The 143720-nt window shown below is 40.3% G+C and overlaps 9 protein-coding genes across 16 annotated transcripts in view; 5 read left to right on the top strand and 4 right to left on the bottom strand.

The window, feature by feature from the left end:
* taok3b (TAO kinase 3b) overlaps nt 1-6320 on the top strand; it is a 9264-nt gene extending 2944 nt beyond the window's left edge. The window contains exons 5-8 of the mRNA XM_026173861.1: nt 493-732; nt 1238-1450; nt 1571-1753; nt 3889-6320. Of these exons, the coding sequence (XP_026029646.1) occupies nt 493-732; nt 1238-1450; nt 1571-1753; nt 3889-4050 (798 nt within the window). The 3' untranslated portion in view covers nt 4051-6320. The remainder of the gene's footprint in view (nt 1-492; nt 733-1237; nt 1451-1570; nt 1754-3888) is intronic.
* A 1990-nt stretch (nt 6321-8310) lies between these two features.
* m17 (IL-6 subfamily cytokine M17) lies at nt 8311-9860 on the top strand. The gene is made up of 3 exons (XM_026173873.1): nt 8311-8530; nt 8887-9035; nt 9149-9860. The coding sequence occupies exons 1-3, from the start codon at nt 8476-8478 to the stop codon at nt 9608-9610; spliced, it is 666 nt and encodes a 221-aa protein (XP_026029658.1). The 5' UTR covers nt 8311-8475; the 3' UTR covers nt 9611-9860.
* Nucleotides 9861-11955: 2095 nt separating this feature from the next.
* tescb (tescalcin b) lies at nt 11956-16918 on the bottom strand. Of its 2 annotated transcripts, XM_026173875.1 has the most exons (9): nt 16809-16918; nt 16629-16724; nt 15924-15993; nt 15718-15798; nt 15418-15557; nt 15263-15324; nt 14900-15007; nt 14776-14823; nt 11956-12512 (listed from the first exon to the last, which is right to left on the bottom strand). In XM_026173875.1, exons 2-9 carry the CDS (start codon nt 16690-16692, stop codon nt 12435-12437), a joined length of 651 nt encoding a protein of 216 aa, XP_026029660.1. In that variant the 5' UTR covers nt 16693-16724; nt 16809-16918; the 3' UTR covers nt 11956-12434. The 2 variants fall into 2 exon arrangements, with proteins under 2 accessions (XP_026029660.1, XP_026029659.1); XM_026173874.1 differs by having other exon boundaries at nt 16629-16918.
* Nucleotides 16919-70238: 53320 nt separating this feature from the next.
* cabp7b (calcium binding protein 7b) lies at nt 70239-97758 on the top strand. 2 transcript variants are annotated; one of them, XM_026173877.1, is made up of 6 exons: nt 70239-70517; nt 71044-71154; nt 92634-92777; nt 92864-92976; nt 93273-93420; nt 93517-97758. In XM_026173877.1, exons 2-6 carry the CDS (start codon nt 71046-71048, stop codon nt 93642-93644), a joined length of 642 nt encoding a protein of 213 aa, XP_026029662.1. In that variant the 5' UTR covers nt 70239-70517; nt 71044-71045; the 3' UTR covers nt 93645-97758. The 2 variants fall into 2 exon arrangements, with proteins under 2 accessions (XP_026029662.1, XP_026029661.1); XM_026173876.1 differs by lacking the exon at nt 70239-70517 and having other exon boundaries at nt 70531-71154.
* Nucleotides 97759-100086: 2328 nt separating this feature from the next.
* On the bottom strand, nt 100087-111329 carry zmat5 (zinc finger, matrin-type 5). The gene is made up of 6 exons (XM_026173881.1): nt 111240-111329; nt 110075-110245; nt 109883-109945; nt 109254-109334; nt 100528-100636; nt 100087-100422 (listed from the first exon to the last, which is right to left on the bottom strand). The coding sequence occupies exons 2-6, from the start codon at nt 110199-110201 to the stop codon at nt 100275-100277; spliced, it is 528 nt and encodes a 175-aa protein (XP_026029666.1). The 5' UTR covers nt 110202-110245; nt 111240-111329; the 3' UTR covers nt 100087-100274.
* A 20-nt stretch (nt 111330-111349) lies between these two features.
* Nucleotides 111350-112083, top strand: uqcr10 (ubiquinol-cytochrome c reductase, complex III subunit X). Its single transcript, XM_026173882.1, has 2 exons — nt 111350-111554; nt 111741-112083. Exons 1-2 carry the CDS (start codon nt 111414-111416, stop codon nt 111786-111788), a joined length of 189 nt encoding a protein of 62 aa, XP_026029667.1. The 5' UTR covers nt 111350-111413; the 3' UTR covers nt 111789-112083.
* A 2503-nt stretch (nt 112084-114586) lies between these two features.
* On the bottom strand, nt 114587-115971 carry gal3st1b (galactose-3-O-sulfotransferase 1b). The gene is made up of 2 exons (XM_026173871.1): nt 115820-115971; nt 114587-115724 (listed from the first exon to the last, which is right to left on the bottom strand). The coding sequence occupies exons 1-2, from the start codon at nt 115939-115941 to the stop codon at nt 114587-114589; spliced, it is 1260 nt and encodes a 419-aa protein (XP_026029656.1). The 5' UTR covers nt 115942-115971.
* A 3207-nt stretch (nt 115972-119178) lies between these two features.
* Nucleotides 119179-130918, bottom strand: prodha (proline dehydrogenase (oxidase) 1a). The gene is made up of 14 exons (XM_026173860.1): nt 130480-130918; nt 130035-130243; nt 128346-128380; nt 126661-126810; nt 126441-126505; nt 125984-126100; nt 125787-125866; nt 125569-125650; nt 124343-124435; nt 124081-124227; nt 122868-123043; nt 122684-122782; nt 122319-122407; nt 119179-120788 (listed from the first exon to the last, which is right to left on the bottom strand). Exons 1-14 carry the CDS (start codon nt 130828-130830, stop codon nt 120598-120600), a joined length of 1884 nt encoding a protein of 627 aa, XP_026029645.1. The 5' UTR covers nt 130831-130918; the 3' UTR covers nt 119179-120597.
* A 1007-nt stretch (nt 130919-131925) lies between these two features.
* Nucleotides 131926-138722, top strand: srsf9 (serine and arginine rich splicing factor 9). Of its 6 annotated transcripts, XM_026173870.1 has the most exons (7): nt 131926-132056; nt 132543-132837; nt 134671-134748; nt 136062-136238; nt 136415-136584; nt 137547-137719; nt 137808-138722. In XM_026173870.1, the coding sequence occupies exons 4-7, from the start codon at nt 136081-136083 to the stop codon at nt 138030-138032; spliced, it is 726 nt and encodes a 241-aa protein (XP_026029655.1). In that variant the 5' UTR covers nt 131926-132056; nt 132543-132837; nt 134671-134748; nt 136062-136080; the 3' UTR covers nt 138033-138722. The 6 variants fall into 6 exon arrangements, with proteins under 6 accessions (XP_026029655.1, XP_026029654.1, XP_026029653.1 ...); XM_026173869.1 differs by lacking the exon at nt 134671-134748 and having other exon boundaries at nt 136059-136238; XM_026173868.1 differs by lacking the exon at nt 134671-134748 and having other exon boundaries at nt 136036-136238.
* The last annotated feature ends 4998 nt before the right edge of the window (nt 138723-143720 follow it).

Genomic DNA, 143720 nt, shown 5'->3' with positions numbered 1-143720 from the left:
GAAGCTTTGTGGACACAACAACTTTTTGTAGCTTGAAGGAAGCAACTAAGAGTTATTTTTACTGTTAGTAATTTCTTGGATAATGTATACTTATTTACATTAATGACAATTATAGATCATAGGATATCATTCATAAAGGGATATCTGCTGGTGCACTCACCAACGGTATAAAAACTCTGAGGCATTAATTTAACAATTAATGATAACAACCAAGAAAAGGTTAAAAAACTCAAAACTCCAGGTGTTGTACAGAGTGCAAGGGTTTTTCTTCCACAGTGGAAAAGGGTTTCCCAGGGAAGTACTGGCATTGTAACTGCATGTCACTTACATAGTTTTCATGTATTTCAGCAAAGAGAAACACATGGAGATAAATAGAAGTTTTAACATTAAATCAAAAATAATAAAAATTTAAAAAGAAAAAGAAGAAAACCTGTATTAAGAAATATGACAAATTAATACTGTCTTTCAAAATGGTCCATTTTCGTGTCCCAGGAGCTGAACAAGAAGAGGACCCAGAAAGAGATGGAACATGCCCTGATGATCCGGCAGGATGAGTCCACCCAGGACCTGGAGCGCAGGCAGCTGCAGATGCTCCAGAAGCTGCGCATCGAACTCATGCGGCTGCAGCACCAGACAGAGCTTGAAAACCAGGAGGAGTACAATAACCGTCGGCAAAGGGAACTGCACAGAAAACACACTCTGGAGCAACGACAGCAGCCCAGAAACCTCAAGGTGCCCGAGATTTACTCTTTGCTGCTATTCTGTGTGGTGGAGAGTTTACATCCCATGAACATCTACATAATAACCTGATGAAGTCATGCGTTTACGCTGAAGCTCTGCAAGTGCTGTGCAATGCATTCATAGCATTCAACTTGACTGAAATATTTAGCCTGGTAGTCACCTGTAGAAAACCATTAAACACGTTGCCATGAGAACTGCTTCCTCCAAAACATGCGTGTTCACAAGTTTAAATCTCGTCTCTCTTTATCTAATAGCACAGTGGTCAGAAGCCCACTTATGACAATAAATGTTCAAGGGCGCTGCAAACAAATTATTTATTTATTCATACAACTTTATTTTGTATACTTTGAAAGGGTAGACTGAGCAGTCTTCAGGCTTTGAATCCACAAGCCTAATCATTCAGTTGAGTTATGAACAACCAACTGAACCAGCTTTAAATTTAAATATACCAAGAAAAGAGCACGAGACTAACATTCAATCATTATCTCTGTTGCAGACACTGGAGATGCAGATCAAAAAACAGTTTCAGGACACATGTAAGGTGCAGAATAAGCAGTACAAGGCTCTTAGGAACCATCAGCTAGAGGTGTCTCCCAAAGGTGACCATAAAACCATCCTGAAGGCCCTAAAAGAGGAGCAGACACGCAAGTTGGCCATACTGGCTGAGCAGTACGAGAAGAGCATCAACGAGATGATGGCTTCACAAGCGGTACGCAGCAGTTTGTTATAAACAGTTGAAACGGGGCTCGTTCGTCAACACAAGAGCCTGGAATTTCAACAGCCACACTCGCTGATGTTTGTCGCTAACTCTGTCTCGCCGTGTTTCTAGATGCGATTAGAAGCGGAGCAGGAAACGGAGTGCCAAGCTCTGAAGCAGCAGCTGAAGCAAGAGATGGAACTCCTGGACGCTTACCAGAAAAAAACCAAGTCACAGATGGAGACCCAACATGAGCGCGAGCAGCAGAAACTTGAGCAGAAGGTCTCCATACGGAGAGCGCACCTTGAACAGAAGGTACATTTAGCATCAAAGCTATTCTAAAATAAATCCAGCATGATACCATATTCTATGAAAATGATGCCAGATAGGTAGGTAGATAGATCTGCGTCCAGAGAGACGATTTATCAGCTGACAACAGCATAACAGTGGCGCTCTAGTTTGTAGTCAAGTGCACCGTGGACATGGTAAATATGCTTATTGTTTTATTCATAATATAGGAAAGCCATGACATGGCAGGGCTCTAATGATGACAGCGTTGTTCTGTTCACCACTTTTGGTTCAAACTGAAAGATCATAAAAAGTAATTTCATAACATCTTGTGGAGATAATTTGGTGGTTGTTTTGAGTCTTCTTCTAATGACACTGTGAAACTGCCTTTATAGTTTTGAATGAAGTACTGTTTTAGATAGTTAAACCTGGGTCACACATTCCTGCCTCCTCAGGCCAAGGAGGAAATTCTCTGGTTTTTATTTGTCTGATACTTGAAATGACAAAATGCCACACACTGTACATAAATGACGGCATCTGGATTCTCTTTTTTGCTAACTGAAGTTTCTCATTTTGTCTGTTGGTGTTTTACTTTTTTGAAAACAGACAACACAAGTGAGCAGTGAAAAGATAAGAAGACACTACACAGACACATGTATCCCCTCCATTATCATCTATTTTACAATAACTTGGACCATAATTTGTAAAATAAACATCATGCTGAGGTGCAGTCCAGGGTTAGGCTGATAAAACAAAATAAATCCATCAAGTGGGCAGTGATAGAATTATTTTCATGTTTAAGAAAAGAAGTCTTCAGATTACACTTTGCTAAAAAACATCACAAAGAACCTGCACAGTGCTGAAAATCATATAAAACGGATGAAACCAAGATTAACCTTTACCAGAATGATGGGAAGAGAAAAGTGTGGGTGAGTGAGAGAAACAGCTCATGATTCAAAGCAGTCCACATCTTCTGTCACTCATGGTGAAGCCAGTGTTATAATACGTGCATGTAAGGCTGCGTAGCACTGGGTCACTAATGTTTATTGATGATGTGACTGCTGATAGAAGTAGCAGAAGGAATTCTGAAATGTCCAGATCTATACCCAGCATGGGACCCAGAGTTTCCAGTTTTTGGACCTTTAAGGACCTTCTTTCGTTTTTCTGTTTGCTTCTTAGATTGCTTAATATCTACATTTTGATTTACAAATACTTCCTTACTTTTATGAATCTTCAATTCTGGGTTCCAATATGTTTTTTGTTCCCCCATTATGCCCTATCTCCTCCTATGCCTTCTTCCCATGTCTAGTTTAATCTAGTTTCGTTTACTTTTTCATTTCCTATGTGTTTTTTTTTGTGTGATTTGTTTTGTTTTTCTTTCCTCCTTTGGTCGTGTTGTCTTGATTGTCTACACTGCCTTCAATGGGCAAGTGTTTCACTACCCAACAGTTTTCTGATATTAAATATGAACCTGAAGCCAAAAAGACCCATAAAGACCCAGTTTTTCATCAAAGGAACAAAAATATGAATTTTAATGGAAATGTAGTAATAGGTTTCTGCAACATCTTTATATACAGTAAACATGTTGAAATTACTGACAACAATTATGATGCAACAGCTGAATTTTTTTGCGGTTGATTCTGATTTCCAGTTTTCCTCCTACTCCTACTTTTTTTCCAATTCAATTTCTTACTAAGAACTATGATTGACGGCATATATGAGGAAAAATAAAATTTTCTTCAGTACAGGATATTGTAATTATAATAAAAGAAATGATTCAATTTTCAATTTTGAGGCGAATTCAATTCCCCTCAAAGTGCAGTAAGTTACGGGATCTTCACCTTTACATATTTGACCTTACCAAAAAAAAAAAAGCAGATACAGTGGATTTATGTAACAAAACTTACATTATTTTTCACTATGTTTATAACTTAACCATTTACGAGGACGTCAACGTTTTTCTTTTTTTCACTCATGGCAGCTTTGATCCTTTGCTCATACCGAGGCAGCTGGATTCCAAGTTTTGGATAGCTTTAGCTCCTTTGCATATAGGCAACATTTAACCAGTGCTTGTTGCATCTCCAACCATAATGCCATTACAGATTAAAAAAAATAGGTAAAATGAATCTAATTCCATTTACCATGCTGTGTTTTCATTGCAGATTGAGGAGGAACTGGCTGCACTTCAGAAGGAACGTACCGAACGGATTAAGCACTTGTTGGAACGTCAGGACAGAGAAATTAATGCTTTTGACACAGAAAGTAGAAGCCTCGGCTTTGGAAGCCTGGGATCTATAGACTTCCCCAAAGAAGACAACAGATGAAAGTGGATTTATCTCTAAAGGACAACATATCCGTGCCCTTTTCACGTCCACTTGACCGTTTGTCCCACCCAGGGTGACAAAACTGGATTACTTTTCATTGCTCTTAGATATTGCATCTTTGAATTGGGGTGTTGCGTGCAATGAGAGCCTCTTTTGTGAAACTTTAAAGGGGGGGGGGGGGGGGTAAAACAAAAGAATCTACACAACAACGTGTCAATAAAAGTCAAACCTAGTCAGTGTAACTCAAAAGCCTATGTGTCTGAAATAAAAGACTCTTTCCTCCATGCCATTTTCTCCTTTTGGTATGAATTGAATAAATCAGGAAATTTTAGTAAAATGGGCACTTTGGTATGTTTAAGTAGAAACCCATCTTGTTCATATGAGGCTTAATGTGTGTTACATGGAGGGACATTGTGGAATGTGAGCTACGGATTCCCCCGTGGTGTTAAGCTGCTTTGTTTCGGTTTTGTTTTGTTTTTTACTAGTTTCATTTTGTTCTCTTTATTTTATTCTCTGAATGTGAATATTACTGTATGGGGTCACTGGATAGTCAGAGTTTTTTTTTATTTTTATTTTCCCGTCATACTTCCATTTTGTGCTTATGCATACAGTATACTGTGGACCCTCACTTTTCTAGGCAGTTCTGATCTTTTCTTTCATTTGATATGTAGACTCGATTGGCATAAGCTTGATCAGCCCATTTATCTTATCACAACTCAAGATCCCACTTGGTAAAACTGCTTATTATTGCATGCACTTTAAGGACAAATTCAGGTTGTGAAGTGAAGCATGAATCTGTCAGAGATTTTAGCTGTTTGTAAATAAAAGTGGTCATAGCATTTTTTTAGGCCTATGGATACTGGACATAAGCGCCATATTTGATATGATAATTTTCACAAATGCCTTTATTTAAGTTGTGCCTGAAGCAGATTTTAGTTACGTGTTTGTTATATCTATATTTTACCTACTGAGGCCGGCACCATTTTTGTTTTTGAGTTCATCTAAACTTGTGAATCATTTAATGTTCACTAATCAAAGTTCTTGTAAAGGAAAATGGTGAGAATTGTGCTGTATAATTTTTGATATCAATATTTGTACATGAGAACATAGCTAGAATATACAGAGACACTCGTCTGTTACTGATACCAGAGTCTAATGATAAAGATTTTGCTTCGTTTTCTTTCGTTTTATAATATAGAGAAATGGTCATACAATAGCTCAATATATTGCTAAGTCAAATCACTAGACTTTGAGATTGTAAAGATGGAGGTGAATGGAACCACAGACTTTATATATCAGTATCAGCGACGCCACAACAGCAGACAACAGCATGTGGGTCTGGATTGCATTCTCCTTATTACTGTCTAATGATAAGATTTACATCTTTTTTTGCCATCTTTGTTATGGTCATTGAACAGGTTGCACAATTATTCCATTTCTACTGAATGGAAGGGTAATTGTTTGGTGCTTAATTTCTAATGCCACTTTTAGCCTTGTGGGTTTTGTCTCGGAGAGACGATTGATTTTTACAAAATGTAAAGCATTTTGAACCCCACCCCCGCCCCCACTCTGAGTCAAAACACTACTATGTTTTTCAAACACTCATGACATATTTAGAGTACCCCATGCAGTGAAACCCTCTTAAAAGAAAATTAAGTATATGTATGGAAAAATAAATGCTATTTTATCATGGGACAGTTTTTGGAACATTGTTTAATGTGGTGGTCTTGAATGCAACCCTGTTACATTTTTTCTTTTCTTTTCACGTCAGAGCCACAACTTGTATTAATGTTTGGTTATGTTCCTCACAGGGCTGAACGCTAGAAGACGCGCCCCGGGGTACAGCAGACGAACGCGATGGCATTCAGCGTCGGAACGCAATAGCACTTAAATGCTCTTGTTTTACACCTAAAATTCTGAATTTGTTTTCTAAGGTCGAACGGCTCCACTAAGATTTACAGTCTTTGACGTTTTCATGAACTTTCTGAAATTTGATGACAGCATTTCTCATATGCAGTAAGGCCTTTTGTCTTGGTCATGTGTAACTGAAAGCTTTGTGGACACAATTTTTTTAAAAAGTGCTGTTGGGGTGCTTGAATAAGTTTGTTTGTGAGCTGCAAAACAATTACAATTTGTGTGACTTTTATGTTACTAGAAAGATGTATTTAGTTAGAATAAAGGGGACTTTCCTAAAGAACTTTATTCACCATTTCCTGTGCAGTTCAAAGACAAAAATAAAAGAGATTCTGTTGAAAACAAGGACTCTCAATTATCATCCTGCATCTCATGTCAGAGTGCATTTCTTATCATTTGTGGTTAAATTTTCTTGTAAAGCTTTGTCATGTGGTGCAAATCGTCTCACTTTTGCTTTTCTTAGTGCATTATAACCACAGTGACCTACATCAAATCAAATAAAACGCTGTTTATCATAATTTACTGTAGGTTGCAAGCATGCAAACACACATTTGTTAACTTGTGAAAACAGAAACCTGAAGTTGGAGCAAGAAGTGAGAGAGAAGTTGCACTGCAGAGCGTCCAGGTTCCTCACGTTTCAGGGAAAGCCTGCTTGATTTAGGTAGTGAGTGTGGTTTATTTTTTAGCATGCCTCTACTTTATATGTGAGCAGGAATCTCACTGTAGTTTCCTTGAACTGCCGACATCTGTTGCAGCAGTTGCCAGTCTCGCCGCAACCCCTCTTTAATCCCCTGGGGTAACTGGAAACCCCCTGAAGGTGGCAAAAGAGTGGTTAGATTTTACCTGAAGTAGTGCTGACAGGGATGTGGCGCATTGAGTTCCCCCTCATTTTTCTCAAGTAGTCAGTAGTTCAGCAATAATACATCTAGGGTATTGAAACCAAAATGTGATAATCAACAGAAAACAAAGGGATGGTGCCAGCTCATAATGAGGTTTTTTCACTTTCAGTGAAAAGTTTACCTGTTGCTTTTACCTCAGAGGAGATTGCCACTTTTCTGTCCTGCAGACCTGCAGTCTGACCTGCAGTCTGACCTCTGACCTGCAGTCTGACCTGCAGTCTGACCTGCAGTCTGACCTGCAGTCTGACCTGCAGTCTGACCTGCAGTCTGACCTAAAATGAAACCTAGTGATGCAGATAGTGAGCCAAAAAGACGTCATTGGGTGTCTCCAAGCAGAAGTGTTGGGGGATGACTGTACGATTAGCAACAACAACAAAAACAAAAAAAGCCCAGTTTATGTTATTTTCATATTTTCCCATCCTGCGAGATGTCTAATGTTTACTCATAAATCTCTGGAAGACACGCCACACTAGCATGTCACAGTGAGATCATCCAGTGTTAAAGTCAGCCCATGCAACAGATTGCATGCTTTACCTAAGCAGGCCCAGTCCTTTTACGCACTCAGAAAATTTGTGATTGAGAAATGTGACCTGTTTCCTGTGACCCTGCCGGCTTCCTGTGCAAACACCCGCTTGAAAACATTGTTGCAAAAAGACACGTGGTCTTAGGAGGGGATTTAGGAGTAAGAGATGAAATTCAGGAGAACTATTTACCAAATTTAACAGAAGGTAGAAAAAAACCCACAATATGAAACAGCTTTCAAAATCCCCCCTCACATTTGTGGTCCAAACAAAAATAACATTTCCTCAGCACTTACCTTAGAATTTGTTGGTTATGTCAGAGTGAACTTTGCCAGGTAGCAGCAGGACACTTTAGTCATGTGGTTTTGTTTTTGAATCATTGGGGTCATGCCTGCGCCAGCGAAGCCACTGAAAGCTAAACACAAACTGAAAGATCCTGAGTAATATCAGACTCCTCCTGCGTGAATGCCTATACATAGAAAATAAGAAACGTTAAGTTTCTTTTCAGATCTATAAAACAAACAAACAAACAAAAAAATTATCAACACCCAGCTTTGCACAGACAGTGATGAGCTCACTTTTACCTCCACACACCGACAAGTTTCTCACCCTTGCCATTTAAAGAGTGGTAGGAAGCAATTTGGTGAGCATGTGTGAAAAGTGTAGGTTGACCTCAGTCCTGATATGATTTTCATTCATGTATGACACTGTTTTTTAAATTCTGCAGGTTACTCTTTCAGTTTTCTTGAAATGTATAAATATAAGTGTTTATTTTCCATGCACAAAAAAGGAAGTCCTATTTTAAATGCCACAACCCTATGTCCATACATGTCCTAACGAGCAGACAATGCCCCAACATGCCTATTAAGGGAGCAGGCATTTAGATACATTGCCCACTTTGCTTGTTATAGGCGTAAAAAAAAAAAAAAATGCACATGTGAACGAAAGGAGGAAATTCTGGGAAATTTGGTTGCCTCACAAGTGCACGTCATTTCCTCCTCTGACAAATGTGCGGTTTCTGTCTTTAAAAAGTTTTAAAGCAGTGTGATTATGACAAGTCCGCACAATTTGCTTGTGATACCGAGAGGAGAATGAATGGTCATGTAAAGAATATGCATTTTCAGCAGTTCATGGAAACAGCAGCAAGTAAGTTTTATAGTTTTTTGTCTCCTTTTTGTGCTTTAAATATAAAGCACTGAACACTTTTGCATCTTTTTTTGCCAATAGGGATGTGGTTATTTTTAGCGATTTACAGCTGTTGTGAAACTAAGAGCAGTTTGCCGTTTTCTGCGTCAGTAAAGGAAATTACAATGCTTATTAGTTTCTTAACATAATGCTACATAAAGTATTGGAAATGGCACCGTAAGCTTTTACTTGCCACATATTTGGTGTACAAAAAAAATAAAAAAATAAATCTCTTTTTTGGTTTTTATGCAAAGATCCCCTTAAACCCACCAATGTGATGAAGGATAACCATAACTGACTAGCTCATTTCTCCTCAGCATTACTGTCTCTCTTGCTGCTTATGACTGTTGATTCAACAAAAACTGTGGCATTAAGCACGAATCAGCAGTGTGGGAATCTCCTGCAGCAGACTTTGAAGATCACCAGAATTGTACACAAGGAATCTGGTGACCTAATCAAGACATATGTGAGTAGACTACAGGCACAAAACTGCTCTACTTTACCAGTATACTGGCAGATATGCTTGTGCACTTATAAGCTATGTAGGCTGATTCCTTTCCTTTTCCCCCTTGTTTGCAGAAAGCCGCTCAAGGGGAAATGTCAGAGCTCTTCTGCAAGGTGTCGGTGAACGACATCCCTGATCCCAACATCTCTGGGCTGGATCCCCCAGCAAGGATAGCAAGCATCTACACGCATCTCCAAGCTTTCCTCCCACATTTTAAACGTGTATACAAGCAGCAGACAGACTTACAATCGCCTGGCAGCCCTCTCCTGAAAGAGCTCACCAGAGTCTGGGGTCGCACTGAGAGTCTGGCCAGTTTCATGAACACATTTTATCAGAGCCTCTTCCCAAACCTGCCCATACCTGAGCCGGCAGGGGGGCCGACAACACTACCACCAGCTCAGAACGTCTTCCAGCAGAAGGTGTACGGCTGCGTGGTCCTGAAGACCTACAAGGATTTCATGTCAAACGTTTCCAAAGAACTGAGGAATCTAAAAAGCAAAGTGTGCACGAAGAGGACACCAATCAATGCATTCTGAAGATGACCAGAAGGTGGCCTTACACAGTCAGTTTCCTGAGAAAAACAAATGTAAGTGTAAAAGTGGCTGGAGTGTCAATGCAAGCTTATTTATGGTATTTAATATTTATTTTCTTTTGTGTTAATTGTCATGCTGTTAAGGAAATGTTATGTCCATGCAATATGTATTTAATTTGCAAAATGCCATTGGGAAAATCCTGTGTTGATGATGTAAACTTATTTGCGCTACACACAACAATTAAAAGAATACTTTGCATCTGTACTATGTGGTCAGCATCCATTTAATCATTTTTGTCAGAGACCATCTGAAAAAAAAGCATGGAGTTTAATACAATACTGGTGCCTACTTCATGGCAACAATCTAAGATAAAGTGATGTTTCTACAATAATAATTCTTCTTCCTTTGCTTCTGACAAGTTAAGATGGAAACAAAAAACATTGCAGCTTGTGATCTGCACAGAATCAGTCCATCCAGAGGGGTTAAAAGAAAATCAGGAAGCTGCTGAGACGCTGACTGCGTGATATCAACTCTGAATGACGCATGTGTTCAAAAGAAGGCTGCATCAGATAGGAAAGATTTCATGAAACTGGCGGGCTGTCTGGCTAGTCACAAGGTGTGGGTGTGTGTGGTTCAGATAATAGTTGTGCACTACATTAATAGTGTGTGCTGTGTATCCTTGTGTGCCTTAAAAATAAGAAACTGCAGCTACAAAAAGGAAATGTGTAAGTATACACCCTTTGTAAACCCCCCCCCCAAAAAAAAAACCAAAAAAAAAAAACCCCACCACACAGATAATGAACAGGTTCTCCAGAGATGTCACCTCTGTACACAGTGACAATAAGGATATATGCTGGAGTGAAGTAATTCTTAGCTAAACTTTCCTCAGGTCACAAGCTGTCGGGAAACTGGAAGTAGAAGGGGGATTCACTCTGGGTCATGAATCAAGTTCCCTCTTATAACTCTGGCTTATTTAAGGCACAAACACAGAGGGTACCTCAGGGCAACAGTCATTCTCCAGTCTACATTGTAGTCAAGTTGTTCCGAAAATATCTCTTGAATCCCCCGATTAACCCACGACTACTGCCTACTGGGTGGAAATCAGTAGTGTCTGTTATTTCACTGACACACAGGTCATGCTCAGCAGACATGGTGACGACAATGTGGGACCACTAAAACACTGACGCCTTCTTAAATTAGACGTCACCAAACAGAAGCGACAAGTATCATCACAAGTGCAGCTTTGTGAAGTTAAAGGCCAAAGTTGCACAGTGACATATGCTTCTGTGGCAGATCGGTGAATCTACACGAGTAATGATAAAGTTTTATTATCTGAAGCATCTTCTATAGATGAAGACACAAGTTACCACAAGAGAAGCAGGTGCACGGCCATGATCATTTTATATGCTTTGACATGGTTTGACCTGTGGGGGGCAGTATGGACCAGGGGTTCAAGTCATTTAAAGTCATGATGCACCACTGCAAAAAACATTTCTAAGACTAACATCCATTCATGTTAACAAACTAGGGTTGTTGTTTTTTAAAGGTATTTCAGTTATTTTTCACATTTTAAGCCCTTTTGGTGTTGTGACAGTAGAGCTACAGACACATGGGGAGAAAACAGGATGAGAAAAATCAAAAGAGGTCATTTTTCAGCCACACTTAAAATAGGGATACCTTGGTTATTGTATGTGGTTTATACTGTAAACACTCAGCCACCAGGAAAAATCTGACTTCCTATTTTATGCGTTCCACTTTCCTAAGTTGCCAGCTATTTTTTTTAAAGTCTTGCTTTCTAGGATTGCAAACGTAAGATTTTATTCCCCGATTTTAAGTTCCTCGTTAATGAGTAAAGCTGTAAAATGATGCTTTTGTACATCAGAACGTCACAGTCTCACACGAAGCCCGTTAGCTTACAGACACCAAACAAGGTTTCTCTTTGATCTCTGACTAACCTTGTGTTGTGACGTCTTTTCATCATTAAAGAGAAGTTGCCAAGTATAAGTATCGGAAGGAAATTCTATACCACAGACAAAGCAATTAATGAAAACCATTTCTATGAGTCATCCATTCTCAGGGTACGTTGACTTTTCTGAGAAATCCTGTGATCACTTTAGTTCCAACATTTAATGTAACCAGACTGTTTCCCTCTACAGCCAGTTACCATAAAAGGGAGTAATTACCTCTGCATGACGAAGCAGAATTGACATGAAAAGGGGTTTGACTTAAATGAAATTCACATCATGAATTTCTTCTTAAATGTTAAACCGATTCTGCCGTGAAGCATTTATTCATGCAGAACAGCACTCCCATTTCCTGTTATCAAGTATCCACATCATGAGCTGAAGTCAGGACAGTTTCATCGGGTCATTTATTGTGCAAGTACAACATGAAGAGCATGCACCAAGAAGGTTCATGTTTGTGACATTAATAAAAGGCTGTTGTCTTAATAGAGACATATCCAGATACATTTAAAGACAGATCTTTATATCCCTGACTACTGAGACTTATTGATTTATGGCAATAACATTTTTAGATGTTTATCAAGCATCCATACTTGCATGCATAGAGTCATATTGTTGGTTAGCTAGCACTGGATATTTGATTAATATTGCTTTGTCCAACTGCTAGAAGTGCGTAGTAATTATCTCAAGTATTGCTAACAGTCAGATTACTTCAAATACATCCAGCATGTGTATATATATAGTCTTAGGATTTGCATAGTTATTCAAACATGAATAAGGCTTATATTCAGTGCGAGCAATAAACTTAAACAGACAATACAGTGAAAACGTCATTTTGCACCTCATGGTTCAGCATACCGACCTCACTTACACAAAGTTGTCGTGTCCATATTCAAAAAGCGAATGATCATTCTCGATTCAATTTCAAATCTTTCCAGCAACTGCAAAACACAGATTTACATTCAAACCTCAGTTATTTAGTACCAGTTTCCAATTTAAATGCAAACTGATCAGTTAAAAGAAAGTTAAAGCGTACACATATACTCATCAGCCACTTTTTTAAGGCACACCTGATCAAATGCTCGTAATAACTATGGCAGCACCTCGGTGCTTTTAGGCATGTAGATATGGTCTACAGATTGCATGGGTTCACCAAAAACCAGACAAAGGACTGGAAAAGCGTCGCCCGGTCTGATAAGCCTAGATTTTGTCCATGACATTTAGATGGTGAGGTCAAAATTTGGTATCAATAACATGAAGTGCCTCGTACCGACAGCTCAAGCCTCTGATGGTGGAATAATGTTGTTGTGGGTATTTTCTTGGCACATTTTGGTTCCCTTCATCGCAGCTGAGTAACATTTAAGCACCACAGAGCCCCTGAGTATTGTTGCTGACCATATCTACCACGGTGTACCCATCTTTCAGTTCTTTTCAGACTGGTTTCCTGAACGTGACAATAAGTTCACTGTACTCAGATGGCCTGTACAAAGAGTTAAGGCCATCCTTAAGGCAAACCAAACAGAAAACTAGCAAAGTGTACCTAACAAAGTGACCAACGAGTGCATATTGTTTAATAATGTGCATTACAGTGGGGCAAAAAAGTATTTAGTCAGCCACCGATTGTGCAAGTTCCCCCACCTAAAATGATGACAGAGGTCAGTAATTTGCACCAGAGGTACACTTCAACTGTGAGAGACAGAATGTGAAAAAAATAATCCATGAATCCTCATGGTAGGATTTGTAAAGAATTTATTCGTAAATCAGGGTGGAAAATAAGTATTTGGTCAATAACAAAAATACAACTGAATACTTTGTAACATAACCTTTGTTGGCAATAACAGAGGTCAAACGTTTACTATAGGTCTTTACCAGGTTTGCACACACAGTAGCTGGTATTTTGGCCCATTCCTCCATGCAGATCTTCTCGAGAGCAGTGATGTTTTGGGGCTGTCGCCGAGCAACACGGACTTTCAACTCCCGCCACAGATTTTCTATGGGGTTGAGGTCTGGAGACTGGCTAGGCCACTCCAGGACTTTCAAATGCTTCTTACGGAGCCACTCCTTTGTTGCCCGGGCGGTGTGTTTTGGATCATTGTCATGTTGGAAGACCCAGCCTCGTTTCATCTTCAAAGTTCTCACTGATGGAAGGAGGTTTTGGCTCAAAATCTCACGATACATGGCCCCATTCATTCTGTCCTTAACACGGATCAGTCGTCCTGTCCCCTTGGCAGAAAAACAGCCCCATAGCATGATGTTTCCACCCCCATGCTTCACAGTAGGTATGGTGTTCTTGGGATGCAACTCAGTATTCTTCTTCCTCCAAACACGACGAGTTGAGTTTATACCAAAAAGTTCTACTTTGGTTTCATCTGACCACATGACATTCTCCCAATCCTCTGCTGTATCATCCATGTGCTCTCTGGCAAACTTCAGACGGGCCTGGACATGCACTGGCTTCAGCAGCGGAACACGTCTGGCACTGCGGGATTTGATTCCCTGCCGTTGTAGTGTGTTACTGATGGTGACCTTTGTTACTTTGGTCCCAGCTCTCTGCAGGTCATTCACCAGGTCCCCCCGTGTGGTTCTGGGATCTTTGCTCACCGTTCTCATGATCATTTTGACCCCACGGGATGAAATCTTGCGTGGAGCCCCAGATCGAGGGAGATTATCAGTGGTCTTGTATGTCTTCCATTTTCTGATGATTGCTCCCACAGTTGATTTTTTCACACCAAGCTGCTTGCCTATTGTAGATTCACTCTTCCCAGTCTGGTGCAGGTCTACAATACTTTTCCTGGTGTCCTTCGAAAGCTCTTTGGTCTTGGCCATGGCGGAGTTTGGAGTCTGACTGTTTGAGGCTGTGGACAGGTGTCTTTTATACAGATGATGAGTTCAAACAGGTGCCATTCATACAGGTAACGAGTGGGGGACAGAAAAGCTTCTTACAGAAGACGTTACAGGTCTGTGAGAGCCAGAGATTTTCCTTGTTTGAGGTGACCAAATACTTATTTTCCACCCTGATTTACGAATTAATTCTTTACAAATCCTATTATGTGAATTCATGGATTTTTTTTTCACATTCTGTCTCTCACAGTTGAAGTGTACCTCTGGTGCAAATTACTGACCTCTGTCATCATTTTAAGTGGGGGAACTTGCACAATCAGTGGCTGACTAAATACTTTTTTGCCCCACTGTATGTGTACAAACCTTGAGGAAGTGCTCAAATGTGATGCCCTCATAGAATTCATCAGGCTCCTGTGTGCCAGAAAGTGAAGTTGTTGACTTTATCCAGACACCTTAATGTTATCTTGAGATGCTTTAGCTTACATACCATGTGACCCACTGAAATACTGGCCACCTCCAACATGGCTGCATCAGCAATGCATTTGGCTGTTTCCTTCTCCAGTGTCCCACTCCGAGATAACAGCTCCTCCACCACCTGAACAGACGTGAACAACAGCTGAAGTAAGATATCACTTCTGTAATGCTGTAATCGCATCATCCTGTCTGTTACTGGCAGCCAATCAGTTGCGTTGGAGGAAATTGAGCTAATAACCCCAGCACTAGAGTTACATGTAAAACACAAAGATAATTTACTTTTACAGTCAGTATTTTTAAACAGCTTAAAAACTCAGTTGAGAATGATCATAAACTTAAGGTGACTGTGCACGATCATTTCTTCCCCCGAGCTTACATGTCTGTATTCCTCTAGAGTTATTATCCCATCGTTGTCTGTATCGTGCATGTTGAATAAAACTGCAGAAAAACAAACAAACGCAGGTTTGACTTTGTGTCATCTTCAGGTAAAAGTCAAGCAGTCGAGTTCATGCGATCTATACTGAGACGTACATCTCAGTTTCTCTCTCCTGGTCTTTCCACGCTGCTCTTCTGTCATGTGCGCCGATGGCGGCCTAAAATGGGACATGACCACCACGAACTCTTCAAAGCCAATCTCCTGAACTTTTCCCTCGCCATTCTGATGGAAGTTTCTGAAGAAAACAGCAAATCAGATGCTCTCAAATGCACTGACAACAACTGATACATTAAATCTACAATTTCTTCCATCATTTTTCATCCTAAATGTAAGAATTGTTTATGATTTTGAAAAATACAAGTAAAATGATTAAAAGCAATGGTTAATTACTGTACCTTCTGTCAAAAAACGCCTCTATGATCTGTGCGCGGATGGGATTGAACGCTAGGTCGTCGATTTCATTGAAATGATCTCTCCTGAGGGTTTAAAATAGACTTTCAGGAGTAGCTCATTCATAAGAGACACAACCGTAGAATCCTGTAGAGCAGGTTTCCCGCTCCAAAGAATATTTGTTTCAAGAACAAATGAAATATCAGCTTACCGTAGAGTCTCTTCATTGTGACTCAGCTGCTTAAATCTTTTATGCAGAACTCCAATCTGTTCAAATGAAACTGAGAAATAAGACGGAAACTTTAGGACAAACTACCTGTAAAGATTGCACACCAAGATTAAGTTCCACTAAAATGCCAGTTCAGCTGTCCACTTTCAGCTTTCAAAGCAGCTAATTTGGATATTCACGTTTCATGTAAAACAGTTTGGTTTGCCTCTCATCTCTCACACTCACCTGTTTAGAACATACAGGTGAAACCATAAGGTCATTTAGGAAAGTAGAAAACTGGAGTTTCAGCTTTTGGGTGTTTACTGTAAATGGCTGCTGTCAAAGCTTTCAATAGAGTCCGATCTATTATTAACAACACCTCTCTTTGCAAACCGGGTAAAGTTCCACTTCCATTCACTTGCACTTTAAATTATTCATCTGTAATGCACCACAACTACTGGTTTATCTTATACACAGTGATGACTAACAGGTAACTGAATGGAAACACCAAATGTTGAGCATTACGTTGACATGGACGTATTTCCGCTTTAAGACTGCCTTAAAGTAAGAATGAATTAAAATGTTATTTCCGCCGCAGTGAGTTCCTGTTTTTGTTTTGCATTTTTTACGCAGGCTGATTCTACACGTCTGATTGAAAATGAAGCATTTTCAAGTAATGCAAACAACAGCCCGGTGATGACTACTCACAGCCCGTCTTTTCCGCCAGATCACTATATTCTGGCCGTCCAGGTGAGGACTGTAGTGCACCCATTGCTCCAAAAAAGATCTTCCCTGGTCAGCCCGCTTTTAAAGGGAGCACAGAGGAGTCTCACATGAACTCAGAGTGATTCAAAGCGGATTTCGTGCTTCCAGATGATCCATATCCACCTGTGTGTTTCTGTGACAGAGCCTGCTCATCTGACGGTTCTTTTCCCCCTGCGTGCTCGCCAAGCAGGTTTCATCCTCTGCAAACAGCGCATGCCACTTCCGCAACGATCGTCTCGATGACGACACACTCTTAGGAACAACAGGGTGCACTTTAAATGACCAGTTTTACATATTCAGAGGCCGCGTGTGAGGGTTTGCCATGAAGTGCAGAATAAGAAAAAATAGACAAGTAGCCTTCACATACTGTAGCGATTTTTTAAATATATTTCCAGACAGGCTTTCTTTACTTTTGAATACTACTGTACATCTGCCCTTTGCACAGGTGGATGGATCCACATGTATAAACCCACCTGTTGCAACCAGAGCAGCCCTCAGAACATAGTTGCACACCCAGCCTTATTTTAAATATTTCCATAATCATGAGCATAACATTTATTGTGTTAAACTACCAGCAACATCCCACTTTAGGAACCTGAGTTAATCAGCTCTAGAGAGTGTCATGGTCCGGGTGTGTGCCAGTGTGTCTCCCTCCGAGCCGGCGTCTCCACCCCTGGGAGGGGCCTCAGTGTTTTTGCTGATCGTTGACATCTGTGGGTAATTAGCCGGGGGACTCATAAGGCCAGCGTTCTCAATCTCTCTTCGCCAGATTCTCTGCTAAACATCAGTCAGTGCAGGCCACCATCATAATTTCCTTACGTGTTTTTTTGTGAATCACCTTTGCTTCACTGTATGTTTGTTTTTTGTGCGCCTCCCTTTTTCAGCTACACCTAACTGTTAAACCCCTGGCGAAGAGCTTCTACTTGGATGCTGGACTTTCTGGCAGTCCCTCAGGCTACCACCAAAACTACCTACCTGCCTCTCTGCCTCCACGCCAGGAGTTTTTGGATTTACACACCCGGATTACTCCCCCTCCATGTCATCTCCGACCTCCGTTGGCAAGTACACAGTACGAAGGAGGATTTTGAGCCAAACAACATATTCATATGCCTCCTTATCTATGTTTTGAACATTTGCATTCTGTTACAGTGACCCCGACCTTTTCCTGGACCTTTTGTGACTTGCTTTCCAGTCCAATCCCCGGACCCGGACCAGATCATTATTTAGTTAACGTCTACGCTCACCTTTTGTTTATGAATATTTTGTGTGCACATTAAACATTATTCTTAAAATATATTTACGAGCTGTTCGGCGTCTTGCGTTTGAGTCCTGTCACTCGTCTGAAACGGTCCCGGCCGTAACAGTAGAATCTGGCCAGCAGTTATGGACTCAGCAGACGCGGAACGGTCAGCCATTCAGAGGCAGGGGGCGATATTAGGAAGTCATGAACAATCTATTCAGTTCCTGTTAGCCCAGCAGCAGACTCTTAGAGATGGTCAAAGTAAAATACTGGAGACCCTCCAGGCTCTACAAACTGATATTTCTACTGCTGCTGGTTCCGCCTCGGGCCCCGCGGGCCAAGACTCCGGTACACCAGCTCCTCTGCCTCAACCTGTTGCCGTTGCATCTCCACCTACATCAGCTTTCCGTGATGCTACGTCCCCGGAGCCCGAACCATTCTCAGGGGATCCAGGGAGTTGTAGCGGGTTTTTGCTTCAGGTTGACCTTGTTTTCGGTCGTTCTCCGCGCACATTTGTTGCGGATTCTAATAAGATATCTTATTTGGTGGGTAAACTGCGTAATCGTGCACTTAAATGGGCGGAGGCGTATCTATCGAAGAATCCTTTGTTAACCTGTTCTTATGAGGTGTTTTTGGGGGAATTCCAGAAAACGTTTGCGCACCCCATTTCTGAGGGTAGTTCTGCGCAGAGGCTGCTGGATCTTCGCCAGGGCCGTCAGAGGGTTGCTGATTTTTTGATTGATTTTCGTACTGCTGCCGCCGAAACCGGTTGGCCTGACGACGCTCTGCGTGGGGTGTTTTTCCGGGCATTGAACGAGGGTATGAAAGACCAGCTTGCCTCCCGTGATGAGCCAAAATCTTTTGAGGAACTGGCGTCCCTCTCCCTTCGCATTGACAACAGGTTGCGTGACAGGGAGAGGGACAGGAACTACAAATCCCAGCGCCGTTTACCGCGCTCGTTTCCGGGTACGTCACCGTCGCCGCCTCCGACTGTGGACTCGCATGAGTTTGTCGCCTCGGCTTACGTCACTGATCCCGAGCCGGAGCCTATGCAGATTGGCCGGTCACGGTTGACACCGGAGGAGAGGGAGCGGCGGCGTCGGGCTCATGCCTGTTTTTACTGTGGCTCGCTGGAACACTTGATTGCTGCATGCCCGAAGGAGGGAAAAGGTGTCGCCCGCCGGTAGAATCGGGGATACGGGTGGGCGGTTCGAATTCTGGTCAGAAACCCCGTTTACAACTCCCTGTCACCTTGGAGATGCTACAGAGTACTCATTCGTGCACAGCCTTATTAGATTCTGGTTCTGAACAGAATTTAATCAGTCTCGATCTCGCTGAACGATTAGGCGTTCCGCTCGTGCGCCTTGAGCCGCCCATTCCAGTTAGAGCGATTAATAACCAGGTTTTCACTAGAATTTCTTTTCGCACTGGTCCAGTGTCACTGTGCACTTCGGGGAATCATAGGGAAAAACTCACCTTTTTTGTCCTCGATTCACCTGATACTCCGCTCACTTTGGGTTATCCCTGGCTGTGCTTACACAATCCGCACTTGGATTGGGAGGGGCAAAGGGTTGTCAGCTGGAGCCCTTTTTGCCACTCCAATTGTCTGACTTCCGCCCGTTTTCCCGGCCCGGGGGAGGCTACGGGGACTGACGAATATGTCCCCGATCTCTCAGGGGTGCCGCCTGAGTATCATGATTTGCGGGAGGTATTCAGTAAGATCAAAGCGCAGTCCCTACCGCCCCATCGCCCTTATGACTGTGCGATTGATTTGCTCCCCGGAGCGTCCCTGCCCAAGAGCCGGTTATATAGTATCTCTAGGCCTGAACGTGCTGCGATGGAGGAGTATATTAGGGATTCATTAGCGGCTGGGTTAATCCGTCCGTCTTCGTCCCCCGTGGCGGCGGGGTTTTTTTTTGTAGACAAGAAGGATGGGTCTCTTCGGCCGTGTATTGATTTCAGGGGCTTGAATGACGTCACTGTTAAAAATAAGTATCCCTTGCCACTCATTAGCTCCGCTGTTGAATCGCTACAGGGTGCCACGGTGTTCACTAAGTTAGATCTTCGCAATGCTTATCATTTGGTGCGAGTCCGTCAGGGAGACGAGTGGAAGACCGCGTTTAACACCCCCCTGGGTCATTTCGAGTATCTCGTTATGCCTTTCGGTTTAACGAACGCTCCAGCGGTGTTTCAGGCCCTAATAAATGACGTCCTGCGGGATTTCCTCGACCGTTTTGTGTTCGTCTATTTAGATGACATTCTTATTTTTTCTAAGTCTTTGGCTGAGCATCATTCACATGTCCGTGCTGTCCTTCAACGCCTCTTGGAAAACAGACTGTATGCCAAGGCTGAGAAATGTGAGTTTCATTTGACATCGGTCTCTTTCCTGGGATACATCTTGGCAGGGGGGCAGGTGAAGACGGATCCGGCTAAGGTGAAGGCGGTCACTGACTGGCCTGTGCCTTCTACTCGCAAGCAACTCCAGGGGTTTTTGGGATTTGCGAATTTCTATCGTCGGTTTATAAGGAACTACAGTCTAGTGGCGGCTCCGCTTACACGCCTTACCTCTACGAAGCTTCCGTTCGGCTGGTCCGCCGAAGCTGACAGCGCATTCACGGAGCTGAAACATCTGTTTTCTACTGCGCCCATCCTCACTCAACCCGATCCGTCTAAGGCTTTTATTGTGGAGGTGGATGCTTCTGATGTGGGGGTGGGGGCTGTGCTTTCACAACGTGCCGGCCCCTCCTCTAAGCTGCGGCCGTGCGCCTTTTTCTCTCGGCGGCTTTCACCAGCGGAACGGAACTATGATGTGGGGGACCGGGAGCTGCTTGCCGTTAAGTTGGCGTTGGAGGAGTGGCGTCATCATCTGGAAGGCGCGGCGCTACCGTTCCTGGTGTGGACGGATCATAAGAACTTGACGTACCTACGCGGTGCGAAGAGGTTGAATGCACGTCAAGCTCGTTGGTCGCTGTTTTTCGCACGTTTTAACTTTTCCATTTCCTATCGCCCGGGTTCCAGAAACACCAAACCGGATGCCCTCTCTCGGCAGTTTGACTCTGACACGGGTCCGGCGGAGTTTTCCACCATTCTTCCGGCCGGCTGTACGGTGGGAGCTATTACCTGGGAGGTGGAGGACGCCATCGACCGGGGCCTCCGGACGGAACCGGATCCGGGCACGGGACCGCCTAACCGGCGTTTTGTTCCCGCGGCTGCTCGCTCCAAGGTACTGGAATGGGTGCACGCTTCGAGGTTTGCGTGTCACCCGGGCAGGGGCAGGACGACTTCTATGGTTAAGAGACATTTTTGGTGGGCCACTCTGGATAAAGATGTTCGGGAGTATGTGGCTGCGTGCCCTGTGTGTGCCAGGTGTAAGTCGCGTACTCACCGTCCTGCTGGGCTGTTGCAGCCGTTGTCTACGCCTCGTCGCCCTTGGTCCCACATCGCCCTGGATTTTGTTACGGGACTCCCGGTTTCGGCTGGGAAGACCACTATTCTCTCGGTCGTGGATCGGTTTTCTAAGGCTGCTCATTTCGTCGCTTTGGAGAAGTTGCCCACTGCGGCTGAGACGTCTACGTTGTTGTTGGACCATGTTTTTCGGCTTCATGGCATTCCTGTGGAAATAGTTTCGGACAGGGGTCCGCAGTTCTCGTCCCAGGTTTGGGGTTCTTTTTGCGCTGCTTTGGGGGCCAGGCCTTGTCTGAGCTCTGGTTACCATCCTCAGACGAACGGCCAGACGGAACGTTTAAATCAGGAGCTGGAGGCCGCGCTCCGCTGTGTGACCTGTCATAACCCTGCGACTTGGGCCTCGTATCTGCCGTGGGTGGAATATGCCCACAACTCCTTGGTTTCGTCTGCTACTGGGTTGTCACCGTTTGAGGCCTCTTTGGGTTATCAGCCGCCCCTGTTTCCGGTGGAGGAGGCTGATCTTGCTGTCCCCTCGGTCCAGCATCATCTACAGCGCTGCCGTCGGGTCTGGTCTCGTACGCGGGAGGCGCTGTTGCGAGCTGTGGCTCGCCAACGTAGCTGTGCCGACCGTCGCCGGTCTCCTGCGCCTGTTTACTCACCTGGACAGAAGGTGTGGCTCGCTGCGAAAGACATCCCTCTCAGGGCATCCTCCCGCAAGTTGTCTCCTCGTTACATCGGCCCCTATTCTGTGGACAGGGTCCTCAGCCCTTCGGCTGTCAAGCTCCGTTTGCCTGCTGCCTTGCGGGTTCACCCGGTCTTTCACGTTTCTCAGGTGAAGCCGGTGGTGTCTAGTCATCTGTGCCCGCCTCCGGTGCCCCCGCCTCCCGCCCGGCTCATTGACGGGCATCCTGCGTTTTCTGTCCGGCGCATTCTGGATGTGCGGCGGCGGGGTAGGGGGCTGAAGTTTTTGGTGGACTGGGAGGGTTATGGGCCGGAGGAGCGTTCTTGGGTTCCTCGTTCTTTGATGCTTGACTCTGTGATGGTTTCTGATTTTCTTAGGTCACGTCGTGGGGCAGGTGCTGGTCGGCCGCCGGGTGGCGTCCCTTGAGGGGGGGGTACTGTCATGGTCCGGGTGTGTGCCAGTGTGTCTCCCTCCGAGCCGGCGTCTCCACCCCTGGGAGGGGCCTCAGTGTTTTTGCTGATCGCTGACATCTGTGGGTAATTAGCCGGGGGACTCATAAGGCCAGCGTTCTCAATCTCTCTTCGCCAGATTCTCTGCTAAACATCAGTCAGTGCAGGCCACCACCATAATTTCCTTACGTGTTTTTTTGTGAATCACCTTTGCTTCACTGTATGTTTGTTTTTTGTGCGCCTCCCTTTTTCAGCTACACCTAACTGTTAAACCCCTGGCGAAGAGCTTCTACTTGGATGCTGGACTTTCTGGCAGTCCCTCAGGCTACCACCAAAACTACCTACCTGCCTCTCTGCCTCCACGCCAGGAGTTTTTGGATTTACACACCCGGATTACTCCCCCTCCATGTCATCTCCGACCTCCGTTGGCAAGTACACAGTACGAAGGAGGATTTTGAGCCAAACAACATATTCATATGCCTCCTTATCTATGTTTTGAACATTTGCATTCTGTTACAGTGACCCCGACCTTTTCCTGGACCTTTTGTGACTTGCTTTCCAGTCCAATCCCCGGACCCGGACCAGATCATTATTTAGTTAACGTCTACGCTCACCTTTTGTTTATGAATATTTTGTGTGCACATTAAACATTATTCTTAAAATATATTTACGAGCTGTTCGGCGTCTTGCGTTTGAGTCCTGTCACTCGTCTGAAACGGTCCCGGCCGTAACAGAGAGAAATCTGCTTTAAGTTACTTTCAGGAAAAAGTTTAAAATAACCTACTTCAAACTGGGAGTAAATGGCTGTGTGCACAATTATTAGGCAAGCTGTATTTCTGAGGATTAACTTTACTCTGAACATCTGCATTTCATTTGGTCATTTCAAAATGTTAATTAAAATCCAAAATGGATACCCCATCTCAGTTGTTTATTTTCATTAGTTAAAGTGAGAATAATAAAAACAAACAACTCTAAATTTACAAATAAACATTTCTGATATTAAAAAAGAATTCAGTGGGGGCTGTTTTAGCTCAGTGGGTGGGCAGGCGACCACATGCCACATGGCCAGAAAGCAGTGGCCCTTTGCTACATGTCTTCTTCGCTATAATAAACCCAAAAATGCAAAAAAAAAAAAAGAAGAAGCAAAAAATAAATAAAATAATAATAATAATAATAATAATAATAATAATAAGAATGATATGATAGATCAACAAACTGATAAGTCCATCTATTGAAAATCAACCTTTTTGTGCCACAGCAGCAACAGCCTCACAGACACTGTTTAGAGCCGTGTGCTGTGTTCCTTGTGTCTTGTTCAGTGGTGATTGTGTTTTAGCCTTCCTTGTCTTGGCCATATCTGTGAGCACTGAATCTACCACTCCAGGTAGGGTCTAATTCTGGAATATGATAGCTTCACGTTTGATTGTTCTCAAAACTTGGGTGTTTCTTGCAATTCTGTTGACTGTTTGCACCAAAATGTTTGATGGTTCTGTCATTGCACCCCAATATCTTTGCACTTTCAGGAGTGCTGCATCCTTCTAAAAGACTTCTGACATTTGTTGCCATTTTACTGTCAGTTAAATCTTCCTCTTTTCTTTTTTTTAAGTCCATTTTGTCTGAGAAAAAGAAGCCACCTAATAATTATGCACCCCTTGATATGAGGTGTTGGTCTCCTTAGGCAGTACTCTCCGTCATTGCACAAACACACATCACCTGATGTGCTTAAATCAAATAAGTGTTCATGTTTAGAGTATGAAAGCTTAGAGTATGAAAATATGCATAAAAATTGTCAAAAGATATGTGCAAAATACTCACTTGTCTAATAATTGTGCACAGTGTGTAGACCTGTGACAGCTGGGATAGGCTCCAGCTCCCCACAACCGTGACCAGGAGAAGCGGTCACGAAAATCCAACATCAGGTGATTTTTCTACTGGAATTCCCCTCATGTTCATACAAAACGCTATTCAAAGGATTGGTGGGAGGAATATCAAGGTCTATGCAGGGACATTACACCAACTGGGGTTGCTCAGCTTCTTAAATAACATGGTCCAACTTCTCTGAACAGTTAGTGTCTGTCACAGTTCATGAAAAGGAGTCAGAGGCAGGACACACCTAATACAGTTTCAGAAGGTTTTAATGAGCAACTCGTGATCTCATAACAAAAATAGACAAAAGATCTTGTTTTTAACTGAATGTTCACTGAACACTGGGTCAGAGTTTAGTTGCTATAGCAGTTACGAAGACAGGATTTCTTCAGAAGCAGAATATTCAACTCTAGCTTGTTATTTAATAAAGATAAGTCTTCCGAAATTGTCTCAAAGGCAGAATTTTTATTCAGGTAAGCAGCTAGTTAGTTAACACTGAAACGCCAAGTGTATCATATTTTATTCATGAGTTTTGGAGACCTCTACATCATTGGTGCAATTTTGTTTTTAACCCCGACCCAAATATGTGTTATCGCTTGTTTGAGATTAACAAATCTTGAGCATAAATTAGACAGAAATACCATATTTGCAGAAATGACTCAAAAACTCATATATACAAATTGATCCTTTGACACAGGATCTACTTTAAGTTTGTTTGTTTCCAGAGTGTGCGTGAGAGAGATGGTCAGAACAGTACAAGAGGAAGAGACAGATTCTTGGAAGACTCCTGAGATCTGAACTGGTCTCAAAGAAAAAAAATCATCTGTGCTTTTCACAATGTCATAATGCATTTACGGGGTCATATCATTTTGGTTCAGTCAGTTTCTGTAGCTCTGTAAAGTAACTCAATTACTTGAAACACTTCACAGACATAAACATAGTTTACCTGACAGTAAGTTACTGCCAAACTGATTTAAGCACATGTAGTTAATTACTCGTCAACAATGAATACATGTCAGGCTGACCTGTAGAAATATGTGTTACATGTTTACAGCGGTCACGTCTTTTTCCAGTTTCTTGTAACTGTCTAGTCATGTTGACTTAAAAGGACCAGAACAACCTCTCAATTTAACGCTAGTACCGTAGCCTTCATTTATATTTCACATTACACTTTTTAAATAGAAGCAGAATGATTCCCAAACAGTTTTGGGTTTTTTTCTTTTGCTCTTTAAGGACTTTCTTGTCGATGTTGTTACAAAAACCTGATACCCAGAGTTGACTCTTGATCCTGAGAAGACCGAAAACCACAGAAAAGTTGCTAAATGAACTTTGAGGTGTGGCTTCTGTTTAAAACTGTTGCGTCCTGCGTCAGTTCTAGCCTGGTTGAAATATGTTTACAGTTTGAATTCAGAGCCGAGTGGTGATCGCCACATGTGATGAACCAACTTTGATAACAACGAAAGAGCTGATAATCTGCATCCACTGTCAGATCCAAAAGACTCCCTCCAACACTTCTAATGGTTTCTTTGAACAACACCTGAAACAGAAACAAACATGACTGTATACTTACTGCATTGCATGTCTATAGTACTGTTAGTAGCATGCTACGCAAGAATGTCGTGGATCGAGCCACTCCTATCTGGCAAAACAGCTGCTGTGTGATCTTCCTGTCTGCGGTCATGTTTGAATGTTGCTAACCACAGATCATTCAACAATCAGCAATGATTTCCTGCCCTGTGTGAGTCATTAGAAGAGTGTGAACTCATGCTCAGACATGTAGGGAGTCTTATTTATGCATCCTTCATAAGAAGCTGGGAGGAGTTCCAGGTTATTACAAGGGCATATCGTTCCATAACCCACATGATCTTGAAGGGCTCAGTCAGTAACTGTGAAGAAACAGAAGTCTTTTGTTTTGTTTCATGGAAGTGTGTTGTGAAAACAATGCAGTACAGTGGAAAAATGCACTCATACATCTGGTTTCTGGCACGCTAGATTTATAATGTATCTGCTTTGATAGAAAAAAAACGTTCATTTTCACATCATCATGACAAGCTGTTGATTAAAAACATGCAGTACTAACATGCACCATGTGGTGGCAGCCTTTTGCTAGCAATGGACTAAACTCTTGATTCCTGTGATTGTGTCCCCCCCCCCCCCCACAATCACTGTAAAGGTTGATTTTATTTATGTATTTTAGCATTAAGTGCATTTATGTCACAGAGTGTTTACTCTTTATGTAAATTTGAGGCTTTTTCACTCACTCATATCTTCATATCTTGTCGTTCGCTCTGCATTAAATACACTGACTGCTTTGTTAATCACAGGCTACCCGTTTATTTTCTCTAATGTGTCAGCAAGTTGTTTTGCAGCTGTCAAGCCGTGAACTGTTGCGTCCTCGAGTCATGAACAAAAGCTGTCACTGCTGATGGTGAATCAATGGGCATCAAATGGACAAGAGCAACACAACTGAACTACCTGACAAAAAAATATTCTGATATTTCTTGCTGCTAGCCTCTGTGCCACATTGGTCTTTGCTTGTTTTCTGACAGTGATGCAAACTGGAGGTCTCATAAATTCACTACATCTGTATTTCTCACAGCATCAAATGTCATCAAGTGTCTTCACAGTAGGGAAACTTTTAAAATTTTTAAGCCCCTATAAGTTATTAAATTACTGAAGGTATTGAAAGATTGAATGATACCATAGCATGAACACTGGGTATTTATCAGATCCTAGAAAATGTCATCAGCTCCTTGTCAGAGGACTCAAGGCCAAGTGTGTGATTCATAAAATGCAAACAACAACAAATGTGCTCAGATTGATCAGTCTGGGGTTGCTAGGAGATCATTTGCTGACTGTATGTATGTGAAGCCACTTGCTACTCTGGTTTATGGCTCAATCTCACTAAAGTAAAAATAAATAAATAAATCTGTGGTTTCTAGGTGATTACACTGGATTTTCTTGCTGTCAAGGACTGATTGCAAGTAGGGTGTTGTGTGCTCAGTAGTTTGATCGCAAGGTGATTGCACAGGTTGGAGGCAACCTGTCTCCAAACAGTCTCTGGTGTAACAGAGCAATTATTTGTGTCTAACTTATAAACGCAAACAGATTGTGATGCATCTCTTTACAATAAGGGACTCGACTCACCTTGTTGCCACATGTTTGTGTTCTGGTTATATTGCTGCATAAAAACAAGGTTGCCAAATCAGAATCAGAATCAGAATCAGAATACTTTATTGATCCCTGGGGGAAATTATTTTTTGTTACAGTGCTCCATTATAAACCAACATTAAGACAAGACAGACAATACACTAACTAAGAATAGTACAATATATACATATATATATATACATACATACATACATAAGTCACTCATAAATAAATAGCTGAAAAAGAAACATGTGTAGCTGTAGCAGCAAACAGTGTGTTAAGTGGATGCGTTGTACAGGGAGATGGCCACAGGCAGGAATGATTTCCTGTGTCGTTCAGTGGTGCTTTTCGGTAATCTCAGTCTCTCACTGAACGTGCTCCTGTGACTGACCAGCATGTCATGGAGTGGGTGGGAGGTGTTATCCAACATTGTCTTTATCTTGGACAGCATCCGCCTCTCCGACACCACCTTGAGGGAGTCCAGCTCCATCCCCACAACATTGCTGGCCTTACGGATTAGTTTATTGAGTCTGTTGGCATCTGCGACCCTCAGCCTGCTCCCCCAGCATGCAACAGCATAGAGGATCGCACTGGCCACAACAGACTCATAGAAAATCCTCAGCATTTTCCGGCATATGTTGAAGGACCTCAGTCGCCTCAAAAAATAGAGACGACTCTGGCCCTTCCTGTAAAGTGCTGTGGTGTTTTTAGCCCAGTCCAGTTTATTGTCAATGTGTACTCCAAGGTATTTATAGTCCTCCAAATACTGCCGATTTTCCACCAAACTGCCTTCCGACAGCAGCTGTGTCACTACTTATGGAGGAATTTCTGTTTCAGACATTTTTTTTTTTGCTGATTTATCACAGTTCTTCCCTGTATTATCACAAACAAATTGAACACAATTGCCAACTTGACCAAACTCAATCACAAACTGATAGCAGACTGACTCTGTCTTACTCCCTTTTGAAGATCGGAGCTAACTGAGTTTCTTTTTCTACAAAAGTGACAATAATTTTGGTTTAGCCATGGTCTCAAACCACCGTTTCCCCTAGTGTGACTGTAGTGTTAAAAAGTTGCTCTATACATGAAGGTTATCATTATTTGTTCTTATAAAATTCAGCTTGTATTAACAGGGTAGGCAGAAAACAGTTTCTCTGTATAACCAGAAGAAGTTAGAAGTTATTTGCCCACAAGTAACCATTCCCATAGTTTTTAAGTCTGTTGATTTAGCTATGGCCTGTTTCAATGAATAGTAATAAAGCCCTTAAAAAACTGAGGTTTAATTCTCTAGTCATCGGTGATGTTTGACAGCTGAGAGTAAAATTGGATGTTAGGAGTTTACCAAGAGAATAAATGAATGTGTTCATTTTGAATGAATGTGTTCATAAATGAATGTGTTCATTTATTCTCCCTGTGCAGGGGAGTTGATGCATCTCATAGTGAACAATCAATCAGGTTTGGAGAACAAACAAAACAATACATTGCTTTTCTTTATCAGTCTCTGCCCTTGAAATGTTCTTTCCTATAAAATTGTCTCACTTGCTGTCTGCTGTGTTTGTGTGTCTTGTAAGTATTACCGAGCACACTACGTTTGATGGCTTGAAATTGATTTGAATAAAGTCGGGGGGGAAGGGGCGGGAAAGCGTGGCCAAGGAGAGAGGGCAGGCTGCTCCTGCTTTGCATGCACGGGGGCTTCTGTGGGAGAAGGAGTTGACAGGGCGCCGCAGTGCTGCTTCCAGCTCTCAGACAACAGCTGCTCAGAAAGAGGAGACGTCCTGAGGGTGATGCGACATGTCTCGCTCTTTTTCCATCTCTCTTCTCACCTGTCTGCCTCTTCCTTTCAACAAACAGACATGCGCCAGACACGCGTGCAACACACGGTCTTCCCGACATTCACACAAATACGTCGTCACGGTCGTGAGATTCATAAGAAATTGGCAGGGTGCCTACACACACACAAAACCCTCAAAATAAACCAGGTACAGCCGAGTTTTGATGGAATATGTTATTTGTTCCTCTCACTTGGACAGGTGCTTATGAAGAAAAATCATCAGCTCTTTAATGGAAATTAAACCGTCCTCCTCAACCGATTACCAATTGCTGCTGATCACAGATATTCAAAATGACAAGCTGTTCAATGAGCATCACAAATCCATGTTTTGTATTTATTTATCTTATTTGGTTACTTGACAGCTTTTGATCATTTCCCACCAGCAAGGAAAGGCAAAACAATTCCCGCGGAGTGATTTTTCCACACAGCACAACACTCTTATCCCTGTTGTCACCTTCCGACCTTGGTCCGTTTTCCACCCTGTGCAGACAAAAGCTCACTAAACATAAAATATTCTTGTGAAATCTTTGGTTGCCTTAAAACAAGAGAAATTAATTTCATGTAATTGAGTACAAGACATTGATATATATGTATAAATAAATGTGTGTGTGTGTGTGTGTGTGTGTGTGTGTGTGTGTGTGTGTGTGTGTGTGTGTGTGTGTGTGTGTGTGTGTGTGAAGCTGGCTGCACATTGCACATTAATTCAAATGGATGTGAAACAAGAGTGTGTATGCATTTTCTTTCTTTGGGTACCTTTTAATTACTTTCATATCTTTGGAGGTGACCCAGTTCTAAAATCAAAATGGGCTAGTTGGGTGGGGTGCTGTGAATTGAGTCAGGAATAATTAAAGTATCTCATGAGAAGGATACTAACAGAAAACCCTCCTGTTTCTGTGGCAGGAAACATTCATCGCATTTCTTTTACCAAATCCAAGATTCTGTGTCCAGTGTGGGAATGCTTCTGTTGCTGCTTTATTACTCCTTCCAGTAAAGCCGGAAAGTAATTTCGTGGCTGTTTTTTGTGTTACTTTGGAATTGATAGCACATAAAAGGACAGAGAGATGTGCTCCCCCCCACCACCTTTTTTTTTTTCTTTTTTGCCCTTGGTTTGTCAATAAAGAAAAGGAGCAGGGATTGCAGAGGTGTGGACAGGGCATGCTCTGATCTCCAGACAGAAAGAAATCAATTTCAGAGTACAAGCTGTTCAGAGACAGGCGGAGATGACAGTAAAGTCACACTTGTCCAACGGTAAGGTTGTAGAAGTTTGACAGTAAAGTTTAAGTCATTACTTCTTGATCAAAAAGATTTAAAATAGGAATTGTATCCATCTAACATCTTATCCATCTTAGCACTGAAGCTAATTAGGAATTGAAAACAGAAAATTGAAAAGGATCTTTCTAAGTGAACACAAATGGTCTTTTCCCTCATCTTACTCGGGTCAGAGAGAAGAAACAAGCACTTAAGTGTCTGTTCTGGGTCGTCCACCCAGTTGGTCATGCCTGAGGACACCTCCAAAGCGAACTTGGCATTTTCATTTGTTACCTGAACCACCTTCATGTGTAGCTCCTCGCAATGCAAAGCAGGACTGGGTTGGCGCTGAGGTTTTTGCAGAACTACTGAGATCTCTTTGAGGAGAACCAGTCACCCGGTGGAGAAAACTCATTACGGCTGGTTGTATCTGCAATCTCAGTCTTACTGTCACTTTTCAAAGCTTGTGAACACAGGTGAGCATTTGAATGAAAGCCGACTAATAAATTACATATATTACATTTAAAGCTCAGCGCTCGCCTCACCTCCTCATTCTCATACAAAGCCTGGCAGCAGTGCCCCCTAACTGATCATCAATCTCAGAATCCTTTGTACCATAACTCTACAATATTTCACCTGAGCTCCTCCACTTGTGGCAGCTGCTCCTTTCTTGTCTAGAATTTAAAAAAAAATGTGTCCTTTATCACATTCAGCTTCATATTTCGCTGTCACTCCAACAAAACCCAAAGGGAAAGATCATCTCCAAAAAGTAGAAAATGCAATTAAAGTGTCAACAAATGCCAAGTGTCCCACATTTGCATTTAATTTGCATTTGTTTGCACTTTTTAAAGAAATGTTTTTAATCTTCTAATTTAATTGTTCCTTTCTACCAACTGTAAAGAAAAAGTTTTCAGCCCTTACCTGTCGCGCTTTCTATAGTTGCAGATTTAGCCCTCAAAGGTTGACTTTGTCGGATGAAGCGACAGCTGTCTGATTTTATCGTGCCTTAGCTACGTTAGATTAAAAACAATAACACGGGTCTTCTTCCCCATTTAAACCTAATCAAATCTTCAGCATCTGACAATCCCCATCACAGAGAGACAGCGGCGCATTATTTGCAGAGGAGAGATGCAGTCCTAGTATTGTAAGGAGAATATTAGACCAGACTTTCATTGAAAGAATCGATAAATGCATCACTATTAGCATGCAAACACACTTTTAAACATAAAGATAAACCCAAATGTTGCAGTTATATATTGTGATAAAACACTACCTCACATGTATCTCCAGACTTTCCTTGAAATAGCAGCAAGAAATACGAGTGCTGCATTTATTCTGATACTAATTGTTTCAAATGTGCTATTTGTCTGCACTTATTATTTCTGGGTCACCGTTTACAAAGTGTTTTGGTCTCCTGTGGTAATGTGATTACAGTATGCTCTATGATGGATAACCTCATTGGCCACCATTTCTCTTCTAAAATATTTATTGGCAATAGAAAAACTGGCCTTGTTGTTAAGGAGACAGCTTCGTGGCTGGTGTGTAAAAATTATGCTGAGGGCTTTAACTTATATAGGCTAATGTCTTATTTGTCAGTTTAATAAACACCAAGTTCAGCGAATGATATTTACTGCCCTATAAGGAGCAATAAATATTGAGCCCCTGCCTTACTGAAAGGCAAAAGGGGAAGATTTTTAATTTGGATATGTCCAGCTTAAACTAGATAAATTAATTAAATTACTACTTATTCTTCCACATACAAAACTGAAAAATGACTCCCAAAAACACTGGTAATTGTGTTATAAGTATTCCTTTTTGTAGCTGCATTGTTTTACCTTGTGTTAGTTTCCATCATATTCCCTCAAAATCTGCACAGCTTGTGATTTTGGCAGAAAAAAGACAGCAGCAGGTTAATCTGCTTTTGACTCATCGTGACAGCTTTCCTGCTTTCTTCACAACTGTTGGATAAAAGCCAGGGTTTAGAAAAGTGTCCCGTAGTTGTGACTTTTGAAAATCAGAACAAAGTGATATCTGGGAAGCTGCGCTACATTATATGCTTGACGAGGAATAAAAATTGTGTGCAGCGCTACATAAAGCGAGACATTTTTCATCCTATGTGTGAGATAACAAAATTGTTTCATTAAAAACGTTGCAGTTACAGTTTTAAGGGTTCAAGTCAGTTGCTCTGACATTACACGCGCGTATAATCACTGGGTTTTAAATGGCAACATATTAGCTGGTTTGCTTAGAAATGAATTTAGGACTTTATCATGATTTGACATAATTAACATTAACACATTTTATGCTACTTTTTTGAACCAAAATAGCAAAACATCATCATCTCAATTGGCTGTGATGCAAAATATTTCCTCAATATTAATATGACAACAAATCAAAATATGCATCAATCAGAATGAATGCTGAGAAAGTAGCATCTTAGATTTCAGTATATGCGCTTGCAGTATGCATATATTTTAATATCAAAAGCAAGGACAGCTGTTCAAGCTCTAAGAGAGAGAATACTGAGTAGATGTGGGCTGTCACAGAGGTGGCGGACTGTATACTGCAGATAAATATGTGATGATTGGATGGAGCGCAGAAACCTGTAATTATAAATTACAGCCAACTCATCTGGATCAGGTTGTACCCTGAGTGTCCTCATTTGAATGCTGATTTTGTTGTGATTTTTATTTTAATGTCCAGATTAGCCTCCTCTGGTTTGAGTTGACCTCCAAAACAAATTCTTGAACTCTTGAAACTTTTGAGGCCGGTTTCCCTAAATAAAAATCAAGAATCACTTGAAGTCTGATTTGTCGACACCATCATAAAAACACACTTCATGTATGGCACTCTAAAATATTTGGGTTTTGATCATTCAGATGACTTTGAAAGAAGAAAGACTTCAGATCTGATCATAAAGACTTGCAAGGATGACCAACAGCATTAAAGCCACCTGCCTGATGATGTTCCCTTATGTCAAAAATAAATAACAAGCCAGTGGGATACACGGTCCTGCTGGCCACTGCCTTCAGGCCATGATGTTTCCAGAGGGAGTTGCTTGGTCCTGCAAGCAAGGTGGGTAATATGTGTGAAATAACATCCACCAACATACCAGGACACAACAGAATATTGTGTTATTATTGTGTTGTGATAAATAGACCATAAGACCATTTTTCACCTCATTCATCTGTGCTTTTAAAATTTGTGGACCAAAGATCTGTCTAAAGGCTTTAACATCACTCTCTGACACTGTTTATCGCCTGTCTTCATCCTGCAGAAATCCAGCTTGTCAGTCTTGGAATTAAAAACACGCTCTGCATCTAAATAGCATAAATACCAGTGTCGAGACTATGCTGCATTATTTAGATCTTACCAAAGGCACCCCATTGGACACCTCCAGCACCATTAGCTGGAGTGAAAACAAAACAGAGCTGCGGGATCTTAAGCTCAGCACTGAGAACTGCTGTTAGGTGTTGTAGTTGATAGGGTTGTTTACAACACATTATATATATATATATATATATATATATATATATATATATATATATATATATATATATATATATATATATATATATATATATATATATATATATATATATATATATATATATCTTGTTTTTGTCCACCCTTTTATTTTTTGTACTTGCTCCACGAGATAAGCTGTGATTACTTTTTAATCCCCAGCAGAAGAATCTGCTGTTAATTGATTAATTTTCTGAAAATTGCAGCATACAAAGACAATGGTGTTGTAATTATTTATTGGTCTGGTTTCTCTTTGATATTCTAACAAATATAACGCACAAAAACATATTCAAACATGGAATGATCAGTATGAGAGTAATGTCCAGTGAGATCCAGTTTTACCCTCTCCTTTTCTTTTTATCTGACCTCAGAAAGTAACCGCGTACTCATGTAAGCCTCCATCCAAATGCATCATCATAAGCCAAGGTCAACAAACAGTGACAGTTCCTCACAGCCACACCTGTCACTGAATAGACGCTATTTATCTGTATTTTTGTAGGAATGTAAACTGAAAGGTGCGGTATGAAAAACCTGACAGAAAAAACAGTTGTCAGTTCACATAAAACATCTAAAATTAAAACGCTTCATCATTTTGACATCAATATTTATTTAAATGGGGAATATTTTTCAGATCATGAATCATCAGGGTAATTTATTCTTTGCCGTTACTAAAGCAGATTCGACCGAGGTTTATTGTCTGTCTTTTTCCGGCAGAATTCCAGCATGTGGGAATTCCTCGGAGCAGTCAGGAGGAGCTTCAAAAGCGCTTTGCCCATTAGGGTATTCAGCTGGTTTCATCTTTGTCTTCCTCTTGCTCGGTTTTTGTTGCACGTGGGACGAGACACACTCACCAGGGTGGGAAGATTTTTCGTTTTAACGGATGCTGGTTAATCAGGAGATATATATTATATGTAATACTAAAATGAGTCACAACATTGAAGCCACATGCCCATTACTGTGCTGGTCCTCCTCATGTAATTCAAACCGCTCTAACTTGTCAGGGGGAGAGACACAGGACCTCTGGGATACCCTGTGGTGAGGTTTTGGTGGCATTGATCATGACCTGTTTCATTGCATCCCACGGATGCCTGATTGGACTGGGATCTCGGGAGTCTGAAGGCCAGGCCTTGGGCTTGGTGTCCTTGGGGAATGGTGCATGTCAATTTAGCATTCACATGAATGTCTGGACCTGAGATACATTTTATAAGAAGCTGATGGATGTTATTCACTCCACCTGACAGCGGTTTTAATTTTATACTGGCTGGTGTGTGTCCTGTTAGCTCGGGCAGTAAGTATAACCTAACTTTAGAGTTTCAGAAGCTTAGCTCATCCTTGCTCTGACTATTTGTGTGGTGTAAGAGGGCCGTCCTCTGATGTGTGTCCATTTAAAGCATCTTTACAGAACAGTTGTGGTTTTGTAATTGCTGGACTGGCTTCAGTCAGAGAATTGGTTCAACTGAAAGATGCTGACTCTCATTTGAACAGCCCTCCATCCCTCCTGTACAGCATTTCATTTCTGTTTGTGACCTGTATCGCCTCCTTATTCACCTTCCTGCTCTGTGCGAAAGGATTGACATTCAGCGCTTCAGCAGGAAGGATGGGCTCTTGAGCAGCTGTATTAGGTTATCTTCAGCTCAGTCTCTCCCCAGGTCCCTGCTTAGTACTCAGAAAAGACCTGTTGTGTTGAGATACCGGCTTGTGTCACGCTGTGCTGTGGCACCGAGGTGATCAGCTGTATATTTACCTGCTGCATTGCAGTCAAGGTCAGTGGATTATGATGGCTGTAGCCCAATTCATGAGCATCAGGAGAGACCTGTGTGAGGTGAGGAGGAGTTGAGTGTTTATTTTACAGAGATCGGCTTTTGTCTGCGATGTCTGCCTTCCTGAACTGTAGACTGAGACAGATGGGGATTTAGTGATGGTTTTGAGCAAGTCTGCTGCAGAGTGACCATCCGTCAGGCTTGACAGGAAGTGTGTGTTGCTACAGTGATGATCAGCTCCCATGAGTCCTCTTGGCAGTTGTGATTGCCAATATTGTGCTTAAAACCCACAGGGCAGCTCTGGCAAGAAAGGATTTCTGAGTTAAATAGGAGGTTACATATTTAATAAGACTTGACTGAGTGTCTATGGATGACCAAATTTTAGTTTGCTAAAAGATGGATTAGAAAAGAAAGAAAAGGTCAACTGTTTATAGACTGTGCTTGATAGACCAGGGGTAACCTTTCATGTCATTGCTGACGTCTGTGGTGTTCTTGCTCCGTTCTTGCTCCAAATACAGATTTTAATTGTTTATCGGGGTCGTTGTTATTCAGTGACAGTCTGCGATGCTAGATCCATATTAAAGTGGCAGTAGGGTAATCAATCAAAGTGTGTCGGGCAGCAGCATTTGACACGTGACATGCAAAAACCAAAACGTGACAGCAGCATATACAGCCCTGTGCTGCTTAAAAGGTTTTTCAAATTAGTTTCAAGAAGAGGCTTCAAGGAGAAAATTGTAGTGAACGTTCAGCTCTCTTGCATATGGCTTTACATCTGGCCAATCGGATTTGGCCAGCAGACACATGCAGCTGATCCAATGAACAGCAGCTTGATGTGTCTCCCCTCATAATTTTAAAGATCTCCCTAAAATGATCCAGAGTGTAAATCTGTTTCTTTCTTTCTGACTAAGCCTGTTTTTCAACTGTATCTACAATCAGACAATTTAATATGCTCCAGGTGAGAGAAGTCTTTATGCAAATATGATGCCATCTGTTCTTGTTTTACTTTCTTTCCTTGGATGAAGTATTTAACTGGTACCACACAGACTAAGTTAAAATCCCTCAAACAGAAATAACACTAACTATACTATAAATTTATTGAAACTTACAAAATCATTACATGGTTTCATCTTTATGGTCTAGAGCTGCAAAAAATTGACTTGCTCAGATAATGATTTTCTACTCAATTTGAGGACTCAGTCACACAAACTTAGTCCTTTTAACCAAACACACACTCAGACTCTGATGGATGCATTGAAAAAAATCTGGGTTCAATATCTTCACCGAGGATCCTTCGGCAATTTGCTAAACTCCTGGTTATGTGATATCTTTCACTTGACTTTTTCAAGGTTATTTCACTGCAGGCTCCAGCCAGATATCTTGCTTTTAATTGCATCTTGTAAGTCAGTCATGGTCATGTGTCACTGTCTCAGTGTCTAAGGCTGGTAGTGCTAAATGAGACCTGTGATGCTCTAAGATTAAATATCCTTGTCTGCAAGTAATGTTGATGCACAATGAATATTGTTGGAGAACCATGTAATATTTAGTGGGACGTTTGGGATGTTCATAGAAGGTTTTGTAGCAATGCACTGACTGGAATGATCACCAAATTTTGCTACATCTGCTCCAAACTTACATAAGCTAATATCTATTTTGTGTTTGTCTTTGTTTGATGTGAAGCAACTTGTGATTTGTACCTTGATAGATGCTTTATAAATGCACTTACTTACTCCCTGTAGTTTGTTGACTTTCAGTTTCCGAACACAAAATAAAAACGTATCTGTCTTGATAAGGCAGAACTGCAGGACACACTTGCTCCCACTTGTCCATCATGCGATCACATGACTTCACTTCTATTTGAAATCCAGTCAAATAGATGTTGCAACTGTACCCATAAAAACAGAGACTTCCTTCATTTAAATATATAAATATGCATATATACTGACTTTGATAAGAAGAAAAAAGACTACTCCGATCTCCACTTATTGTTATTATTTCTTACTTTTGCCATCAATTTCCCTCTTTATTGCTTCCAGGCCAAACACTTGTAGCCATCTCGTCCTGGGTGCATGAACACAAATGAACAGAAAACACTGAGAAATGCGACTCTTAAATTCAGTAAGTTTGATAAGTGTTTATTTGTTTTCTTCATGTTCACGCTTTGTGACCTTTACTTATATTTTAATTCTGTTATAGAAAACCAGCTGACATTTGATTTGATTTGGATTGCATTTGTTGATTTGGTTGCTTGTGCACCTTAACCTTAAATATGGATAATTAAACCACAACACTGTATGAATATTACAAATAAACCAATCCGTGATTGCAAAACACTATTTTTTTTGTAATTAAATTTTTTAGCCACACATATTTAAAAGTAAGTGTAATGCAATATTTAGACACTCAGTACATCCCCAAAATAATTCAAGGTAAAACAAATAACCAACATAAATCTGGGAACACTTGTTTTACCAACAAGTACAACAGAAAGAAATCTTTAAAAAATCAACATAATGAATGCAAATAACATGGGGACATAAACATATTAAAATGTTTAGCATACAGTGCTTGACAAATGTAGTAGACAACCTGCCACAACAAAATAAAAAACAAATATTTTCGAAGTTTGTCAAAATCTTGTTTAAAACTACAAAAAATTATTCATGAGGCAAAACTGGATTCATATTTTATACCTTAATTTGAGACGACACACTGAACCGCTATAACTAATTTTCTATTTTCTATTGCAGTAAATAACTGTAATTATGAATCTTAGTCAAAAAATAATTATGTGATTTACTAATTTTTCAGCTTTTTTCTAAAACATTAATTTTGAAAATTCATGGATAACTATACAACAAAATAATAAACAATTATATTTTATCATAAAAATGTCATTTTGATTAAACAGCTGGTGCATAATGGTGGATTAACCATTACAGACATGATTTTGGTAATCATTAAAACTCTTAATGATAGGGCACCTCTGGCATAAACCTAAAAAAATAGGACAGCAAACTTTTTTCAACAAGGAAAAAGAATCTGGGGTTGAATTATTTTGGCAGTTACAAACTTTGACGATTAGCATGCAATGCCTTCAAACCTTTGGCAGCTGCTTTTGATCACAAAGAAATTCCAAGGTGTCCTGCTGGGAGGAACTTCCAATCACCTTCACACAGATTGTTGAAGTGTTGCACATAACTGTTGTCTAATTTATATGCACAGAAAAACTCGGTGTTCACCGATGAACTCATCTGTGAGGTGTCTCTTTGCAGCTGGAGACTCGACTCAGGTGGTTGCCAGCTGGTTGTATTCTGGTTATATTTCTGCATTAAAGTAAGGTTGCAGTTAAATTGTCATCCTGTAGCAACTACGTCATTGAATTTCAGAATTTTTAATTTAGATCGGTGACATTCTGCCTGGATTCTAAACGTAAGTAGTAAATGTGAGTTTCTATTTATGGCTACAGATTTTAGCTGTTCACATATACATCACTGTTAATCGCTGTGTTATCAAAAAAGGTGTACGCATTTGCCAGCTGGACTCCATATAACTAACAGCAGTTGATAGGAGGCCAATGCCATCTTATGCATGTTTTTTCACTGTTTTTATTCACCAAAGTTGCTTTGAAGACAGTTGTGAGTGGTCACAGTCTCAGATATTCAAGCAATCATGCAAATAATTTTGATTGTGCCGCTGTTTTCCCCAGTGTGAATGCACTGTTATGTGCTTCAGGAAGTCCATCTTACCATGCTAATTATAACTATTTATTATTAATTATAAGTATTCCACAAACTCCCTGCTAGAGAAAGTCTGCATTTTTGTACATCTGATGGTAGAAGAGACCGGTGTCCTGCTAAGCACAGCTAGGAAGATTTTGATTGACGCTTACCCAGAGAGTGGCTGATATTTTTAATTACTTGTTTCCAAAAAGGAGAAACAATAAGACGCTCTCGTAATCAATACAAAAATCCACCTGTTTTTTTGCACACTTCCAGCAGTTTTTGAAGTTCTTTTGAAGTTTAACTGGTCTAATATGAATAAATGTCGATCATTTTATGGGGTCTAAATTGACTGACATTCCAACTAATTCGATTTATTTGGTCCTATGTTTAATTTAAGATGTCTATCCCCTATCGTCTAGTAAATTTTCACAGTTACCACTCAGAGTGTTCGTTTTCATTTTTAAAAAGACCTGATGCTGATTGCACACCCCTGTTAAACTAGGGATGCAAAGCATTTTCTTTCTCTCTCTGTTATCTCTGAAACTCTACTCAGTTCTTTCATGCAGCTCTTCTCTGCTAAACAACAGTCCTCTTTAAGCTCTTGAAAGGATTGAAAAGTGCACATAACTCCAATCTTAACCTAACTTTAGTTCACCCTTTACCCCCAACACTTCACAAGGATGACAGAAATGACATTTTGTCTCATTAAGACTGACTTTCGTCCCCTGTGAGTACTGGACCATGCTCGACAAGCATCCACAGACTTACCGGTTAACTCATTCACTGTTCGTTATCTTGTCCCCCTTTTGTAGTGTTTTTGTAGTGCTGCCCAATCAATCGACTGAAAACATGCCACAACCTACCCTGAAAACAGTCTCTAACCAAGATTTCTCTGTTTCATGAGACAAAAAAAGTGTTTCGTGTCTCAAGGAAAATGATCTCAGTGGTGTCTGGATTTATTTTTAAAGTTTCCATTGTATACACTGTTCTTATCGTGCTCTGTACATAGACTTCCTCATAGTGAATGAAAACAATCAGAAGAGATGAGTAAAAAGAACGGCGCTGGCGATATTTTACAGGAAACTCAAATATCATGTCAGGTTATGTGTCACTGGGGACTTGTTATGCACAAGTACTTTGTCACTGGATGAGAAGCTTTGTTTACACACAGTTTATGATATACAGCTGCAAAAGATCACACAAATACACAGCACTCCCCACAACCTAATGCCTGTTATCTGCAGGCAACAGCTTGAAAGTTTGATCCCTGCGATTCTGCGTCACATCAAAGAGGAGTAAATAAAGGGAAATCACGGGTGGTGGCTTATTTATTAGATATGTCGTTCTGCGGTGTTTACTGTTCAGTCAAACAGGTGACAGAGAAGGATTTCTTGCACGGTGACAAGAGTGTTCTCCTGACTGTGTCATCCTGCTTTTAGTTTTCTAAGCAAGGCTTCAAGGATGGCCCTTCAACTATACAGGAGGAAAATCCACAGTGTGTGTGTGTCTGTGTGTGAGTAGGTAGAAGCACAGCAGGTTCTTTTATACATCAGGTTTCAATCTGGATTAAAAGCCCCCGCTGAAAAAGGACGATGGGTCTTTTTTTGGCATATTTAATGCGTTTCATGAATAATTTCTCATTTTTCTTTAGGTGCGGAATACTTTTAGATAAAGCACTAAGGGAGAAAAATAAGAAACTTCTTTGTCATCAAAATTAGAAATGCTGTGTTGGCCAAAGCAATTTAGTTTACATTAGATGGGATTTACCTCGGGTAAAGTTAAATCAGTTGGAAGGATGTAATTTTTCACAAACAGCTCACACAGTAGCACACCAACAAAAATACTGGATATTTCTCTGTGCACCTTCTGCATTAAAATGGATAACACGGTTATCACTGAGATTTCCTGTCTGTATCACAAAGCATTATCTAAAGAAAACCCACATAGGCACATTAAACAAACACAACTAAAACTCGTTCAGCGTTTTCTCATTGATTCACTTTAGCATCTGATGGTAAGACCAACATAACCCACGGTTACAGAAAGAGGCAAATGTGAAATGAAGGGAAGTGCTTTTCTATTAAAGCCTGCATGTGCCCTAATAACATTAACTGTTGCCAGTTCTTGCCATAAGTCATAGAGGAAAAATTTTCATACGTGGAATATTTCTTTTTACATGACCATTTAATGGACAGCTCCACTCTTGTTTCATCTGTCCAAACAACGTTGTTCCAGACGTCTTGTGGTTTGTTCAGATCCAACTTTGCGAACCTAAGAGGAAAAGTGGCTTTCTCCTGTCTGCCCTTCCAAACAATCTAAACTTGTTTGGTCTTTTTCTAATCATGCTGCCATAAAGTTTAATAGTGAGTCTGAGGTGGAGCTCTTGGGGTTTTTTGCAGTTTCTCTGAGTATTGGACAGTCTGACCTTGGGGTGAATTTGCTGGCATGTCCAATCCTAGGAAGACTGGCAGCTGTCTTGAATGTTTTCCACTTGTGAATAATCTTTCTCAGACCTCTCTCAGTGTGGAAACAATTTGGAAATGACCCCATGACCCCACGATCAGCAACAACTTCTTCTCTAGGATCATCTCAGCGTCTTTACTCCTTAGCTTTGTGTTAACACCTGAATGCTCCAGACTGGCAAACTGTCAAAACTTCAGTTTTTATAGAGGTGCTCATGCTAGTTGATGATCTGTAATCAGGCACATTTCACTAGCTGGGCCCATGTCCTCATGTTAGGTTTAATAGCGTTTTAGTAGGTTAAGGTGAATGCTTGGACATGACTTGAGTTGTGATTTGGGAACGGCCTTAAAGGGGACTGGCGATGGCTCCCGGGCCTGGCAGATCCCCATGTACTAAATAGAAGCAAAGAAGTTAAATAATTGAAAATGGGAGGGCAGTTGGAGCACATAAACGAGAATGACAGCTTGCAGAACTGGGGGAACCTATATAGAAGGAGCGTGTTTGAAGGCGTGATCCCGCTCCTGAAATTCCAATACATAATCTCCAATTGTTCTGTGCTCCTCTAACTCCAGTATGTAGGTAGAAGAGTTACAATAAAATTTACCACATTTTGAGTTGTTTTGAAGCTGTTGTAAAGGCTCACCTTTCAGCACACTCACTTCACCAGATGCACCTTGTTTCTTTTCCTCACCTTTGATTGGGTGTGGTGCTTGCCCCTAATTGCACTTACCTGTCACCAATTATATAAGGACTGCACTCACCTACAGCTCACTCTTTCTTCACTCTCGCACGGGGCGGCAGCTGAGAGATAGCAGTCCATGTGTGTCTTTCCTTTGCTCATTATTCAATAAAATGAAAAACCTGCAAGTGATTACTGACTGTTCATTCTCATCCTGACCGGATCTCCAACCTCCTCTGAACCTTCCTCCAAAACAGAAGTGGTAAACAATGTTTCATACCCAGCTTTAAAGTTGGGAGTTTGACCATGGAAGTGTACAGGGATGATCACGCTGGATCCTCAAGTGGCTGTCAGTTTTCTGCTACTGATTGTTTGCGCTCTGAAGCTTAAAAACCTCTGAAGGTTGCTTCTTGAATCACATACAGTTTCTCATAGTACATCTTAAAAGTGTTTGAAAGTCTTTTTGGGTTTAGTGTTTTTAGAGGCATTAGAAGAAAAAACTTTTGAATCCCCAAAAGAAATATTGGAATGAAATCCTTAAGATTGCATCTGCACCTAAAGAACCAATCATCAGCCAAACTGGTAAACCTATGACCCAGTCATTTTGTTGCACTGACACATAAAAGTCAAGGTTTGATTTTTCTATTTTAGCTGTGTGATTTACTTATTTACCCTACTTATATTATTGTGTTAAAGATATACTAATGCACCCCGGCTAACTGTATCTATAATGTGAGAGCCAGCATCTCTGGACCTAGCATTTGTTAAACTCCATGCAACTTTGCTCATGTACAGGAGTAGTATAGCCTGCAGGGAGGGAAAGCTATTTTTAGTTTTCAATCAGATTTTGCTGATAATGTCTTTCTTTTCAATTCACATTGGGACTTCAAAATAACTGTCCAAATAAACAACAACATGGCTGCTGAGTGGCAAGCCTCGGAGTTTGATGTAGTCCATCATATTCAATAGAAATGGAGTCTGCGGTGGCAGCAAATCAACCCTACAGTACTTGTGCACATGACAGATGGAGTGCGAGGAGAGGCAGTGACCCCCCTCATGTGTTTAGAGGGAAACCACACTGTTACAGAGGAAAACAGACTTTCTGAAAGACAAGTTTTGATTCAATTAGCCGGCAGAGCAGAGCTGCATTTACTTGGAGAGGGAGTAAAAGAAAGTGACTTTTTTTTTTTCTTGCTTTGCAGTCCACTCATATTCAGTTTAGTCATTATCTCACCCAAAACCAGTGTGAAATTCATCCATTCAGACAAAAGTTTGGGGTGCTTTTTTAAGATACACAGTCTCTGCTGTATTAGACAATGGACTGCACCCACTGGCCCTATTAATTCAGCAGTCTAAGGGAGGAAAGATAATTATTGTGAGCCACAAAACAAAACAATACAGAGGCAGTGCACCACACTGCCTCTGTATTGCAGTTAAAGTAAAAGATTGTAACATTTGTGATGGTATATTTTCATTGCAGCTTTATTTATTTATTTACTGGTCAGCTTTGTTGCGATCGTGACTATGCAAAAACTTCCACTGCAAATATAAAATTTGCTGGACAGGGGGAAGAACATGTTGAATTTTATTGCTCACGTGGCTCACGGGTTATGGCATCGTCCTTGGTGCAGGATGCGCTGTCCAAGTGTCCTTCTAATTGTTTTTGTTACTTTTAATAGAGGAGCACTCTTTTGAACCTTACATGTCTTTGTTTCATATCACTCACAGAAATGAAACAACTGACCTCAGTCAAGTGTTCTGATGCAAAAACAGGACACTGAACGAATACTGCTGCATAGATTGCATTCCACGTAATTGCAATGCACAATCAAAAAGATTAAAAGAGCGGCCACGATCTGGGGAGCCTAATCTCTCCATGTGATGTCTTGGTTCATGTGCATAGGAGAGATTATTAAGACAGTTGCAGTGACAGGCCATATTCATGAGAAGTGGTTTAATAGCCCTAATATATCTAAATCAGACAGCTTCTGTCGGCACATAAATCTTCCCACTTCAACAGGGCAATGCTGTGTCTTAATTGGCAGGGCAGTATGGGGAGAATATAATCACCTGCACATTAGACAATTAAAAAAACACACGGTCTGTTTGCTTACCACATATGTGGACAGCTAAGTGGCTGAGTGTGTGACTCTTGAGGGATTTGTATTTAAGATAAACAAACCTGGAGATAATGGAAGAAAATGTATGGGAGTAAATGGTGCAAAAAAGGCATGAAAAAACAAAGAGTTAGTAAAGAGAAAATTAGAGACAGAGAGACAGGTGTAATGACTTATCCAGAATGAAGTTTCACAATTGTTATTCATAGAATTGCATGCTTGGATTAGGAGAGGTGTCTCACTCACATAGCGTTCTCATGGCCTGAAATTGCCACTTAATTCAATGACGGGACAAAGAAATCGGGTCTGATTAGAGGTGGGGAAAAAAGGCTTTTTTGGTAGAGCGTGGCTAGAAGGTGGATGGCAGAGGCCCATGGAGCTGATTTCCAAAAGCGATTAACTAATGTTAAAGCTGACGATATAGAGTATATATGTATAATAAATGAGAACAGCAATTAAATCTTGTAGGTTTCACAAGTACTGTTTGTGTTTCTTTGTTTGCTTGTGTCAGAATTTAAGAAGTAAAAGTGGAAAGCGACTTGAAACACTGACAATACTCAAACCCACATGATGATTTCATGGTTTGCGCCTCTGCCCAGTGAGTCTCCAAGGACATCATAATCTATTTCTCAGTGCAGATCCCCTTGAAATAGAAGGACCTGTTATTATCACTTGCTGAACCAAACAAGGCTCAAAATACTGAATACAATTCAGCTTACTCCATATATATGATTGATGTCTTGTTCCTGTAGCCTGCGGTAACAAGTACAGTCTTGAGTGACCGTGTATGTATTGATGTGCACATTAAAGCATTGAAAATGTGCTGTAAAGGTACTGAAATGGAAGTCTTGGCAGCAAAGTATATCAAAAAGGAGTTAACCTTCACTCAGTTTGGATCATTTGTGCAGATCCAAGCAGTGAAGTGTCCTCTTACAAATAAATCTCAACATGGTTTTGCTTCTTTTGATAAGACATAACACGGTGTGTAAACTCTGTGAAGCTCAAACACAACCAGATAATCTTTGCTGACCACGAGTTCTGGCAAAGCATCTGATCCCTCCCTGCGGGTACCCATGGATGCCGTCCTATCAACAACAGTCTTCGTCCAGAGGCATGATCCTGAGATAACAGACCCACAGGAGAGTAGCGACAATAAGCAGATGAAAGGTCTGGGAGGAGCTGAATAAACACTGAGCTCAATAATATTGAATTTGTTGAACAAACTGCATCTCAGAGAGCTGCTTATTACCTGTGCAGGAGGATCTGCAGATATACTGTACATAAATCAAATCAGTGATTCAATATCCTAACAAGAACAGCACAGCCACTGAAGGTAGTGCTGTTGACATGTCGCCGTTGCCAAGAGATGTCAACACGTGCGTGCCTCTCAAAAAAAGATCCTTAGATCCTTTCTCCTGCAACCATGAAATTAAAACAAACGAAGGTGAAAAACTTTCAAAACTTGGTGACAAATGTGATAGATTAAAAAAACTAAACAAACTAGGCTTACTCAGTAATTAAAATAAAGAACCCAAACCAGTGCTCAAGCTACTTACAGTGACTTCGAAGAAGGAAATGTATAACAGCAGAATTTCCAAACTAGTTTCGGTGCAAAAACAACAAATTAACTGTTGGCATAGAAATGAACACAGAAATTCATCTATGCATAAATACATGAATGAATAAACCTTCCCCCCCCCCCCAAAAAAACCCCATTGTCCCTTCAAGCATTGTCAAACAGAAACCTCCCAAAGTGATCTGCATATAAATGTGATCAACCTAAGAGCTCATTCAAAGCTGATAGATGTCTGTTCTGTTCATAACGAAGAGCAGCAACATTGCACTGCTGCATCTGCTTCACCCGAGTGTCTGCTGACTGCAGCAGCACTGTCGGGATTTCCTTTCCTGTTTCACTGTGGTAATTGAAACTGCAGGTGTGAGGCTCCGTGCACAGGGACTTCATTAGTAAAGAGAGAGGTTTTACATGACCTATTTTCAGAATACCTGGAGTACAGATTGCTTTTTTTGACATCCCGACTCATGTTTTGACTTAAAAAAAGAAGGGTTATTGAATTCATTGCTCGAGCGCACACATTTCTTTTAGTCATAACCCAACCTTCAGTCACAGATGTCTCTAAAGCCAAGGTCAGTTAGTCTGATGATCGGTATTAATATTTCAGACATCGCCCAATTCCTGCTGCAGCTTTTTGGGAAGAAGAATCCAAATGTCCTGTAATGCTAGCATGATTAATTCATGAAACTGATGTTTGTTTGTGTATTTCATAAAAAAAAAACCCATAAAGAGCTTCAGTGTTCCAGTCAAGCTGAGTGAGACAGCTGTAGATCTTTAAAAAAAACAAAAACTTCCTGCTGATAGATTCATGCAGACAAGTCCATGGAATTGTCTAGTTTGGAAATCACTTTGCTGTCAGCCGACTGTCCGCTCACTGGAAGATTGTAGGCAGGCATGAGCAGAATATCAAGTTTTGCACAGGTGGCTGTAACACTTTCTGTTAGGGGGGGTACAGTATCTTATAAAGTTATGCTAGGAAATGTTCTACAAATTTAAATTCCCCAAAAGGAGAAGCAGTGAAGAATTTTGCCAGAAAACAGACATCTTTCTCCTGTGCAGGGGAACGGGTTGGTTGAGGATGACCTCTTCTTTGAAGAGTAACAGTTATTAAAAAAAACCCTCTTAAACTACAGTATGCATAACATAATTTTAAAACAACCCACAGAAAATGAAGCTGCTCACTTGATGAAGATTTAAGCACATATGGTACTTACAGAAACGTTTTTTTGTGCTTAGCTGGGAAGCGTGACTCATTATAGAGAGGCAGGAAATCAGGTATCAAATAAGTGCATATAAGGATATATGGCATTAAACTGCATTTTATGAGCAGAGAGTTGTGTGTGCGACAACTCTTTTCCCATTGTGTCTGCAGGCTTAACAGGATCATGATTACTTTCAGAAGTTACCTCCCAAAATCTCTCCGTCCTATTAAGGGAAAATAGTGAGTTTATATTGATATTCAACACGGAGATGTGCGACAATTATTCTTTTCCAGACAGCAATTGTCAGCTGTGACCAAAGAATAATATTTGAAGCCTGTGAGTTGTTTTGGTAAGCAATGATTGTGATGCTGCTTCGTCTCCAATAAAATTGTCCTGGAGTTGTGTCCGATCCTTAATGAGCCTGGAGGCGGCAACTGGCACAGACGTAATGGGTCATGAAAAGCTTATTTCACTCTGTGTCAACTAGGGAGGCAGATTTTGATTCATCCTAAATCTGCATACCCGATTTACATTTCAAAAGGAGGCAATCCTTTTAATTTCCATGAAATTGGGTGTCTATTAGAGGGTGACTTAAGTACATGGAATACAGGAATCGGTCCAATACGATTCTTGCTCAGAGGACATCACACATGGGAAATAACCTTACAGATTACTGATGTGTTCACCTCCTCTTGTGTTTTTTTTCATCACTAATCAACATTACCTTCCAAATCTTCAAACCAACAGATTATCGCCAAGTTAAATATTTAAATACTTTGATCCTTGATGCTGTCGATTTTTTTAAGACAACAGCCAGAGGCTTTCTGGTGTACAAGTGAAACCAAATTTTCATCTTTTTCTTTTAACTATTGTTTTCCAATTTGCACATATTTGTCTTACAAATAATTTTTGCAATTACCCCCAGTGGCTTACTTGCAGTTTTAATCATAGCTCAAGTGTTAATGCGGCTTAACATGATGCAGCTTTTTACTTTTACTTCAAAGTGAAAATTATGTAACTCCTTGTTCTGCTCTAACTGATCTTCCTCCGATGTTCCAGCATAGACAGTATTTTGTGACCTAATTCTCCAAATACACAATTGAGTGGCTTCAAGATGGATCTGTGAATGTAGGTCAACATGCCAGTTTTTGGGCCAGTCCTGCTGTGGGGCTGGACTGAGAGCTGGAGCTGGTGTGTATAGGGAAAGTACACAGCAGCTTTGTGGCTGTATTATTGCGGCGAGACACCCCAGACTATACAATATATTTTCAGAATAACATCTCAAAGGAGTTCAGAGTTCATCTATTTCCTGCTATGAGGTCTGAGACAAATTCCTTTCATTTCAAACAAAGGAAATTGATGAGGCTCAGGATCACTAAATCCTGTCTGCACAGAAGCTGCCTGTAATACCTGTGTCCCACAGGCTGGTACCGATGCATTTTCCCTCATAAAATTACCTCTCGCATGAATTTGTCTTTCTTACCTTCAGACAATGTCACCACAAAACTGATCAAAGAGGTCACAAATTTTGTCTGGTCTCTTATAGTTTCTTCGCCTCTGGCCAGGAACAATTTGACTTGCACGTCATCTTGTCTCACCTAAAAGACTTCTCATCTTCTCTTTTTATCAAAAATGTTTGAGAAAATGTTATCTGATCTTTTAGTCAACTTAAGTCAAAGTCAAACAGTTGTTAAACTTTCGTGTGATATTCACTGAAACATTTCAAACCTTTCAAAGTTGCTTTTATGGCAGGTAATTCTTTCTGTGAAGCTTTCAATGCAATATCAAAACAGTAATTTGACTTTTTGTGGAAATACAGTATGTTTAGTTTTCTCCTTGCTGTGGAGCCACATGATCAATACTCTCATATTGGTCCCCTGCAAGTCCTTTCACCTGAGAAACCATATAGGTAATTTGTCAACGGTGTAATACCGGAGGGAGGAAATATAGCACTGGTGTTTTTTCATTTCTCTTTGATTCGGTTTAGACACAAACACAGATTTGCTGTGACCTGATCTGGTGTTCAAATAGTTATTGGCATTGTTATAACAGGATTTGATGTGTTCAAAAATAGTTAATAAGGTTGCTTAATGTTGTTGATATAATAATAAATATTAAATCAGTGGTTTTAATTCAGTTCAGTTTTATTTATGTAGCATTTTATATCGAAAACTAAAGATCCTGCAGTAATATAGAGAAAATCCCAACAAGCGAGCCCCCTTTGAGCAAACACTTGGTGACAGTGGGAAGGAAAAACTATCTTTTACCAGGAAGAAACCTCAGAACCAGACTCAGGGTGGGGCAGCAGTTTAGGAGGAGGTGATTGGAGGAAAACAGGACTAGAAACATACTGTGGAAGCAAGTCAGAGATTAATAATAACTAACGATTAAATGCAGAGTGGTGTGTAATTAGACGTTTGCGACAGTAGTGACAAAAACACATCTCGACTATGCTTGAAACCAGAACCGGGTGGAGTGATTTGTCATCCCATCTCTTCACTTCATGTGTTAAATATGGATTTTTCCACTGTGATGTCACTGGATTCACTCACTGGATAGTCGAGTGAAGCCCCAAGCTGAGCATTTTCACTGCCAGCATCCTGGTTCTTCATAAATTTCTATATAGCTGAAAGTCTTTATGGAACCAGGGATCTCCCCCTGCTGGCCATTAGAAAGAATGCAGGTTTTTGAGACAGGAGCTGCTCTAATAGCAATATCCAAAGTAACAGTGGGACACATGACCTTCACTCACCTCCATTGCAAATGGTGTGCATGATACTGTTTAAACCATTAAACCAAGGTAATGTGGAAGTGCCTTACACCTGCATTCTTTATGAAAGCCACAAGACAGCAGTAGCAGTAGTTGCAAAAGGGCTTCTGGGCTTATAGAAGTCTATGGGGAAACAGGAGTTACCTGACTGGACTTCTGTAAGGTCTGACTGATACTTATATAGAACTTTCTCAATACAGCCGATTCACATTAGCACTTTCTTCTATGCTTAGGTGCTGTCTACCAATCACACATTCATGGCCCATGGACATTTGGCATGCAGACTGAAGCAGGCCCTCCTTAACACACCCAGCTTTTTTGCAACCAGGATGGCAACAGTGAAAATGCTGATCTCTAGGCTTCAAAATGGGACTTCAGAAACATCATAAAAGCAGTTATACTGTTACACTTTTATGGTTAAAGCAAACCAAATGACAACAACTAAAAGGATGAAGAGTTCTAGTAAAGAAAAATATTCATGATAAAATAGCTCATATAACTCTGGAGGAGAGACTCTTCAGGCCTCATGTTATTTCTTTTGTTTACATTGATGTTAAACACTGTTACCAAAATAAATATAGTCTCTGCCATTTGTAGAGCAATTTTTTAGTTGTTGTTGGTGTTGTATAGGAATGCTGCTGTTGTTCTCTGCGTTAGAACATTTATGACATAATTATGATTAAAGCTGGTTCGAGGGACCTTCTGTAGATTCTTCAGCCGTGAGTCCCAACAGACTCTGAAAGTGCCACTGGTGGCATCCACCTTTGATGCTCTCTATAGTATCGCTGTAATTTACTGTGATAACTGAAATGAAGCTCTTTCTAGGAAAGGGTCAAATTGTCCAAAAATATTATGTTTTCCCTCCTTTTCCTAATCGATTTTCCTTAGCCTCAGTGGAATATAGGGGTGCGCGATACAGCCTCAAAATTATATCACAATATTTTACAAGCATTTGCAGAAGCAATGTTTCTGATGATATAGAAAAAAAGATATTGAACAACATTTTATTGACGCTTGCAGCTTGGCAGGAAGCAGCAGTTATAAGTGTAAGTAAATGAAGGGCATTTTCCACTCTTTTGTTCTACTGTCATTGATGACATACTCCCTAATTTGAAGAGCGAGTTTATTGAAATCAGGTGACAACAGGAGCAGCATGACAGTGCAACTGCAGTGACAGAGATAAAGCACAAGTCAGTAGCGCTTTATAATATCTATCACACTGTTAAGCACTATTACGGTATTAACAAACGCTTAATTCATCATTTATCACAGCTATCACTGCTATTCCATCACTGCTCATAATTATCATAATATATATATATATATATACATACATATATATACATATATATATACATATATATACATACATATATATATATATATATATATATATATATATATATATATATATATATATATATATATATATGCCTGGGAGCTCTTCTCACATCCGAGCTCTTCTCTGAGCCCTTGGTATTTCTCCAGCTTCTCGTGTTCCTTCTTCCTGATATTGCTGTCATTCGGAACCGCTACATCGATCACTACGGCCATCTTCTTCTGTTTGTCTACCACAAACAGAAGAAGAAGAGCTCGGATGTGGAGGGTGAAGGTAACGGTGGTCCCCGTGGTAATCGGAGCACTAGGTGCGGTGACTCCCAAGCTAGGCGAGTGGCTCCAGCAGATCCCGGGAACAACATCGGAGATCTCTGTCCAGAAGAGCGCAGTCCTGGGAACAGCTAAGATACTGCGCAGGACCCTCAAGCTCCCAGGCCTCTGGTAGAGGACCCGAGCTTGAAGGATAAACCGCCCGCAGGGGCGTGCTGGGTGGTTTTTTTGGGGTTTTTTTTATATATATATATATAAATAAATAAATATATATATATAGTATCTTGTTTTACTTTTATGCAGCTGCTTTTCCACCATGTAACAGTAATTTCTATCCATTTGCTCTTGCTGTCGTGTGCAGTGCAGTTAGAGTGCAGTTAATGAGTGATTCAGCAACACTTTGCGGAGTCATTTGTTTACTTTTGGGTCAAGCATCACCAGCTGCTAGTATCTAATCCTTCCCAGCCTGGTTGTACTGTTTTTTCCCTCAAGTGGCAAAACAAGTATGCAGTTTCCATCTTAATTTGGACTAAATTGTACTAAATCATCATCATCATGGTTGATTCCTGCTATATTTAAAGTAAAACTTCCGAAACATGGGTCACAAAATGTGCATCTTACTTCACCCTAATGTGGTCTTGTTGTGTTTTTAGTGCCCCAAAAGCCAGAAGTCTATCCCAGCTGGCCTGAGTGGAAAGTTAATTTCATGACAATCCTAAATGCCAGTAATAAAATAGCAGACACAACTAATGCATACTGAAATATAGCAAACCATAAATGCGCTCTGATCAACTACTAAAGCTTGTAACCTTGATTTACGGTAATGAAATGTTGGCTTTCATGAAAAATCTGATGATGCAACGCTTTGAATCTCGTCTCCCTTTGTAAAGGATGGTTCAGTGTATCCTGTAGTAAAGGAGGTAATATAGAAAGTACTGAAGCACCTTTCTTTAGTAGCATTTAGAGTTATCAAGCAGGTTTTTACTATTACTGCACAGATACTTTCTGATCACTTTACTCATTTAAGAACCTTTTAAAGTAAAACTGAGCATTTGATCACATCCCAGGTCACCTTAATCTTTAGTGGTTTGTCTATATATATATTTTTAAGAAGTCTAGCGTCCTCCATGCTAAATATGAACTACAGACAGTAGCAGGAGGAGACAAGTATATAATCTGTCCTTTGATATTTTCCACGATTATATGAGATGTTAATTTCTGGTTAATTTCAAGGGTGAAAAAAGGCTCCCTGTTTTCTATTTTCAGTTAAATTATCAGTTTTTCAATCTGAACCTTGCATGATTAAAACAAAAGTGCTAAATTAGCTTTTAGTAGCTTGTGTTTCATCATGATGGAAACTATGAATTGGTCTTGCTTGAAGGGCAGCAGAGTGGAGAAGATGGTGGGAAGAGATTGAAAACAATCGAAGGAAAATGAGCCCTGCTTAAATGGGAAATAGAGGTTAACTGGTTTGTAACACAATAAGGCCTTTGTGGAGAATCTAAACAATGTTCTATTTGATTTTCCAATTAAATCTCTTTAACAAAGACGAGCGATGTCGAAACAGAGACAAAGACTGCTCTACGAGATTTTTTTAAAACCCCAAACTATGCAATTAAAGAGCTATTTTAAGAAAATTAACAGAAAGTCTCTATTTGAAAGGTCATCTGTTGCCCAAAACTAAATTAATGACATTGTTTTCGTCCTCTCTTGCTTTTAAGCTCTCCCTCCTTCAGACATATTCTGAGAGAAACCGTCAAAAACACGCCCGAGGACAGAGGAGTCGCAGGTGCTTCTGTTAACACTGGTCAAAGATTCAGGGGGAAAAAAATAAACAAAGTCTGACAGTCAGACAATTTGGGAGATGCAGCTGAAGTCTCACAACACAAAGTCCACAATATTTACACAAATAAGCAATTAAATGGTGCAATTAGGTGGGGAAAAATAGGCAAACAGGTGTTTTTAGGGTTGAGGAAAACAAGAGGATGTTGATTATGCCATAATAAGCAGATTATTGTTTCCATCAGCCTGTTCACACACACATTTGTGTGTATTAATTTCCACAGCCTTAATAGTATATTTCACAGTTGACAGGGAAAGTTATTAAGTCTGTGTCCTTCAAAGATAGTTTATGCACTTTTGTCTTTGGGGCGATCTGTTTTAAGAGGACGTGATTACTGACTATGATAAGAGACAAAATTAAATATGGGGAATGTCCTTGTCTGGCCAAACAGCAACGCAAACTCTGGTACTAAGAGCCAGAGGGATCCTTGCAATGTGAAAGGCATTTTAACGATTTATGACTCATTTCTGAGAAGACGATCATTTAATGGCAATAACTCAGAGATGGAAATTTAACAGCCTTTTAATTGAACGTGTCCTGAGGCCGTCTTTGGTTTTGCGAGTTGTTTAAGAAAGGCATTTGATTTAATGTGGCGAGACAGAAGAGGTTTGAGTTTATGTCAACACGACATAAACTCAAACCTGACGTTTGATGTGTAAAGTACGGCTTTCTTTTCTTATAGCTGAATTAGACAGCAGTTTTAAATTAGCCAGGATGTTCAGAGCTCTTCTCTGGTTAAAGGTGCAGCTTTACTAGAGATTTGCTCCCTTGCTCCAAACTGAATTAAGGCCGTCAAAGAGAACAGTGGTTTGTCCAGTACACACCTCAGTGCACTGCTACTGGCATCACTGCTCATTAATCAAAAACAAGCATCTTAATCTTCTGAACATTTAGGATTTGTTTTTAGCATCTATGCTGACTTATAGTGACTTTATTCAAATATTTAAATGTGAATGTGCTGGCTCTTTATGGTTAAGACATAACAGCATAAACTGCTCCTCAGGTGTGAAGTAAAGGCCTATGTCTGATGGCCCTGAGTCATCTTTTATGTTATTACTTGCTTTCCCTGCTATCACAAGTCAAAAGCCAGTTGTGCTACAGGGCTATATAGCGAATCCAGTCATGACCAACTGTTCCCTTCAGGGGTCGTCACAGTAGATCATCTGCCTCCATTTCAGCCAATCCCTAGAATCCTCTTCTGTCACACAAACCATCTGCATGTCCTCCTTCACTACATACGTCAGCCTTCTTTGCGGTCTTTCTCTTTTTCCTCCAGGCCAGTAGCTCCGTTTTCTTTTGTCCAATATATACACAATTCCTCCTCTCCATATATCCAAAACATCTTCCTCTCTGTCGCTGTCCCTCTGATGTATTCAATTTCTAATCCTGTCCCTCCTGGTGACTCCCTAAGACGATCTTAGCGTGTTCACCTCTGCCAGCTCCAGCTCCACTCCGTGCCTTTTTGTCAGTGCCACCATCTCCAAGCCATACATCACAGTCATGGACAACTGCTCCTAACATTACTGCTATTAGTTACACCACTGCTATATTTTTTAATCTGTGCTCTCCATGCTCTTTCTCAGTATGTTTGAAATAAAAAGAGGCCTTCATGAAATGTACTAATACAAAACAGCAGGCATAATACAAAAGGTGTCACTGTTGGAAAAAGATGATTTACATCTGACGATAAAAGATATCATGAGTTGTATTATTTTTACCTTAAGTCTTTGTGTGTTTGTTTGCATCATCAGGGCAAAATTTGGTGATGACCTGCAGATATGTATTAGTATTAGAAATGACAAAAAAAGTAGTTTGGTGTACTTGTGGAACATATCTGTGGGTCCATGGACAGATTTTGCCAAAGTATCAAAAGCTTACACAAAATTATAAGTGTGTATTTTCAATCAAAATTAAGCTTTGACATTTTTTTGGCACATTTCTAATTATAAAGGCTTTATAGGACAAATGTCCTTACATTGCATGTCCTCCTAGCAGCAATGTTTTACCTTCGATCTCTTTCAAGCAGCTTGGCTTCAGTTTAGCCCACTGTGTGAAGAAATGAGCTCAACATGAGTCCAACTCAACTGGACTTCTTTCTACATTAGGGGCAGGGATAGCTCAATAAAAAGTGTATATTATTATTATTCATAAAATCATTTCAGCTTTCATCTGAGAATCTGATGGGAGTACCAGGTGTTCTGAAGAGTTGGACAATCTCTGTCATCATCTGAGTTATCAAGGTCACCTGGCTCACATGGACCACCTCACTATGGGTTCGATACCTAGTACTCCCCATTAGCTTTTAGAACTGTATAAGCTTCTCAGATGAAAAGTGAAAAACAACATAGGAAAAAGTCCAGTTGCGTTCAACTCAAGTGCCTACCAGTCATGGTAAGAATTTGAACTTGGCTGATTGAAAACTTACACAGAGACTGACTATATTGCCAAAACTTTTTACTCACCCATCTAAATCATTGAATTCAGGTTTTCCAATCACTTCCATGGCAACAGGAGTATAAAATAAAGCATGTAGGCATGCAGGATGCTTCTACAAACATTTGTGAAATGCTAAATGCTACAGTCAACTGTTAGTGTCATTATAACAAAGTGGAAGCCACTGGGAACAACACAACCTGAGTCATGAAGTGGTAGGCCACATAAAATCACAAAGCGGGGTCAGTCTTACATCACCAAGCACAAGCGTTGCATGCAATTATGTAAAGCACGCTGATGGGTTTAGATTTTATTATTGTCATTTGTATTAGGAAACATTTAACCATATATGCTTAGAGGTGTATAATTGATTGTGTAGTGATAGGATGTGTGATCTTTAACAGGCTGCAAAGGCTTGGTGTGTATTCCACACTGGAATGCACACCTACATCCTGGGAGCATGGGAAGAGGTCGTACCTTGTTTTATTGTTTTATGGCAGGATAAACGTGGCTATATCTGTTTTAGGCTAAGTGCCTTTTGTTGAACTGTTGGATTTTCCAGACCAGCAGGTTAAGGGACACACACACACACACACACACACACACACACACACACACACACACACACACACACACACACACACACACACACACACACACAGTATCTTTGTTCACATGTATACCTATGTAAGATGTTATATGTTAATGACCCTATGCATATTCATGTAACCACAATAAAAGGAGTGCTATGGGGAACCTGGCTGAGAGTCTGACAGAGGTCAAGTGGTGGGACGACACTTGACTCCAGGCAGGTCTCCCTCATGCATGAGTAAACCAGAGAACTTTGGTGCCTTGTATCTTGCTTTTTGCTGCGTAGCAAATTGTCCTTAACGTTTCAGCGAATAGGTTCAAGCTACAAACCTATCACATGCCATCACTGAACTCTAGAGCAGTGGAGACATGTTCTCAGGAGCCACGAATCATGCTTCCCTATCTGGCAATCCAATGGACAAGTGTGGATTTAGAGGTTGCCAGGGTAACAGCACTTATCTGACTGCCTTGTGCGAAATGTGAAGTTTGGTAGAGGTGGGATTATCCTGTGTTGCTGTTTTTTAGGAGTGAGGTTCAACCCCTTAGTTCCAGCGAAAGGAACTCTTACTGCTTCAGCATACCAAGAGATTTTGGACAATTTCATGGTCCCAGTTTTGTGGGAACAGTTTGGAGATGGCCCCTTCCTGTCCCAACATGACTCCAGCGCACAAAGCAAGGTCTGTAAAGACATGGATGAGTGAATTTGCATGGAAGAACTTGACTGACCTACACAGAGTCCTGACCTCAACACAAAAGAGCATCTTTGGGATGAATTAGAGCGAAGACTGTAAACCAGACCCTCTCGTCCAACATCAGTGTCTGACCTCAAAAATGTGCTTCTGGAAGAATGGTCAGAAATTGTTCTTTTCTATGCAGATGAGATGTATTTGTTTGCACTGTGCACGTTTACCTCGGGAAAACCAGAGATGGCCCACCTAGAAATGCGTTAACTATGAGAAGGACCTTGTAATGATGGAATATTAGGTCCATTTTAAATTTTATACAGTTACACAAGAAATCATAGGCGAGTTGTCCTTCAACAATACTGTAAAAAATATTTTGTGCTTTTGAGCATTACGAACACAACAGTTTCTACAGTCTGCCTCCAGTTCACAGCACCAGTTTGTGCCAATATGTTAGCAATTCCTGAGAAACGCACAAAAAAGAGGAACACGCAAAAATATTGCAAAACTGCCGAATTACATCATCACATCATGCCATGGTTTTGCATGCTTTTGAAGGAGGAAATTCCCCAAAGTGCTTACGTCCCTAAAAAATGTCAGTTACAGCTTCCTAATTCTATTTACTCAAAAGTGCTGACGTGTGTGCTACATTATCACAAACATTTTGTGAAGAGTAAATGGCTTTCAGTCCATCTTGTAAGAAACTTCCAATCTATTCTTTTTGTTGGAAGTCAGCACAATCTTGCCAACCCTGAATATGTCCTGTCACTCATATAGGAGGTATGCTATAACATATGGGCATTAAAACTGATCCTTGGGACAAATACGCTGGTGCACAGTGGTAAATGTTTTCTTTCACACTTTAAACTCATCAATCTGGAAAAGCATCTTGGTAAACTCTAAATGACCCCCTTGCAGTTGTCTGTTTTATATTTGACATACTGACAAGAAGAAGGCAGTTATCACCGAATCCCTGGGTTCTACAAACCCTTCAGATTGGACGTAGTGCATCTGCTATGTCATTAAGAAATCCAGCCAGAGGGTTTGCACCATGAAGAAGCAACAGTCCCCTGCAGAGTTTTCAGCATGAACAAAGACAGCTTTGTTTACATTTCTCAACGCTTTATGTCTCTCCTTAAGGCCTAACAAATATGTTTAGTAGCTTTTTAAACCTAATTAAAGATTTGCAAAGACAGTGTTAACAAAACAAAATTTTTTATATGAGCTACAGTTTTGTAACGTGTATGTACATGGAAAACACTGAGAAAAATACAGGGACATAATCATTAATTATTGCTGTTTTACCCTTTAAAGGAGACAATAGTTTTACAAAACCACAATATATGTATTTTAACATCTGGTTCACCTTCTTGGCTTTTCCAAGGACAGACTGCAACATCTCGGCTCCTCTCGTGTGATGGTGATTGGCTGTCAGCTGACTCCATACTGCATGGCATGAGGGCATAGTGGACGACCGAACCGACCCTGTACAAACAACCATCTGTTCTAACGCCCTGCATTGAGACAGCAATGATTCATCAAGATTAAAATCCAGAGCTTGTGGTGTCTGGTACCACACCTGACCCAAACAGATACTGTAAAAAAGAAATATCTCTAAGATTTAGATTATCTTGCAGCTGCTGTTGTAAGATGTATGAATGTATTTTGTGACAGAAAAAAGGCTTATTATTCACAAAAAGTAAAGAGTAATATCTTCTTTAAGTCACAGTGAGCTAGCTGATCAGCTGTAGACTAGGAAGTGTGCCCAAGGGATTAACAAACATATTGTCTTAATTTTGCCACCAGTGACGGTACAGCTAAGACTGAAGGATGTGAGGAGAAACAGCTTTATTACTCCACAGGCAAGTGACCCAGAGAACTGTAAAATTGGTCACAGAAATGGTATTGATCCTGCTTTTCAAAGAGCTGTTGTGACCAGACTCATAATGCTCCTGTGTAAATGCTCCCTTTCTGCTCTGTCTTTACCCCACTCAGCTGGCTGCATGTGATATTATTATTAAGTGTAACAGACAGGAGCTACTGTTGAATTCATTAACATGTTGTAATAAAGTCACTTTCAAACTCTATATGAAAAAGACATCTACTTTTTAGGCACTTTATTCTCATCAGAAATTTTAAGAGAACCCTTTATTGAGTATTTGAGTAAAAGAGGCGCCTCTGCAAATATGAAAACTTTCTACGATTGAACCTGAGTCACACAGCTGTAAATGTTTGGGACTGCCCATTCGCAGTGCAGGATGACCTTGTCAGAAACAGGGATGGCCCTTATACAGATCCCCACCTGGCCTGCACTGTAATGGAATGGTAGATGAGGAGGATGAGCCAGTACAACCAGCTTGTGCAGACAATGACTGATCGTCTGGGGAATGTTACCCAACATAATGCATTACCGCAACATAATTGACTTTAGTGCAAGACAAGATCCCCAAGGGCTAACGGTTTAGGCTCAAGGTCACAGATTTGGACAGAAGGTAACGTAGGTACGAGGAAACAAAGTGGACAAAAAGACTAAAGAATAAGCAACAAAGAGATCCATTATCCTCGACCTTGCTTACAGGAGCATGTATAGAGTGCAGCCCTCCACATTTTACAACACCCATGGATCCTATATAATAAAAGCCTTGCAGGAAAAGACAAGCTTCTCCTTTTCTCCTTCTCTTCTGAGTAATATTTCATTTCTGAGAAATTTAATTACTCTTTACAAGACAGCAGAGATTTTGCTTGAGAAAATGCTCAAGTGAAATCCAGAATCTTTTTTGTTCCATTAGGAAATGTAAAGCCAAAGCTACTTCTGCCATTTAACGAGGCCCGCTGACTGTCTCTGGCTCCAGTCTCCGGCCAAATGACAGCATATTTAGTGTCATCACCCATCAAGCATCTGTCACTCCGCTGTGCCTCGTATCCTGACTGATGGGCACCCCCTGGTGTATAGTGAACTGTGAGCCATATGACCACCGTGCCCCTATCTGTGGTTAATGACCTGCCAGAAGGCTTCCATGACTGAACAAAGAGCAAAACTTATCAGCATGTCATCCCCAAGAGTCACAAATAATGCAGTTTAAACACACAAACAGGGACTGTGCTTAATACCTGCAAACCAAATGGGTAAACAATATGATTATTAGAATTCGCTGTGCACACTACTGCTGGTGTTTATGTTCATATGCATCGATTATTTCTATTATCCATGACATTTATCTGTGAAAAGAAGGATTAGCCTGAACTAAACTTTTTCCGGCAGCGAGGTGCAGTCTGCCATTTTATCCTGGGCTCAGACTAACACAATAGATCTTGCAGGAGGATTTGTGTATTTATTTATTTATTTATGTTAAGTGAAAGCCACAGAACTATATATTTGTATTCAGAGTACGTGATGAATGTGCACTTAATGTTCACTCTTGGCAATGGTTATTAACTGCTGTTAATGTTTCATTGTTAGATGCAGCGAATGAAGACGATGGACTTCAAGTGCAGCCACTCAAGTCCAATAACTTGTGCTGCTGGCGAAATGTTTATCGACAGGATAATCTAACGCTGCTTTGTGGAAAGAAGACATTATGCAGAGGCTCAAAATGAAACCGAAGAGGGGTTTTATGAAAAAAGTAATGCTCCAGTGTGATATGAAAGTACAAAGCAAACTGAAGGTTTTACAAGAAAGGGGAGAAATGTGTCTTCTGTCATCTGTAAAATGATGTGAAACCTGTAGTCTCTGTTGGATAATTCCTGTATCTGTCCAAGGGTAACAGATGGGAAACTAAGCTCCAGTTGGAAATGAAAAGCAGCACAAACCAATTTATTGGGGGTTCGCAGCATGAGATCTTTGTTCATATCAAATGCGAAATTCATGTTGTTCCCTCTGTGGGTATAATATCCACTTACTGTATCCATTCTAATAAGCTACATGAAGGGTAAAAGAAAAACAATAATAACTAAAGACGGAGCTTCTTTTCCCTATATATCCTCTCCAGATGTTTCTGAAGAGAGCCATCTTCCACTAGGGCCTCACTGTTGAACATGAAGGGCCCTTTAGGACCTTTTTCAACCTGTCAGGCTGTTTTTTATCTGCTGGGGTGGCAGTGACCATGTACCACTGATTGTGGGATTAAATAGATGGGGTAAGGATTGCAGTCTTGAGATAGCAGCGGCACTATGTCCTCAAGAAACCATGATAAGAGCGGTGCTGTCTGGTGTAGAACTTGAAGGTTCGGTTTAAATGGGAACTTATTTACTTCTTCCTCCCAACAAAGTGACCTGATATAACATGTTGAATGTAGAGGAGAGACAAATACTTGCAGATTTGCGCAGCCTGCATGAGAATATCATTCACCAACAGTCACAGATATGCAGAACAATCGGATACATCCTATACATGATTTGGCAGCTTAACTTTTTGAATTCTTTGGGGTAGAGGGTTGCGGTGGATAGTATTGTCACCTCACAACAACAAGGCCCTGAGTTCAACTTAACCAGCCAGCTAAGGCCTTTCTGTAGAGTTTGGATGTTTTAACTGTGTCTGTGTGGGCACTTTCCAAGTACTCTGGCTTCCTCCCACAGTCCAAAGCAGTTAGCGTTTGCTGAATGAAAATAAATAACATCTAATTTTATCTGCTAGTGTCAGAAAAATCAAGATATGATTGGAGTGCAGACATTCACCTTTAATTTAATCAGATTTAACAAAAAGTTTATAATAACTGTTTAGGAATTTTATTTTTATAGTTATAATTATAATTATAAAATATACTAAAATGTTTTTAAACATAAACTCCCATTTTGAGAGGTTTGAAGTTAATTCAACAAATGAATATAATTTTCAGTATAAGGACTGTTATTAATACCTGGATGAAAATCTTGTGCAGTCAACGACTGCATGAAAATATGGACAACACCAAATGCTGTTTTTCCTTACTTGAGATGCTGTGCTAGGTCTTTAACTGAAGAGCTTCTCTATTGGGCTGAAAGCAGGTGACCGACTTGGCCATTGAAAAATATCCCATTTCTTTGCTTTGAGAAACTCTTGGGCTGCTTTTCCTGTATGCTTTGAATAATTAGCCATTTGCACTGTGAAGCACAGTGCTGTGGCTTTAGAGAGAACTGTTACTCCTATCAGCAGTCACATGATCATCGATCCCACTCGTAGTCATACATGCCCATCCTATAACACTTCCTCCACCATATCTGGTATGCTTCCTTCTCCATACTTTTCCTTTTCCCATCATCTGGTACAAACTCATCTTGATTTCATCTGTCCACAGAATTTTTCTCAGCGCTATGCAGGTTCTTTTAGATATTTTCTGGCCAGATTTATTCCCTACCAGTTTGTAAATCTTCTGTTTTCACATTCATGAAGGCATCTTTTGATTGTAAGACCTTGACAATGATGTGCCTACCTCCACAGGAGTATTTCTTCTGTTTTTCTCAAAAATTTAAATAAATCTGTCTTCATGTACTTTTAGTTATTTTCTATGGTCTTGCTGAGCTGGTGTGTGAATCCCTTCTTTTTTAAAAATGTACCAGGTTACTGTTTTGGCCACTAATTAAGTTTTTAATCAACTTCAGATTTCGTGTCTGCGTTTTTTGTTTGTTTGTTTTTTTGTCATGAAATAAGTCTCAGCTGACCAGGAAACTGCCTGTGAGTCTATTTCAACATTCAGATATTCAACAGATAAAAATAAGGACTGAATACACTTGGTTCAGAATCAGTTTTAGATAAACAAAATGTAATCATTATCATATAATCAGAAAAAAAATCACGTCATCATGTAAAAAAACAAAAACAGAAAAAACATTGTTTATGTGCTAAAAATGGGACTTAACTTGAGTATGTGTAGCCTGAAAGATAGAAGTTCTTCTTAGCTTCAGTATCTAAAAAGATTTTGTCTTTTGACTCACTGCACTCTCTGTGCTGGCATGTTGCTGTTTTAGACACACAGAAAGGATCAGATTCTATCAGTATAAAAGCATAACAGAGAATCTGTCACCTTTAGATCTAAAGAAGGAGAGTGAATATTAAACTCTGTCATGTCGGTCAGTTTCTGCTGTCCAGGACCGGCTTAAATAGCTGGTGGAGGTTCAAAAATACCAGTAAAAAGTGAAGCAGCATATCAAAATATGTCGAGCAGCCGATGTAGCCACAACATTAAAACTACATATCTAATAGTATGTAAATAGCATCCCTGAGCATATTTTGCAGTCTGATATTAAGCTGGGGAAGTGCTGCTGCCACATGGGGGCTGTGAGTGGTCTGCAGCAGTGATTAGGTGGTGGTACATGTCAAGGTAACAAGCAGAACAGAACATTACATGCTAACAAGATGAGCTGTTGTTCCCTTCACCTGTCAGTGGTTTAACTGTTGTTACCCGATCAGTGTATATCTTTTCTTGTGTATTTTTTTGCGCTCTTTTTATTTATGTATAGGCTGACACTTTTGATCTCAGTTCTCTATATGTTTTGTAAAATGAAAGTAAAGAGCACTCCATCTTTTTGTGTCCAGACTGTTTTAGTTAAAAAAGGACTTTCTGTTTGTTTCTGCTAGCCCATAGTTTGACCTTTCCTTGGAGAACTACAGGAAGCCACTAACATGGCAGTCAGCCAATCGTAACCAAAAATTTAGGTCTTGCACCGATGCTGACCAATCCAGCACTGTATTGTAAGAGATATTCAGAAAGCTATACAGCAATTGATGTTCTCATTATATTTTAATACATCACTTGAATACGTGATGATGTAAAAATTCAATAAGCAGTCTTACGTGCTCCTCTGGTCCTCATTTAGCCCGCACGCGGTGTGAGATGAAATAAATTACATTGCTATTGGTCATGAAGTTGCCTGATGGATATTTTATCAGGATGCTGAAGAATTCTCACGATTGATGTTAATGACAAAGTGTGCCATCTGCCACAGCAACAGGTAATTTAAGGATTCCATCATAATCTGTTGTCACAAGCATGAACACAGAACGTTACAGTAGCAGTGCAAACAGACCGCAGACAGCATCCAAACGTCTCAGACGTCTCGTTTCCAAAAACAGAGTCAATTTATTTTCTAAGCTCTGTGTGTTGTTGTGTGGCCTAATGTCTTCTAGTACAAAACATGACTGTATTCAAGGACTGCATGCTGTCAACACATTTTAATTAAACATGTTATACAGGAGGATGATGTCATAACCGTCCTCAAACAGGCCAGTGCAGTCGACCCTTCGCGTTCATATAAAAACAGGAGCGTGGTGCAGACTGACCGAATGAAGGACAAATTAGCTGACCGTGTCAGAGCTGGCGCTTATGGTGAATGTGAATTGTGATAATGCATTTTACCATCAAATATTCATGAATCAATGCACATTACAACCCGTGGTATATGCCAGTGTCTAATTGCCAATTATACCTGCAGCTCACGGAGCTCGATGTTGAAAAGAATAGGGGGGGGTGGCGGGACAACAGTATCATAGAAATTGCTTAAAATCACACGATAGAGCATTTTTCAATACTTTTCACAAAGAAAAACAATAGAAAAACATCTTAATGAACACGTTTTGATGGAATCCTCACTATTAGAAGATAAGGTGACCCGAGACGAATTTAATGGGGAGCACCACATCCATCCAGAAATAAGGAAAGTGAAGATTAAGAGACGTGTCAGCTCCTCTGACATCATTACGAATATGTTTCCTGGTAATGAAACAAGAAAAACGGGCATCCTTTGCTGCCTGTCTGCTTCCCTTTTATGCATATAATATTAATCTGCAGTAAGATACCAACATTATTGCACTTTTTCTTTGTTTGTTGTAAATGCTTTGATTGGGATTTACCAGGGTCTGTGTCAAAATAACATACCAGAGACTAGACTTGTGGTGTCTTTGTACACAGAGCCAGAAAATACACCAGGTAGTCCATTCATATGAAAAAAAAATGAAAGCAGTGTACCTGTAAAGCCCCCGTGTTTTTAGCTGTGTAACAGTGCTCCTTCAGCCAAAGGGGATGGATGTCCTTATTTATTTTTTAAAAATCACATACATTTTATTTGGAATCTGTGTCTGTGTTCATACTTGAAGACAACACCCATCGTCTAGCAGTTGCTCTTCCTGTGATTTGTTCATTTTCTGTATTTAAGAGGTTTTCCTCCCTTATTTGAATTCGTGACTGTGGGCAGTGTAAGTAACACCGACATGATTTAATTCTTCACTGAATAAACAGCCCCCTCCCCACAAAAAAAAGAAAACAAAGGGGGACAGCGGCTTTCTCTAGTGTACTTCTTGGAGATCTGATGGGATTCTGGTCACACAAAAGCCCGTCATGGTGTGACCCCATCGTTTCCAAAACCAAAGGCTCTGCAGTCAATTACAAAGGCAATCAATAATCGCAAATGAATATTTGACAGCAAATTGGGTTGCTGTAGGTGTCACTGATGAGATTTTGGGGGATTTTTTCTGCATTGTTAGCCTGAGAGATTGAATTTACCATGTAGGGAAAAACTGTTCCGGTTTGTTGATTTTTTTTAAATAACCCATGTTTTTGCTTTAAGATAAATACAAAATCCCATTAAAGTCAACAGACAGATGTCTCTCAGCACTTAACAGAACTTAACGGTGGACAAAATGTGAATGATTGAATACCAAATAATCAAGCCTGAAAAGTAAAGGCAATGGGCACTACTGCCTGTTGTATGTTTTACAATCATCATGAAGATCAATAGAAAAAAGGCCAGCAAACACAAATGTCTCAATTTTAGATCCTCTAGTGTGTTTAGATTTAGAAAATTTGTATTTTAAATAATGCTGTCTCATTCTTAACTAATGTGGTGTGAATTCTCGGTTTAATCAAGCTGACAAAAACGAATGAGTGAACAGTTACGTCATACTACTCAAATCGAGCTTTTGGCAAGAACGTTATGTCGAACATTAAAGTACCGGCTTTAATTCAAAACTTATATAGAAGCACATAATAGTACGAAGAAATGTGGACCATAAATCTTGAAGGATAAATGGGCTTATACTTGTATAGCACTTTTCTACTCTAACTGAGACTTTCTACACTTAAGCACCTTGTTTAACATTCATGCACACACTCACATGGATGCAACTTGGGGTTCAGTATCTTGGTAAACAACCCGCTCTACCTCCTGAGCCACAGCCACCCAACTGGAATGCTGTGATATTAATATATGACAGTACTCTGTACTATTAACTCATCGTTCACACTCAGAATATGCAAATAAAATTTAGGGATGACAATTTTTCTTTAATATAACTCCCAAAACAAATTGGTTTTCCCCACTTTTTGTCATTTGTTCATCAGGTTGCGACTGCTAACATGGAAATATCTGCCTGAGCTCAGTTAGCCTTCGCATAAGAAATGCTTGAAATACGTCACTCTGTTTTTGTGCAACTGCCTAACTTCTGTTAGAGAAGTCTAAGAGAGAAATACACATATTGATAACAAGTAATTAAAATGCAATGTAACCTCGAGATATGCTGACATCTTATCAAGTGTTGGCAGAAAAAATGAATAGGGGAGATATGAAGCTTGTGCCTGGAGAGTGCCACAATAAGATGTATGTGCTTAAATATATATGATTATAATACAGGTGCTGTGTATTTAGTTGATCCTAATGCTAACTGCCATGTTTGTCTGGGACCTTAATCAGGATGGACTGAGGGAATCAGTCCTTGCCATTTAAAATATTCCTCTTCGTAGCGAGGAATACTTCCATCCTGGCTTCCTGGATGTCAGCCCCCGTAGGTATGTCTCTTGCCTCCTATTTTTCCATCTGCACACAATTCCTCCCGTATCCCTGACACTTAATTTATTAATAATGGGACGGATGTCAGGTTAGGTGCTCTCCACCAGTGGAAATGCCCCACTGGCTCGATCTTCCTCTCCAGGCACCCACACGCTGGATGACAGCCACTGCTCCCTTTTCCCCCCTCTGAGGCACTTTGGCCTCACATGTCTGCATGGCCATCCACTGCAATGCGCAGTCGACTCTCACAAACCTATTTCACAAAATATTTTACTGTATGTGTGAGGAGAATGAGAGAGACTGAGGTGCTCCCAGAGATTTTCCAGGTACCTGCAGAGATTTTTAAAAAAAATGCTTAAATAGATAAAACGGTTATCTTTTTAAAACTGGTGGAATCTTAGCGTTTTATCATTTGTTGCAATGTTTTACTTTAAATTCAAGAAGCTTTTGTTTGTCTAAGAGCAGCAAATATTACTGAGATTAGTATAAAATGATTGTACTATATGTGTGTGCTGCAGTTCTCCACGTGGTTCCACATTTCTAAAATGATTTAGGTGTCAGAAACTGAGCCATCACATATCCCTCATATTGAGTATCAGAACAAAGCCTGTTATTCAGGCTTTACGAAGTTTGCTTGTCTGCACACTGAGGCAGCGGGAGGCTCAGGTGCAGCAGAGAGAGACAATCCCTTCACATTCAGAGGGGAATAGACCTGTCAGTCCTCTAAACCCTTGAAGAACCAACCAGTGGAACCACATGCAGCTCTCTCAGCACACGCCACACTTATCTGGTGTGAACCAGGTTGGAAAGATACTAAAGATACGTCATCTTTCAAGATGCAGGCATTCTTGGTGGATAATGATTGTGTTTTCTTGTGTTGTGGATCTGGATGCATCGCACTGAACATTCATAATATTTCAGTGAGTCACACAGCCGGTTCTGAACAAAAAATAGAGCTGGGGGGAGGGGTGTTGTTTCTTTGTTTCAGGTTTAAACAATCAAAAATGTGTGCTGCCTGTAGTCCTCTCTGTGTGCTCACTGCCAGGAAGATTCTTTGGTCATTAACAAATTCAGATTTCCCCTTAACTCTTTAAAGGGTAGCTAATAGCTATGACTGTTGCTGCTCTTGACTTGCTGTCAGGAGCTTGGGTCATTTTAAATACTGACATAGTGAAACTCAGAGTTTTCAGTCAATAGTTTCATAATTGGGGGAATAAACACATTTTCTTGCTTTTATTGTTGTCTGCTTAACAAGAATCTCATGGAACATGAGTTAGGCTATTTTATCAGTCCAGCTGTTGGGAAATCAAAAGATCCTTCTTCAACACAACACCCCGGTACAACACCTGCATTGCTGCGGATGTAATGGCTGAAATGACTGTTTCACACAGTTTCAAACCACTCCACTACATGCTGACAGTCACGATGAATCCAACAAAACCACATCATCTGTGGTTCCAAAACAGAAACCCTCGCCACCTCAGCTACACCTTGAGACACCTATACCCTGTCCATGAATATAACAAGAGGATTGGAGACTGGCAGAGTCCATCTTCTGGAAAAGTGCTTCACCTTGTGCCAAGAGCACAGAGACACTTCTAACTTAGATTATACAAGGCCCATAACAGCAGGCCCGAACCCCATACTCCTTTATGCACTCCACAGGTGCTGCTAGGGTATTATCAGTTCTTATATTCCACAAAAGCATGTGAAGCCTCAACAGGCAAACCTTTCCAGCTGCCTGGAATTGCCTCTTTCAGGAGACTGAGTAGTGTGGTTCACTCTTAAATGCAGCACACCCTTTTTGAAAATGATAACCCCCACCTTTGCCACTCCGCAGGCCCTGTCTCAGGAATCCACAAAAGTAAAGTGCAAAAATGACTGTTTCTTTCATCAGAGACTGTATATAAGCAATGGAAGCAGCACCCATTAGACAAAGTCACACAAACTCGAGAACCACCTTGAGCACCATTTAACTTACTATGTTTATGCTTGCAGATCAGTGACCTGTCACTGTCACAGGTTTCTACATACACTCCGACCTCTTTTTTGTAACAAGTGGAGTCGCCTCCTGCTGACCATTAAAAACCATAGACGTGTATGAGTGTATGGGATTTCACATACCTCCACTTTTCAGACTAAGAAGTTAGATCCGTGTTTGCTGCAGGTTCAGGCCAGCTTCACAGCTTCAACTCTTTGATCATTTATTTTCTTTCTTTTCGTGCCATTTTAACGCAGGCACTGCCAGCCCATGAGCAAACTGCACAGCAAACTGCGCATTCAACATTTTGGCCTGGGCATAACGCATGCTGCCTCCTGCATGCTCAGTGTAACAGCCACCAGAAACCACCAGATGAATTAGAGAGTCTTAAAAGTGTTGGTGGAGGGATTTTTTTACCTTCTGGTCAGCAACCGCTTCTCCAAATCTTTGCTATACTAAGCAAACCGCCTGCAGGAAGATAGCTTTGTAGTCACTAATGCATAAGCTACTCTCAAAGTCTGTTTCTCCAAAAGAAAACTGTTCTTCACTAACGAGCACGGCATTTATTCCAAATTCCCTAATATATTCTGCATCTCACTAAATTCACGCTTCAATTCTCCCTGATATTTTTTTCACTTTCAGTTTTTCACTTTTTTATTCCCAGGCTCGGTGTAGCGATAAATGAGAAAAAATGCAAATCACAATAGGCTGACTGGGCTCAAAAGCCACACTTGTTGCTCCATTCTCACTGTTAGACATGTAGACCTTTATATTGTGTTAGCACTTATACAGACTGCCGAGCACAAAGAATAAAGATAATCGCATTACAGGCGGGCAGTTTGGAAGCAGTCACAGGCTGCGCTTTAATGGAGGCGGTGGCAGTATGGTGAAAGCGTGCGTGCACGGGTGCTTGTGTGTGTGCTGCTTTGTGAGAACCAATTGAGGCTGAAGCAGAGAGCTGGAGAGAGAGGATCACAGCCTTATACACCGTGTCTGTGTCACATGAGAGGGGGTCACCCAGGATTCCCTTCAAGCTGCTCTTCAGGAAAAAAGAATGTTACAAGATTTGTTTCCCGCCTCGTTTACCGGATAGGATCAGCACGCCAGCGCTGCTGCTTTATCTTGTGTTGTCTATTTTTACATTTTTTTTTAAAGAAGATGCCGAAACGGGGAAGAAAAGTGAGGCAGACTATACCGGGAACACACTATTTAAAAGATCAAGACTCCTTATAGGAATCAGTAAGAAACATTATAGGTAAATTATCTTTTTAGGGTAGAATTTTTCTCCCATTTCTTTTTACGTGTTTCTTTTCCTCGTTTTAATGCTGTGATGCAGGAGCTTTGGAAGAATTGCAAATTAGCCTGTTTATCTCGTTGATTTGGATCTTGACTTTAATATAAGCCAAATATTTGCTCGTTTGAGGCTTTATTTAGGGCTCTAGACATACTGTCGCTTTGCTCAACAAGCTATGAAGTAAAAGTTTTACACGCCAATTTTATTTGCCTTTTCGCCTCGTGTCTTGATCACAACACGCTGCAAGGGGCTGTGCACTGAAACCAACCGCGATTTACAATCTGCATTTTCAGTCGAGGTGATTTTACTCGTGTTTTCTGCCCTCGGAAGAGGAAGGTTGAACTCCGCTGAGGGAAGGTTTACCTCCTTTCATTTGCTTGAGTTTCTTTTGCCTAAAAGATCAAGGACAGTAGCAAAGGGTCTGTCAAAACTCCGGAGAGCGAGGCTATATGAAGATCGAGACACAGTTGTTGCTTTTCCCTCGCAGAAATGCCAGTGCGTGCTGTGACCACCAGGTTCATGTACAAGGGACTTTGCACTATTCCAGATGTCCTCACCTACCGGACCCCTGTTAACCTGCCTGAGGATGAAGTGGAAGGTGAGGCTTGTTGTTTTTTTGCTATCTGTCTGTTTGCTTGCTTTGAGCATGGTTTCAACCAGTGACAGTAACGATAACAGCTGTAACTCCCGAATTCGAAGTTCAGCTGCCAAATCAGGACCCTGGAGAGCTCCAGAGGGTGTGCGCTGTACAACCTTTTCAACAAATCCGACACCAGATCTCTGTGTGTAAGATCTAGATGGTTTATAGTTTTGTGCTGGGGAAAATACCGACAAACTATGCTCTTACTTTTTTTCTTGCTTATGATTTTTGGCACAAAATTAAGCTGTAGAAATAGTTAATCGTGCTTTTTCCATTCATACATCAACCAAAAATTTCAATTTATCATCTAATCACAGCAACGGGATATTATATTGTGAGTAGACTGCATGTTTATACACTGCATTTCTCGGCTGTACCCCTGACCTCTATGAGACTCCGTTGCACCTGCTGTTATTTACTCATCCAGCCAAGACTGAGACACAGACTGACGAGTAGAGGGACTCTGACTTTTGTTAAAAGGGAAGGATCCAGTAATGGACAAAAACACTATAATGAATGTCAAACTCATAAATATAAAACTGCAGATTACTTGAAAATCGAAGGCAGACAAAACTCATCAATGAGATTGAACGATGGACTCATTTTGATCCATAAATTGCATCATTTCATCTTTTATGAATTGCATTAACCAGAAAAGAAGAAGAAGAAGAAGAAGAAGAAAAGAAGCTTTCATGCTGTACAGAAAGGGCAAGTGAAAGATTCACTTAAGCATTAAATTCACACTTGCTATTGTAACTGTAGGGCCGAGTTGTTAAAAATAGAGGTTTTGTTTTGCCAAAATGGTCCTCACAATGAGAATGCACACTTGGCAGCGATTTGGAACAAAGCCAGGCAGACTACAATAAAGAGATAAATCAGATCAGATTTGATATCGCCAAGTCTTTTATGCATAGGGAATTCCATTTCCCCTTTCTTCTGTCTGTAGGTTGCCCGGTCCTCACAAGTGGCTGCCTGCCCTTGCTTCGAGCCACTCATTTGACATTGAAAATCCGCTATCTGCAGACACGATATAAATTAAATTAAAAGATTGGCTATGGAAAAGCAAGAAAAGAACAACAGCAGTAAAATGTTGGCGGGTGGTGTCATCAACGGCCATGCAGCTTTTCAGGTATTGGGCGAGTCTTTCCAAATTTTAGTTTACTAATTGAGTCATTAAATATTCAGAGTAAGACAGACCACTGAACCATGAATATTTACTGCAGGGAGGATTCACTGAGCATGTAATGCACTGCTACGTTTGCATGGCCTCACACCCTAGCAGTGCCCACAGTAAACAAGTAATCTTCCTGTTTTCACCTGCTCCAGTGGCAGGTAAAATGCATTAACGAGAACTGTAAGTTGATGAGGGAGGCAAGAGAGTTTAAGATGAACCTCTCCTGTTTACCAGCACAGAGCCAGTCCAAGGCTTTGAATCTGCAGCCTCCAACGTACCCTTTCACTGCTGCGCCACCTTAACGCACTCTGAGGGAGCTGCAGCACTGCTTAAATGAACCTTTTTGGTCTGCTGCAGTCCAGGGTTTCTGAAAAATCCCCCCTCTCTTCATAGAGGTCCGAAATTCAGACTGTAAATGTTGTTTCATCCACAAAATCTTTAATTATATTGGGGCAGAAGTTCCCTGATTGCACAGCTCACATAATTACTTTTTATAATCATATTTATGATAATCTTTTTTTTTCTTGCAAGGTGCACATATATACTCCAAGTGCAACTGGACATGTTTAGAATGATCCTTGATTCAGTGAGTCTGTCGCAGTCAGAAAAACAAACCTGATAAAACAGATAACATTTTATGCTTCATATAGGATTATTATCATTCTGTGCCATGCTGCCAATAACTTACGCAAGCCTCCATTTTCTCTCTACATGTATCCTAACATCTAAACTCATCATCAGGCTCACAGAAACTATAATCGCAGTAAATCAGTTTTTAGTATTGAAGAGCATGCAGGCGATGAGTTGTGCGGTTAAATCAATGGGACTTTTTTCTTGGTGACATTGTTTCAGGCACGGGTCGACTGCCACTTTGGAATACACACAAAAAAACACAATACAAGGACAAGAGGACCTTGCATCCTGTGCAATGACACGTGCTGCAACGTGGACAGTACATAGAACAACCCGTCCCAGACAAACAAGTTAAAGAGTTTCATTTTACCTCCAAGTTTTAGTGTTGACTGATTTTCTCCTGTACCAGTAAACCAGCAGCATAAGAGCTGCAAGATGCATTGTCTAAACAACCCCCCACTCGTTAGCTGAAACACAGTGGCAAGATGGGGAAAAATGTTGTGCAGTGGATCTGCAAAACGGGACTGAGCACATAGCCTGTGGGGAGAGTTTTACCTGAATCTCTGGCGTAGTCACTAGAAACCCAGGTCAAGAGTTTTTGTTTTGTGCAACGGTTTTTAAAAAGCTCAAAAAATATTATTATTCATCTTCATATAATATCCAGTACCTTTGAGATTTTCTACAAATGTGACCTTTTCAGAGGGTTTTAGAAAAAAAAACAAATCTGTTCAAACATCACTCATCTTTAGAAGTTTAAAGGGATGCAACAGGGGACTGAATGTGAAATATCACATAGCTTGTTCTCTGTTCACAAGTTCTTCAAATTTAATGCAGAAAACTGTTAATGATTTGTGGGCATGTGGTGAGATCTGATTTTCCAACAGCTGTTCAGTTACATATTGGATAAAGGTGGGCAGCAACACATTTCAGAGAGGGTAAAAAACATCACCTTTTGACCTCCAGCCTTCATCTGAGTTTAAAAATATATAGCTATCAAACACCAGATTTTCCCATTAACAGCACCATCAGGGGTACCCCAGAAGCACCATGAACTGCAGTGCCTCTGTTTTTTTCATTGACTAAATATTATGTGCATTACGGTTATTCTACGACAAGACCTAGGGACCTTAAATGAGGATATAATTTACTATGATGTAAGGAATGACGTAACTTCTTTAAACTATAATGTAAAGTTGAAATTAAGAAAACAGCTGAAGATGGCATTAACTTAAAATTGAGTCAGATATTACAGAATCACATGTTTTCTGATTTTATGCTGCAATTGGATGAATATAACCAATAAAATGAAAAAGAAGTTCTAATTATTTCAGTGGTAGAATCAACACTCAACAGAGATTATATATAAATCTTTATAATCCTGTCATCTTAAGACTTTGCCATTTTAAGCTGCCATTTTATTAGGATCACAGTCTTAAGTGCAACATAATGACATCCCTCCCACCCCTCCAACAACCAAATCAGGCAGTAACTTACACTGTTTCCTGAAAACTGTACGAGCAAGTAAATGCATCAGTAGGAATGACAACAGTGAGGATTACAGAGACTTGAATGGACAGGACATCCTCTGGACTGGGTGAAGTTGAGGGAGGCTGATTAAGTGCTCGTAGCTCTTAATGGATATGCAGATCCCAGGGAATGTTTTTCAAACAGATGGTTGCCGAGGTGGGCAGAGCCGACAGCAAGGCTTCCTATCCTTTTCTCTGCCCTTGTGTCACGCACTTGTCATAAAGCCTGATATGAAGCCACACTATTGTAAAAGCAGCCGTTCTCCCGCCTCTTAGAAATCAGTGCGCATTTGTATATCTGAGATCTGTAGATACAACAACAACAACAACCTTTATTTATAGAGCACATTAAAAGCCTTAGGCATACCAAAGTGCTTTACAAAAAACAATAAAATAATACAGTTAAGAGCATTAATATCAAATATAATAAGAACAGCAGACAATGTTCACAGTAGAAAGCCACTAATAAAATGGACTGCAGCACATAGATTATAGCAGACCCAGTGCCGCATGATAGAAAACACCAAGAATGAAGGAATAGTAAAAAGTTAATGCAATAGGTCGCAGTTAACAGTCAGCATTTAACGGGTAGAGAAGGCAAGTTCAAAAAGATAAGTTTTAAGGCGTGCTTTAAAAGAAAAAATAGAATCAGACTCCCGAATGCCAATCGGGAGGCTGTTCCATAACTCAGGTGCAGCAAAGGCAAACGATCGATCGCCTCTAGATTTCAACCGAGATCTGGGCTGAACTAACAATAACTGCGAGGATGACCTTAAAGCCCTGGCAGGGACATAAGGGTTTAAAAGTTCCTTAAGATAGGTTGGTGCAGTATTATTGATAATTTTAAACGTAAGCAGCAAAATTTTAAATTGAATACCCTCATGTAAAACTGGATCGGTTTAACTCATGATTAAATCATCTTTTAAAAATCCTAATCTGGGCAATGTGGCGTTGGGCACTCTCTCTGTAACCGTGGAACAAAAAGCTGCCTAATTCATCACAAATTATACGTGATAATTAAGCCATTATGTTAATGACATAACAGCAATCACTATATTTAATCATGTCCCTGAAGAAACCCATGAAACATTTATGTGTGCATTTATCCTGTAAACACTGTTAGGTGAATGTCTATGTGGACATTATGCAGTGCCAAGTTTCTCTCTATTTAATAAGCACTATATTAAATCCCAGGTCCAGAGCCATTATACATGACCGACTGGATAACCTCTAATGCCCATATTGGAATTGATCCAATTCATAATTACACAAATAAATAAAACACTCAAAAATGTATATTGTATAATACAGGAGACTCGTACAATACAAATTTATTAGACCACCTGTCAAAAGAATAAGTAAAGAACATGTTTTTAAAAAAACGCATTTATAAATAAATATTATATTATTATTATTATTTTTTAGGCAAATAGCAAAATGAATTCATGTTTGAGAAGTCAGAATTACTCAAGAATAAATTCAAGTGCTAAAACTAATTTTTCTGTTCAGGAATGCACGTACGTAAGTGCCTGTAATTTGGCATCTTAATTGAAAATGATTTTTCTGCTTTTTTGTATAATGGTAAATTTAAAAATTCATGGAAAACAACAAGAATTGTGTTTTAGCATTAAGGAGCTTGCACACACAGGTGGATTAACTATTATAGCAACATAAAATATTATTGTATTAATTATCAATTCTGTTAATTTATGGCAGCTGTGGTGCGAGCCTTACATTGAGTGGTGCTCTAATTAATTTGTTAAGCACTGTACATGAGGTAACAGACACAGTCTGTGGGTCTTAAAAAAAATCAGCATTTGTTGATTACCGGAATGATATATACAACATTTTCTGATAATTGTGCAAATTATCATTTTATTAAGACATGATCTTGCAGTGTCAGTATTAAAATGTCTAAAACACACCCCATAACCCAGAGTAAATTGGTGCTTTAACTACACATGTGCTGGCACAGATAAGACACTCTTTTTATGGCTGACAACAGCTGTGACTTCCTGCCAGTTAAACTCTTGGAGGTCTCTGCGAGCTTGTATCGTTCCTCGGTGCATCACCGACAGAGAATGTGAACAATATTTATAGATCACAACCAGCAGGAGAATCCCCCAGACATCAAGCATTGTAGTGGAGTGCAGGCCTTCCTCCACTTTGTATGCAAAGCTGTTGTCTTTTATGCTTACAAATGGAGTTCCTTTTTGCTGCAACATTGTAAGCAGGCATTATATGTGTTATGTTGGTTGTGTTACTGTATTGCAGGTGCCTAATTATACACATACAGTGACAGTGGTCAGGACAGAGGCTGGACATGCTCTGTACATATGCAGGTAACGCTTTGTAGTAATTCCATCATTTATAAGCTTTAATGATCATCATTTGCAATACATTAATATACAGAGTTGTATTAAGAAATCATCAAGCCATTTATAAGTTTAAATTAGAACATGACTACGAACAAATTATGACTACATCGTTAATAAGTGATGGATTGTGGGAGCCTCCCTGGCAGGTCACAGATGGTGCAAAGGTTCAGACTGAGGCCAGTACCCACTCGACACAGAACCCATGTGATGAATTTCTTTAACACTGACACGTTACAATCTGCTGGCGGTCCATCGTTCACAAATTTAATGTAATTTGTAGTTAAATAAGTAAGTCAAATGTTATTTCTGTAGCACCTTTTTAAGACAAGCATCTCAAAGTGCTTCACGACAAAATGCCAGAATATTTAAAAAATGTTTTAAAAAGACAAACAGAGTTAAAAATAGCACAATCATTTATTGTGCTTATAACAGGCTAACTTAAAAGTAATAGCTCATCAAAATAAAACCGTTATAAAGAGACGCTACAGTAAATACTCACATCCGACTTACAAAGAATTCAATGTCTGAATGTTTTATTTTTTAATCATTTGCTAATAATTTGTTCATGATCACAAATTTCACTTACAACAGATTTGTGTTGCCACTTATCAAACATCCTTAAACGTAATGTAAACTGTAGTTCATCATTAATTAAAGTTTTATAAATGACTTGTAGCTGAACATTATTATCAGGTGTTACACTTGTAAGCAATACGGTTTAAAAACAATAATCATAAGCTGTGTGTTTAATGTAGCTTTCTGCGTGGTCAAAGATCTGGTCATTAATGTTGCAGCCAGACAGAAAACTTCACAATTTCAAATAACAACACTATCACAAGACGTTAATTATGAGACTGCATCCTTAATCTCCCCTTGTCTGCCGCTAGGCAACAGCCATATTTCATTCACATCATTATACTGAGCTTGGAAATGCTCAAACATTGAGCTAATAAATACTCAACCGGTGGCAAAAATATACTCTCACTGGTCACTTCATTAGGCACATCCTTCAACCAGTTTGATTTGAGCTTTGTGACGTGGTGTGTCAGCCAGCCGGAAGCATAAATGTGCTCATAAATGGTCATTAACAATACTCAGGTAAGCTGTGGCATTTAAATGATACTCAGATGGTACTAAAGGGCCCATGATGTGCCAAGAAACTATCCCCTACACCATTACACTACCACCAGCAGTTTAAATTATTAACGGAGGGCAGGATCCATACTGAATGTTGCAGACTCATCTGAGCAGGCGGTATTTTTCCAGACTTCTGCTGTCCAGTTTTGGTGAGCGTGTGTGAACTGTAGCCTCGGTTTCTTGTTCTTAGCTGACAGGACTGGTACCCGGTGTAGACTTCTGCTGCTGGAGCCAATCTTCTCCACAGTTCAGCACTCAGAGATGCTGTTCAGCACAGCAACTTACTGTTGCCTTCCTATCAGCTTGAAGCAATCTGGCCATTTTCCTCTCAACTCTGGGATAAACGAGGCATTTTAACTGAGAAATGCCACTCACTGGATATGCTCTCCTGGTTGTGTGGTGCAATGGTTTATACGGTTGCCTAACAAGCAAAAGATTCCCAGTTTAATTAGACGAGGAAATACAAATCCCTTTGGAGGAGCGTCAGGAAGAGTAAAGATCTGCCAAATCAAAACATCCGAAGCTACCCACTGTGGCTCTCTCCTGTGACTAAGGGAGCAGCTGAAAGTAGCTTTCTCCATAAACCCTAGAGATGGTTGTAGGGAGAAATCCTGGTTGCAGTTTCTGAAGCAACCATGCCACTTTTAAAGTCACTTCATTCACCTTTCTTCCTCGTTTTGTGGGCTCAGACTGAACTTCAGCAGGTTTTCTCTACGTAAATTGATCGAGTTGCTCTCAAGTGATAGACTGGTTTGCATTAGTCTAATCAGGTATTTGTACCTAATAAAGTGGCCAGTTAGCATAATAATTCTACGTTGTTGTTAATAGAATCCTACAGGTCGAGTTAAAGGTCAACGTCAGTCTTAAATAAATTGAAATGGGAAATTTTGTCCTAATATGACCCAGCAATGCATCCATATCACTGGAGAAGAAGTTTGCATATTCTAAACAGTAAAGTTAATTCGTCTGTTTGTTAAAAACTCCACTTTCCTTTTGTCTTATTATGAAAAACATGAGAAAGTTAGTAATGACAATGTGTATAAAAACCTGAATATCATAAAACAGCATGGAAAAAGAAGAAAAACAAGATAAGAGCAGAAAATCAACACTTCCCTAACAAAAGACATCAGTCGAAGACAAATCTGTGCTGCCTGTCTGATAAGTTCAAAACAAAAGCTAATAAAGTTAAGCTGTAATTCTCAATAATTTTCCTGAAAGAAACCAGTCGCATGTTTTCAACTCAGCCCACAAAGAGCTGCAGGTAGTCATTTTAAGTACTTTTACACAGCAGGGACTCTTATACATGCCGGGCTCGTGCAGGGCATCATCACTGTGTTCAGTGATGGCATGTTTGTGTAAATGTAACAATACATCCAGGCTACAAATCTGCAGAAGCAAGTAAGTAGATTAAAATGTTGTAGTTTTAGAAGGTGATTTGTGTATTAATCCGTCTCACTGCTGTACACTATGGGGTTAGTGCATCTTTTTTGTCACATCACAATTGATCGTTATCATATTTTTGAAGCGCTCAGTTCGCACATCAGGACAGATAAGAACAGGGCTGTGAGGGTGTCACTCTGTACTCGTTGTGTCCCCTCGACACCTTCTACATGCATCCGCACTGCATGAACTCACATTTGTCTCGTTATTTTGCGATAAGCTGGGATGGAGCCAATTAAGGTGTGTAAAAATGAGTATTTAAACAGCTCTTTTGTTTGTGTGCTGGACAAGAGAGCAAAGTCTGGAGCTCCCCGAACAAATTAGTTCACTGTTAGGTGCCTGCTAATGTTGGGGGGGGGGGGGGGGGTTAGTCACCTGGAATCAGTTGGGGTTGTTTGATTCAATATAATCATGCTCTAAGCAGCTGTTAATGTTATTTAGTGATGTTAAAAGTCGCATTATTTTGACAGCATTTGTATTATGTGCCGACCTACTTTTGCTCTAATGCATTAGCAGAGCTCTCTCTGGATACTGATTAATATGACTCACATGTAGTATCAGAACGACGGATGTCACGGGTGTCATCATACTATTACTGACATATTCCCATGGGAAGGTGAATTATTTAATGAGTAGATGTGACTCATCTCTCCCACTGATTTCTTTCTTCTTCTTTTTTTACCTTTTAAACTGTTTTCCACCAGAAGTCTTCTTTTAATAAGAAGACTGCGCTCCTCATTTGTTGACCAAAAGTTTACTTTTAAGTAGAGCATGTCAATTAGTGCCAGCGACTTTCTCTTGTCACCTCTGGACATGCAGTCTGAGGTTGCCGGAGAAAGGTGCCTAATTTAAGATTCCCATTTATTCTGGAAAAGAATCAAGTAACGCCTTTATTTTCATCCCTTTCATCCCAGCAACTGGCTGACACAAAAGGTCCTGTTTGATCCTGACTAACAGGGTGCAATTAGCAGGAAGGCCTGAGTCTCCTTTCTCCTATGCAAATGTAGCCTCTGAATGTGACTGGACACATGTACATATGCAATTCATCTGGTTTAGACTCACGTAAATTTGACATCTGATATGAGACCTGAGCGTGAGTCTGACACATGAAATGAGCTTTAATAATGTGGTGAGATGGAACATATTGTGAAGTATGAAGTCATGTTCAAGCAGTGACTTCGGGGCGGTGAAAAGAGGCTGTTGTTATTCTCTTCCGTTCACTTCCTGCGGAGCAAAGAGGCTTCTTCATCTACCCCCTGCTGTAACAGCTCTATTATCGTATCGTTCAATGTCATGATCATTACTGAAGGTGAAGAGGGGTTGTTGTTTTTTACAGTAAACTGGACAATCACAGTAGGGCTTTCTCAGCGGTGGTAGTGCATGGTCGATACCTTTTCTCGAGGATAACACTGCTTGTGTTTGTTTCTTCTGAAGGCAGCAGTCGTTTCCTCTGAACTTCCAGCATTTACATTATCTCCTCCCATGCATGAGAAGCAATGTGAAAGAGGTATCTTTTAGCTACTCTCTGTCCCGTTATCTTTATTTTTCAATGGGACCTTTCATCAGCACTTATGGTGTGATGGGTTCACTCAGCTCAAGCACTTAGATGTGACTGAGAGCGCTGAGGGAAGGTTACAGTAACTATAAGCCATCCACACTGCTTGCAGACTAAAGAAGAATTAGCTGATAAAATATAAACAAGGAAATAAATGCACAAATCCCAGGCATCTCTTTCTCTTTGGAAATCTCGGCAGCAATGACACAGTGGAGGAGTTCCATGCTATCAGTATTATTTAGTAACAAACGGCTGAGCAATTCTGAGCTACAGAGCTCAAAGAGAGGCCGTCATCAATCAGTTGTTCTCATACAAATATTAGAGGAGGTTTGTTTTCTAGAAAGTGTTAATTTTAACACATGCTGTGCTATGATACACTAACAATAAGGATAATTTATGGTGAGTATTTTTTACTTCACATAGTTGCAGTCTCATTAATTATAGTTTAGCTATTAAACATGACAAAATAAAAGATTTACCTTGGAAATATAAAGATCATAAACAACCTCACATCCATAAAATTAGGGATGCTGTTTAACATGTAAATAAAAACAGATTTTGATGGCAGCAACATGTCTAAAAATATTTGGTTTGGGGGCAACAAAAGGCTGCACAAGCAAGCAGTACAAAACGTAATCAGCTAGAGAAAATTTTGGCTACTAATTGTGGGTAATTTGCAACAGGTCAGTAACATGAGTTATTATAAGAAGAGCATCTTAGAGAGGCAGAGCTTCTCAGGTGTAAAGATGGACAGAGGTTCACTAATCTACAAAATACTGCATCTACAAATTGCTAACAAACTACTGATCAGTGTTCCTTGCTATAAAACTGCAAAGACTTGGAATATAATGTACAGTCATAATATCATCAAAAGATTTTGAGAATCTGGAGAAATCTCTGCATGCGAGGCTGAAACTCAGTGTGAGACACCTGTCATCTCTGGGCCTTCAGGTAGCACTGCATTAAAAAAAAAAAAAAAAAAGCTCAATCATGCAAAGAAGGAAAAGAAAAAGCCGAGTGTGAAGCAGCAATGACAATCCAGAAAGGCCAGGCTTCTCTGGGCCAAAGCTCATTAAAAATCGACTGAGGAAAAGTGGCAAACTGTTCTGTTGTCAGAGAACTCATTTTTTAAATTCTTTATGGAAAATATGGAGTAAAAAGGAGAGGGACCATCTGGCTTGTTAACAGCACTCAGTAAAAAAGCCTGCATCTCTGATGGTATGCGGGTGCATTAGTGCATATGGAATTGGCACCTGAAATCTGCAACGAGATCAATGCTGAGAGGTATACACAGGTTTTACACCAACATATGCTCCCAAACAGAATAGTATTTTTCAGGGGATGACTATTTCAGCAGGATGATCCTAAATTGCATGCTGGATGGCTTCATAACGCAGGAGACTGAAGTGGACAGCCTGCAGTCCAGACCTTTCAACAACTGAAAACATTTAGCACAACATGAAATGAAAAAGAAGATCCAGGACTGTTGAGCACCTAGAAACCCAAAAGTCCACCAGCTGGTCTCCTCAGTTCCCAGACATTTATGCACTGGTGTTAAACGGAGAGAGGATGCAGTAGCAAACATGGCCCTGTCCCAACTTTTTTTTTTTACATTGTTGCCATCAAATTCAAAATATGTGTTTTGCAAAGCACTTCATTCTGTTTATATTCACAGTTTTCATAGATAACCAAGATTTTTTGGAATTGTGTTTGCCTTTATACATTTGCAATTCTGCTATCTCTGTCTAATATCTCTTTTTATTTATTTATTTTCTTAATTGTTATGCAAAAAAATGTCATATTTGGTGATGTTTATCTCCTGCACGCTTTTAAACACATTAGGATTTAAGTAAAGGAACCTCAGTGACTTTTTTGACCCTGTCAGCAGCACTGAAAGTCTGCCAGTGGACTTCAGTAGGCATGGACCATTTTCACATTTTTTTTTTTTTTTTTTTTTTTTTGCTGCACCAGCGACCACCAAGAATATCTCTGTTAGGCGGTCATAAAGGTCAGTAGGATCTGTCGGCTTTCATGTTCATGTTTTAACTCTTTTGGAAGGTCAACAGACTTTTAAGCCCTGACCTCAGACCTGGCTAAAGTGACCGGTGTTGTAGACAAACCAGCTGAAGCTTACACAGGTTGTTATATTTAGGGAAAATTTGGAAGTTTTTGATAAAAAAGAAGGTAGTGATTTAAGAAAGAAGACAAACATATCTGTTAAATTAATCAAAGGAACCCGGTATATTTAAATTGAGTTTTATATATATAGGACCATTTCTTACAGTTATCTCATCTCAAAAAACCTAAAAAACAGCAAACAATTTTTTAAAAAGAACCTGGACCCCATAACTGCAGATCAGGAACATGCTGATCTGCAGAAAGGACAAGGCACAAACTACAGGAAAGAGAGGACAAAAAGTTAATGACATGCAACAGTCATGCATGTCATTAAGGAAAGGGGCTCTGCAGGATGAGCTGGTAGCAGCAGGGATGGTTCGGGGTCATCTGATCCAGCTCATACTAGAAAGAAAGAAAGAAAGAAAGAAAGAAAGAAACAAACAAACAAACAAACAAACAAACAAACAAACAAACAAAGATTTTTAAAAGTGAAGTTGAAGGTGCTTCCTCCCCTTGAATTTCTGCTTCTAGAAACTATTCTAGGAACTGCAGTCTGAAAGCAAAGTGCTCTATTGGGACAGTTCATAGGATGTGATGTCTTTAAGATACCATTGGGCCTAATCATTGAAGTCTTTGTATGTGAGAAGAAGGATTTTAAATCATCCTGGATCTACAGAGAGCCAATAAAGAGAAGTTAATATTGGAGAAATATGATGTTACTCTCTAGTCCATGTTAGTACTCCCTGCTGAAGGCGTTTCAAAGAGCCACTGGGATGTCCGGCTAATAAAGGTTTACAATAGTGCAGTAACAAAAGTATCACTCTGAGACAACATGTTCCTAATTTTGACAGTATTACACTTGAGTCAGTGTCATGTGGCTTCTTTTATTTCAATGACACACTCAGTCACTGGAATAAAATGTAGTGACTGCTGGTGTTAAATATAGTGGGGCGAAGCCACTAGCTCAAATAACCTACACTAATGCAGATCAACAGATAAAAAATTATCAGACCTATCAGCCATCGAGGTTACAGTCACCATTATGACCCTGTTGGTCCAACTTGCCGTGAAATTGTCAGTCAGTATTTCTTTTTGCTTTGATATGGAACAATTTGATGAAATTGTCACCTTTGTCTCAGTTAATTCAGATGGTTGTTTGCAGTAATACCCCTCGATTATATGCTTTTATACTTCTTTCCCTCAAGTGACTCATTCATTCAACTTTTGTAATAGAAGATGTGTGAAGGCCAATGAGAGTGCTCAAACCAACCAATGACAAATCAACGTTGTTTGCTGACTACTTGGCGTGTTTTGGAAATTTGTTGAAGATGGTTTGGCAAAGGGATGTGAAGTGTGTTCATTCATGGGTAAAAACAGTTGGGTTTGCAAGTTTTTGTAACGAAACAGGATCACAAGTTAATGTCATGCTGAGAAAATGAAAGGCTGATTTCTCGAGATAATCATGCAACTGATCACAAGAAAACAAATTCTTTGTCTCTGGGATCTCGGTAGCTATGAAGACGTGTAATTTCACCATCTAATTACCAGTGAAATTAAGTTTTGCAGCAGCATCACAGAAGTGTACGTGCACATAAAGTTACTGTACAGCAGAGAATAAATAAGGAGGGTCGATCTGAAAGTTTTAACACAACACGGTTTCTGCTCGTGTCAAAACCTTGACTGAAGTATAGTCTGGAACTGAATAAATGACACTCCTTCATTTTTAAGTTAAACCAGTTGCTCCAGTTTGCTGGATGCCATCTGTGCTGGTCAGCATGAACTATACCATGATCAGGAAGAATGGGCCACTTAAAAAACACTTGATTTAATTTCTATTTATCATTGTTCCCATCAATGACAAATACGAAAGCACATCAAAGTAGAAGCTGCTGCCTGCTGTGCATCTCTCAGCAGCACAGATCCATGGACAGCAGCAAGGATGTTCATTTCTTGTCATCTGCATGTGCGAGAAAGAGAATGTTTTACAAATCTACCCTTATCTGTGAAGATAAGCTAACCTTTATGCCAAGAAGCAAAACCACGCTCGCTTTATTAAAGTGAAATCATGATAAATAACTTTCACCCATGAATCATTCATCAACAACAGCCTAAAGTTATGCTTTATCCATGAAGCTAACGATACAGAAAAGGAGAAAATTGTTATTGTTAGTATTTTTAAAGCCTCCTTCGTCCCATGGAGAAAAACAGACAAAAACAAAATGTATAAAGAATCTTTAGGATCTTTTCAGAGGATCTCTTGTCATATTATGTGTCATATTCCCCAGGGCATCACAGCAGCTCAGACTTGGTATAAAATGATGAAAATGAGATTTATTATTCCACAATTAGATAAACTGTGCATCGATATCTTAAGATAACTAGATAAATTAGCTTATCATCATAAGATATCAGAAAAAAAATAACTAAAGGCATGGCTGCTCTCATTTCCTGTAGCGTTAAACAGAAGCAGTCAGAAGCAATTTGTGTTTTGGATTTGGATACAAGTGTGATACACACATATATTCTTCATGAAAAAACTGTCCCTTTCTATTTCATTACATATTATCTACGCATCAGCACTTATTTCCGTGAGCCCTTCTGTTGGCTTTCTTTTAAACTATAACAGCATAACTGCTTTTTCACTCATCTCATTAAAACCTAATCATTCATGCACAAACAACAGGCATTTTGTGATTGATTGTATAAATGCTAAAAGCTAAGATTCTGGAGTTATTTTTAAAAGTTGTTTTTGTTTTAGAGTTTTTGTTATTTTTACATCCAAAAGTAAAATCCCAGCAGGACCTCCCAAATCGGAAAACAGTTTTACTTTATTTGTGATTTGTGTTATCTTTCCAAGATAATACAATTCTTATTTGTATTGTTCACTCCTTTCTAAATCTCTAGTGCTCATTTAATACATAATTTTTTAAAAAATTGATTTAGATGGATTGATAAGTAGGCCAGCACAGAAATACTTTAAAGCTGCTTTCTTTCTAATGGCCACCAGGGGGCAAAACGACTTCCATTCCCGACTTTTAAATAAAAACACTTAGCTGAGGGCTTTATGGCTCTGTTACACCAGAGTAAAAACAAGACAGCAACCTCCTTGCAGCTAGAAAATTTGGTGGATGAATTAAACTTTTTAGCTTTCGGAGACGGATTTTGAAAGTAGTTGTGGCAACCAAGTTGTTGCTCAGAGGTTGAGTGTGCAGCACCCCGAGCCTCTGGGTGGGAGATAGCTTGCTTCCAAATAATCCCAACTGGGAATGGATTCTTCCTCAAACAGATTGGTGAAGGTTTGACAGTAATTACCATCTAATTTATAAATGCAGATGGATTGCTGACAGATTGCAATCAATCTGAGTCCATCTGCACCGATTAGCTCAACTCATCTGTATCATAGTTAAGTTAGTTTAAGTTTGTTTTTATTGTGATTTTCATGGTATGTACATGGCAACAGATTTGCAGTTTCCAACACAGGTAATCAGCGTATTGTTATATTCAGATCACATGTAAATGCCAACTTGACCCATTCAATAGGAGACTGACAGCAAGTGACTGATGTGGTTTGGGGACTATTAATGGGTCTCAACCTTCAGAGCAAACATTTAAAGGTGGTGGCCATGGTCTCCAAATGCTATTTTCACCAGCATGACTTGCCTGATGAATATTGAATATAAAAACCATTTTGTAAAAAGAAAGATCGATAAGTCTCAGCAGATCTGTTTTCGAAACTCTAAGATGGCGAACAGTGGATGACACCAAAGTGGCCATCTTTTATAATGTATGAGGTCATTCTTAAAAAACTAAACACCTTGACACTTTGTTTACATTTGATTCGGCTCATAACGGTCTTCGTGTCTGAATAAATGTAACAATAAACAGTCAAGCATTTACATAATGTCTTGTGCCACATTCATTCATTCACATGGCAATTTATTCTATATATACAGAAGTTTATCGATCAAACACAAACACCACTGGATGCATCTGGCCTCCATATTTGCCCAGGGACACTTCAACTTCTAGTCTGAATTGAACCACTGACACATTTCACAGCATTTTAGGAGCCACGCTACTGTTGCTGCTTTGAGCAGTCACCTATTTCACACCAATATTAATAATTTGCTTGATAATATTGCTTTCAAATTGTTTTCCTCCACTCTCATATTGCAGAATTAACTAAAAATATTCTGTCATACAGACAGAATATAAATCATCAAATCAGTGATTCAAAGATTTTCACCACCTGGCTTCAGACAGCCGAGTGGGTGCACCCTCACAGCAGTGCAAGGTTACAGATATTCTGATCAAGGACTCAAAGTAAACACCTGAGTCGGCTGAATGTTTTCCACACTTTAAATAAAAATTCAGTTCCATCACTTTGCTATTGTTGTATTGTGTGTTTACCTGTGCGTATTTGTTTATTTGCAAGTGAACATTTTTCCAGGGATATGTAACATGCAATGTTAGTACGAACGTCTCACAATGGGGTGCTTAAAGTACTTTATCATGCCCAGTGTGGCACACAGGAGCTGGATACAGTACTGTCAGTGATCATGTAACACTGACTTTTGTTGAGTCTTACCACATCAATAAGGTTGTAGTACTTCCTTCTGCAAAATGAGCTTGACCCATGTGGGCACACCGGGAGTTAAGATGTCAGTATTAATTGGATAAAGGTCCGTCTCTTTTAACTTTAAAAAGGACAGCCTTTATCAGAAGTAAATCTACATATTCAGCTACATAAATAAGCCAATCAATTATGTTGGCGATATCAATACATGAGGGAGAAAAACAATAGTGAAGCGCTTCAGTCTGTGGAGGATCAAATCTTGACAAACAACATTTACATGTTAAAAAATGCAAATTATAATCAAAATTTTCAACAAAGTAAACACATATTGTGTCCCTCATGATTCCATGTGTGTATTTTATTTATTTTTTTCAGATAAATATTCATTCCTCAGTGTGTGAAACAATCTGTAGTCCAGCCACTGCTCAGCTGGCTAAGAGAATTCATTATTTGTCACTGGCATCAGAGGTCACAACACTGAATCTGGGATTGTGCTCAGGGAAGATAACAAAACTCAAGCAGTGCTGCTGGGAGTAATTTAGACAAATATGTTGTGTCTGATGTGTCAAGGTATTGCACAGACAGTGCCACTTGTCCAGAAGGACCTCAATTTACGTTCCAAAGACTTTGTCTTGTAGTGCTTTATTTTATTTTTTAAAGAGGATTATACACTGCCGCTATAACCACAATTTGCAAGCTATCACTTAAAAACTGCACTCATTCATGTGCACAAGATGGATAGCTAGTGCTCGTCCTCATCTGGGCTTGCATGCTAATTGTGGTTGCCAAGCGTGTGCTGCTGAACTTGGGGAGCCGCTACAACAAGTCTTCAACCTCAGTCTGCGACTGGGGAGAGTGCCCGCCCTATGGAAGACATCCTGCATCGTTCCGGTCCCCAAAAAGAACCGGCCCAATGAGCTGAATGACTTCCGACCGGTGGCACTGACGTCACATCTTATGAAGACTCTAGAGCGGCTCTTCCTCAACCTCCTCCGACCACAGGTACAACATGCCCAGGACCCACTACAGTTTGCATACAAGGCGGGTGTCGGAGTGGAGGATGCCATCCTGTACCTCCTACACAGAGCCCACTCACACCTGGATGGGGGAAAAGGCACGGTCAGGATCCTGTTTCTTGACTTTTCCAGTGCCTTTAATACCATCCGGCCCTGTATGCTTCAAGAAAAACTGAACAGGATGGAGGTGGACCCCTGCCTGGTGGCTTGGATCTCCGACTACCTCACCGACAGACCACAGTACGTCAGGCTGAAGGACATCACGTCTGACACAGTGGTCAGCAGCACAGGAGCACCACAGGGAACTGTGCTGTCCCCTCTTCTCTTCACCCTGTACACCTCTGACTTCTGCTACAACTCTGAATTATGCCACATTCAGAAGTTTGCAGACGACACAGCCATCATGGGGTGTATCTGGGATGATCAGGAAGAGGAGTACAGAAGTCTGGTGAGGAACTTTGTCGCATGGAGTCACACAAACCACCTGCAACTCAACACCTCAAAGACTAAGGAACTGGTTGTGGACTTCGGGAGGTCTAGAGCAGGTCCACTGCCGGTTCAGATAGAGGGGGAGGAGGTGGAGGTGGTCAACAAGTACAAGTACCTCGGGCTGTGGGTGGACAATAAACTGGACTGGTCATGCAACACAGAGCACCTGTATAAAAAAGCCCAAAGCCGACTGTACTTCCTCAGGAGGCTGAGGTCTTTTAACATCTGCAGGAAGCTCCTGAGGATGTTTTACCAGTCGGTGGTTGCTGGAGTACTTTTCTATGCTGTGGTGTGCTGGGGGAGCAGCACAGCAAAGAAGGACTCATCCAGGCTGGAGAAACTGATCAGGAGGGCTAGCTCTGTGGTCGGCATGAAGCTGGACACTCTGGTGACAGTGGCAGAGAAAAGGACATTAAAGAAACTGATGGACATTATGGACAATGCCAGGCATCCTCTGCACACGGCCATTAACAACCAGAAGAGTCTGTTCAGTGACAGGTTGCTTCTCCCAAAGACAAGAACTAACAGACTTAAAAACTCCTTTGTCCCACACGCCATCAAACTGTTTAACTCCTCTCTGGAGGGGAGAGGGAGGGGAAACAGGAGGACAAAGGAGGGAACAACTAAGCTGTAGTGCCTCTTCACCTCACTGTGCAATACCTTTTGTGCAATACTTTTGTAAATAGTCAACAGTGCAATAGACTCAATACTTGAAATGTGCAACTCACTTGTATTTTTATTTTTATTCCTATTTATTCTATTTATCCCCTTCGTATATTTTATTTATATTGTCTCTGTATTTATATATATGTGTGTGTGTATAACTCTGTAACTTCTGTCGGTGCTGTGCTTTTTTGGAAATCGAATTTCCCAGAGGAACCCACCCGATGGATTAATAAAGTTCTATCTTATCTTATCTTATCTTACATAAATGCATGCAAATTGGTTTTCTACATCATATAAGCACCCAGCGTAATCACATGCTTTACATATGAACAGTTCATCCAAGCCTTTTGGTTTAAAGCAATTTTCAAGATAAAAGAGTGTATGTTTAGCTTATTCTGGTGTTGAATGATGAATGTCTAAGTATTCATAGGTTTCTTGTGGATTAGGTGGATGTCTACGTGTTTGTTCTGTTAATTCCACCTTTTTATTCTCTGCAGTGTCTCGGGCTATCACTGCTCAGGTATCGGCTTATATCATTGATATATTGATGTAAAAATTAGACTTCCAGTTCATTTTGTTTCTTGTTTCATCCAATCAAGCAACGAGCTGAGCTAGCATCCAATAGTCTTGTATATTTGAGGATCTACATCAAAGAACTACCGGCATTCAGCGCCTTTGAAGTGCAACTGCTCTTTTTCACCACTTCAAACAGAATACAGTGATGCCAAGTGAGGACAGGAGCCAAATGCCAATGTTTATGGATTATTTACCAAAAGTTGCAGTTTTAATTAGAAACACATGAACCTGCTTGCAGCCTTCAGTCAGAAGTGATTGTATTATGACCACAGTAGCAGGTACTGGCTCAGAAGATCACTTACTATGAATGAAGAATAACACTGCATCACAGTGGGAAATCCTTTAAATATCTGTCACAGATAACACAAGATACAGATAAACAAAGCAGATAATAGTTTAGCCAGGAAGACTAGAGCATTGCCTTTTTCATTATTTGCCATTCATTATTATTTACCAGAGGACTGAACTTTACATTGCGCACTTACATGTTCAAACACCTCTCTGCTAATGGTTGTGTAGTATTACAGTCTGTCTGAATGCTCAAGCATTAACGGTAGCTTTTGAAGCACTATCTACAAAACCATTAGCACTTGGAGCCAAAGCACTGGCTCAAACTAAATGCTTTACATTTATAGAATAATTTCTGCAAAGCTTCACTCAGATACCTCACTTCAGGCAACACTTTCAACACTACCTAGCTACAATATTGCAATATGATGTGAAGGATAAACAACTTTCTCCTTATTTGTATTAATAGTGTGTTTTATTCAGATGGATTTTTCTGTGTACACAGTTGTTTACTCGTTTAAAAAAAAAAATTGCTCTGCCCTGCACACAGATGAGCCACAACCATGCATTTACACACACTAACTCATTGGGTGGTTAGTGCTTCATGCGCTTATTAAAATGATAGTTTGTAGGTAATTATGGAGGCAGTTGTATTTTACAAGAGCGTAATGAGTTTTGCAGCAATTTTATGCTTTTGCAACATGTAAACTGTTTTGCAGGTTTGAAGAAGGGTTTTGTTGGTGGTCATTTTAAATTTAGGCATTTTAAATGAAGAAAGAAAGACTGCAGTACATGATGCTAAAACACGCATCTCCTCTTTTTGTCTCTCACTGGGATGCTGAAACTTTTAATATTGCTTATGTTCTGTGGGCTGAAATTTTAAAATGCAGCGTTTCTGTCTCAGTCTATTCTACTGAAACAATCAAACTACACTCTCATAAAAAGTGTACACTAAAGGTCTATTTCTGTCTCTGCAGTTCCAGTGTATATGTACGTCTTTAAGGGCAAAAGTTTGTATGCTTCAGTGCACTGTAACGATCACATTTGTACCTCTTCTTCTTTTTAAGGTGCAACATTAGGAGACAGCTGGCCAACAAGAAATTAGGCAATTTACTCTTAGATTTAAAGTTTCTGCTGTTTGGTTTAAATAGATAAAAGTAATTTGGTGTATTCTGACTTGTTTAACTCGTGTATACCAGCAGCAGGGTGCAGTAGGGCAGCACTGTCGCCTCACAGCTAGAAGGTTCTGGGTGTCTTTTCCCTGTGCCTGGTGGTCAGAACATTCACAAGCAACTTGCGTTTCTCTTTTTAGATAGCATGCTTAACATTATCATTTAAAATCAATTGATAATTAGTTGTACTGTTTCAAAAGGTTGTAGCTTTCTGTATTAGACATTTCCAAAACATTGAAGACCAATAGTTCTTTCAGTACTGTCTGCTTCCCACTCCTTGTCACACATTTTACCCAAACATTTACCGAACTGAGTTTAATTTGGAGTCAGTATTTGGAGGAGGAGCATAGTTTCTGTAGGATTTATTCAAAAAAGAAATGAATATCTTTACTACTGTGAAATATTCTGGCTCATGGAATAAAGAAACTTGGAGAAAAAAAGTTGCTTTCACTCTTCAAACACTCAATATTCAGCTATGCCTCCTCTTTCTCAAAACACAAACATCTAAGACAGAGGGATTATAGCCTTTTGAACTGTGACCCACAGCAGCTGTTTGAAGCTGCTTTTACTTTAAACTCTAAAAATAAACACCCTTTACTCGCCGACGTTGAAACCAACATGTTAAAAATCCGCCAGTTCAACGATAGCCCTCAAGTAACATGTTCGTTCTGTGTGCCTTCTTTCACTTCGCAGAGATCCGTGAGGCTTTCAAAGTATTTGACAGAGATGGGAATGGCTTTATCTCTAAGCAGGAGCTGGGGATGGCCATGCGCTCACTGGGCTACATGCCCAATGAGGTGGAGCTGGAGGTTATCATCCAAAGACTTGACATGGATGGTGGGTCTCTCTTGCTCTCTCTGCTGCAATTATTCCAACATGTGAGCTGCGTTAATGACTCGTCAATGTTTCGCTTGTTTCATCAGGCGATGGCCAGGTTGGCTTTGAAGAGTTTGTCACATTACTTGGTCCTAAACTCTCTGCTGCTGGAATGCCTGACAAGTTCAACGGAGCAGACTTTGACTCTGTGTTTTGGAAGGTATGTACTGTCCCATAATCCCCACCAATAAAGTTTAATCTAGTCATTTGAATATCAATCCCTCACAAACTACACCCCAGTCAGATAACTGCATCACATGTTGTGGACACCGGTATCCCCATTTCTTACAATCAGGAGTATAATCAAATTAATTACTCTAATATCTGATTTTTATAAAATATTTATACACTGCTGTTTATTGCTGACCTGCAATTTATGTGCATCACTGAGGGGCATCAAGGCAGAAGTTCTTCCTCTGCTAATTAGACCTCTCCTGGTGTTTTCTGTTTTCCCAGTGCGACATGCAGAAACTGACAGTGGATGAGCTGAAGAGATTGCTTTATGATACTTTCCGTGACCACCTCACTATGAAAGACATTGAGAACATCATCATGACTGAGGAGAACCACCTGAACAGTCCAGAGTCCCATGTGAACATTGATAGTATGTCTTATAATATCATTTTTATAGTATTTCATACATTTCTAAAGCTCCACTGACGCAGTTTTGTTCTGTCTCTTCTTCCCTTTCTTTCCGCAGCAAGCCCAACACAACAGGAAAAACACACTTGTGTGCGTAAAAGCCTGATTTGTGCCTTCGCTATCGCATTTATCATCAGCGTCATGCTCATCGCAGCGAATCAAATGCTCCGCAGAGGGATGAAGTAAATACGCGATGCCTGCTGGTTACAAACGGATTTACAGACAGACAGGGAAAATGCAAATGTTAACCAAAATACTTTATCATTTTGGGTTTTATTCACAGCTGACACCCTTGATGATGCAATCATAGGATCGCTCTGATATGGATAAAATGATGTCATGCAGTGGTTCTGTGTGATCACTAATCGTAGTACAGACAATAGAGAGAAAGGTATTTCAAGGGCTGATTGTTATCCAAAACAAGTTACATCTCATTCATTAAGATGGCTGATGTTTGCTAAGATTAGACAGAAAATCAGGCTCCAATTCTCCAAAATTTCAGAGTGCAGCAAGTGTTGTAACAATAGCTGTGCTTTGTCAGTGCATTTAATGTTGCTCTCAAGAACCCTGCCATTTGGAGTGCACCAAATAACGACAGCACCAATGATAGTAATAAAGCAATACAAAAGCGGGCCACATACTCCGTAATTTCAAATCGAGCTAAAAACATAAGGACAAATCACTGTGCACTGCATGCTGTCTCTTATGTCTCTGTTTACTGTATTGTGTCATGACTTTCAACTTGCATCAGGTCTGACAGACTTAACCAGCACCTTCTGCGATCTAAAAATACCAAAAAGAGCCCCTCAAATTCAAAACACAAAACTGGACTACTAATGGATGTATCAGTCTGTCAGTCAGTTCGATTTAATTGGTTCATCCCTTTATCCAGCTTGAAATATTTCCATGAATGTTGCATGTCATTCATGGCACCCATACTGTGAGATCTAATGAATTTGGCGGTGCCCTGTTTTGTTTTTTCTCTGCTATTTTGTTGATATTTTTGCTCAGTTTTTGTGATAGATGAACCACAAATGGGTGAGCTGCATTAGCATTAGCATTAGCATGCAGTCACTCTCATTAAGATCATGCTGCTGAGCTAAGGCTAGCATCGGAGTGCTGCTGTACAGTTTCAACAAACTGCTACAATGCCTGAGCTAAAATATTGTCATGTTACATTTATTTTAAGACCAACACAGAGAGTTTCATGAAGTCATTCAAACTGTTAGGTTTGTTTCTTGTCCCACCAGTTGCCACAAACCTAAATCATGCATTCGCTAACTTGTAGCTTCAGCTTCTAACAAAGACCTCAATTTGAATCAAAATGAAAGCGCATTATATTTAAACAAATGGACAAAGAGAAAATGTGAAAGCATCAAAATATTTGCAGCGAGAGGCATAAACCGGTCAACAAGCACAACAACTGGATTCACAGCTCAAAAGAGAGGATCTACAGTTGTGATCCACAACGCATGTTATGTACTCTAGTCAAATTATCAGTGGAAGAAACTCCGACAGGCCTGTTTCAATAGAAATGTCACACTTTTTTCACAGTTAATTATTTTTGCTTTAAAGCTCAGAAGAATCTTTCTTGGCTGAGCAGATTGAGATTGCTTTGTAAAGCAAATTGATATTTTGTTAGCTGTAATGTGAAACAACTGTAGCTGAAGAATTAAACTTCACAAAAAAATCACAAGAATTAATAAACCAGACAAGAGTGTGTGTGTGTGGGCTTTATATAAAAGCTCCAGATACAAAGAGAAATACTGGTATCTTGATGTCCAGCCAAACGAATAACATGTTTTATATCCATAGCCTGCCTGCAATACATGCACATGCTGCATGTTTCAAATGTGCGCATCTGTAAGACGCATCAAAATCATAACGAGGCACTAAAAAACATTTGAGTAGCTGTATGACACGAGCTACCAGCTATAAATAAATCAAAAGAAGTTTAGAATTTAGATAAAACTAAATAATAATTGTATTTATAGCAAATAAGTATGAAGTAATTCAAGCTGCAAAATTGCATGTACATTAGATTAGAAGTAAATGTGTGTTATATGTGTGTGAGATTATTGAAATCTGGTGTAAGTGTTCAAATAATTATGCAATTTGTAAAGTGATCATTGCAAAAAAAAATATCTCAGTATTTGACATTTTTCTGTAAATGTCGACTTTTTTGTGGATGTGCACAGTATTACAGTTTTTCGCAACTGTTAAGACACGTTTCTTGGCGATTTCTGTCATCTAAAAACACAAAACCCAGTTTATAAAATAAAAACCTGAATTTAGACAAGTCTCCTCTGGCAATATGACTATCATGACTCTGATGAATATGTCACACTAAAACAATCCAACTCAATGTTCAGAGCACATATTTTCAGAAAAGGTCAATCTGTTTGTTCTACAAATTGCACAAATGTATACATTCCTCCGGCCACTTTATTATACACATCTGTTAAACTGTTTCACACAGCTGTCTTATCAGCAAATCACATGGCAGCAGTTCAGTACATTTAGGCATGTAGATATGGACAAGACAATCTGCTGCACTGAGCAAGGAAATATAGTTAAGTGACTTTAAACATGGCATTTTTGCTGGTGCCAGATGGGCTACTCAAATGGGCTCCACAGTCACCAGATCTCAACCCAACCAATCATAGCTGTGTAACCAACAAACTTGCAGAAACTGTGAGATGCTTTCATGTTAATATGGACCAAAATCTCTGAGTGTTTCCAGCACCTTGTTGAATCTGTGCCATGAAAAATTAAAGCAGTTCAGAATGCAAAAGAGGGTCGAACCCTTTACCTGCACTGTGTGACTAATAAAGTGACAATTTCCTGTAAATGCACTGACTATTCAGTATTCAGCCACAGAGAACATGACAAGTGTGGTTTGAATTCTTTGTCCTGCTCCACTTTCTACTCATAATTACCGGCTGTACAATCTGACACCGCTTAAACTGAGTAAATAACATAATTAACAGCAAGCCTGAACAATTTTAAGTTGTTCTTAGGAAATGTGCTTAACTTATGCCTCCTGCGGTTTCCGTTAAGCTTCACAAGTATATCAGTGTGAAAATGTGAGTGAGAGTGTATTTAGGAGTAAACTAGATCTGCAAATTGCATCTAACTTTGTAAAAGAAAATGTTTTGCCAGGAGAGCGATTCATTTAATACTAGATTTAGAAAACTGTGCATTTGATACAAAGAAACAAAGCTTGTGTGTTATCAGTTCAGAAAAACTGTAGAATACTAAATACTTTGCAGTATGCTGTGAACAGTAATTTGACATATCATAAAAATGTTGTTTTCTGGCTTTTACATGGACCACCAAAACAACATATTGTTTAAAGTATAACATGGTTATATTTTCTTACTTGGAAAGTAATACATTAAATCTATGTGGATTTATTATGAATGTAAGCATAATGTTTTGTAAAAAAAACAAAAAAACAAAAATAGGTTTCAGATATAATTTTCCAGTCTGACTGGACATTCAGATAAAATCGTTTGCATGTATTTACGCCATGCACACAACTTTTTTGATTATTTGTCATTTTTCTGAATGTTTTCTTTAACAAACAATATTCTCTATATTTTTTTCTTCCTCTTTTTACCTTAAAGGTTTATGAAAGCTATATCAGAGTGAAAGTATATACTACTGAGAGTCATACTGGCAATAAAACTGATATTTTTTCCGTATATAGTAGGTGTTTATGTAAAAGAATTTAAAAAACTATTTGTATGACATCACATTACCTCTCCATGAACATATCATGTAAAGTATGGGATTTTATGTGAATGTAAAATATAGTTACTGTGCCAAATCTTAACACGTGTGACAAATTGTGTCCTATTCTGTAGGTTACTGTGTTTTGATGAAAAGATTTATGTCAATTTTGTCAACAGGTTGTTAAAAATGTTCAATTTAAATGTAAATTTAATTTTGACTGTCAAGGTTTTCTGTTCTGTGCCTTTTGTAACTTGGAGTTTTAAAAGCTGCACTTTCATGAAACTGAAGTAAAGACGTAAAAAGATGGGAAATCAATCACATGAATACATGGCTTGAGGGAAAAAATGATACAAGATTTATTTTTAATAGGTGTCATAATAAAATATTAAGTATTTCTATTTTATCTTTATCACTTCTCTGTTCTTAACACAATACCCTGCTTTGTTTTTATTTAGTTTTTTCAGTAACTGTTACTGCACATGTAGAGGTTACTGCATCAATTATACACTTATGTAAGTGATGTCTATAGATGCATGTAGTCCAATAAAAACAAGTGCATTAAGAAAGCTGTTTGTTTTTTTAAATTTCAATTTAAAAGATGTAAGAAAAGTAGAAATAGTTCATAAACGTAGAAAGAGTTATTGTGGAATTTATTTATAATTTGGAGGGCAACAAGAAAATTAAGAGCAGATCTAAAAAATTCTGAATTTATCTCGTTTTCAGCCGCTTCACATTCGAGGGAGAACAGTTGCCATGTTTCCTTATAATCAGCCCCTTTTTCACTGCTTTTTTCTTGGCAAATTGTTTTGTTGCTTGGTCCCGCCAACAACTATCAATAATGTGATTTAGAACAACACAGGAGTGTCCACACTGGATAAGACAAGCAGCAATATAGCAAAAGGACTGGAATGTCAATGACATCCAGACATGGTAACCTTTACTGAGGTGAAGCTGTGGGGCGAGAGTTAAACTCTTTTCCAAATCTGAGGTGAGACAAATAACCACCAGTGGGAGAAAAGGATACCGAGTGACATACAGTTACAAGTTCTTAACTTGTTGGACACGATTTTTGTAGTTTTGAGTATTGTAAGCTAAGAATCAAGATGTGATTGAAGTGGAGAGTTTCCGCTTTGTTGCATCAGTTAAGGAGTTACAGCCATATTTACATGTAGTTCCTGATATTAAGATGCTTAAAAATAATTGGACAGTTGACTGACCAGGTGAGGCCTGTTCCCATGTTAATTAATAACAAATGAAATGGACATAATATCTGAAGTTTCTTCCAAGTGTTTAATATATGTTTTCAGTGTATTTTGTTTTCACTATAAATTGATCAAAGATATAGCAAAAACTACAAGTGTCCAAATCTACAATCTGATTCATTCTAAAACAGAATAAATAGACTGGTCGGCTCAGCAGCACCAAAAGGCATAAAAAGATCACAAAAGACAACTAAAGTGCATGATGACAGAAGTCTTTCAATGGTTAAGAAAAACAACTTCACAGATGGCAATTTCCCAGGACTGTCAACTCTGTATATCTCAGTCTCCTACACTTATATCTGATGTCATTGAGAAAGTTATGTCAAATGTTTCCACACAACTGTGTTAACTCCTAAGAAACAGTTTAAGTTTACTTTGGTCATTTGTCCCATTGCCATTCAACACCCTGTTTTGTATTTCTTAAGAATTTCTCACTTGGATGGAACCACTTGCCTTAAGTAAATCCAAAGAAAATGTTTTTTGAATTGACTGTATTTCATTGAAATAACACAAATGACACAAACCAAAGAGGATTCCTTAAAAACAACAATAATGAGATAGAGCATCTTTAGGTGAAACAAGCCTGATCCACGGAATTCCCACCCAACACCTCAACTGAGTCAAAGGATCTGCAATATCCCTGTGCCAGACACCACAGCACACTGCATAGAGGACCTGTGCAAGGTTAGGGACCTGGACACCTCTGAGTCCAGTCTGCCAACAACACATGTGCATGTTTAACAAGCATACATGTGATGCATAGGGGATGGTCAACCTGCAAGCAGCCAGGCAAAAGCAAGATGCCACATCCCTAACCTTGTCACCGCCACCGTTTCCCTAATAGCATCCAGTGGTAGCCTTCAAGCACAAGGGAGACCTACATAATATTAGGCAGGTGTTGTGAAGGATGAGTGACTACTGTACATTTCAGCATAATCTGAGCAAAGAATATTAAATACTTGAGGGGTTTTTTAAAAACAAAAAAAAACAAAGACAATTAGAAATATATTAGTCACAAATCCAAGGGATTTGCACAATGCTTACTAAGAAATAAATTAACCAACTTTCTGACTAATAAAAGTTTCATTATAAGATTCAATCCAGTGTTTCACTTCACATATCATTTTGAAAATTAAATTGTGTTTTCTAGTGGCTGGGTTAGTAATAAAAATGAAGTCATGAGATCAAGATCATAGGTGTGAATGTGCGAGTGAATGTGAGCGCGAATGGTTGTCTGTCTCTGTGTGTTGGCCCTGCGACAGACTGGTGACCTGTCCAGGGTGTACCCCGCCTCTTGCCCTATGACAGCTGGGATAGGCTCCAGCGCCCCCTGCGACCCTGAAAAGGATAAGCGGACGCGAATGGATGGATGGATGGAGATCAAGGAATCCCCATGATGCAGCACAGAATTAAAACCATGCAAAAAAAAAAAAAAAAAAAAAAAAGGTTTCCATCTGCTCGGCAATCATTCATTCCCTTTGGGCCCACATCATATCAAATGTAACTCCTCAGAGGAGTCTCACTTTAAGGCCACTCTGTGACTTATCAGTGCAAAAACTGCATCAATTACCCCAATGTTGTACAGTTACTGTTCATCTCAGATTTTGTTTTGAAATATATGCAAATACTTTACTCATCTAAGAGAAGTAAATTTATTATTCAAACGAAAAACAGCAACAAACAACAAGTGAAATCTTCCTTTCATGTTGAAAATCCTTAAAAAACTAAAATAATATTGGTTTTCTGAACTATTCCTCCTTTTATTAATGTTAGGTATTGGCTTAACAGTCATCTGAACCCTCAAAGCGAATGTCACTCAACCCCACTCAGTGTTCATGTTGATTTTCCACCCGCCTGGAGGAGGGGGTTGAAGTGAGGGCGGTAGGTCAAGAATGGAGAGGAGCTGCTGAAGTATGCCATTTTCTGCTTGACTTTCCTCACTGTCTTCCTCGGTTTTTAGATCTCTGTAGAAATAAATAATAGAATAGGTGAATTCATAATCAACAGGAGTAAAATTTGTCATGCGAGCCATGTAGAATGAGTGTTAAAACAAAAATGAAGGTACATACCCTTTACTACCGAGGGCAGCTCTCTTCTTTTCCCTTCTCGAGAGCCATTCTTCTATACTTCGTCCAGGCATAATTCTGTCCTCAGAGTCCTCTCTGTGTTGTCTTTCATCTGAGAAAAGGAAATAGCTCATTCAACTCAGCATATAGCAGTTTACACACTCATCTGTAGGAAATGTGCTCAACAAGTAGTACTTGTCTTTCTTTACTAGCAGTTTCTTTGAACTATTTTTTTTTCCAGAGAATGTTTAACTGCTGGTCTTTGTGGTTTTAATTCAGTAACCCCGGTTCTCTGAAAACAGTCAGTCATCTCACAACGGCGAGTGCTTTCTGGCATGGCCAATCATAGAAGCTCCTCCACCACCACATCCAACTAAGACAAACCAACATGGGCTCCCCAACACCCTTTATGATAGCCCCACCAGACATTTTCAAGGTACTTCTTCCACGTGCCCTTGCAAATACGGCAGTGCAGTGAGATACCGCACTCAGCTTTCAGAGAACCGGTGTTACTCTGGTGAATGGACACTCTCTTTCGAACCTTACGGTACTCTGTATCTCATAATGGATGTTACAGATCATTCTCAGATTGCATACTCTAAAGTCTATAACACCATACCCCAGGCAGGTGGATAACTCACACCCACTCCAAAGGTTAAGAGCACACACTAAGTATCATTGCACAACTAACAGCTGCACAGACGCCCCACACATAAATACCATTAAAATGAGATAGCTGATGAGATAGCCATTCCTCAGGTGAAATGAGCACACAGATACTCAGGAAGCTTCAGTATCTGGGACTTCTGTGCCATCACAATAGAGAGCAAGCAATAGGACAGTTTCTCAAATATATCAATTGTCATCATAAAGTGAACGTATGGAAAGAGTGTGGAATGCTTGTTTTGGTGGAGATTAGGGCTCGGCGATATGACCCAAAATTCATCTCGATATTTTTTACCTGGACGGCAATATAAGATATATATCTCGATATTTCATTTTTTTTTTAAAGCCATAAATGTCTCACATGTCTCACTCTGTATATTTTATATATTTTATTTATTGTTTACTCTATTTAATTTGTAAAATATGTGTACACACACACACACACACACACACGTAGAAAAATATTTAGTATACACATCCAGAAATGCATATACTATTATATATTGTACATATATTTATTAGTTTCAGATGTAGCCATTCTTGTATTTTGCTTGTTTACATTATTGTATTTTGCACAACTCTGTTGCTTGTGAAGCTCGCACACAAGAATTTCACTCACATGTGCTGTACCAATGTACCTGCACATGTGATGTGACAATAAAAGTGATTTGATTTGATTTGATTAGATTAAAGTAAGAACAAAAAGAGAGTTCTTAGTCCAAGCTGTGTCCCAGATGTCACACAGGCATTTCTATTAACATAGAGCATAGATGTACATAAGATTTACTCAAAAATAAATTATGAGCATTTATTAAATAATAATGCTCCATAAATAAAAGACAACAATGTTGTTTTTGTGCATAACAAAAAGCTCACAATTGTGCAGTCAAAATGTAAACTAAAAGACGCTGAGCATAATAACAAAGACAGATTTCGCAGCTGCTCTGTTCCCAACTTCTACTGTGTGACTGACAGCATTGAGTTTGAAATCCTCTTCGTAACCACGTCTCTTAACAGGTGCCATTTATAGTCCCTATACACAGTAGGGTAATATTACGTTGAAGCACAGTACGTATCACTCCACGAAGGCTCCTCGGTAGCCGTAATGCTCCGACAATCCATCAAGCGGTGCAGCACCGTAGCTTACCAACGTCGTACTAAAACATTTTTTGACAGATTGCTGAGCGCCGTGTTCCACATAAAATCGGTTCGCGGCCATCAAGCACAAACAGAATTCATACATAAGGCGCGCTGTCAACTTTTGAGAAAATGCAAGGATTTTAGGCTGTGCAGCGCCTCTGGGCTGCATGGCGTTAGCGTGGTTAGTACGTTAGCGTGGTTAGCTAGCTAACACGTTGACGGCGTCCAGCACCACGCACGGGGCGATGTGCAGTAACTCGGACACGGCAAATCTCCGTTAACATCTTGTCGCTTCCTGCAGGTGAAGCGATGGGGGAGGAGGAGGAGTTGTGTTCAGTGAAGGAGAGGCGAGGCCGAGTAACGTTGCGTAAAGACAAAAGTGGACGAAAGAGAGGCAAACTTGCGGCTCCACAAGTATAATTATAACGTAGACTATATCGATATAAAGGATATTGTCACACCTCACACCTTATATCTCGTGTAAAAATATATCGATATTTTTTAAAAACTCGATATATCGCCCAGCCCTAGTGGAGATGATACATGAATGACTGTGCCATCTACTTTCATCTAATGCCTCATCTACTACATACATGCCGGAACAGCAGGCATGAGCTGCTGACAAGAAGCTCACGCAAATATTTTTCCATCATAAAGATTCCTTTACTCCACCTTCTTGCTGCAGGACATCTAATGCACCATCTTGCTGCCACAAGCTTTCAACTTTTACAAAGATCAATCTAGGAGGGAGATGGAGAGTGTAATAATGTGAATTATTGTTTGCAAGATGTTTTGTTCCACAATAGATTGTGTTGCTGCACGGACGTTTTAGAGTGTCACACAAGTAAGGATGGTGAGGCTGTATGTTGCTATTGTACATGGCAGAGGACCAATCTGAGTCGCATGACTTGTTAATAAAACTTACTACCCCGTTGGGTAGGAAATAGATATTCTGGAGTCTGTCGTGAATGAGACCAGAATATAACATGGTGGCAGCGGAGCGGACAGCGGAGCAAGCTGCACGGCCGGAGTGAACCCCCGAGAGACGCCTGTCGGAGCGGTGAGCGACTAGCGGCTAATCGAGTTAGCACCGCCGCGAGGCATGGAGGGCCTTAAATCGCCGCCGACGCTGGTATTGGACTCCAGTAACCTATCACGGACATGGAAGACCTGGAGGGACGAGTTTATGCTCTATGTGGAGCTGACCATGGACTCAGACGGCGAACAGAAAAAAGTAAGCTTGTTCAGTTATCTCGTTGGTGAGAGCGGCAGGGAGCTGCTAGACACGCTAATGGGCGACACAGCGAGAGATCGGTGGACAGTTAAGGACATTATTGAGAAGTTTGACAATCATTGCAATCCTGTAGTTAATGAAACTGTGGAGCGTTATCGGTTCTTCACGAGAAACCAAGGCGCCAGTGAGACAATCGACAGCTATGTGACGGAGTTAAAGCTGCTGACAAAAACGTGCAATTTTGGAGTAATAAGGGACTCACTGATTCGTGACAGGATTGTATGTGGACTTCACAACCCGAGTTTGAGGGAGAGACTGCTGCGTGAGAAAAACATGACACTGGATGCATGCATACAGCACTGCAGAGCCGCGGAGCTGTCGCGGGAAAACAGCAAAACCATTTCGGGAGCTGCAGTGGAGGAGGTGCATGCTGTGCGTGGAGCTGCGCGCCAGAAACGGATCGGCGACGCAGTGGACTGTAAGTTTTGTGGCAGAACACATGAAAAAAAGAAAGAAAAATGTCCAGCATACAGGAAGAAATGTAAAACGTGTGGCAGAGAAAACCACTTTGCAGTTAAATGCATGGCACGTTCAGAGCAGAAGAGAAGGACGAATGTACACAACGTGACAGCATGTGAGAGTGATGAGTATGAGGACGTTCTCTGTGTTACAGAGGCAGACACACATGCTTCAACTACAAAGAACACTGACAAAGAGAGAGGCACTCAACTCTTTGCAGGCATGCTGATGGGCAAAGAGATTGTAAATTTTCAGATTGACTGTGGTGCCAGTTGTAATGTAATGCCAATCCACATGCTAAGCCCGAACACACAGTTGGAGGACACACAGACAGTGTTGATGATGTACAACAAAAGTAAGATAAAGCCGTTGGGAAAATGCAAAGTTAAGCTACGTAACCCGAGAAATCAGAAACTGTATCGGTTGGAGTTTCAAGTGGTTGACAAAGACTGTAAAGTACCACTGCTGGGCAAGAGAGCCAGCGAAGCGATGAAACTCATAAAAGTACACTATGAAAACATCTTGAAACTGGACAGCATCGTTACTTCAGAGCACCCAACAGCCAATGAGTGGAACATGGATCAGATTAAAACAGAGTATGCCGATGTCTTCACGGGAGATGGCTGTTTGGAGGGAGAGTTAAGGCTCGAGGTGGATGAAACTGTGAAACCAGTGCAGTTACCAAAACGGCGTGTCCCTATTGCAATGATAAAGCCGTTAAAAAAGGAGCTGCAAGATCTTCAGCGCAGAGGGATCATTACACCAGTAGAATGCAGCACAGACTGGATCAGTGGGATGGTTGTGGTCCAAAAGCAGAGTGGGGACTTAAGAGTGTGCATAGATCCAAAACCCTTAAACAAAGCCCTACAACGGAGCCACTTCCCATTGCCCACCATTGAGGACATTTTGCCAGATTTGTCAAAGGCTAAAGTGTTCTCTGTCTGCGATGTGAAGAGTGGATTCTGGCACGTGAAACTGGAGGAGGAGTCGAGCTACCTGACAACATTTTCAACTCCATTTGGACGCTACAGATGGCTGAGGATGCCAATGGGGATAAGCCCAGCTCCGGAAGTGTTCCAGAGGAAGCTCACACAAGCTTTGGATGGACTGGCAGGGATCTACATCATTGCAGATGATGTGCTGATCACGGGTCAGGGGGACACAGATGCTGGAGCAGTACGTGACCATGACGAGAAGCTGAGACAGTTTTTGACTCGTTGCAGGCAGAAAAACATTAAGTTGAACGCAGACAAGTTCAAACTTAAACAGAAGGAGACCACGTACATTGGACATCAGCTGACATGCAACGGTCTGAAAATAGACCCAGAGAAGGTTAGGGCCATAGAAAAAATGCCCAGACCTACAGACGTGAAGGCAGTACAGAGACTGTTAGGTATGGTGAACTACTTAGCAAAGTTTTGCCCACATCTGTCTGACCATTGCGACTTACTGAGACAACTGACACACAAAGACAGTGAGTGGAACTGGACGGCTCGACATGAAGACGCATTCCAGAGACTGAAAGAGACTATAGCAGAGGCTCCAGTCCTGAAATACTACTGCCCAGAGGAAGAGCTGACAGTACAATGTGACGCTTCTGACAAAGGGTTAGGTGCAGCACTCATGCAGACGGGTAAGCCTGTGGCTTTTGCGAGTAGAGCACTTACACGTACAGAGCAAGGTTATGCCCAGATCGAAAAGGAGCTTTTGGCTGTAGTTTTCAGCATGGAGAAGTTCCATCAGTACACATATGGTCGTAAAGTGGTGGTACACAGTGATCACAAACCCTTAGAGACCATTGTAAGAAAACCACTGTTGAGCGCACCCAAACGGTTGCAAAGGATGCTTATGCGCATTCAGAAATATGACATAGATGTGGTGTATGTGCCAGGCAAAGACATGTTATTAGCAGACACGTTGAGCAGGGCATATCTTCCAGAGTGCTCACCACAGGGCTCCATAGAGGAGGAAATAGAGAGCATTAACATGGTCACTCATGCACCCATCTCACCTGACAGACTAAACAGCATAAGGACTGCTACACAAGACGACAAAGCACTACAGATCCTCATAGATACAATTCACAGAGGTTGGCCGACAGACAAAAGAGACACTGACGGTGACATCAGACCATACTTCTCATTCCAGGATGAACTGAGTAGTCAGGATGGACTTGTGTTTAGAGGTGAACGTGTTGTTGTCCCGACTACCATGAGACAGGAGATCATAACTAGACTACACTCGACACACCTAGGTGTAGAAGGTTGTCTAAGGAGAGCCAGAGAGTGTGTATATTGGCCAGGCATGAACGAACAAATTAAGACTTATGTGACTAAGTGTGACATCTGCAGGTCAGTTGACTACAGACAGCAGAAAGAGACCTTGGTCCCACATGAGATCCCGACTAGACCATGGGCTAAGGTGGGCTCGGACCTGTTTATGTTTGACAACAAGGACTACCTTATCACAGTGGACTACTATTCAAACTTCTGGGAAATTGACTATCTCCCGGACACTAAGTCCACCACAGTGATTAGAAAGCTGAAGGCTCACTTTGCCAGACAAGGCATCCCGGACATTGTTGTTTCAGATAATGGACCACAGTATACGTCCGGTGAGTTTCTGAGATTTAGTCGACTGTGGGGTTTCCAGCATAAAACATCTTCGCCAGGTTACCCTCAGAGTAACGGGAAGGCAGAATCAGCAGTAAAGACAGCAAAGAGGCTGCTGCTAAAGGCAAAACTGGCAGGGCAAGACCCGTATCTTGCGATTCTGGACCATCGCAATACACCATCACAAGGCCTGGAGACCAGCCCAGCTCAGAGGCTGCTCAGCAGGAGGACACAGACGCTTTTGCCAACCAGGACGAGCCTGCTAAGGCCAAAAGTCATTCCAGCCCGGCGGGAGTTGGAGAGGAAACAGAAGCGCCAAAAACTGTGCTATGACCGATCAGCACGAGACATGGACTCTTTGAAGCTAGGGGACAGTGTCAGAGTTCAGCCTTTTGACCGCCATTCCACTTGGAGCAGGGGAGTGGTAATTGGGACTGTCGACCCGAGGTCCTATGAGGTTCAGTTGGACTCTGGAAGTGTCCTGAGGAGGAATCGGAGGCACCTGAGACATGCAGGCGTGGTGGATCAGGAAAATGCCATAACGGACACCGGGGCACTGACCAGGTCAGTGACAGCTCCCTCAGACACTCGTGAGCGGCAGATCAAGACTGACGAGGTAACAGGGGGTGTCAGGACAAGGTCAGGCCGCAAAGTGGTTCCACCACTTAGGTACAAAGACTATGTTGCATAATGAGGATTTATTGTTTATTGTTTGAGGGGAAGAGTTGTGTATTCTGTGGATATTGATGTTCACTACAGCTTACAGAAATGTACATGTTTGAATAAGTGGAATGCTTTTGTATTCTTTGAGTGTTTCATATTGTTTTCACCCTCAGTGAGAAGAAGGACAAATCAAAACAAAAGGACTTCTGTTTTTTCCAAAAAAAAAAAAAAGAAAAAAAAAAAAAGAGAAGGGATGTAATAATGTGAATTATTGTTTGCAAGATGTTTTGTTCCACAATAGATTGTGTTGCTGCACGGACGTTTTAGAGTGTCACACAAGTAAGGATGGTGAGGCTGTATGTTGCTATTGTACACGGCAGAGGACCAATCTGAGTCGCATGACTTGTTAATAAAACTTACTACCCCGTTGGGTAGGAAATAGATATTCTGGAGTCTGTCGTGAATGAGACCAGAATATAACAGAGAGAGCTGAGTTTCCCCGATAGTGAAGCTCAAATTCCACCATGTCTGGGCAGGAGGGAGAACAGCATCCTCCTCATTATCATCTCTGTGGAGATCGATGTAACATCGTCCTTATCTTCTTCAAGTTCCTCTTCAGAATTGAGGAGCTGGTTGAAGAACGTAGGAAATTCAGTCTCTTGCTTCTTGAATATGCCTCCCAGCAAGTGCCAGCTAAGCTGGGTTTGTCACTGGACTTCACCACAGTGTCGGATTATTAGGGACCGGCTTTTGAGGCCACTGACCCTCGCAAATGCCACTCCAGGATTCTGCCTAGCATTGCGCTGCAGTGCTCGGGAGAAGCATGTTTAACATGCATACATATTGTTAAGGAATTTTTATTGTTTTATTTGATTATGCTTCAAATGTTATGTTATACATATTTCACCAGACACAGCTTTCTGTTGAAACAGGAAGCTGACCCTGTGACACTGACAAGAGATCAGTACAGAAATACACATCTGCAGAAGTTGACTCGCAGTATATTATTCTTAGAAATTGACTTGCAACACACATACTTTGTGACACAGACACACAGACAGCATCAGGACCTGCGTAACAGGAAATGTGATTATATTTGCATATTGACGATGTAACCTATAAAAATAAACGAATACTGCAGTTCGGTGTGATTTGCTCTGAGCTTTTCACCCGTGCAGCACGTTAACCTACACAAGTGTCTCATTGTTGTTTATTCACCTGACTGTTTGTTAACTGTAAATCTCTGACACATATGATGGGTCTTTCCCTGACATGGTGTAGCTACAAGCAGCTAGGCAAAACCAGGACGCCACATCCCAAACCTTGTCACCACCAGCATTTCACTAATGGGTTCAAGTCGTAGCCATAACCACCAAAGCTCAGCTTTACAGCTAACAAATAGCTGCACAAACACAAGCTTTTATTTTTGTAATGAAAATATAATTGCAACAAAATGACAATTAATCCTGAAACTACAAAAACCCAAGTTTGGTGGCTACCCTGATGGCTGCATCTGTAAACAGTTAAGCGTTTGAGGACCGCTAAGGAGCTCTAATGATCTTCACGTGGAAGAAAACAAGGACGCTGGTATAGAGCCAGGGGACAGACACCGTTTTCTTGAAGTGATTTATGTGTCTTAGACGGGGTATTAGTGGGCACACAAGAAGATGCTTTCCACTGCTATAGGGAGTGAGGTTGAAAAGAGAACACAGTATTCTCCAGTATTATATATTTAACAATTGTAATACAAAGCTAAAAGTTCAAGTAAATGTTTTTACTTTGATTAGAAAAATATCTTTCCATTTGAAATGATCTGTATATGATGCTTGCTTTGCTTCAGGGTCCTGTAAAGCGTATCACAAGGTAAACAGCACCATCTTCTGTTCACAGCTTACCTTCCACCTGTCTTTGTAAGTTAAATAGCTCTTCTTCTGTCATATGAGAAAACCTGCAGTTGGAGCCAAAATCACAAATTCCTAAAAAACAGAGAGAAAGAAATTCCAAATTTAAATTCATTTTTACTGATACTAAATCAATTCACAAAAATATGATCAAAGTGCTTTACTTTGTAGAGTAAAAACAATATAATAATTGGGAGAAACCCCCGACAGCCTTGTTATCAGGTTTAAACACGATCTTGGCTTCCATTTTTTCACAGTCACACCCAAGATATTGGAAGGGAAGCTATCTCCTGCAACAGGTCGAGGGTGGGAGGAAGATGACAGCACTGTTAGTACGCTCACTGAAACTTTTTGGAAGACTTTTCAGGGATCCTTTCGAATAATAAGGAATTCAAATAGTCCTGCCTAGAAGTAACAATTTATTTCAGTATTTCAGAAGAAAGAAGGACATCCTAGAATATGCTAGAGAAAAGATAAACACTGGTCAAAGTGGCTCCAACATTCCTCACACTGTTACTGCTGGCCATGGTGTTGTAATCTAGAGTTAGTATAAGTAGCACTAAATAAAGCAACTTTGCTATTGCTTGTATTTGTCAGTAGAGAATTACAGGTCATTCTGATACCTTTTTGGAGAAACTTCCTGCAGGGCTTCTTTTCTTGCTCATCATTCAGAATAGCTGCAGAGTCTGTGAAGAGAAAATGCTGGTTATCATACACAGTTAATCACATATTATGAAAAAGCAATGCATCATTTTTCAACTACAGATTTTCATGGATATGAAAACCCTGGTCTCAGAAATAACTGCTACTCTCACCTCTAAAATTGTCAAACCAAGCTTTTTTTGCTCGGTGATGCTGAACACCATTCAGATGCTTTTTTCTGTTATGCATGTTGTCCTGAAAGGACCGGTCGCAGTAGTCACAGTAGTACCTCTTCCCCATGGTCAAAGTTGTGTTCGGAGTATTGCAATATCACCTTTAAACACCTGAAAGACAGTAAATAGTAAACAAAATCAAAACTGTTCTGAAAATATAGAGTAAAAGAATATGTGAATAGTTTCTATACCATGGTTAGGGTGACTTTAACTAAGAAAACCTACATCAGTAAGGAACAACTGACCACTGTGCCCACATCTATTAGATTATAACAAAAATATGAGCAAGTACATATGTAAGAAACCCTGGAGAGGTGTGTGAGTGAAAAGGGAGACAGGCGTAACAGTGAAGATGCAAATAGTAGAGGTAGTGGAGGCAGATGACCCAGGGTCAATCATCCAAAGCAACAGACAGTGCACAAGAGAGGTGAAGAAGAGAGTGCAGGCAGGTTGGAGTGAACGGAGATGAGTTTCAGGGTGAAAGAGTGAAAGAGAAGGTTTACAAGATTGCAGTGAGATCTATGGTTTGGAGATGGTAAAAAGAAAGAAAAACAGGAGGTGGAGCTGGAGATGCTGAAAATCTTGACTGGGAGTGACCAGAATAGACAGGATTAGAAATGAGTACATCAGCGGGACAGCTCAGTTTGGAGACAAAGTTAGAGAGGCAAGGCTGAGATGTTTTGGATAATTGCAAATGGGGGATAGTGGATATTATGGACAAAAGATGTTGAATATGTAGCTCGCAGGCATAAGGAAAAGAGGAAACCAAAGAAAAGATTCATGGGTGTCTTGAAGGAGCGGTGGCCCACCACTAAAGAGAGCAGCCGGAAGAATAAGAAGACGTTTACAGCAAAATGTTCATATACGTTCACGTGTGCAAGCCAGGGTTAAAAATGCTTGGGAATAAAAGTCCTTACACGACAAACTGGGACCAACAGCACATCTACTGACACAAACGCCCGCGACCATTTATTTAGTTGCTATCTGTTTTGTTTTTGTTTGTTTTTTAAGTCTGAAACTACGAAGCATAATTGAAGAAGCACTGACACGAAACACGTGCATACTAATCACACTCTCAAGCCCAAAACCGCACAGCAAACCATACCTCAAATATTTATCCCCGACGAGATTATAGCATGCTGGCTACAATCTAGGTGGCAAAGGCGTTGTCCTAACAAAAGGTACCGGGTATCTGTTTATTAGCATCCGGCCACCAAGCTAAAGCGGAAGTTTCGCGCTAGCACATCCGTTCCTGCGCAGTGAGTACTGAACCGTCGACATGGCGTTGGCTAAGTCTGTCTACAATCTTCTCTTCAGGAGGACATCTACGTTCGCTGTAACCATCATGGTTGGAGCTGTCCTCTTTGAACGAGTATTTGACCAAGGTGGAGATGCGATCTTTGAGCAAATGAATCGCGGGGTGAGTGCGTGTTTTGAGCTTTTAAAGCACCTGACCTTGTACGCAGAGGGCGAAGCGGCGCTAGCGTTAGCCGAGCTAACTTGCCCGCTAAGTCGAGCGTTCTGGTCTTTTGACAACTTCTTCGTTTAGCAATGCCCATCAGTTGTCTGAAAACTCTAACGTTACATTGCCTGTGTTTTATTGCAGAAACTGTGGAAACATATTAAGCACAACTATGAAAACAAAGAAGAATAATGGGACACTGGCTGGGGTTCTATAAGGCTCGATGGCATATGTTGTCACATTTCCATTATCCATTCTTCATGGGCTCCACACCTGAATCAATTCAACATGGACAATGTGCTCAAAGTCATGCCCAGGCTATCGGCGGCTGCCAAGGGACCTACGAGAGCCGACAGACGGTCCAGACCCCGTGAAGATGGAGCAGTGGTTCCTGTCGCTTCGTCTCCTTCCTTGATGTTAATTGTAACGCCTTTGTTTTCCTCACTGATTGTAAATTGTTAAATTAAACATGTATTTGTCTAACATACTTAAGCGTCTTGGTTTATCACGTTGAATATCTTTAAAAAGTTTCTATGTCCTTTCACCATGTAGTTATTTCTAGTATCTAGGAGAGAATTCGTGTCAACTGCATGTTTGCAAACTTTTAAGCAAGTGATTTCTACTTTTGTTGGCATCAGTTCTTGAAGAAAACATTTTTTTTTCAACCTGTATTTAACCAGCAAAGTGTATTGTTGAGGCAGTCTCTCTTGTGTGGGGTTACAGAGGCAGCATTAATCTGACATTATTTGATGACAAGAAAAACTGAAGGTCTTGAAGAAAATCCACACAGAAGCACACACAAGGTGTCTGTTTAATGGGGAAAAGACGTTGTCTAGTATATATTTGCAGAAGTTGAGTTGCTATGGGGTTTTCAGCTAAGAGTTCTGAAGTCATTTGTCAATGCTTAACAATTTTGTAATATCCCCTTCAATGAATGTACAAGTCTTAATATCTTAATGGAGGGTGGCATAGATTTTATACTGGAAACCCTTCCTGTTCCAACCCTCCCACTGTTCCAGGCTTAGGACCAGCACTAGGCCCCTCAAAAGGTCAATGTGTGTGTCTTCCTGGTCTTGGATCTTGTGCTTTTATGGGTGAATGTGAATGAACCCCTATTCATGCACTCTGTTAAACCTGCATTAAAAGACTGATCACCGAAAGAAAAACTATTAATTCCATAATTTTCTTGTGGAAGTTATACAAGAGCAGGATTCTGTCTTTCAGCAATTTGAAGCACTTCTACTTTATTATATTGTTAAGCAGGGAAGGAAATTGCAGAGGGAAACACACAAGCAGAAAAGGCACCCAGTTAAATGAGGCAAACTGCCAAATAACCACAAAAATATTTGGACCAATTGACCACTATGGCCACACTCACTGCATTACAGTAAAACTGGGTCAAGTTCATGTAACAAAAATAACATTCACATCACCAAAAGGTAAATGATTTTCAGGCTGCTAGATTGTATCAGTTACATTCATTGGCTGATACACAGTAGGTAATGACTGATACTCAAACACACCTGTCACAAGCTTTCTGCTGTTGCTTTTTACAGTTTGCCTGACTACAAACTAAAAGCAGGTGTAAAAAATGTTTTAGTTCTGGAAAATTTATACACACACAAGATTTTGTGCTAACTAAATAACATAAACATGTATTTTTGTTTCAAACCTCGGCAGTTCAAACAACCTTGCCAAGTCAACAAGTGACAGTAAGTGATGGGATGTTAGTGTTATTTGTACTGTAAAACTTAAACTTATCAGTTGTAATAATTAGAAGTAACACTTAATCTTATCAAACTCAATAACTAAACAAGCACCCACTATCACAACAAATGGAAACTAAACTAAAACAAAATACAAAAACAGTTGCAAAAACACTGTCTTAGCTCTGCTGCAAGCACATGTATAAGAAATCATCCTTAAGCAAAAACGTGATTCATATTTTCACAATGCAGGGGAGGTGCATCTAAGCTCCAGATTCTGACAACATGCTCTCCATATCACTATCATTCTCAGGGAGCCAAACCTGTGCAGAACTTCTCCATGGACATAAAAAGTGATTATGCTCTTAAATTTATCCAGTGCAAGGAGGTCCATGTATCACTGGAGTTTGTGTACTCTCCAAGTGTCAGTGCATCTGCCAGCAGCTACCAAGTGAAGAAATTAAAAGTCACTAACTAAAACCTTCTCAGTCTTGAAATGCCAAAGAGGCAAATTTTGGCAAAATACAACAGCTCTTTATTTAAACACATTAATCAGCTGAGTCACCAATGACTTCATCTGCCTGAACTGAAGATTAATAGATAGGTGCGCGTGTCCAACCATGTTATTGATGAAGACAACTGGTGTAAACTATTGAGAGGGTTGGAGAAAGGCCTCAGCCATTCAAATACATTCCACACAGCTGCATTTGAGTCCCAGGCCAGTGGAGGGCACACTATCACTGCCTCATACTTCCACCTGCAAGAATCCAGGTATCGCTCATGACTCACTAATGGCTCGATTACCATGTGCTTAACAAAACACCAATACCAGGGGTAGGTGAGCTGTTACATAGCTTGAAACAAATGTATTAGAAAACAAACATATAAACACATTATAACAGGAATGCTGGTTTTGTAAGTAGCCAGCCTGTTTAAGCCTAAACCTAATGTTAAAAAGAAAACATAAACACATTGCCACTAACACACTAGCACAGTATTTGTTGAGTATTATTTGAGATACACATAACCAATGTTTTGGCCTTTCTCTGAATATATTCCATAACACGTGCACAAGATGTGACATTACTGTGTTTACAGTTCAAATAGGCATATTTTCATGTGACAATGAACTGCCAGTAAGAATTTATTATTAAAACCTGAAAATGTTTAAAAATAAATAAGGTGAAAACATTTGTTAGGAGATGAGCATAACACACGAACATTCACTACATTAGTATTTTTACTCAATTCGCTTGTTAAAACCAGTAGGCTATGGCTCAGCTGTCAGTAGATAGCATCTTTTAACCAACCCCACAGTCTTGTGAGCCACAGGCTTACACCCAGCTCGGATAAGTATTGTATTTCAGGTGTGAGCATTTTTTCACAGACTGTCCTGAATCTCGGATCAACATCTTTCTTAATGTTGTAACCCAGGATGGAACTCTCTCCAACCGGCTGCCAGGGCAGGAAACGCCTGTTCTGAATCTTCTGCGCTTCAACCGCACCTCCGCCTTCAATACAGATGTCCTTCATCTCAGCATTTCTTCGCCTCAGCTCCTCTACTTCCTGCTTCATTCTTTCTCTCCCATATGCCTCGACTCTGGCCCAGAAGGTACCATTAAAATACTGATAGAGTTTCCAGTCTGCCCCATTCCACTGTAGAGCTTTGGCTCTCATCTCAGCATCCAAATGAGACACGGATGAGCTCTTGCGAGCATTAAGCTTAAAGTACAGGATGTCCTCCATTGTCCAACAGAGCAAATCCTTCAGCAGAATAAGAGACTCCTCGAAATATTCTGCAATGAGGACCAGATGAAAACGTCTTGATAAGTTCTTAATTTCTGTCATGACGCGAGGATCATCAGCCTTGAGGTTGTTATCCAAACCAAAGTCAAAAAAGAGCAGATTTTTTAGATAGAATGAGTTGAAAGCCTCTGGACTGTAAAAGGCCCAAGGGTTGTTCAGAAACTCTGCCAGCTTGTTTTCACCTCTGATCCTCCACGTAAGGGGAACTGCTTTGTGGTAGTAATGGAAGGAAGATTCAAAAAGATCCACCGGGTCACGCAAGATGGTGACGTACACACTGTCTGGAGGCAGGAGCTTGGACACTTCTTGATGATCAAAGCGCATGTGGTTGCAAACGATGTTGAAACATTCTCCAGGTTTGTAGTCCTTCACCTGGGAGCACAGGAACGGCGATGGGTAGAAGAAGTCATTGCGCCCATCAGGAAATGCAAACCTGAGCTTGTGCTTTTCTCCAAACCTGAAGAGGATATTGAGGATGGTGCTGCTAGCTGTTTTATGCGTCTTCATAAACATGACATTCACTTTGGGTGAGCACTCTTCTGAGTGAGTCTGCTTGATCAAACTTTTGTTTTGTAATTTTGCCACACCGAGGGGACACGTGTCTTCTTGGGAGTCGCTGTAAATATATCCAATAAGTCAGTTTACCGAGTTTATCTTATCATATCTCTTATCTTTTGTGAACAAAATAATGATTTCCTTTGAAATATTTACCTGAGTTTCACTTGGTTTGGGTTTCTTAAGCAGTACAGCACCACCATGACGTTGGTCAATAAAACCCATGGAATCAGAACTCGTAACAGAGCCTTGCATTTAGTTGCTTTGATGCCTGACATTATGTGAACCGAGAAGAAACCTGAAAATGAAATCAGAGGTTACACGAGTATAGAGGCGAAAGGCAAACACGGCTCTGAATTTACATACTTCATTTGATTTTACTGTTTAACTGCTGCTCTCACAAGCGCCAGACAAATCAATGAACAGCCCAAGTATGCATTTGTGGCAGGAACATCTTGCACAAAACCCTACTAATTACCTCCATTTTCATTTTTTATGGCAACAGTAATGAATAACGACTTATAAACATACATGCAATTCCTATGTTTTAATCTGTCAAGGGGAAAAGGTTAAAACAATGTCCATATGATAAACAAGGAGGGAGGTACAGACTAAGGAGATAAGAGAGAAAATTGCTGCATCGTTCAAATGAAACATACAGCCCCTATGTTGACACTAAACACATGTTTATGGTTTTATAATTTCCTCTTCAACAAACAGCAGAGAAGAGAAACAGATCAGTCTTTGCTGTAACAGCATCGTGCTCGAAGAAAACATCTCATGTGAAGTGAAAAATGACTGGACATCACGTTTCTACTGCACTTCTGTTATCGACACGGGAAAGATGCTCACCTCTGATTGGCCAGATAAACATTCCAGATAAAGGCAGAAGTGGTGTCATGTGACTCTGGCTCTTTTGTACTGACTAAATATTGCTTGTGATAGCAACCCAGGTATGAGAGTATTTGCTGAGTGTGTGTCACCAAGTAGCGAATAAGTAAGTCGAGTTAAGACTTTCAGCCTGCGTGTAAATGGTGTTGGAGTTTTTCTAGCAAAACAGAGAGTGAGAGTCTGACTTACCTGAAGATGACAGCATTAGAGGTGTTAGGGTGAGGTTAGGCTCCCTTCTAGACCTTGAAATCGCATTTGTCCATCCTAGAAGTGGTATCTTATTGGCTGCTGGATAAAGAGGAAGAGGAATTCTCCTCCCACAGGGGCAGGTATGCAAAGTAGCCTGGACCTGAAGGACACACCTCTGTATAACTGTTGTCATAAATAACCTATCAAGCTAAAAAGACGTTGCTCTAAAATGTGTTCAATTCATGTGTATATGTACAAGTATATGTTATGGTAAATATGTTATGGCTTTGATGATAGTGCATTGATGAAACTTCCAAATATAAGAGGAGGTGCATAACTATAACTGTATTATAGAAGTGTACTAAACTCTGTGCTAGCTCCAGTCACATTATTACCTCTTTGCCAGGTTTTCTCAAATTATTTTTTAAAGTCTGAAACAGACTGTATTAGCCAAATATTATTTAGCAGTTTATAATAAGTAAATGCAGTAATTAGTACTAACCAGTTTAAGTAAATTTCCTGCATTTAACCATCGTATCCAACCAAAGGCAGTAGCTGGTAAAGTAAAAAGTAAACACCTTAATGCTGTTTAAGAGAACTTGTTGGTCCAGTCACATGAGCACTGGTTAAGTCACAAAGCATTTTCTTTTTATACTAAGCTATATATTAAGATTTTTATGTCAAGTCAGTTCTCTGTGACCACATACACACTTTATTAGTACACATGTTATTTACTATCCACAGTTTAGAATATATTTAGCTAGGATATACTGTTTCAAAGCTTGCACAAATGTTCATGGATGCAGTTTGGACTCCTGAGAACACAAATCTTACTATCATTCATTATCTTTACACTTACAATATAGAATGTTGGTGCTCAGGTTAGACATGGTACAGTTTGGATATAGCCGTGTGTGCTGTGCTTACTGACTGTTTTTCTTCTGTCCCTAGATACTAGGGCACAGGTGTTGGCTCAGCTGCTGTTGCAGTTTACTGAATTATCTGTTCCAGTAGGTCACATCAACTTAGCAGAGGGAGCCCACTCCTATGTGGCAACAGCTACGGCTGATGTCACTGACATCAGAATACGTCAGAGGGTGATCCAGAGTATTTCACTAAAAAATAAGAGCAGGGTTGAACCTATACCAGCTTAGACTGGATAAACGTAGGAATGCCTGAGGCAGGAGCTTAAAATAGTCATTCTTCTTTTATTTCCACAAGTTTTTAAGGTGACAGATTTTAAAACATTACTTAGTAAAAAGCTGTTATTTGATCCAGCCTTCTTAGCTAATTATAGACTGATTTCTAAGAGTAATTATCAAACAGTTAACTGATCATTTGCATAGCAGCGGTTTATTTGAACAGTTTCAGTCAGGATTTAGACTACATCGCAGTGCAGAAGGTGCGAACGTTACAAATAGTTTTCTTATAGTCTCTGGCTGTAGACTCATCACTGTTTGTCCTGTTAGACCTTAGTGCAGCTACTGTTGTCCACGGTATTTAACTACAGAGATTAGAATTACCATGCAGTGATTTGAATCACATGTCTGATAGATTCAAATTTGTTCATGTAAATGGAGAATCTTCCTCCCACACAAAATTTAGCTCTGAGTTCTGTGCTGGGACCAGTACTTTTTTTGGTCTTCACTTTATACATGCTTCCCTTAGGAAGTATTTTTAGAAGACATTTCATTGCTATGCAGATGACACACAGCTTTATCTGCCCACGAACCCAGATGAACACAGGTATATCTTTACGGGTTGATCTTTAAGACATAAAGGTTATTGCTCATGGTTCTAAAAAAGATCTTTATGTAAAATCTGAAATATCTAATAAATATGTCGTGTAACCCACTTTAAAATTAGGCATTAAGCTTTCCTTTTTGATAAAGGTTATAGTTAGGACTGGATCAGGTGACCATAAACCCTTCCTTAATTACACTGCAATAGGCCTAGGCTGCTCAGGAGCTTACCATGATGCACCAAGCATTTTCTTTACCCATCTCTTTCCACTCTCCGTTTACACACCGCTATTGTATTTAATCAGCAGTATTTATTAAAAGCTCTGTCTCCCATTGTCTTTTGTCCTGTCTCTCTCTCTGCTCTCTTCCCTTTCTCCTCAATCCCAACGATCATGGCACATGGCTGCCCCTCCTTAAGCATGGTTCTCCCAGAGGTTTGTTCCTGCAAAAAATGAGGTTTTCCCTCCCAGTGTCACAAAGTGCTTGTTCGTAGGGGGTTATCTGAATGTTGGAGTTTCTTTCTAAATTTGTAGGGTCTTTACCTTATAGTATAAAGCACCTTAAGCAAACTGCTGTGAATTGGTGTTATAGAAAAAAAGTGATTTGAGAATTGAACTGAATTATGTCAGTCTTTGGGACCACCATAAACATTTGCAGTCTGAATAAGAAAAAACAAACAAACATTTCTTGTTCTTTTTCTTTAAAATTAACTATTTTATTTATTTACATATATTTACACAAGTACATAATATCTTGATACAGCAGTGATGACGAAATAAAACAAGAAAATAAAAGAGAAGACACAAGACAACATCTCTCATCAGAAATTGACATCTACATATACAATAAACTGTATGGGTGACAAATTAAAGGTAACACAAATCATTCAAAGATGCTCACAACAACACCTCTTTGTAAAATTCTTCTCCATGATCACAAAAGCCACATGCCATTTCACCTCGCCCACAGCTTATATTATATAATAGTGCAATTGTTCTTGTAGTACTTGAATGAAAGCTACCTAAAAACTGCTAAATTATCTACGGCATGATTTTTTTTAACATTTTGAAACATAGGTCACAACAGTCCCCGTGTTTCTGCTTTGAACATCTGTCACCGTTCATGGATCAGAGCATGCCGTCGATTTCACCGATTGTGAAATTTAGGCCATCTGGCAGATGTCAACAACTGAAGCATCAAAACATTAATAACTCCTCAAATGGATCACACCGAGTCTCTCTGTTTGCTGTTTGTTTTATCAGAGGCGAAATGAAGGTTTGCTCCTGCAAACATGTGCTTCAAAAGACTAGGTAGTTATCTCGCCTGCAGGCATCTGCAGCAATAATTCCATTTGATCTGCCGTTCCTCTTTTGTGGAGTGGACATGAGAGACTGAAACAGGGATCATCTTTCCCGGGATGCAAAATCTATTGTTTACAATTTTATAGAACTGATTATGATTAAAAACCACAAACGTGACTACAGATGTATGCAGTTTTAATACAATTAAAGTTGCTATAATGCAAAGTAATCATGTTTTCACACATAATCCCTAATTAAAAAGGTTTACCCTTTGGAGTGGTGTACAGTAAGAAAAAAATAACCATAAGGCACTTGTATCTTTTAACTCAACACAATACTTACCACAACATGCAAAGAGTACAATTTTTAAAAGCACAGGATGGCTTTTATGCACACAAGTAGGCCAACTTTGGCATTCAAACCTAATTTCTTATCTTCCACTGAATAATTCAATGTAGTCTATCAGGGAAGACCACCATTTAGAAATACACACACATTAAGTTATTTTTAAAAAGTTTTTAGATGTATGCTGATTTTAAGAATTATCAAGGCCAGTTTAAAAGTTAAACAAATACTAAAATCACATTTTAATGTGACCTAACATCTTCTGCTGCAATATTTCAGCACTACTGTATTGCATGAATACTTAAATATTTAAAATATTTGTCAGTAAAGCTGAAAAACAGTCTTTGCTCTGTCCTCTAGTGAACCAGGAAAGACAAGTCCCAGCTACAAAGAGCAGCTAACACAGAGGTACACCAAGAAGGGTGGAATGCCCAGAAATATTTTGCATATTGTCTGCAAATGTGATTTAGTAAACAGGCTTGTAGATAATCTGACCAGCCAGCAGTCTGCGCCTCAGCTCCTTCCACAGCAGGCTCCTCTCTCTCTGGGATCTCTTCATGATCCCGCGGTTCTCTTGAGCACGGCGGGACAGGTAGGGGATTACTTCATTGACAGGGCCGTATGGAACGTATTTGTAGACTGGAAAACCTGCTTGGCCTGTTTTCAGATAAGAGAAGGAGATTCAGTGTTCACAGTCACCACCATGTGTGAATATGGTGTATAACAGCATGCAGTCGATACATTCTGCTTATAATACAAGAATACATTAAGTTAACAATCGCGAATGAAGTGAACAAACAGAGGGTACCAAGTTGTATTCACACATGCACTGAAGTCCTGAGCTTTCCAGACAACACCTGACAGAGGTGCATGTGGGAACACAAATGACTCGTGTAGTCAGACTGGACATTAAACGGTCTTTAAGTTCACAATCTACGTGATGTCCAACTGTGCCTGTTTCACAATAGTTGAAGTAAGAGTCCTGTGAAATCATGCAAGACCCCAGTTTAAACCAGAATATTTCAAGTTGTGAGCACACAGATGAGCCAAAGTCCTGTTGTGTGCTCGACTGTTCCGCTAACCAACGTAGGGGGAGGTATGGGGAGTGTTAATGTTCAGTGAAAAAAGGTGAAGTAACGAATGGTGCAGAAGAAACTATAAATCAAATTCCTAATAAATCACTTTTAAATTGCAATAAAACTAATAAATTGAGGTTCTGCAGACACTTGACCACTAACAATCATGGGACAATGTAGGATCAAGTGAATAAGGCCCTAGTCACACTGGCTTAGAGACCATCCCCCCGACTGATTGTGAGTGAAAGCTGGAGGCTGGAGGAAAATAAATGCTACAAGCCGAGCCACACAGGTCTAGAGTCTAGAGTGCAGTCAGTGACATTCGTTATTTGCCTGAAAGTGAAGGACTTGTCTAAAAATACTGGCCAGCTGTTTTCCGAGCTGAACTGAAACCATCGTAAAGTAAAATAAAAGCTTTACCTTTTGAAAACTTTTACTTTGAAGGCGAACCTTTTACATTTTTGCTAGGCTTTTAACTACCACTCGGCTACTAGTTGGAGAGTTTTAGTAGACATAAATAAAAACCACAGGCAATCCAAGCAATTAGTGGAAGCTTTTTAGTGCAGCACCTTTTTTTTGCAACCAGTTTTACCCAGTGCATGAGCAACAAGCAGTTTAATTTGAGCCTGAGAGTGTTAAGTGACACCGAGGTCTGACTCCTCTTTTAGTGAGTTTCTCAGATATAGATATCTCCTTTGTATTGAGGGATTAATCATCTGCAAAATCAAACAAATGACTTAAACAGCAACAGTCTAAAAATATAAAGTTGAAGCAGCTGTTAAAGAACCTGGATGATAAATGTTATGTTGTGTTTGTACAATGATTAATATCATTCACAGGAATAAGAGTAGCATTAAACTTCTCCTCAGACTACTATGACAGGACAAGCGTGACATTTTCTAACACTAAGTGAAGGGCACTGGCAACACAAAGTGTTTGCTGTCAACATGACCTCAGACAAGGTCAGTGACTGCCTGGATATCGTAGCATTGACATCACTGGGAACAACACTTCAGTGGTACGTCTTTGACCACATGACCACACGCCTACATGACATGTGCCTCGGTGATTTCGCAGCATGCAGTTTACTTTAGTGCTGAGTGTAACATACCTAGTGGGAAGCTGATCTGGTCACACATCCCCAGCAGCTGTCCAAAGTAAACTTTATTCTCAGTGGGTGACAGGCCCATTTCATTCATCCTGGAAAAAAAACAAAACAAAAAAAACAGAGAAACACATTTTAAAGGACTGTTACATAATCAGATGTGGAACATACTATCCCACCACTCTCTGTTAACCCTACAGCTGCTTTGGAGGCTTTACAAGGAATATTTCACTTTGAGCAGTTATACAAGTATGAGTTCAGACTGTTAGGGTTAATCCTTCAGAAATGAAAGCTTTAGGGTATTTGTACATGCTCAAACTAAATCTGAGTTTTGTCTCTGCACATGTAAAGTGCTCAAGGACAAAACGTACTTATCGAGGGTGAACTTCACTGTGTCCTCATTGTGAGTTGCAACCATGACATTTGCTTTCCTGCTGTGTTCAATCTCCTCCAGCACATACTCCAAACACCTAAACAAACAGTGGAACAGACGGTTAGGATTTATGCAATTTCTAGCAGAATCACCAAGCGGCTTGATAAAAATTCAAGACTTACTTATGATACATCCTGTTAGTGGCCTCATAGTCTGGGTTTATTGGATCCTCATATCCAATTTCCTTCGCCCTGGCTCTCTCTTGGTACATGTAGGCTCCGCGAACGAGTTTGGCACCAAAGTACCAACCCTCCCGCCGAGACAGCTCAACATCCAAGGTCACGTTGTCGTAGGCTTCCTAAATGCCGTTAACAACACAAACTTAAAAGGGCATCCAAACCTAGCATAAAATAACCACAATTATGCTAATTGTAACATCGGTAGATGCAAAATTGCATGATTAATGTGCACAAAATATCTTTTGTTTTTTTAATATATATAAAAAGCCATATCATTTAAGGAAAAAATGTGGAGAGCTCTTAACTTGTAGTTATATCTTCCTCATCACTACAATCACAAGAAAAGTGTCATAATTATCAGATCCTGTTTGTTCTCTTTACACTGCACATAAAGTTTAGAGTTCAGATGAAGATTGTGGTGATCACTTTCAGCACTCTCTGTGGTCAGGTGCCACTATCTGTGTAGGTTCTCAGTCATCCAGGTCACGGTAGTGCAATAAGCTTGGAAAGAAAAGTATTTCTCAGACCTTGTTTCATGTGATGAGGCACATGATTAATAATCTTAAACGACAACCCACACTAGGGATTATACAACTGGCACTCTCCACCATTTGGTTTTAGGAATGAAGAAGCCGCTTGGATGAGAGATAAAACATTTTCATGAAGTACAAACATTTTTCTGGTGGTACCTCGGTCCAGGCTAAGGACTCAAGGAAATTATGTATTTCTGAGGTTGTGGAGCTGTTGAAGTTGTTCCCACTGGACTTAAGATCTGTGGACACTGCTTAAGACCCAGTTTACAGATTTTGATCTTGGATGCTGAGATATAAATACATTTCACCTCATTACTTATGGACAGATTATTGAGGGAGAAACTGGCAGTAGTATTGGCAGATTTGGGACTAATTTTTGTGTAATAAACAAACTGATGTGCCACAGTTTGGAAAGCACTCTGGCAAAGAAACTTCCTGTTTCTTATAAAACATTGCTTTAACTAATAAAGCATTGTTAAAGCATAATTAAAGAAATACTGCAAAATAAAAACACTATCGGTATACTCTGTGTGCTTCGATAGGTTAGTAAGTAGCAACAATCATCACGACACACACTAGTTTATCAGTCGAGTTCAGCTTCATTGAGAAAACTGCAGTTTCACCTTGAGGTAACACTGGTAGGTGTTGAAAATGACTGGCTTTTCTCTGTTGAATTTCCTCTGCATTTCCAGGGTCAGGCGACTGATAGCTGGTTGGAAGTACGTCTGCTCGGCATCCACCATTAGCCTCACCCCGTTCTCTACAGCATGCTGGAGTGCACAAAAACAATTAGAGAGTAAAATATGAAGCACCATATAAAACCGTGTCCTATCCCTATATTGTTGCCCACACTATTTGCAGGTACAGGTTGCTTAGTGTCCTCACCTTGGCCAGAATATCCACTCTCTGCAGCATTCTCTTCATCTGCCTCTCTTCTTCTTCGGTAAATATATTCAGCAAAGGCTCCAGATGGCCGGTCTATGCAACCAAAACAAAAAGATATTAATCGACTTTATGATTAATATAAAGCCGTAAATTTTATCTCCATGTGACTGGCAGGAAAGAGTTCAACATCGGTGCCAGAAACGTTTCCTATATTTGTCAGCTGCCCTCAATTATACTGGCTACATGGCCAATGCGAAATGAGCACTTCCCAAAACAAGTCCCAAAACATGCTATTCTAATGCATTAAAATGTTTTTGCTTGTGGTGGGAAGGCATAATGTTCCCCCAGGTTGGCAATTTAACTTGTTGCCACAAAGCAATAAAGACTTTATGACAAGGTGAGAAACACAGCTGTTGCTGTTGTTGGCACTTCATTTTTCTAGTTTTATTCCTCATTTTAAATCGTTTATTACACCATAAATTTAATAACATAGCTATAGATAAATCCTAAATTAGAAAAGCCATGTACAAGAAGCATTTTATCTACTTTAAAAGTTCATAATAATTAACAGAAAAAGGTAGTCATCTTTTTCATTGGCCTTTAAAAGCCTCCAAAGTTTGGATTTGTTGGCTTTATAAGCTTCTAAAATGTGGAAGGTAATGCTGTGACACAGTGAAAATGGAGAGATAAGACAACAAGTGACCAAAGGAGGCCACAACTGAGAAGAAATAACAAGATTAATAGCAGAACAAGTACAAAAAAGGGAGAGACATTTGATTGTCGAACACAGTTGTATTTCTGTTATCAACAGTAGACATAAAATAGCATAGATTACCTTTACTAAGTTCATATTATCTTAACTGTAACTAACTTGATGCTCTCCTAAAATCCCACCGCAGATTCTTTGCAGTTGGCCTGAATTAAACAGCCGATTCTCTTTTTAGTAAGGCCAGTAAAGGTTTTGAACAAAAGGTAGTAGGGAAGGCATTAAGGCAAAGGGTGTTTTATGTTTGCGTTCAGTCAAGCATGATAATTTTTTCCACTTCAGTGGAAATGGCTGAACAAACATGGAGTGCCTGGTAACAGCTTATCTGTGTATTGCACAGGGAATAAGAAACAGCGAAGAGATGAAGCAATACCTGTGATCATTCAAACCAAACAGCTGAAATCCAGTCGTTTTTTCTCCCACCTCCAAACCACTAAAACGTCATGTGATGATGACTCACCTGAAGGTTTGGCACCATAAGCAGATTTGAAATCTTTGTTGTGTCGTTTATTAAACTGTTCCAGTCCAACAGATCAATTGTTCTAGAAGTAAGACATGAGAATATAAAGCCAAAAGAGAAAAAGCTGAATAAAGGTAAAACTAGAAATAACTTGGATGAAGAATTAGTAAGGTGCAGTTAAAGGAGATTAATTGTAAACAAATGAGTGACTGTCCTACCCAGACAGGCCCAGCTTCTCTCCGGTAAACCAATTCTCTATGTCATCTTTGGCTCCAACACCCAGCTCAGTCAAACTTTCCTACAATGAGAGTACACCTCAGTTCATTATTGAGAACCATAAAGGTTGGAACACCTTAAAAATAACTAAAAAAAAAATGACATGAAGACATCATTTGAGCATAAACTTGCATATCACCTTGAGCTGCTCCAGCTCCAGTTTCTGTTCTAAAACCGTCATTTGAGATTTTCCCTGTTGCGCCGACAGGAAGTTAAAAAACCGTCTCCATTTAACCAGGACTTCGGAAAACTGGAGCTGTTTGAACAGAGGGCAACATATTAATTATCAAGTAACAGCAGTAGTTTTATCCGAGGGTTTGTAATGGGGTTAACTGACCACAAGAGTAGTTTGTTTACAGACAAAAATCAAACAGTTTAACTATCTTTTAATCTTTGACACTGAGATGTAAAAACTACTTTTTTTACTGATCAAAACTTTGAAGTGATCAAGTAAAAAGAAAACGATTTCCTCCTGTAGTCAGACTAGTTCTTCTGCTACATTTCTTTGCTAAATTAAGGTCATTTAAGACTTAAGTCTAAACCCTGCGACACTACGTTTCAGTTAACAATGAATGAATGAAAAACGTTAATCTTACAAGGAACTGTGGACGACCCAGTGCAGTCATTTTGATAGCAGAAAATCCATCATTAGAAGCTCCACCTGAGAGGAAACAACAAACCTCATGTCACTTTTTTTTTATTAGATTTTTTTCTTTAAATAAATAATCTACTTCGTTAAATTACTTTTTAAGTATTTATGTTTTACACTATTAAAATGAACCCAAACTGTGCTTGACCAGCAGTTGTACTACTTACCAGAAGCTTTAATGCAGTTTATGAATGTCTCCATTTGCATATCACATTTGGCCTCATCTGCATAGAAGTAAGTTCGTGCACTGATAACTCCCCCGCGCCTGTCTCCAAACTGACGATGGGCCTTGTACTTCTTCTCACGATGATCCGCACCTGAAGTGAGACGCAACTTTAGTGGCTTGTTGCATGAAAAAAAACCCTCAAGTTCACCAAGATTTTGATATCCCGACGATTAATAATCAATTCACATACAAAGGAGATTTAGAGCCTAAACAACACATCATTACTATGCAACTATAATGGTCTATCAAAGGTATCCAGTGCATATTTTGTCCTATATGTGCAAATAAGAACAAGATTTTTGAGGGAATTTAGGATTGTTGTTATTATTATATAGCTCATGTGTGGAGCACATGTAGCAGTGGAGCATCACAGATATAGAGAATGCAGTGCAGAGAAAAGTGGTGTCTTCTTGATAACTTGCTAAAAAATTTGTGAAATAGATTCTGAAAACCTGGCTGACCAATAACCAATAACCATTTCCCTTGCTCATAATGCCTGTATGTACCCAAGCTCTTCCTTAACAGGTGGCCCAATCTGAACGAAAGTTTGCATGAACATCGTCACACATGCAACAATTAATAACAACTATATGTATTTTAAAAAATGCCTTAATAAAATGATAAATTTGTTCAAGTTACCAATAAATATTTAATTAGGAATTTGAACTACTCATAGGGCTAGACAATGTAATTCTAACACACACACATACTTACATATAAAAATAATATTGACCAGAAGATTAGAAATTAGAAATCATGATTTCTTTACTCTTGCATCAGTGACTGCCCCCAAAGAAGTCAGCTTTATTCGGGACCTAGATAGCATGCAAGATACCTCTTGCATAAAATCCTGGAGGTGCGTGTGTTTTATTTTTAAGCTTTGCAGATGATGTAACTGTAATAGAGACAAATGTGTTTGTGAAAACCGAGGGAGGAAAAGGAGGCAGTGGAAAATCCGGGATGGTCATTGGAGAGCTCCGACGAATCCGAGAGCCCTGAAGTAACACGATGGCTATAATGCTGCCTTAACTGATCGCATTTGATTTAAGAGGAGCAGTTTTACTGCTATCATTTATCCTACAACGTGAATGGATTTTCATCAGAAGGAATTCCATCCTAAAGGGGGGCATTTTTTTAAGTTTGTTACAATTACTGAGAGCACAATAGATATCAAAAACAAGCTTTACTTTATTCATTTAAAACTAGCCACTCTGGTTGCAAATCAATGTGCATGTAACACATTAGCACTTTTAATTCAGCTCCCACAAAGACTGATTTGAAGTAAGTATAAAATAAGTTTGTCTCAGAGTGATTGCCAACAGGTAAATGATACACAAACACATTAAATATCAACCCCTTAAACACTACCCAGCTTCACCCCGCAGTGTCTGTTGAACTTGACATTTCAGCCCCCACAAGATCCAGTTATAACCAGTAACATCCTGACTAGACTACGTGGATGCATAACTATGCATACTAAACCACCGAACAGCTGAAGCAGCTGACTAGTCAGCAGCTCAGCCTTGTCAGCTTACTCCACGGCAGTTCTTTAGTCAGAGACGTATGCAAAATAAAATAAAAAATAAAATAAAGTTTGTTAGTTTTGTTTTTTACTGACACACATACCTGGACTTTCTTTCTCTGCCTCAGAAACACATGAACTGTAAAAAAAAAAAAAAATGTCATTAGAACAGTAAAAAAAAAATAAGGCAACAGAAAATTTGTCTCATCTTTGTTTCTTTCAGTCAGATCAATAGCAACTTTTATAACACAGCATACTAACAGTAATAAGACAATGAATAGCAGAAAGTCTGAAAAGTTTAAAAAGACAGATGACATGATGATAAAAAGCACTGTTTCGTTCTTTTAACAGTCACAATGAAATCTTATGCAACCGTGACAATGACCTGCTTTTCAAGTTATGTTGCGACGTGAGAGACGCATTGGGGAACAAAGGCAAATAGCCAAGGTGAACTAAAACTAAACTAAAAACTAAAACTTGATTTGAAAGAACATTTTAGTTAACCAAAATAAAAATCAAAACTAGATTTTTGATTGATTTTTTAAATTAACTAACAGATTTTTTTTTAGAACTTGTAAAAAAAAAAAAAGTACAGAGGAAATATCCTTAGTGTTAGCATCTGTTAGTTAGCATGATGAGGCATCATTGGTCTTTATCAGAAAAAGCAGTTTAGTTCCTCCTGTGTCTGTTTGTGTGTGTTGGGATAGTCCTAAGTAGAGCACTGTGGGTATTTTAAATCACAGAATATCGTGTAACACTTGCTAGTGTGCCTCAATGTGCCTCCTGAAAGCAACTCTCATGGCAACCCATGAGGCCTTTCAATGATGCCCATCCCATCTCTGAAAAACTGGCTCAACCAATCAGAGCAGGGAGGCCTGTCTTAGCGAGCCAATAGAGGACAAGCACTGTTGAACTGCCTGAGAATAACACAAACAAATTAGGTTTTGATTATAAAGCATTACATGTTATGACTGGCACTGCTTTGATAAAAAGCCTAACAGAAGCCGTCTGTGAGGTGATAAGATAAGAGGACACTGATATCAAAGTGCAGCCCAGAGGAATAGTTTTGACACTCAAGTAGGACACATAACTTGAACTTAAGTGATAATTTCCAGAGGGACAACTTAGTACAGAGACACAGGCAATGGTTAACCAAGAGCATTTCAAATATCACAACTACATTTTTTCATATGTGCATATGGTTAGTTAATGTGCCGAAGAGAAGAGGCAAAATGAGAGGAGAGGCTCTAAAACATGAGCTATATGCATGGAGACATAGACCTAAATACTTCTGTGGAAACTAACAGTCAAATTACTCATTTAATTCACAATTAAAGATATCAATACAAATCAGGTAATACACGTACTACAGTTTCTCAGTCTTTTAATGAACTTGTTGTACTAACACTGCTAAAATATCCATTACTGTGATTTTTTTCAGTCCTGGAGCTGCTCTTCTAGTGTGCGGCTCCTATTACAGCCACACATGGAGACAAGTAATGGAGAGGACCTCTCTTCCACAGTTTTCTGATTTCTCTGGGTTTTTATGATGTGGTGCAGTTACACACTTGTGATGACACCATGTGATGTTGTGCCATACAAAATAAACTTGACTCAGCTGGCTTTTATGGATTTAGTGAGCTGAACAATCCTGGGTATGCAGCTCACTAAATCTCATCTGACACACACATATATCAAGGTTTATCTTATCTCTTATCTTATATGGCATTTGCAAGTTGTGCGCACCACATTCCTTAAGGAGAAATCAGCCTACGTGTGTATTTGCTACTCACTCCATCTCCTTCTTCTCCGCTTCCTCTTGTGTCAGGTCTTCTTCCACGCTGTAGTCCAAAACTGCCCCCACACCAAAGGCCTCATTTTTCCGAATTAACGGTTTGATGGAGTTGTGGTCTTCCCCTGCCACAAACTGCCCATAGAAGGTCATCTTCATCAGCTTCTCAAACATCCACTGTCCAAGCAGCTTCCTGCTCAGATCCATCAGCTGAAAACATGACAGGGACAAGAAAAACAACAGGTTACTCTGCCTGAGTGGTTTACAGCCCCTTTTTCATTTTCACCTCGGCGAGTCAAAAGCGGAAACACATTCATAGCGCGCCAACGCGGAGAGTTCATTGAGCTTTGGTAAAGCGGTGCACCGGCTTGGTGCTGATCTGAACGCACGTGTGTGTAGGGTTAACAGAGGATGCGTTATCGGGCCGATCAGTCCCGTCAACTCACCTCTTTGTTCTTGTCAACCAGGATGTCAAACGTACACAGCTTGAAGACCAACAGACTCCGGAGCAGCTCAATATTACCTTTGCTCTTATAGGCTTCCTGTGTGTTTTCGAAGTCGATGTGGGTTTTACTCAGCGGAGCTTTGGTAGCTTTTCTAGACTGGCTGATGAGTTCAACCGGCGCAGCCTCTACCACGGTGCAGCCATTCGTCTTCTGCTGCTGCTGCTGCTCCTTCTCTTCTCGAGTTTTGGTGGATGCGACTGTTGAGCGGCATCTCGCAGGCGAAATCCGCAGTTTTCGGATGCTGCCGGAGTTTGCCCTGACCAAGGGTGCTACAAACTTAGTGTACGACATGCCTTCTTCGCCTTTCTGAGCGGCAGCTGCAAGCAGACTGAGACCGGCAGACTTCTTTGCCGATTGGATATTTGGAGTGTTGCGTAATGAGCGCGCTCTGGTATGTCAGAATCGGGAGGTGGCGCCCTGCCTCACTTGTTACATCACGTCCCCGATAGGCATCACGCAAGAACCACGGGCCTCATTCCAGTGAAAAACCTGAAAAACTCCCCCGTCGTGTAGTAGGAGAAGCAGATGGTTTAAGAGAAGCAGGAGGCCTTATACTGAGGGTAATAGTTATTTGATCCAGTTTGTGAACAGTCCCTCATTATTTGGCCATTTGATTTTAATGCAGAGAGACAGAATATAAAGCAAAAATCCAGAAAAAAAAGACATTACATAAAAGTTGATTTGCATGTCATTCAGCGAAGAAGTATTTGATCGCCTACAACCCAGTCAGGATTTTGGTTCCCACAGATTGTTTGTGTGTCCAATGGGGCCGAGATTACAGTCAGTCAATCAATTGTAGCTACTCAATTCAATTTATTTTATTCATTTATTGGTGGTGGTCAGAGGGCCCGGTGGCGCCAGTGTCCGGCCTCTGTCAGTGCGCCCCAGGGCAGCTGTGTGACTACAATGTAGCTTGCCATTGCCTGTGTGTGAATGGGTGGATGACTGAATGTAGTGTAAAGCGCTATACAAATGCAGGCCATTTACATGGGAGGAGCTTGTTAATCATCTGAAGGCAGTTGTGACCATGGTAATACTGATAACACTCTACGCTGTATGGTACCAGCAAGGTCCCCCTGCAGAACAAGGCACATGTGCAGGCTAGTGAACATCTTAAGGAGTCAGAGAAGGCTTGGGAGAAAGTGCTGCGGTCAGATGAAACCGAACTTAACTCAGCCCACTGTGTGTGGAGGAAGAGAAAGTATGACCCACGATCGAGGTGGAAACATACTGTTTTTCTGCTAAGGATTACAGGATGACTTTGCTGCATGGAGGGGGCCACTGGAGGGGCGGGCATGTACCATAAAATCTTACATGAAAAGAAAGGGGGGGGGGGGGGGAGCCAGCCTAAATCCTGTAGAAAATCTTTGACGCTGAAGCTTCAAGTTGCAAACACCTGCCAAGAAACCTAAATGTTTCTGTAAAGAGAAGTCAACCAAAATCCCTCCTGAGATGTGTGCAGATGTGGTGACCAGCTATAAGAAACGCTTTATCTCCTTGCTTAGCAACACCACCAGGTACTTGTGTTTTCTTGAAGATCAAATACTTATTTCACTCTATGATGTGCAAATCAGTTTATAGCTTTTATGTAATGTGAAAATTTTTCTAGATTTTAAGTTGATATTCTCGCTCTCTCTATTAAAATTAAATTAATAATGAACTTTTAATTCAGAGGATAGAAATGAGAACTAGTTTGTGTTACAAAATAAAGCAGTCAGTGTTCTCAATTTTAGTCCCTCTCAGTTTCGTATAAAAGCTTATTTGTTTTTTGTTTTTTTTGGTCATCTCAAAACTTGACTTTATAACTCAAAATTAAGGTTAGGGGAAAAATTGATTATTTTATTTTCCTTTTCTTGTTTGTTTGTTTGTTTGTTTTAGTAAGTCTCAGACCAACTATAAAGTCAAGTGCATATTCACACATATATATATTTTTTCTGCCACTCTTGACTTCCTGTGTACTACCACAACTCCTGTCTTGGCACTCTATCATATATTTCCTCTAGGTCCACAAAGACACCCCGCACGTGTTCTTCTAATCTTCTCTCTACTGCTCCAACAACCCTCTCAAAGCAAACATTATTGTAACGCTCGGCTGCTGCTCACTGATCGTCACCACAACTTCTCCCAGCAGCAGGGGGCAGCAATGATGTAACAGTGGCTACTGTCTGCCGGAAATGAAAAGCTGTAGAAGAAGAACGCAGCCATCTCCCGTAAATGTGCTAACTTACGCGGAAGCAGCAGAGTGTGCTAACTGGTTGCATTAATTCTACAAACAGGCACATTTACCTGCTCTAAAAGGTAATCAGAGACATTTATTAATTTAAATTTTTTTTTTTACCATATGCATTTATTATGCGCTCTCTGAAAGCGATAAATATTAGCAAATTGTAGCCGACCCAGAGTCTTTTTAGCCTGACTCGCTGATCGACCTTACGTTACCAACAAAGGGACTGCGCTGGTTTCGCAATTGCTGGTGTGCAAATTATAAGCTAGGGGTTAGTTTCTAGATATAAAGGTCAAGTTGAATGGGTCGACTCCAGAGGCCGTGTTACAAGACTTAAAAAAACAAAAACAAAAGAAAGAAAGGAAAATACCTGAACTGCTTTTAATGTAAGCAACCCCTCGTTTACAGCCGCCTGTTGCTAACAATAGCTATGACTACTTTAGCAGTAGCCACTGTGATATTTTAGGGCAAAGCCAAATTTGAATGGCTGGAACGAATCTGGACTGTAGTGTCTAAGCGGTAATGCTAACCAGGAGCTCTCGAATTTTAGATTAAATTGAGGTCAGATCGCAGTTGTTCAGCTATGGGACGTTAAACAGGTTTGGTAGGTTCAGCAACTGCTCGATTAAACGGGGTTTTCAAGGCCCCGGAAACGCCTTCAAGTCCAGGTAAACGTATAGGGTACGGAAAACACCTGTTAGCAGCTGTATGACAGCCACCAAAACACCGTTTTTATGAATATTACATTTTGTTTCAATATGCTGGGTTTGTATATAAATTTTATGCGGCAGCTTTTAAAATCACCAGCCTGAGTTTACAGAAAAATGTAATAGTAGTGTCAGTCTGGAATAATGCACATTGGACGGCGACAGTCTCATGATAATATTGCGATTTTTCAAAGTAATTTTGTAATAATTATGTTTGTGATAGTATGGGCAAAAATACAGCACTTATTGGTGTAAAAGCAACAATCTGAATTTTTAGCCTTTTTCCAGTGAGCTGCCGTCATAGATCGCGGACTACATGATTCAAACTGTGTGTCTATTGCCACAAGGTGCCAGCAGCAGCACTGCAATAGACTAGTTGTTACACAGTATATGTCAAATGTAAGACCAACAGCCGGTGGCGTGGTGCTTTCCTGAGAAAGTTGAAGTGAAAAGATAGCATAACTGCTCATCAGGACCCTTTGGAGTGTTGTAACCTAATAAAATAGAAACGGAGCTTTTTAACTAGTTTCATCCACCATTTATTTTGCATGTCATATGGAGTGCAACTAGTGAGTGCTCTATATGTGTCTTTATCACCTACCTTCATAGCATGGTTGTAGTCGCTGAGCTGCATTAAGCTGGAACAGTTTTCTTATGCGTTTTCCATATTGTTGTGCTGCTTTGGAGGTCTGCCCTCCCAACTAAGCGTCAAACAATTTTCATATTATTGGCTCCCTTTTTTTACAAGTAGAAATATAAGAAAGTGTTGCGCTGCCCATCATTTCTTTATATTTTGCTTTGAGCTAGACTTCCTTGTAATTTTTAAAGTGGTCTTGAGAAATAGTCCTCCAGGTTTTCTGAAAGTCAGTGTTTTTCTTTGAATAGTGTTATGTCTATGGATAACAATACACTTAACAAAGAAGCAGTTTAAAATTGTATTTTTGACACTGTATTATATCAGCATGTCATTAAAACACAGGTGTTCCTATTTCTTTTGTTGAATTCATGAAAAACACCAACAATAACACAGTTTGACAGACATGAAATAGTATCTAGGCACCAACAAAGTGATTACCAAAGAGCTCTTAGTTGAAATTTGTGCATGGTGTTCAGTGTGTCCATTTAAAAAAGAGAGGAAACTGGAGGGCCAAAGAAGTGGCAAATCTTACCCCCACCAAATATGTATATATATATCTACAGGATCTGAAGGTCATGTCTTGAAGAAATCCATCCACCAAAGAACTGTGTCAGACCTGAAAGATACATCTGGACCTTCAGGTGATCTATGTACTGTTCACTGAAGGTTCAACAGAAATGGTCTCAGTGGAAGGATGGCTGTAAGAAGCCATTCTTATACAGGGGGAAAGAGAAAGGGGAGAAAGAGTTTGAGGTATGTCAAATTACACAAGGACTGGATTAAAAATCAGTAGCAACAGGTCTTCTGGAGCGAGGAATCCAAATTTGAAGTTTTTGGTTGAAAGGAGGATGTCACAGTACATCAACAGTAAGTGTCTGTAGCCATCTGTAAAACATAGTGGAGGCTCTGTCATGGTTTGCAGCTGTATTTCAGCCAGTGGTGTTGGCTGGAGTTCTTTGAAAAATTTGTGAAATGATAAACACAGAAAATAACGTAAAATCAGAAAACAGCTGATTGTTAGCGGCTTCATTTTTGAGCATGACACTGATAACAAACACACTGCCAATGCAGTAAAAACATACCTGGACAGAAAAACACAGTGGCCTCTCCAGAGCCTGGACTTCAACATTATTGAAGAAGTATGGGATCATCTTCACAGAGAATGGAATAAATAGCAGCCAACATCCAAAGAAGAGCTTTGAATGTCCTTCAAGAAGCCTAGAGAACTATTCCTGAAGACTACTTTAAGAAAACATCCCTCAGAGAGTTCAGGCTGTGTTCAAGGATCAAGTTGGTCATAACAAATATTGACTTTCAAGGTCATTAGAATTCTACAGACATTTTTGCCTTGTATACGGTTTTTAAATTTCCATTTAGGTTGGCACATATTTCCTATTTTCCAAGGAAAAATATAAAGACATTTTTTAAAAGGTTTTGCAAAATACATTTTTTTAGTACACACAGAATTGCATGCTAGCTTAATCCACATAAAACAAAACAAAAAGGTTAAAGGCATAGAAAATATTGTTTTTGCAGTAAAAAGCAGAGTAGAAAAACACGTAAGCATCAGTTCATTTACCGTTTACACACAGGTAATTGTTAGTACCTTTTTACATTTTTTCCCACAGTATGCTTATAATCTCACTTTAAAGAGAACAGATCTGTAATCACTGAAATGGTTGGACATTCATTACACTGTGTTTTTAAAGTTTTCAGGCTTGGATCCGAAGTCCTGTGCCATTTTTTTTTTCCTTGAGCCCATCATTTACTTCTATCACGGCTTCATCCCTTCTTTAAAGCTTTATTCTTGTGTAAATTAAGGAATTGTCTGCGGATGGACTAAGTTTTGGATTGGGACTAGGAATATGATTAAGGACCACTTCCACAGCTATTTGTGAAAGCAAGAAGTGATCTCTAAAAGTCTGCAGGTGCCCCCCTTCTTTTGTGTCAGCAGTGTCGCCTACTCAGCCAACATGTCTGATGGCCGGATCTATGTGGGGAATCTTCCCATGGATGTCCAGGAGAGAGACATTGAGGATCTCTTCTACAAATATGGAAAAATTCGTGAAATAGAATTGAAGAACAATAGAGGCACTATCCCTTTTGCCTTCGTCCGATTTGAAGACCCACGGTGAGTTTTGCGGATGGTTTTTGGCAACTCGAATCACACTCCTCCTTGTTGGACACCATAAATTTTGTGGTATATCGTCTCCAGTGACTGCCGGCAGGGAATGGATGGAGACAAGATATCCAACCTTTGTCCGCTAGGCGTACTTTGGTAAGGAGTTCTTTGCTCTCTTCTCTTAGGGATGCAGATGATGCGGTCTATGGAAGGAATGGATATGGATATGGGGACTCCAAGCTGCGTGTGGAGTATCCCCGTTCTAAACCTGGCCCAATGGGAGGTGGTGGAGGAGCACCTAGAGGAAGATTTGGACCCCCAACTCGAAGATCTGAATTCCGGGTCATAGTGTCTGGTAGGTGGACGCCATGAGTCGTAGCCAATTAATATTACTCTCTCATTCGGTACGGCCTGGAAATCAAGGGGACTGGTAGGAAAGTGGACATAGGAGTCTTAGGCAGATAACTTTCTCCCATTCGCATGCCGGACTGGAGAACAAGGGGACTGGTAGCTGGACGTCATGAGTCGTAGGCAGATCATTCTCTCTTTCTCATGGCGGACTGGAGGACAAGGGGACTAGTTGAGGACGTCATGAGTCATAGGCAGATATGTTTCTCTCTCTCATGGCGGATTGGAAGTCAAAGGGACTAAGTGGATGAGGTCATGAAAATCAAAACAGTAAAGTGAAACCGGTCATGTTGGCTGAGTAACCCCAAACACCGGCTATAGTGATGGTAGGTGTCATTTTGTCATTGTGTATCATTAATTATGTTATGTGCTTTGTCAAATGTTTCTGTAGTTCACCTAAAACACTGGGTGGAGAAGTGGGTGGACTTATCAGTCAGGAGACTTGAAAAAGTCAATTCGTTTTTTCCTACTGGTTATAAGGATGATTGACCATCTCAGTATTTTCAACTGTGGGTTTGGCATTAATAAGTAACTGCTGTGCATGGAAAGTGTTAATGATTAAAGACAGTGTAAATTAACACTTGGTGCTGAATAGGTAACACCTTAGACAGACCACAAATCCAGGTCTTAGCTTTATAGTGTTTTAACATTAACCAGGTTGTGTCATTCCTGGCATTTTTAGCAATTTAAAGGCAGGGGAAATGCAAAGTCTTCCACTTCTCCATCTTCTTTAGGTTTCAAGAGGTGTAAAGGTCAGACTGTATAAAAATAATGAATTAAAGAAAGAGTTGCACTTTGGAGAAATAATGAAACCCTTTCCTGCTAAGATTTTAGGTTTAAAGTGTCAGGTAAATTTAAGCAGGGAAGTATATTTTGTCCACACCATCATTTAGTCTTTTCCTGTTCCAGGACTGCCACCATCTGGAAGCTGGCAGGATCTGAAGGATCACATGCGGGAAGCAGGAGATGTCTGTTTTGCAGATGTGCAGCGTGACGGAGAGGGTGTAGTGGAATTTCTCCGTAGAGAGGACATGGAGTATGCACTGCGTAGATTGGATGGGACAGAGTTCCGTTCACATCAGGTTAGTGTTAGTGATGGTGAGATTTAATCGTTCCTCTGATGATAAACTGCAGCTGATGTCGTGTAATTCTTTCGTTATTTCTTGTTAGGGGGAGACTGCTTATATCCGTGTGTATGAGGAAAGAGGTACTCCCAACTGGGATCGATCACGATCCCGTTCCAGATCCAGAGGTCGCTATTCTCCTTACTATAACAGAAGATCTCCCCCTGCGCGCTACCAGTCGCCCCCACGCCATGCTATGTCACGGCATAGCCCACCTCCGAGAAGACACCTTCCGCCACACCACAGCCCACCACCTCGTCATTATCGGTAGAAAGTCGCATCATTTAGAGGAATTGGATGATTATTTTTTGTGGTTTGTTTTTGTAATTCTACATTTTTTTTTTTTTTTTTTTTTGTTTTTTTTTTTAAAAACCTCAGGCCTCCTCATAGCACACACCATTTTTATTTCTTGATTAAAAACATTCCATGGTCAGGAACCCCTGAACAACCTGCTCCTCCCCACAGTCTTGTTTTTAGGGGGAGTTTTTTTGTTTGTTAAACACCCATACGTTATCCGGAAACAGAATTATGTGTTAACTTTTTGTGAGATAACCATTTGACCATTATGTAACATATTGGAGGTTTCTTTTATAAAGAAATTCGGGAGTGCGATGTCAAACATTTAAAACAAAGTACACATTTCTGCAGTCCTGCTTCTTGAATTGACGTAATTTTATTTTTCATGTGTCACATCTTAGTAGCTTTAAGTATGAAAGGGTGCGTTTTCTGTTTGGCCAAACCAAGAACCCATAAAACTAATCAGTATAGTAAAATTAGTGAACCCTTTTAGTGTAACACGTTGACTGTGAGACTTAATTGTCCTTTGGGTTTGTTTTCGGGTTTTTCTTTGTACGTGTAGGCCGCTGACCGAGGTGGTCTAAATGTAGATTATAATTTGTATGCATCTCTATCGTTTTTGGGGGTTTTTTCTTTACCAATAAAATGCAAACTTTTACTGTGACAGTTTCTTTTCCATTTTTTTTCTGTACTTAAAGTGAAGACATTTCCCTTCTTTAATCTGCAGTAATAATTTATATAGAAAAAAAAAATGTGGAGTAGATTCCAAGAAATCAACAGTTCAAAGTTGAAAAATTGTCTATTCAGCTTCTGCCCAAACTAGAATAATGAACTGGATAACATGAAAAAGACACAAAGGACAACTATTCCTTTTTTCTTGCGGTTTTATTCCCAGTCACATCTATGCCAGTAGTCTATTTGCTTAGTCGATTAGTTAGGGTGATAACCTTTGAATAACCTTTAAATAAAGAAAACGTATGCAATAATATGATTATTCCTGAGGTTACTTTATTAGACCTGTGCTTCCAATGACTAAATCAATGCTGATATTGAAATAGTTTGGTTTAATGGAGCACGCTGGACCTCTAACGCAGCTTGCTCTTGAATGCTTTGCTTCTTATATTGATTTTTATGCTGATTTTTTCCGTGTGAGCTTACCTGCGATAACTTCTGGACACTTGTAGATCATTAGGACTAGAGTGTTCTTAACAGAAACAGCAACATTTTATGGTTACCTTGTCCTCAGCGCTCCGTGTGTCTGTGGCCTAGACACAGCTGAAGCCTGATTACAGCGTCTGGGCACCGAGCAGCCTCAATAGCCTGGAAAGGTGCTAACCGCTAGGCTAACTAGCAACAAGATGCCTTCCCTCTCCACAGATGACTACCACAGCCTCCTGCAGAAGATTGCAGTACTGGAGACAAAAATTCATCGCTTAGAAGTAAACGTGGAGGTAAATGGACTGTGTGGAAATGAAACAACCTTGCCTTTGATTCAAAACAATGGCGATGAGCAAGCTAGTACACAGCTAAGGAGCACAGATAACATGACCAAGAAAGTAGACTCTGTGCATTATTATAAATCCTCAAGTGATAATCCCCCCTTAGACTGTCTTGGTGCAAAACCAAGACATAAATCATGTCTCCTGGAAGGGGGAGGACGTATCACAGGCAGGGCACAGCGAGCTGAAATCTCTGAAACCGACTGGCCTTCACTTCCTACGAGACAGAGAAGCTCTTCTACCCCTGTATACGGGAGGAAACAGGACTGGACAATCGTGAATAGGAAGGTTAACAACAAACCTCCAAAACAACTGAATGTGAAACTGCAGAACAGATTTGCTCCACTATCAAAGGACCCTGGATCTATATCGGACAACCATCCATCTAAAAGCAGCGAAATAAGGTCTGAAAATCTGTTGAAAAGTGAAAGGCCACAGGGAAAGCTAAAGGCTAGGCCTGAAACTCTGATTGTGGGTGACTCTGCCGTAAAGGATGTACAAAGGATGTGCGGTAAGAACACTAAAGTCCTCTGCTTTCCTAACGATATGGTCAACAACCTGAAGGAGAGAATTCTTCAAATTGCAGATGAATATCCAACTGTGACAAACATTGTTCTGCATACAGGGTCAAACGATGTGTCCAAACAACAGTCGGAGGTTCTGAAACGGGACTTTACTGGATTATTAAATACTGTAAACTCTCTGAATGCAGCTGTATTCATCAGTGGACCTGTACCGCCGGTCAGAGGAGGAGACGAGAGATTCAGCAGGTTGTTTACACTGAATAAATGGCTTATATCAGCATGTGCTGACCACTCAGTGCATTTTATCGACAACTTTAATATTTTTTGGGAACGCAGGCATCTGTTCAAAGCAAATGGATTTAATTTTAACAAGTCAGGGGTGAAACTGTTCACCTCCAACTTGTTTTATTCCATACGTCATCCATCCGTGCTTGGTGCCAAGGCTGAGATAAACGAGGAGTTATCTCATAAAGAGGAACAAACAGTACTCCAAGAACAGACAAAGCCCAGCAGAAACCTTGAGGAGGAGCTCCATTTGCCCCCACCCGGGAAGAGCCTCAGAAAGGAGAGACATCCATGGCATCTGAGGAAGAGCCTCAGAAAGGAGAGACATCTAAGGCAAGAAGAGGGGTCCCTATTTGCCTCCAACTCTCTCAACAACACCAACGACCAGGACAAGGGACCACGACCTTCCCCAGTCCCCCAAACCCCTGACAGGCCATCACCCTCCTCCCCCTCCCTTTCTCCCTCCTCCCCACACCTGAAATTCACTGAGGAGATGATGGAGCGGGTCAATGCTGGGCTCAGATCTATCCCCCCGTCCCAATCCCTTTTTGTCCCCCATAAACCCCCCACCAGAGCGGCCAAAGGTTCGCCATCGAGCCCCGCCCTCACCAGAGCAATCGAAGTCACATTGCCCAGCCTCGCCCCCCTTAGTTCCTCTTCATGCCCTGTCTCCGCAGTCTGATGTGTGATGTGTGAAGGCTCCGGGCTGTGAGGATTATGGCAGTGATGACTTTTCCCAGGAGAAGCTGGGACCCTGTTTACTAGAAGGTTTTAAAATTTCTGTACTTTTAGGTGACAGGAGACATGTGGCCTGGTCAAAACACAGAGAGCTGCACTCTAAAAGATCTTTAAACATAGTAAACATACCTTGTGTGCCACAGACTGCTCCCAAACACGAGGGGACAAGTAATACCTCTAAAACACTTAAGTTGGCTTTATTAAACATTAGATCTCTAGCTGGGAAAACATTTTTAATTAATGATTTAATCACTGAGCACAGCCTTGATTTTATGTTTTTAACTGAAACTTGGTTGGACCAAAGTAACAGTGGAGCTGTTCTCATCGAGACGACCCCTCCTAACTACAGTTTTATCAGTGAGGTCAGGGCGAGCAGGAGAGGAGGAGGGGTTGCTGTCTTATTTAATGAATCATTTCAATGTAAGCAGCTATCTCCTGGAAGTTTTCAGTCTTTTGAATATGTGGCTTTACAGCTGAAGGCCCCATCCAAAGTTGTGTTTCTTAATGTTTACAGGCCTCCCAAATACTGCACAGACTTTTTTAATGACCTCAGTGAACTGCTGTCTGTGATCTGTGTTGATTTTGACTGTGTAATTATTGCTGGGGATTTTAACATTCATGTGGACAACCCTCAGGACAAAGGGACTAAAGACCTGAGTAACACTCTGGGCAACTTTGGGCTGACTCAGCATGTAACAGAGGCCACACATAATAGAGGACACACTCTTGACCTACTGATCTCCAAAGGCCTGAGCATTTCAAAGGTTACTGTGTCTGATGTGGGCCTGTCTGATCATTACTGTGTTTTCTTTGAAAGTAAAATCTCAGCCCACACAAATATATCAACAACAGTGATCACAAAACGGTGTATAACTGAACACAGTAGTGCAATTTTTAACCAGGTCTTCCCATTAACACCTGACCTGTCCAGAGGGTCAGTCAATGAACTCGTCAATAGCTTCAATGCTAACATGTTAAATGTAATGGACACTATTGCTCCCATTAAGGTGAAGGTTATCTCTGGAAGGAAAAAGTCTCCATGGAGAAACTCCACACTGGTGAAAAATGAAAAAAGAGAGTGTAGGAAAGCTGAGCGCAGATGGAGAAAAACAAACCTCCAGGTTCATTATGACATCTATAAAGAGAAACTTCACAATTATAATTTACAACTGAGGAGTGCAAGGAGGTCCTACTTCTCTGACATCATCACTAAAAACAGCCATAATGCTCGGGTCTTATTTTCTACAGTTGACAGGCTAACAAACCCCCCTGTGTCAGTGGCAGCTGAACTTCATTCGACCATGGCCTGCAATGACTTTGCCAAATTCTTCACTGAAAAAATCCAAAAAATTAGACAAGCAATTGGTACATCAACAGCAGATCCAGGATATGTACTGTGTCCACCAAAAAACTGTTTAAACACCATGAAACAGTTTCAACCTATTAACAGCAAAGACCTGGAGGACATCTTAGGTCAACTGAACTCCTCCTCCTGCTGTTTAGATGTCCTGCCAACAAGTTTTTTCAAAAAGGTCTCAAAGACTTTGGAGTCAGACCTGTTACAGATCGTCAACTTTTCTTTATTATCAGGTGTGTTTCCAGAACCACTAAAAACTGCTGTAATCAAACCTATACTGAAAAAGGACAATCTTGACAAGACACAAATGAACAACTACAGGCCGATCTCAAATCTCCCGTTTTTAAGTAAGATCATTGAAAAAGCAGTTTCTCAACAGCTCAGTTACTTCTTAAAACAGAATAATTGCTACGATGCCTTCCAGTCAGGTTTTAGACAGAACCACAGCACTGAAACCGCTCTGACCAAAGTGTTTAATGACATATGTCTGAATACAGACAGTGGAAAAATGTCAGTCCTAGTTTTACTGGATCTCAGTGCAGCATTTGATACAGTTGACCACAACATATTACTCAAACGACTGGAGAACTGGACAGGTCTTTCAGGAACTGTACTAAACTGGTTCAAAACATACGTAGAAAACAGGAAATACTTTGTATCAATAGGTAACTTCACATCTGAGCAGACAAGTATCACATGTGGAGTTCCCCAAGGTTCCATCTTGGGACCCCTTCTGTTTAACATCTACATGCTCCCACTGGCACAGATTATAAACAACAACAAAATAAACTATCACAGCTATGCAGATGACACACAAATATATATCACAATGTCACCAGGAGACCGAGGCCCTGTACAGGCTCTTGGTAAATGCATTGAGGAAATCAATGACTGGTTGTGCCACAATTTTCTCCAGCTAAACAAAAACAAAACTGAGGTAATAGTCTTTGGCGCCAAAGAAAAACGATTACAGGTCACCAGAGAACTTCAATCTATACATCTAAAAATCACAAACCAGGCGAGAAATTTGGGTGTAGTGATGGATGCAGACCTAAACTTAGAAAAACACATTAAGACAATAACAAAGTCAGCTTACTATCACCTCAAGAATATATCAAGGATAAAAGATCTGATGTCTCAACAGGACCTGGAAAAACTAGTCCATGCATTCATCTTTAGTAGGCTTGATTACTGTAACAGCATCTTTACAGGTCTACCTAAAAAATCAGTCAGACAGCTACAGCTCATTCAGAACTCTG

The sequence above is a fragment of the Astatotilapia calliptera genome, chromosome 7 (assembly GCF_900246225.1).
Source record: "Astatotilapia calliptera chromosome 7, fAstCal1.2, whole genome shotgun sequence".
Lineage (NCBI taxonomy): Eukaryota > Metazoa > Chordata > Actinopteri > Cichliformes > Cichlidae > Astatotilapia > Astatotilapia calliptera.
This window is presented reverse-complemented; position numbering and strand designations above follow the sequence as displayed.

Coding starts and splice junctions, on each gene's coding strand:
- m17 (XM_026173873.1), top strand. CDS start 8,476: ATGAATGGTCATGTAAAGAATATGCATTTTCAGCAGTTCATGGAAACA. Junction 8,531..8,886: donor GTTCATGGAAACAGCAGCAA/GTAAGTTTTATA, acceptor ATTTCTCCTCAG/CATTACTGTCTCTCTTGCTG. Junction 9,036..9,148: donor GTGACCTAATCAAGACATAT/GTGAGTAGACTA, acceptor CCTTGTTTGCAG/AAAGCCGCTCAAGGGGAAAT.
- tescb (XM_026173874.1), bottom strand. CDS start 16,692: ATGGGTGCACTACAGTCCTCACCTGGACGGCCAGAATATAGTGATCTG. Junction 15,325..15,417: donor CAGGAGAGAGAAACTGAGAT/GTACGTCTCAGT, acceptor GTTTTTCTGCAG/TTTTATTCAACATGCACGAT. Junction 14,824..14,899: donor GTATTTCAGTGGGTCACATG/GTATGTAAGCTA, acceptor TCTGGCACACAG/GAGCCTGATGAATTCTATGA.
- cabp7b (XM_026173877.1), top strand. CDS start 71,046: ATGCCAGTGCGTGCTGTGACCACCAGGTTCATGTACAAGGGACTTTGC. Junction 92,778..92,863: donor CCAAAGACTTGACATGGATG/GTGGGTCTCTCT, acceptor TTGTTTCATCAG/GCGATGGCCAGGTTGGCTTT. Junction 93,421..93,516: donor GTCCCATGTGAACATTGATA/GTATGTCTTATA, acceptor TTCTTTCCGCAG/CAAGCCCAACACAACAGGAA.
- zmat5 (XM_026173881.1), bottom strand. CDS start 110,201: ATGGGGAAGAGGTACTACTGTGACTACTGCGACCGGTCCTTTCAGGAC. Junction 109,335..109,882: donor CAGGAAGTTTCTCCAAAAAG/GTATCAGAATGA, acceptor TCTGTTTTTTAG/GAATTTGTGATTTTGGCTCC. Junction 100,637..109,253: donor CTTACAAAGACAGGTGGAAG/GTAAGCTGTGAA, acceptor TCCTTTTCTCAG/ATGAAAGACAACACAGAGAG.
- uqcr10 (XM_026173882.1), top strand. CDS start 111,414: ATGGCGTTGGCTAAGTCTGTCTACAATCTTCTCTTCAGGAGGACATCT. Junction 111,555..111,740: donor TTGAGCAAATGAATCGCGGG/GTGAGTGCGTGT, acceptor GTTTTATTGCAG/AAACTGTGGAAACATATTAA.
- gal3st1b (XM_026173871.1), bottom strand. CDS start 115,941: ATGTCAGGCATCAAAGCAACTAAATGCAAGGCTCTGTTACGAGTTCTG. Junction 115,725..115,819: donor CCAAACCAAGTGAAACTCAG/GTAAATATTTCA, acceptor ATATATTTACAG/CGACTCCCAAGAAGACACGT.
- prodha (XM_026173860.1), bottom strand. CDS start 130,830: ATGTCGTACACTAAGTTTGTAGCACCCTTGGTCAGGGCAAACTCCGGC. Junction 126,811..128,345: donor GGCAGAGAAAGAAAGTCCAG/GTATGTGTGTCA, acceptor GTCTCACTTCAG/GTGCGGATCATCGTGAGAAG. Junction 125,651..125,786: donor GAGAAGCTGGGCCTGTCTGG/GTAGGACAGTCA, acceptor TCTTACTTCTAG/AACAATTGATCTGTTGGACT.
- srsf9 (XM_026173869.1), top strand. CDS start 136,081: ATGTCTGATGGCCGGATCTATGTGGGGAATCTTCCCATGGATGTCCAG. Junction 136,239..136,414: donor GTCCGATTTGAAGACCCACG/GTGAGTTTTGCG, acceptor CTCTTCTCTTAG/GGATGCAGATGATGCGGTCT. Junction 137,720..137,807: donor CAGAGTTCCGTTCACATCAG/GTTAGTGTTAGT, acceptor ATTTCTTGTTAG/GGGGAGACTGCTTATATCCG.